Raw genomic sequence first — 144179 nt, forward strand, 5'->3', positions numbered from 1 at the left:
ACACAGCAAATGCTTCGGTATTTTAAGCACGATGAAAAACAAAAAGTACCGCAAGTGCCGACTGATGTGATCAAGCCATCTACTTTGAAAGCTGAAAACTCCACAAGTCAGAGTGCACAGAGCAGATTAACGGTTGACTCCGGTCTTGAGGAGAAAGCTGCTCCAGTGGCTCGAGAGCAAAAACCTCAAACATACAAGTATGGGTTGAAGGGTATAGTTGAAAGCAACCATCTTCCGGTGAAGGTAGCATCAGAGCATCAGTCAAGTGACTGTAGTGGAGTTAGTAGTGTCATTGACTGTGAGACTGTTGATACAAGTTCCAAAACTGCTCGTGGGGATGATGCTCTTGGAAAAATTGATTTGGACCGCCTCAAAGGGGCATTTGAACGAACCCGGCGTGTGAAGTGTGCTAAAAATAAGGCTGTGGCAGTAACAGAAAGCGACCTGGACGGCGATCTCTTAATTGAGAGTGAACTGGAGAAAGGAGTAGAACTTGAGTATGTGGCCGCTTCCAAGAGACAGAAGGTGCTTCATGAGTGAAGTAGAAGTTGATTTTTGTCTGAGGGGGGATTCGAACTGTCCAGCTCTCAGCCTCTCATATTACAGGTATCAATTCATTAAATTTTTAAGGCTTCATTTGGGTGGTTTTAGTACCCTTATCCAGAAATAGCAAATTGGCCAAGCTTTGTAAACTCGTTCATCTCAGTTACGAGTATTGCATGAATTCTGGGTAACCTTGCTTGTAGAACTGATGTATACTAACAATTATGGATGTAAATATTTATCCATGGGTATGCACTTATGCCTGCTTTCAAGGCTGGCATTAAATTTTGATCATTTGTAATCATAAATAGTGCAAAACTTTCTATATATATGAGGTAGAGCATTTTCCATCATACAACTGTCTTGATTTTTGGCTTCTGTTCTCCACCAATATTTCTCTGGTTCCGACTTTGCGGAACATGAAGATCTGTTTAAGACCGTGCAATGTTTTTTTGGGTCCAAGGGATCCCAAGTTCCCCACGTACAAGCACCATTATCATTTGGTAAGATTCGACCTCGTATCTGTAGAATTTATGACAAAGAGTTTTACCAAGTGAGTTAAGTCCTTGATAAATTGACTAATACTGATATGCATTATCTATATTTTCCTGAAGGCTGGGCAAATACCATTCCAGCAGTAACTCGAGTACGAAATATACTTCGTAAGTTCTTATATTTTAACGGCAAATGTTACAGTAGAACCCAATCAAATTATTAAAATAATAAAAAAGTAACAAAAAACATGAAAATGCGCCTAAAACACTTCTGTCGGAAGCAGACTTCATGGAATGAATCTTGAGAGACTCAATTGATTACCTAATGTACGTACTTGTAACAGAATATTTCTCTATGTCTTTATTTTTAAAAATACTTATATGCTCGCATTTAAAGAGAGACACACATGTAAATACTCGTAATATAGATAAAATTTGATCGTAAGTGTTTAATACAATACCATCTTTTAAGATTTTAATCAAATACGATAGTTGTCATTCTCATACATGTCAGTTAGTCTCATTTTTAACTTACCTCTTTTTTTTTTTTTTTTTTTTTTTTAGGGGTGCACATATAAATTACTAGACTGAAATGTAAATGTGAAAAATACAGCACAGTTGCAACTGGATGGATGGGTGGACAATGGGGCTAACCATGAAGGGTAAAAGCAAAAAGGTTAGCATTTTAAAGCCAAAGTTGCCCATACCCCCCTTGTCATGTTCCTCTTTCCCATTTTCTACTCTGATGTCAACTTTTGTCCCCTGATTTTATTTCTGTCTTATCTCACTAAGTTCACTACTTAACTGGTTAATCAACTCATTAATTAACTGTACTTTTTCCTCCTATTCAAAAGAATTAGATTAAAATTTAACCTGCATGTGAATTTAGAATTTTAACCTGCAAAACTGTATTATGATGATAAAATGATAACTGAAATTGGTCTAGTGAAAAGATTGTAATTTCCAACCTTGATTTTGGTCACGGGAAGTTTCAATCCTCACTAGGAATATTTTTTAGGGTGGTAAATGGTACGAGTAATTAATTTCTTACCCTACTACCCCGTCCCCTCTTAATGTGTCTAGTCTACTAATCTAAGTCGGATTAACATGTGCAATAAGGTTTCAGATCAATTTGATAACCTTTAGAAAAATGAGAAAAATTGTCAATACTCAATACCCTACTAACATACAAGAACATAATGCATCAAAATGATGGTCATCCATGTTGTAACTACACACCTAGCTTTAAAATAGTCTTAAATAACGTAACAATAATCTTGCTAACAAATCAAGTCTTAGACAAGCCATAATTACCCTAAGCTTATATAATCATGATGGATTTAATAGTTAACTCCATTGAGCTACTAGCTATATTCATTAATCCTATAATTTTTTTCATAACCGACCAAGCATAAGATATGGTTATTATTATATATTATTATTATCTAATCCATCAAAAAGCACATTTTATAAATAATTTATGTAGCTAGATATAATACATAATTAAGAGGTAATCAGAGCTTATAAACATGCTGGGTTAAGAGTGAAAGAGTAGGGATATTAAATAGGGCAAGGCTGCCAATAGCCATCATTAGCTCAGCATTAAAGCCTTGGGATTGAAGGGAAGGACAATTATGATGATGATAACCTAGCTAATTTGTAATCATCTTCCTGTTATTGCAGTCTGCCAAAAAGAATAACCCTTCTTAGTTCTTACACATTATTGATCCATGGATCTCCTAAACAAAGAATAATACTAAAGAAACAAAGTTTGAGATTGATAGAAAGAAACAAGTAGCTATGGGTCGGCAAAACTTGATACTCTCTCTGGCCGAAAATAATGGATACATTTATTATTTTTACTTTGCATTTTAGACAATGTACCCTAAATAAATTTTTTGAAAAACATAAAACAAAAGAGACGAATTGTATTTTAATGATAAAAAGTAACTGTTATATTTTTAAAAAATATTATTTCTTGATGTGTGGAATTACTCAAGGACATTCTACTTTAATTTAAAAACTTTTTCTTTGTTACTTTGGATACCTAAGATTGATCAAGTGCATGCTTTCATTATGTTAGTTTTTTAAATTTAAAGATGAGCCAAGCTTGAACAATTCTTGAAACTCGTTCAATTCCTAAACAAGGCTGAGCATGAACATTAATATACTCATTTTTATAAGCTCATAAACAACTAGTTTATTCATGCTCATGAACAAGCTTCCTTGTTTAATAAAGTTATTGACTATTCACCGTTGTTAAGTTAATTTAACTATTCATCAAGTAAAACCTTAGACTCTTATATAACTAGCATGTACAACTCGTTACAAGAAAATCTCATTCGTTCATAACTCGACTCATTTAATTAATAATGAGCTATTTACAAATTCTTCATGAAAACTACAACCTCATAAACAAGTTGAACCTTGCTCAAATGGAATTTTGAGCTTGCATGATCCCAAATAAATTTTCGATCACCACCTATCAAATGTCCGATAAAATTTTCATATGTACTTTTTTTTTTTTTTTTTTTTTTTTTTTTGAGGCAATATTTTTCATATGTACTTAGCAAAGACATATATATACATTTACATATTAGTCTTGAACATAGATTTCTTAACAACCTTAATCTAAAGACTTTCCCAACATAGTAAGGTAACATCCACATCAATGTTAATCTACATATCCTTTACACTAATCAAATATTGTCAAAATTCCTAAATGGCCCCTCTGGGAGAGAGTTATTCCTCCTAAGCTTTCTTTCTTTTCAAGGGTACTTTAAGAGGTGTTGAAAACACAAAAGAGGATATTATAGAAATGAGAAAAAAGTTTTTGAAAAAGCAATATAATGCATAAAAACTTGGGTTTTTTGTGGCTGTCACCTGAAACTATTCTTGTTGTTTGGAGGGAGCTCAGAATTATGGGGAGGAGATTAAATTAATACACTCTTAATCTTGGGATTTTAAAGCCCAATTTTTTTATACATATAATTATATTTATCTTTACTTAATTATATTATGCACATATTATTACTTAAATGTGTGATATAAGCATGGAATCTTCAAATTTTCATCAGCAACATAATCATCATCTTCAAGATCATCAACTTATTGCAGATTCTTCTTCTAATAATCCAGCTTCTTTGCCTTCTCCATGTTTTAGTGTTGCAGAAAATGACCATGCTTGGAGAACTCCCACTTTCTTCTTGTAAGTTGATTTTTTTTTTTTTAATATTATAATTATTTTGGCATAAATTTATGTATATCATTTTTTTCTAAAGAAAATGATATTTTTTTGTTGATTTTTTTTTTTTCTATGAAATAATATACAGAAGTAGGTGGGATGTGAACTTTTAATCTTTTGATTTGAAATTTGTACATACATATGAGATAAGCTGAGTCGTCTGAAGTGAAAGAGAATTCTCTCTTTGCGCAGTGGGTTCCTCTCTTGCTAGTTTGTGCTTAGATCTTACATGCATTTTCCTAGAACTAGGGTTTTATAATTGTCTTTCATCATTTTTTGGCACTCGATCTTTCCTCCTTATTGGATCTTTTTTGATCTCCTATCTTTTTATGCATGGATCTAATTTAAAGACTTAGAATAGTTACTATTCTGTAATTTTCACACAATAATTCATAGAAAATTTACCAAAAACATAAGTTTATTTCAAGAATAGTTACTATTTTGTAATTTTCACATAACTATACATAGACAATTTACCAAAAACACAAGTTTATTTCAAGGATAAATTGTAATTTAATTATACAGAAATTCATTTTCATTAATTATGTGATTATATCTAGAGGTTTTGCTTAAACTTTTGTTAATTTAATTGGCAGGAACAATAATGGCAATATCCATGCAACTTGTGGTGAAGATGCTCCTACTTCTCTTAACAGTTCCCTAATACAAGAAGTAGGTTTTCATTGGCCTAATGATCATATTACAATTAATCAATCTACTCCTCACCAAGAACATCATCATCAACTTATCGCCGACAAAATTAAGGAAGAACAATCACCATCAACCTCCTCAGATCGCCATGATAATCCTACTTTCGCGAAATTTAGTGACATGTTAAGCTCCTCAACTTCATCACCAAGTGAAATGCTTCTTCTCAAGAACACATTATCTCCTACTTTCAAAAACCATATGCTTTCTAATAATAGAAATCTTCATAATCAGCCTTCAACATTTCAACCAAATATACAACAACTTCAAAATACTAATAAAGGGATTAGCACCACTTTCAGCCAGATTTTTCCTAGTGTAAATATTTCGAACATGAGTAACAATAACAACAACAATATGTCTTCACCAATATCTTCAAGTTCGAGCACAATTGATTCTCAGATGGTTAATAATGCTCAAAATGGTTTCGATCTATTCGCTACTGCTCGATTTTTAAGTGGAGAGACTCTTAACAAGCATTCCTCTTCAAGTAATAATCTCCTAGAGCTGTTTGAAGGTAGTCCTCGGTTCAACGTTGATCATGATATGCAACAGTCCAATGATCTCAAACTTTGCAACTTTCCTAATAATAATGTGAGTATCTTTTTCCTATGTATAACTAATTGATTTATATGCATATACTTCTTCTGTCTTTATTTGTTTCTTCGGTCTTTCTATTTTTAGTAACAATTTTCTCCTCAATACCGCGAAAAACAAAAAAAAAAAAATGACAAAGGGAATTTATATAATTCTACAACTTATTTGTTATTTTTGTTTTATTTTTAGCTAATATATGTATATATATATATATATATATATATATATATATATATATATATATATATATGTATATATATATATATATATATATATATATATATATATATATATATATATATATATATATGTATGTATATATATATATATATATATATATATATATATATATATATATATATATATATATATATATATATATATGATACTATAAGTTATGATATTTGCATTGTCAAAATGTCAAACAAAACGCATGTATGTTTAACTTTAAAAATTAATGATTCTTCACCTTTTTTTTTTTGAAACCAATGATTCTTCACCTTTGACAAGCGTGGATTAGTGTTCTAAGTATACTTTAATAATGATGACACACTAATTATACATTTAGGACAATATGTAAAAAGAATATAATTAAAGAGATAGATCAATCAATAATTATTTACTCTGATAATTTGTATGAGTAATAAAATAGAAAAAGCTACAGTTCTTTATATATATTAAAGTTGAATAATTTAGATTATTGAAAGTGAAAAAGAATGGTCCTGCTGATTTATCTTTTTTTTTTTTTTTTTTTTTTTTTTTTTTTGTATGAATGATACCTTCAGCTTTATACATTGAAATGATATAAAAAAAAATTATCTTTTCAGAACCTTATGACTTTTTCTTTTCTTTTTTTTTCCTTTCTTGCAAAGTTTATGTGGTTTTCTTATTTCTTTTTGTGGGTAGTCTATTGATATTGATTAAGTTCTTTTGGTTAAAGCTTTCATCTTTTAACAATAATAATGGAGTCATCCCAGCTGATTCAAAGAACTACATTATGGAGCAACAATCAACTCATCAATTGCCATCTAAAAAACCACGGTTCGAACCACGCGCTTCTTGCCCTCCTTTTAAGGTAGGTTATAGCAAGGTTAGCTTAAGCATGTTGATTATATTCTCAATTAGCACTTTGGATTTTCTTGGTTACTAAATAATATGTCACTTTCTAAATTTAATTTAGTCATCAGTTAAACATTCGTGAACTTTGTTATGTTATTCTTAATGCATGATACGAGCCTTCAAATGTTCGATCTCTTAACTACACAAATTCCAAAAATAACTATGTATGTTAGTATTTTGACTGAATTTAAAACACGGAATTATTTACACTAGGTCATTTTCTTAGAAAGGTGTATTTTATGTACGGTGTTAAACTACGTATTTGTGTAACATACATGCTTGTGTATTAATCAGGTAAGGAAAGAGAAGTTAGGAGATAGAATCGCGGCTCTTCAACAACTAGTGGCACCCTTTGGCAAGGTATATACTCCGTACTTAACATTATGAATCGATTATATTGTTGCATTATTGCAATTAAAATAAATCAATCAAAATCATTTATATCCAATCAAAAATGTATTTCTACATATTTGAATAAAGTAGATGAGGAGGTAACATTTGGCAAGACATTTTATCTTATTTGAAAGATTGATAGTCAAAATGAGAATTTAATTAACTTAATTATTGATTTGATAATGTGTTTGACAAAGTAACTTTTCAAAATTATTAAAGCTAGTTAAAAAGAAAATTAAAGTTACTCAACAACCTTATCAAAATTAAAGCTACCTAGCTTATCAAAAATCTGTATCATCTTTATGTATATGTACATCCATTGAAAGTTACATGTAATTTACAAAAAAACTTAGCTTTTTCAATACATTTAACTAGCTTTATTTATATCTTTCAATTTTAACTAGTACGGAGTAGCTTTATAATAATAATTTTCGTCAATAAACTTCTTTAAAATTTAGCAATATTTTCTGCTAAAATTTTGTTGATATTTAGCAATAAACTTCTTTATAATATAATACTACGTAATACAATGTTCAAAGAAGCTTTGAAATGTAAAATTTTATTGACAAAATTGTGTTGACGAAAACTTGTACGTGGGTGTTGTTGGCAGACAGATACAGCTTCCGTATTGATGGAGGCGATTGGATACATCAAATTCCTCCAAAACCAAGTTGAGGTATGAACAACAAACATACTACGTATAATTTAATTGTTAAGGTGAAAAAAACAAGGTCTAAATACGTAAAATATTGTTATTAATGCAGACACTAAGTGTTCCATACATGAAGTCATCATCTAACAACAAAAGCTCCAATATTACTCAAAGGGTAAGATCTATGTATGTTTTATTTATTGCATGACTATGTAACTACGTATATAATTCATAGGACATACAAAATATACGTATAAATTGAGATTTCACGATGAATTAATGTTATTCTTGCAGGTTAAAGACGATGAATATTGTGAGAGTGATGAATGTCATGAATCAATATTAACAGACGACTTAAGAAGCCGAGGATTATGTCTTGTGCCTCAATCATGCATGTCCTATATTAATTTAGCAAGTGATGCTACCATTAATGGTGGTATATGGCCATCTCCTAATTTTAATTCCCCTGGCTTCTAATTACAAGTAAAAAAAAAATGCATAAATTGAAAATATATACGAGTATGTAGTAATTATTTATATGTTATTTGAATGATTAATGGAGCAAACTTGGTCATCTTGAAAGAATTCATAATATCGAGATAGACCACGTTTGATCCATTTTTCTAAGGCATAATATATAATTAATGTGTTACTATGTCAAATCTTTCACTCAATGTAAAGTACATATTTTTATTATTATTATTATTATTGTTCAATTATTCAAGGGAGGCTAGATACTCATTGAATACTCGTATAATTTTATGAATGGGGGTTACTAAATGTCACAATAGAATTACTTATGTTGCGGTATTAAATGACCTTTTTACCCTTATAAATTTAATATTTGGCCACATCCAATTTTCTCACCACCCATGCCCCCTCCACCACCATAAACCCTAAACACCATAGGCACACAACCTCCGACCTGCACCACCAATTTCGTCGGAAAACACCTAATCCAAAATTAGCCACCCAAGCAAAGCCGCCGGAATCAGCCAACTATCGCACAAATTCTACCGGAAAAAACAGTAGATGGACGACAATGGAATCACGGTGTGGGGAGTAGGTTCATTTGTCGAAAAACGCATGGAAATCGCCGGCTAATTCGGCGGATCACCTGTAATACGCGATTATACCATGGTATAGTCGCATGTAATACGCAACTGTACCATGGCATAGTCGCATGTAATACGCGACTACACCATGGTCGCATATTACATGCGACCGAGTACATCGGAAAATTAAAAAAAAAGGTTCGACACATACCTGACTTGACGACGTTGAAGATTCGTTGTCCCCACCAAATGCCTCGGATATAAACGCGGATCGAGTTGACTCATTTTAGTGGTCGGAAAGTACAATGTCGGTGGTCAATCATCGTGAATCTACAATCTTGGTGGTTAAGCTAGTTGTCAAAGTGGGCCCGTCGTGGTGGATGGTTAGGGTTAGTGGCGGTACATGTGGTGGAGTTGATGGTGAAGGTGGAGCCATGGCGGCTTGGAGGGTCAAGTTTAGTGTAGTGGGTCAAAGTTAGTGATGGTTGGATGAGTATGTAATTTTCAAAATTAAAAGGGGCATGGAGGTCATTTAATACCATAGCTTGACTAATCCTATTGTGGCAAATAGCAATTCACTTACGAATTCATTAACCGTCGCAAGATTAGGTCTATTGTCAAGGCTCATATCCTGCCCCGTCGATCAATCTCTACTATCTAGTAAGTAATTTCACAGTGTTTTCCATTAGGACGCCGGCCTCATGTTGCCAGTCCCTCATGTACAACGAACATTTCCGTGGAGAGGCTTATTTGTTCAATTGTGCGGAAAGCGGATACTTCTCTCATTCTTTATAATGCAACACATTAACTTTAACATTTACGTACTCCTTTTGATGAATATCGATATATTGTGATTTATTTGTGAGTTAAAACATGGTTGATAGATTTGCCTTGATATTTAAATTATTTTTACCAATACGGTTGTATGTTACAACTTACAAGTATTAAAAAAAAATTGCACATGTTATACTACGTAATAATGGAATTGTACAACTATTATATTTATTAAAATAAGGAGTAGGATATTGGCCTGGGCCAAATTACATAATGCTAAAAAGTATGGGTCACCCCAATGGGCTTAGAAAATTACTTTTTTTTTTTTTTAAAATACTTTTTTTTTGGTGAACGAGAGGGGTCAGACCCCAAAACAAAGAAAAGCTAAAAGAAAACTAGAAACAAAAACACAAAGCACACAGAACAAAAACAGAAGCACAAAACAAAAAATTAAACTAAAGCTAAAGCTCCCAAGACCCTTCGACGCCAGTGACATCAACTCAGCCCATTAGATGGCACCTTCTTCGCCTAAGCCACACCGCTCAAGTGCTCTAATAAAACGGCACGAAGGTCCTTCGGGACCGCCTCTAGGAGGACCATGTTCTGGTCCAAAGTCACTCCATAGTTTTCAAGCCAATCTGCAGCACGATTCGCCTCTCTATAGCAATGACTTATAGCAACCTCTCAATCTCTTCCATGAATGAGAGCTTTGCATTTTCTTATAAGATGAATATGTGGAGAGCTCGAAGGAGTATCACCTTCAAGCAAACGAATCACAGCCTCCGAATCAACCGTTAGCATGATCTTACGGTGTCCACCATTCCAAGCTATGGATAACCTTCTCATAATCGCAAGAAGCTCAGCCTTAGTACAAGAACAAACTCCACACTTTGCAGCAAACATCTCGAACAACTCACCATTGCACCCTCTAATCAGTCCTCCAACTCCTGCTTGTCCAGGATAACCTTTTGCTGCACCATCGGTGTTTAACCTTACCCACCCAACATTAGGTAAAATCCATCTCACCAACACTTCTTTCCTCTCTTTACTGCCTCTACCATGATTTACGTTTTCTCTATCCATAGCCTGCTTCACCACACCAATTTGATTGAAAATGAATGTCGCTTGATCAATCGGAATACTTGGTTCACGGTTGAAGCTTCTTTCATTCCTCCATCTCCATAGCCACCAACACGTAATAGCAAAGGCTCTTGGTCACTCACTGCCTAAATCATTATCTTCTTCGTCAACATTTGCCAATAGCCAATCTTTAAATGGTGTATAATTGATAATTTTGCTCATATCCACTCCCAAATTTTGCCACACTATCCTTGTTGCTAGGCATAGCCGTAAGATGTGCTCTTTATGCTCTTCCACTTCTCCACACACAAGACACCTAGGATCATCTGTCAAGGTTCTAACAAAATGGTTACCATTCGTCATCAATAGATCTTGGATAGCTAGCCAAAGGAAAAATTGAATTCTTTAAGGAACTCGAACTTTCCATAATAGTTTCCAGCCACAAACATTATCAAGTGCAGCAGCATCTTCATTCTTCATGATCTCTATGGCTGATCGAATTGAGAACCCACCATGAGGAGCACCATTCCAATAAACCTCATCAACTGCATCATCATCATCAATTAACTCATGTGAAGCTATTACACTCAAAACCGAGGCTAGGAGAAAGTCAGCGAACTCTTCGAATTTCCAGCCTAAATTCGCATCCCATAACTCCTTCACCGTCATATCTTGCATCTCTAAAGGAGGCTCCTCACTCACATAATGCAACAAAGGCTCTTTAGTATCCCAACGGTGATGCCAAAAGAAAGTCTTAGTCCCATTTCCCACCGCCATATTAACTCATTTTCTCACAATATCAACACTAGACATGATGCCTTTCCAAGCATTCGACGCACATGGTTTTTCCTTGAACATATCAAAATCGCAACGATTATCACAATACTTGGTTCTTAAGACCCGAAACCACAAAGCTGATGGTTCTGCCAGCATCCTCCACCCCAACTTTGCCAAAAAGGCACGATTAGCATCACGCATAGAACAAATACCTAAGCCCCCTCTATCTTTCGGTTTATTGATGCGCTCCCAAGCAATAAGATGAACTTTCCTTCTTCCATCTTATTTACTCAATAAAAAACTCCTAGACTTCCTATCCAACTCATCACAAGTAGTCCTAGGCAACTTCGTGGACTGCATAGTGTACAAGGGGATTGAAGACAAGGTCGACTGAACCAAAGTAGCTCGGCCTGCCAATGATAAAGTTTTGCTTTTCCATCCAGCTAGCTTTCCATTAATCTTCTCAACAAGAAATTGATACTCTCTCTTGGGAGTTCTTCCATTAATTGTAGGAACCCCCAAATATTTCCCAAAATCTTCCGTTGCTTCCATACCAAGACATTCACAAATCTCGTCCCTTACATCAAAATTTGTATTGTTCGAGAAGTAAACCTTGATTTCTCAATGCTGACTTTACTCCCCGATACATCACAAAATAAATTCAAACACTTTTGCATAACCTTGCTTGATCAATTGAAGCCTCACAAAATAAAATAAAATCATCCGCGAAAGCCAAGTTCGATATTGAAGGGCCATTCCAGCTTGCTTTCACGGGTTTCCAACTACCCAAACACACCTCCCTATCAATAAGGTGCGTAAGCCACTCCATGCAAATAACATAAATATACGGAGAAAGGGGATCTCCTTGTCTAATCCCTTTTGTCGGACTAAAAGCTTGGAGAGGTTCCCCATTCCATAGGATTTGCAACTTAGCTGAGTTAATGCATTGCATGACAATCTCTACCATATTTTGGGGAAGATGGAGCTCCACCTAAGGCGGTCATAAGCCTTTTTGAAGTCAATTTTGACCGCCATATAACCAACTCTTCCCTGCTTATGTCTCATCGTGTGGAGCATTTCTTAAACAATTATCACATTGTCCGTAATTTTTCTCTTAGGCACAAATGAACATTGTGTCGGTGAGATTAAAGTCGGAAGGATAGGCTTCAATCGGTTCACAACAACCTTCATAACCAACTTGTACAAGATATTACACAAGCCAATTGGAAGAAATTGATTGGCTTTCTCAGGAACATCAGTCTTTGGTATAAGAACAAGGAACGCATCATTCAAACCTTGGGGGAAATCCCTGCCTTCTAACACATCACGCACCAACTTCACCACACTCGGATTAACTACATCCCAAAATCGTTTATAGAACAAAGGTTGAAATCCATTCGGGCCCGAGGCCTCGATGAAAGGCTTCATGGACTTCAAGGCTGCATATATATAAACTTCACCCTCACCAAATGGCCTCGAAATTTTTTCCAGTTCGTCAGCATTAATTTTTGGAAAATAATTCCAAAGCAACTGACCCCTTTGCGCATCTTCTTTGTGTTCTTCTTAGAATAAATTCCATCAATAATTTTGCACAAGCTCTTACACGGCTTCACTCTCTGTCACCCAATTACCATTCACATCCTTCAACATATCGATCCGATTTCTCTTCCTTCGAATGACTATTGATAGATGAAATATCTCGTGTTTCTGTCACCATCACAAATTGCTTCCATTCTAGTCTTTTGGAACCAAAGCATCTCTTCGTCATTTAAGACCTCTTCCATTTCTCTTCTCAAACGAGCTTCAAGCTTCACAAGGTGACGCTGCCTGCCTTTCGATAACTCCGATTGAATTTCCTCAAGTCGCGCCCATAATTCTGATTTTCTTCTGAAAATATTATAAAATTTCTCCTTATTCCACCAATTCAATTTTTCAGCAAACTCCTTTAAAAAAGAACCAGTGGTCGAGAGCAAGACCAATTAATTAGTTCGAACAAACTCATGGAACAACTGGTGATTAAGCCGGGCTGCCTGGAATCTGAAAGGGAACAAAATCGAAGGAATCGGTGCAAAACCCGCTGTGCTAATGAGTATCGGACAATGATTAGAGATAGCTTTTGGAAGATTACGCACACCCACTTCATCAAAACGCAAGCGCCAAACATCATTTGCCCTCTATCCAATCTTGCAGATTTAAAGGTATCTGGGGTGAGTCCTCTAAACCATGTATGAGCTGGGCCTGAACAACCAAGATCAATCAAAGCGTTATTTTCAACCCAATTGATAAACTCCCTACATCTTCTCTGCATCTCCGATCCACCAGTACCATTTCTTTCCTCCATCATCATCGTTTCATTAAAATCACCTGCCAACATCCATAGACCAGAAAAAGAATTTTTAATTCTCTCCAGTTCAGTCCACAAATCTCTTCTAATAGTACTATCAGGGCTTGCGTAAATAGCATAAAAAAGCCACGGGTCTTCTCCAACTTTCTTTACCTCTAATGTGAGATGTTGAGAGTGTTCACCAAACACCTTAACCTCAATTTTTTCTTTCCGCCAAAACATCCATATCCCTCCACTAAAGCCCTGAGCTTCTACCCTCCACTGACTAGAGAAACCAATTTTATCACAAATTGCTTGCGCTTGAATACCACTTGTCTGAGTTTCAACCAACACTAGAATTGAGGGGTCATTAATTCGGATTAACTCCCTAATTACTGACATCTTATTTCCAACTCCTTGCACGTTCCATACCAAAATTTTCAGAGACCATATTAAACATCGGAAAAATTGGATAGGTATCATACACGTTCAAAGGAACGCTAGGCATCATATCGAGAAACACTCTCTGGAGCGCTTTCATGAGTGTTGCTGTCTCGTAAGGGAGCATGAATGTCACCATTGTTATACTACTAAGCAATAAAACAGAAATTACTTATCTCTTGATGCGTGAACCAATGTGGGATTTTCCCCTTTCATTTGTTTTTTCCCTCTCTCTTGTTTTTCCCCAACTCTCTTATTTTATATCAAGAACTTCCAACAATCCCCCATAGGTTCGAAGATATGAAAAAGAAAGGAAGGAAAAGATGAATTCTGGGCAAAACAAAACAATTGCATAAGTGTCAATGTCTTGCGACTTGAATTAACACATAGTGGACATCAAGCTATGATCCCTCATCTACCAAGTGACTTTCGTCTTGAACTCAATAGGGAGTTAGGGACCCGTCACTTTGAGTCACACAATTGAACATGTATAATATTATGAAATTCCGCGAATAAAGATGACGCATTATACTGGCCATACGTCTAGCCTGGATGCTCATAGGTGCTCTAGAGTATAAGCCCACGAAATACTCATAGGAAGCGGCCACACTTCCACACCTAAGTAGGTGAACTCCATCAAGTGTGAGCTACAACACACCTCCAAAAATATGGATATGGGTTCATTAAGAGTCATATGCTCAACCTCCTTCTCATTTGTATCTAAGCACAACAAACATCTAGAGATGGACAAATAAAATAAAAAATGTGCTTCCGAATTATTATATAATGTTCCCCTTTGAACTCATGGTGAGTAGGAGTTCACTATTTCACAATTCATGCAACGGGCTTTAGCCCCATCTCTTCCGATGTTTCCAAAACTAGTTTTTTACATAGGCCTTTAGTTAACGGATCCGCAATGTTCTTTTCAGACTTAACATAGTCCAGTGATATCACCCCTTCAGACAACAAATTTCTGACGGCTTTATGCCTCAGACGGATGTGTCTCTTCTTCCCATTATAGGCATGGTTGTGTGCAACGGCAATTGCAGCTTGCGAATCACAATAAAGTGCAACTGAAGGAGCTGGCTTCCCCCACAGTGGAATATCTGCAATCATGTTCCTCAACCATTCTACCTCATGACCTGCCAATTCAAGAACAATAAACTCAGATTCCATAGTAGACATAGCAGTACAAGATTGCTTACAAGATTTCCAGGATACGGCTCCACCCCCAAGGGTGAAGACATAGCCACTAGTGGAGTTAACTTCATCATTATCAGATACCCAGTTGGCATCACAAAAACCTTCCAAAACTCTAGGAAAGTTGGAGTAGTGCAAACCCCAATCCACAGTACCCTTAAGGTACCTAAGCAACCTCCTAAGAGCAATCCAATGACCACTGCTTGGGTTATGAGTGTACCTGCTCAACCTACTAACAGAATAAGCAATGTCAGGTCTAGTGTAGTTCATTAGAAACATAACACTACCAATAGTTCTAGCATACTCAGACTGATTAACTGGATCACCATTATTTTTCTTTAGGTGGAAACTTGGGTCACATGGAGTCTTAACTGGATCGACATTAAATGAGTCAAACTTTTTAAGAAGTTTTTCAACATAGTGTGACTGATTAAGACAGATGCCTTTTGGAGTCCTTTTGATTTTTACTCCCAAAATCACATCTGCCTCACCCATGTCTTTCATTTCAAAATTTGAACTCAAAAACTGTTTTGTCTCATTTACTCGATCCCAGTCAGTCCCAAAAATTAACATATCATCCACATAAAGACAAATAATTACACAGCCATGACTATCATGCTTAAAATAAACACAAGAGTCACCTTCATTAACATGAAAACCATTACCAGTCATAGTCTTATCAAATTTGTCATGCCATTGCTTTGGAGCTTGCTTAAGCCCATACAATGACTTGACTAACTTACAAACCTTGTTCTCTTGGCCTGGAACAACAAACCCTTCAGGTTGGACCATATAAATCTCCTCATCCAAGTCACCATTCAAAAATGCAGTTTTGACATCCATTTGATGAACAACAAGATCAAAAATGCAAGCAAGAGCAATTAAAGTCCTAATAGTTGCAATTTTAGTAACAGGGGAGTAAGTATCAAAATAATCAATGCCAAACTTTTGTGTAAAACCCCTTACCACTATTCTTGCCTTATACTTGTCTATGGATCCATCGGCCTTCAATTTTTTCCGAAAGATCCATTTACAAGTAATGGGCTTACAACCTCTAGGAAGTTCAACCAATTCCCAAGTGTTATTATTGAGAATTGATTGTAATTCACTGTCAATTGCTTCTTTCCAAAAAACAGCATCAACTGATCTCATTGCCTCATCATAGGTCCTTGGATCATCTTCCAAAATAAATAAATGCACAAAATCATCATCAATTAAGGAAGATTCAGATAAATAAGATGAAATAAAATCAGGACCAAAACTGTTTTCCTTTCTTTCCCTTTTGCTTCTCCTTGGCTCCAAAACAGAATCATTGTTAGTAATAGGAGAATTAGCAATAGGTAAACTAACAGAACTACTAGCAATTAATTCACTATCATTAGAGGGAGATATTTTCTAAGGAAAAATGTTCTCAAAGAACTCAGCATCTCTAGCCTCAATGATATGGCCATCTGCATAAGTGTTGTTTGTACCTTTGACAAAGAAACGATAAGCTGCACTTTGATAAGCATAGCCAATAAAAATAGCATCAACAGTTATAGGACCAATTTTATCCCTCTTGAAACTAGGTATGCCTACCTTTGCTAGGCACCCCCACACTTTCAAGTATTTCAGGTTTGGCGCTCGACCCTTCCATATTTCGTATGGAGTCTTGTCAAGCTTCTTGTGAGGAACCCTGTTCAAAACATAACAAGCAGAAAGAATAGCCTCCCCCCACATGTTATTAGGAAGCCCAGAACTAAAAAGCATAGAATTCATCATATTCTTTAAAGTTCTATTTTTTCTTTCAGCTATACCATTTTGTTCGGGTGAATAGGGAGCCGTTGTCTCATGAACAATGCCAAGTTGCTCACAAAATGCCTTAAGAGTGTCAGGGCTGTACTCACCACCCCTGTCACTCCTAACCCTTTTAATCTTTTTGTCCAATTGGTTTTCTACCTCAGCTTTATATTTGAGGAACATTTCCTCAGCTTCGTCCTTAGACCTGAGAAGATAAACCATACAAAAACGTGAGCAATCATTAACAAAGGTAATGTAATACTTTTTACCCCCTCTACTTTCGTGATTGTTAAAATCACCCAAGTCACTATGAACAAGCTCTAGTACTTCAGTCTGTCTATCTACTGATTTAAATGGCTTCTTTGTAAATTTGGCTTCAACACAAATTTGACATTTCGAAAAATGAGTGTTAGAAAACTTGGAATCAAATCTAAGTTTTTAAGCCTTTTAATAGAATCAATATTAACGTGGCTTAATCTAGCATGCCATAAATCAATAGACTCGGCAATATAAGCAGAAGAAGTACTAGCATTCTTATTCATAGTGTCAATTTTAACATCAAGAGTAAAAAGCCCCCCATTACAAAAGCCCTTTCCCACAAATTCCCCATTGCGAGTAAGAACTAATCTATCAGAATCAAAAGAGAGATTCAGTCCAGATTTCATGAGCAAACTGCCAGAAATTAAATTCCTGCGCATTTCTGGAACATGCAAAACATTAGTCAGAGTAAGCAATTTTCCAGAATTGAGAGTGAGAACGATCTTCCCTTTGCCTTGGATAGAAGCAGAAGCTGAGTTGCCCATGAAAACATTTTCGCCTTCAACCTTGTCATAGGTAGTGAACATGTCCTTGTTGGCGCAGATGTGTCTGGTAGCTCCAGTGTCAACAATCCACTCAGCAGCATTACCTGTAAAGTTAGCTTCTAAAACAACAGCAACAATAACGTCAGAATCCTCAATAAGATTTGCTTGAATTTGCCCATTCTTCTTCTTCTTGACCCTGCAATCCTTAGCCTTGTGACCAATCAAACCACACTCAAAACAAGTACCCTTAAACTTGTACTTCTGAACCTTCCCTTTAGGCTTAAGAGAACTGCTATTGGCTTTGGACTGGTTGTTGTGTTTGGGTTCAACAAGATTGGCTTTGGCAAAGGAAGAGGAAGGAAAAACAGAGGGCCTTTGTCTTTGATACGGTTTTCCTCCTCAATTTTGAGGTGTCCTACAAGCTCCTCTAAGGTTAGGTCTTTCTTTTTGTGCATCAGTTGGTTACGAAAATACTTCCAAGAGGGAGGGAGTTTCTCAATCAAAACAATAGCAAGGGTAATATCACAAATAGACAGACCTTCAGCAGCCATACTAATACACACATTCTCATAAGCATGAATCTGATCAATAATAGGCTTATCATCAACAACTTGAAAACTCAACCACTTACTAACACAATAACGTTTAGTACTAGCATCATCAGTCCCATATTTTTTCTCTAAAGCATCCCAAATATCCTTATCATGATAAAAACCCATATAAATATCCAACAGATTATTTGACATATAATGCAACAACATGCCCTTACAGGTTCTATCATCCTTAGCAAACTTAACATCAGTTTCAGACAAATTATCCTTATCATCAGGTTCAACAATATCATCAAGAACATATGCAACATCAATTTGCTCCAAATAAAAACGCATCCTAACAACCCAACGTTTATAATTCTTTCCATCAAGAGGTTCTAACTTAGACATATCAGGAATCAGAAACTTGGAAGCCATAATCGTCTTTTAGATTGTTATACTACTAAGCAATAAAACAGAAATTACTTATCTCTTGATGCGTGAACCAATGTGGGATTTTCCCCTTTCATTTGTTTTTCCCTCTCTCTTGTTTTTCCCCCTCTCTTGTTTTTCCCCAACTCCCTTATTTTATATCAAGAACTTCCAACAATATTTCCTTGATGAGTGGGTCCTTGTTATCTTTTTGGAGAAATTTTATTTTCTTTTCTTTGTTAAACAGAATATTCCTTTTTGTCTGTTGGGATTATTCTTTTCTGACTGTTGGGGTTACGGAATTAAATCAGTCATTAATTCCTTGATTGTAGCTGACTAATTCAATTCCTTGTCTATTGCTTCTGTTGTTGACTGGCTTAATAAATCTGGTCGTTTTCTTAGCTAGATTCTTTCCTTGTTTTATGCTTCTTGTCTCCCTTCTACTGCCTATATATACTTGTTGCTTTTCCCAGTCAAAAATACAACAACACAATCAGTCTTCTCTCTTCTCTAAAGTTATCTAAACACGAGTTCTTTCTGTTCTGTTTTCTGGGCAAGTATTCTGAGTTCCAGTCGGGTTTGTGAGTGCACATAAACTCCGGCGCCGTGCTTATCCTGGAGGGCGGCCGCTTCTAGTCTACTGCACCGGGAGGTAGCGCGGAATCGTCTTTTAGGTCAGTGGTTCTCCACGACGCGGCTATTGTAACTTTGGTTCACGCATCAAGAGATAAGTAATTTCTGTTTTATTGCTTAGTAGTATAACAGCCATCATTGCTGGCGGATTGTGCACCGGAGGCAGATAAGTGTCCAGGTGAATCAACACCTTGTTCACCAAAGGGTGAGCTGTGATCATCGACGGCCCCTCCATTGGATAGTCTGCGAAACTCGGGGGGATCTTCCTCTCCAGAGTAATAGGGATTTGCATTGGGTTCATGATTGCTCCTTGCAAACGTACTACTCAGCTCTCTAGACACTTGACAAAGAGCATAAGGAGTATGTGTAGCAACTTCAAAGAAATTTTCAACGAAATTTTCATTATCGCTGCTACTACCACTTTTATTAAGATTCCAACTCGGTTTAGGGTCAATCTTTTTGGAGTACGGTTTAAGAACATAATTTCCCTTATTCCTCACACCCAAAGGAGTCCTAGAAGATTTATTCTGACTCTTTTCTGTTATTTTAGGATAACCACTCTTCGAGGCTAGATTTTTATCTTTTTCCACTAAAGAATTTATTCCAGTAAAATCCTTCTTTCCATCCAAGTCGACTTGACAAATATTCTCCAAATCATTAATTCCCTTAATTGAAACCCCCAATTCCAGGTCCCAAATTTGGCATAGTTAGAAAATTACTATACGTGGGAAACAGAGGTATTATTAAAAAATCCAAGCCTTAGAACTTTAGATAAGCCTTAGAACTTTAAATAAGCCTTGGAATTTTGGCATAGTAAAAGGTTCTTGTGTATGCATTAGTGCTTGTAATATGGAGTAAAAGTAAGATATTTTGGCATAGTTTCTTTAAGAAAAAAATAAGTGGTTTAGTTGTAGCCATACGTTAAAGAGGTTAAAGGCATTATAATTACGAAGTGGTCAAGCAATGTGTCTATAATATTGTGAGAGAATTTCAAGCTTTTGGCAAGCTCTTAAGATATTTATTTGCTTGAAGTACATTCAATTTTCCCCTTTTTGCTAATTTTTGTTTGCAACAAATGATTCCACATTTTACTCATACATACATTGAATAACAAGATATGAAAAGAAGAATAGAGTAATATTGGTAATATATTGTAGTAAACAAAATTAAAATAAATAATTTTTTTTTCAAAGTTCTCTAATCTAATAATAGCAAATTTTGGCTAATGAAATATACACTAAAATAACTCTGAAAGATATATAGTAAATTAATGATTAATGAATAAGCTAAAGTTGTATTTTTCTTTATTGTCTCACTAACATATGTTTATAATGGAATAACTTTTGTTTATATTCAATAAGATTTATTGATCCCGTATTATGTGTAAGATATTGCATGCCGGGAAACAATTTGAATGCATTGAGTTTTAGTCGAAAAACCACAACTATTGATATACTATATAGTTATCAATATATATGAGCAAGCTACAACAGTGCTGGTCAATTTCATGGTCTATTCGATAATGGTGAATAACTGTGAAATATTGCCGACATATACGTTATAATATTCATACACCAAATCAGTATGAATGGTAGACAACGTTAGGCATTGTTTTGGGTTACGACATTTCGTTAGCAGTTAATTAAATATCTGATGGTAGATTATTATTGTGAATTTAATGGTCACATGTTTACGTATCACAACATCCTCATCAAATTTGCAAAATGTCGATACTCTCTCAATGTTATAGTGAGAACGAAGGACGTGGTTACACAAATCTACCATAAACCCCCACCCTTGAAATCACCCTAAAACTAAACCCCCACCAATAAAACCATCCTCATCGGTGTGCACCCTACTCAACAGAAATTCACCCTCTGACCCAGCCAATCGAAACCATTTCCACCAACCTAAAAGATCGAGCACCCCACCCACCCACCCGAAACCCATCCAAAACCCTACCCCACCACCTCGAAAGATCACTTCAATTATCCCGAACCACCCTATTCATCCCCTTAAACAACCCTTACCACACAAAAATCAACTCCAACAATAAAAAACCACCAATTAGGGGTGTAAATGAGTCGAGCCAAGCGAAGTACTACCTTATTCATATTAGCTTCTCTAATAAATGAGATTTTGTATTTTTGACATTTGAAAATCAATTAGCATAATAATTTAATTTTAATTATAAACTTAAAAATTAGATTAACAATTGTGAATAAATTAATAAATTCATGAAAATAAATAAACGAGCAGTTCGTATACATAAATAAATGAGTTGTTTATGAACTTAGCTGAACGATCATGTGGCATATTTATGTTCATGTTCAAGCTCAATTATTAAACGAGCTTCAAATTTTGTTCAAGCTTAATTCATTTATTAATAAACAAATATAAACAAGCTTCAACCAAGCTTGAACCCGAATAGTTTATTGATCAGCTCGGTTCATTTACGCCTTTAACACCAAGCAACCAGGTCTAAAAGAATTTTGTTAGAGAGAGGGGTAACGTGGAGGCGGCCGATGGTGAACCGGGCTGGTTTAGGTGGGGAATCAGGGTGTAGCCCATGCAAGGGGAATGGGAAGAGAGGGGGTTGGTCCTTTTGTTTTTTAAAAAAATGTGACCAATTAGAAGGTGATATGTGGTAATTCACTTTTTAAAACGGTTACTATCTTTAAAATATATATATATATATATTAAAGGACTGTTTTGAGAAAATAAGGATTATTCTTTTAATTTTCCAATTATTAATTCTTCTTCTGAAAACGGATGGAGTTTACACTGTTTAAAAATAGATGGAGATAAAATTATTAAATTAGTACAACCGAAAAGGAACCCAAATCCTCCAAAGTAGGGAGTCCAAGTAGCCTGAAAGAACAGTAGACGTGGCAAGACGTAATCTGTTGTATGCTGATTATCCTCTCTTCCTCTTACTTGGGCCCATTTTTGTCTTCCTCTGCTTACGTTTATCCAAACTCATTAATTATTATACCAGATCAATTACAACAATAACTGGTGACTTAGGTTAAATTGCAACCCGAAATGGCTGATAACCAGCATCCTCCGACTCCCCCTGACATGGTGGATCAAATGACCAGGTCTAATAAGAAACCTAAAAGAAAAATTACCCATTGGATCTTTGATCGAGTGGAAAATTCTGAGGGTCATCAAGATCCAAATGCAATGATGGAGGAGAATGCAGGGCCAGAGCAGGGCAGGAAAGGGAACAACTATGTCCCTTTTGGTGGGGGTCAGAAACACTATCCACCAATTACTGGCGTTTCTACTAAGTCATTTAGAGACCTTTTGAGGGACACTCAACTTGCATATCAGGCTGAGATGGGAATTCAAATTGATTTGGATGATGATGATGTTTCTGATGATGATGAAGCTCCGGAGGGATTAGAGGATAGTGATAGGTGTCCTATTATCTTGTTAACCAAGGAGGAGAAGAGGGCTATGCGTAAACCTTGGAAGCATACTCTGATAATTAGGATGTTTGATGGTAGTCTAGGTTACATGGGTCTAATGAAGCGATTGAAGCGTAAGTGGCAATTAAAGGGTGAACTCATCCTTACTGACATTGGATGCAAATACTTTATTGCTCGTTTCAACAATGTGGATGATTATAATTATGTCTTGACGCAAGGTCCATGGTTTATTGATGATAAGTATCTCACAATAAGGAAATGGACTCCAAATTTCATTCCGGAGGAGGCCTCCATTAACGTTTTAACTGTGTGGGTGAGAATTCCAAATCTATCGGTTGAGTACTTTGATAAGGAATTCTTGAAAAAGGTTGGTGCTAAAATTGGCAAAGTTATTAGGGTGGATAAATCCACGGCCTATGCAGAAAGAGGGCAATATACAAGACTGAGTGTTGAAATTGATCTCTCGAAACCACTCTTGGCTAAGTTCTGGTTGAAGGGGAAAATTTGGAGGGTTCAGTACGAAGGGATTAAGATGCTTTGTTATAAATGTGGGAAACTTGGTCATGTCGAGGACCAATGTGCATCAAGGCTTGCAAATGATAACATGGTTATTGACAATATCAACAGTCAACTGGAACTTGTTGAAAGACAGAACAGGGAGGCTCCGGCGAAACCAGAAAATACTGGTGATTTTGGTGACTGGATGCTAGTGAAGAAACCGGGTCGTAAAAGAAATCCGAAACTTGACAAGAATGGGTCGGGTCAAGGAAAGGTGGGTCAAAACAATAATCAAGATCCTAGTCAACTCTTGCCAAGAAATGCTACTAAAGATACGGGAGGTATTAAAGCAAATAAATCAAGTTTTGATATCTTAGCTACACAAGGGGAAATTGGTGATAATATGGCTGATTCTTTGGGTGTTGATAATATTAGCCAGGCTGTAAATTTGGGATCAGGGGAAACTTTGAAAGATTTGAATATATCTCCTTCGAATTTAGATGGAAATATTCCCTCAGTAAATCTTTCTGATAATTCTCAAATTCAAGTTGCTAATTTACCAAGGGTGAACTCTTTTAATTTTGGAAAGTCCGACCAAAATAATAGGAGTGGGGGCAAAGTAAATAATAAGAAAAAAGATTTTCCTAAGTTTACTAAAAGTGTTACACAAAAAAGTGGGCCCCTTGAACCAATCACTAATGTGATTAACGTAAAAGATTCTCTAAATAATTTTGTTACCAAGGATAATTTTGGGAAGGAAAATTCGAGTGTTGATCTTTCAAAGGTAGATACACAGAGGATACCAGAAGAAACTCAACAAGCTAGAAACGTTGCACCACAAGATGAACTCTCGAAGGACCTCACACATGTTTCCCCCACCATCGGATGTTATCCAGCTAACGATCCCGACGGAAAAGATCCTTTGTGTGGGTCAACCTATAGAGAAACTGTATTTGGGCATAGCCGACCCCCTGACGAATGTAATGGAGGTGAGGATCGAATCATGGATGGAACCGATCCCGGAACCGATGGAGTTGGTGTTCACTTTGCGAATACCGAATGATGTAAGTCGTTTGATGAGATTTATTTCAAGTGCATATGTTAGTTCACTTCCTTCTGTACCTCTTTTAATGGAAGACACTATACCAAATTTAGCTCCAAATTCTTTGCCTATTTCATGCATGGTGTGGAATGTGCAAGGGGCGGGTAGTCGTACTTTTATTAGTGCACTACGTGAGATAGTAAGGAATCATAAGCCTAATGTTATTGCTCTTGTTGAAACTCATATGGGGGGTCAACAAGCTGAAAGAATTTCTGCCATCTTAGGTTATACCGGTCATACTAGGGTGGATGCTCAAGGGTTTAGTGGGGGTATTTGGATTTACTGGAAACCCGATCTTGTTACAGTGGAGCCAATTTACCAACGTAATCAGTATATTACTATGGACATTCGAAGGGTTGGTGGTGATCCTTGGTATTTCACAGCGGTTTATGCAAGCCCGGACCCAACTAAAAGGGGTGATTTATGGAGTGAACTTAAGGATTTTGCAGTAACTCATAATAAGCCGTGGTTACTAGCTGGGGATTTTAATGACACTCGGTTTAGCCATGAACGGAGTACTTCTTGTCCTGAGACCTCTAGACGTGCGGCTAGGTTCAATGAGTGGGTAGAAGATATGAATTTATTGGAAGTGGAATTTAGTGGTCCGAACCATACTTGGGCACGTGGAAATTCCATAGCAACTAGAACTAGTGCTCGGCTTGATAGGGCTCTATGTAATGGAGAATGGAGTCTTCGTTTTGCTAATGCGGAGGCTAAAAATCTTCCTGCGGTTCAGTCGGATCACTGCCCTATTTTAATTGCTCCTAATGGTTTTGTTCCCATTGCTTCAGTCAACAAACCTTTTAAATTTCAGGCTACATGGTTGACACACGAGCATTTTCGTGGCTTCTTGGAGGAAAAATGGGAAAAAAACAGCCCTCTAGTCCCTCTCCTTAAGAAAGTCAGTGATGATCTGCAAGATTGGAATAAAAATGTATTCCATAATATTTTTAAAAAAAAGAGGAATTTATTAGCTAGAATTACGGGTGTACAGAAATCTCTACCTGAACAAAAATCAAGGGATCTTATTAAGCTTGAATCTAAACTCCGTAAAGAGCTTGATGAAGTTCTAGAGCAGGAAGAACTTTTATGGTATCAAAAATCGAGAGTTGAATGGATTAGAGAAGGTGATCGTAATACTTCTTTTTTTCATTTGAGTACAATTGCTCGTCGTTGGAGGAATAATATCACTGCCATAAAGGAGTGTGCTAATGGGCAGGAGTGTGCTAATGGGCAGTGGCTTTATGATAAGGAACACATTCAAGAGAATATTGTTTCTTACTTCACGAATTTATTTACGGAGGAGGAACAGCCCCAGCATGGTCCAATGCCGACTAACATTTTCCCCGAGTTCACTAATAGGGATTGGGATATGTTATCTAGACCCTTTGCAAAATGTGAAATAGAGAAAGCAGTGTTTGATATGGGTGCTATGAAGGCTCCGGGCCCGGATGGTTTCCAACCTTTGTTCTTCCAAAAGCACTGGGATTTGGTTGCATAAAATGTGTACAAAGTGGCTCTTGATGCTTTGAATGGAAAAGGTCTGCCGGAAAATTTAAATGATACCTTCATTGTTCTTATTCCCAAAGTTGATACTCCGGAACTAGCAACTCAATTTCGGCCGATTAGCCTTTGTAATGTGGCATATAAAATTATTACGAAGGCTATTGTTGATCTTATCAAACCAATGATGCCACACTTAACTTCTTGTACTCAAACAAGTTTTGTTCCCGGGAGACAAATCACGGATAATATAGTGATTGTACAAGAGGTTATTCACACAATGAGAAACAAGAAAGGGGGTAAGGGTCTTATGGCAATTAAAATCGACTTTGAAAAAGCCTATGACCGGCTAAAGTGGGAGTTCATTCGTGATACTTTATATGAAATCAGATTTCCTATTCTTATAAATGAGCTTATTATGGAGTGTGTCTCTACTTCTACGATGTGTGTGTTATGGAACGGGGAACCAACTCAATCCTTTAAACCGGAACGTGGCATTAGGCAAGGTGACCCATTATCACCATATATTTTTGTTTTGTGTATGGAGAGGTTGAATCAATTAATTGAGGAATCCATCATTGAGAATTGGTGGAAACCGATCTATGCAAGTAGAAATGGTCCCAAATTGTCAAACTTGTGCTTTGCGGATGATATAATTTTATTTGCCGAAGCTACGGTTGAACAAGCAGTGGTAATTCAAGAGTGTTTGGCTAGATTTTGTAGTGCCTCAGGACAAAAGGTTAGCTATCCCAAGTCCCAGGTTTATTTTTCTCATAATGTGGGTTCGAATGAGAAAGTTGGTATTTGTCATGCTTTGGGGATTGATGAAACGGATGATCTTGGCACCTACCTTGGAATGCCTACTCTTACAAGTAGAGTTACTAGAGACACCTTTGCTTATTTATGTGAGAAAGTGGATAGAAGACTAGCTGGGTGGAAATCTAAGTACATCTCTTTAGCTGGCCGAATCACTCTTGCAAAAACGACCTTGACTACCATGAGTTCTTATGCTATGCAGACTGCCAAGATTCCTAGGACTATTTGTGATGAAATTGATAAGAAAACTAGAAGGTTTATTTGGGGAGGTGATGAGGAGAATAGACGCATTCATTTGCTCTCATGGGATTGTCTTCAAAAACCAAAGGAGCAAGGTGGTTTAGGAATTAGATCCTCAAGGCAAGCGAATGCAGCTTTTTTAACAAAATTGGGTTGGCGTGTGTTAACGGAACCGAATGCTCTGTGGTCTCGTGTACTTAGAGCTAAATATTGTAAAGGGAGATGTGACATTGACATGTTTGAGGCCAAGGAAAATATGTCTAATGTTTGGAGAGGCATTTCTGAAAATGCCAAGCTAATCTGTACGGGTTCACGTGTAGCAGTCGGGAATGGGTCTTCTACGCTATTTTGGGATCATAACTGGGCTCTGCCTGGCCCCCTACGAGATTCTGCTACTGCTGCTATCCCTGATAACTTGGATGGTGCGACAGTAGAGGAGTTATGGGATGATGAGAGTGGATGGAAATGGGACTTGTTCGCGGATTTGCTTCCTGCTAGTGTGCTGAAAATAATTGAAGCTCATGCTCTGCGTGCTGATCCAAATATAGGGGACTTATTATATTGGGAGGGTCCTCTAGTGGCAAGTTTACAATTAAATCTGCAATGAAGATAATAAGAAGGGAGGATGCGATTGAAAATGATGGTGTTTGGAGCTTAATTTGGTCACTTAAAGTACAGCAACGAGCGAAGGTCTTTTTGTGGCTAGCTATGCATGATCGTATAATGACAAATGCTAATCGTTTAAAGCGTAATCTTACAGATAATCCTTGGTGTAAGAATTGCAGCAATCATGAGGAGACTACCCTCCATGCCCTTAGGGACTGTCGTGCTGCAAGAGAGGTGTGGCGACAGGTGGGAGGTCCTGCTTCGCACCAATCGTTCTTTAATGGTGATTTACAACATTTGATTTCTCGTAATATCAAGGTGCAAAACCGCAGCAATCACTCCCCTGAGGTATGGCCTACGTATTTTTCTATTACCTTGTGGTGGATATGGAAATGGAGGAACAATTTTGTATTTGATAGAGCAAATGAAAATCCAATTGACATAAACCAGTTCCTACTTGCACGATTTGAGGAAGTTTGGCGTGTGTTAGGGAATGATGTGAGTACCACTCAACATCCTGCTAGAGCGAGAGAAGAAGCCTACATTAGATGGTTACCACCACCTGTTGGGTGGCTAGCTTCACACAGATGGGGCTGCTAGGGGGAGCCCAGGGCCAGCAGGTGGGGGAGGTGTTATCCGGGACTGTACTGGAAGATTTCTATATGGTTTTTCCCTCAAGTTGGGAACTTGCAATGCTTACATGGCAGAGCTGAGGGCCGTGGAGTATGGCTTGGAGCTTGCAAAGAGAATGGATGCAGCCAAAGTCCAAGTGCAAATTGATAGCCAAACTGTTGTGGCAGCTTTGAAAAATGAAGAAGTTCAACGAGGCCAAGGATATCATGTTATTAGAAGATGTAAGCAGCTTATTGAAGGAAATAATTAGCAAGTGCAAGTTCAACATGTTTATCGAGAGGCAAATAGGGCCGCGGACTGGCTAGCAAACCAAGGTGTCGTCCAGAACAACAATATCGAGTTGATTCAATTCCCTCCTATTGAGTTAGGACGTATCTTGCATGATGATATTGTAGGAGTGGCCTTGCCACGTTTAATTTCTGCTTAGTTTCTTTTGTTTTTCTTTCCCGGGGCTTTGCCCCTCGTTTGCAGCAAAAAAAAAAAAAAAAAATTATTATACCAACTTGCATTTCATAAATGACCTATTTACCCTTGCAAATTATCACTTTGACAAATTTCATAACAATTTATAATTTTTCTTAAGATTGCGTAAACTATCATACTAATGACTATGAATCCAATGTTCTCAACTCATTAAAGAAACGAAGCTTTGGTCTAAAGTTTTGTTTATCGGTTTAAACATTTTGTATTTAATATGTAGAAAACATTATTTGTAGTTTATGCGCTATCTCATTCCAAAATTGAGTTGGTCAGATATCTAAAAGGTATTATGTAACTTGCTATTGTCTCACTTTGTTAATAAATAAACAAAAAACTATATTAGTCAGGGGTAGAACCATAATTTTTTTATTAGAGGGGCCAAACTTAATATATATCCTTGTATCTTGTACGCAATTATAATGTTGAAATGTGAAAAAACAATATGATCGAGTATTATTTAAAAAAATGGAAAGATCCCTTCGAAAAAAAAAAAAAAAAAAAGATATGAAAAGGCTAATTTAATGTCAAGAGATGTGCACTTGTGCTATGACCTTATTATACTTAAAAAGTAAACTTAGGGTCTGTTTACTTTAGCTTAATTTCAGTTTAGTTCAGTTCAGCTGTAATTAGTTCAGTTCAGTTCGGCTCCTAATTTCCTTCTCTCGTAAAATATTCATTTCAGCTCTATTATGTCTAGTTCAATTCAATTTAGTTCAGCTCTTAATTTCCTTCCCTCATAAACTATTCATTCCAACTCTATTCAGTCTAGTTCAGTTCAGTTCACTTCAACTCCAATCAGTTCAGTTCAGTAAATGTGAACAACCCCTTTGTATACTTAAGTTTTGCAAAATAAATTTTTAAAAAAATACAAGGGACAAGCTTTGAACTTAAGACCTCTAAAACAAATTATATACTCTAATACCAACTCAGCCATTGTGCATTTAACACAAGCTTGTGCAACATATAATACATAAACAAAACCAAGGGGGAGGCCATGGCGGCCCACGCCAGCCCCCCTTGGTTCCGTAACTGATATTGGTTATTTGCCAATTGTCATTAAATGTTTAGTGCTTGTTTGGTCAGCATAAAAAAAAAAAAAAAAAAGTATAATAAGTTATGACATGTTTTTATAAAATTATTTAATTAAAAATTAAATTAAAGATATATTATTTCTTGTAAAATCCTACAAATTACAATTGAAGGATTCTCCTCTATTTAATTGAAATTTTCTAATAGTATTAAAAAGCTTACATAGGGCCTTTTTCTGATTTACTGAAGTGGACTAAACTGATTGGAGCTAAACTGAACTGAAATGAATTGTTTATGAGATAAGGAAATTAGGATTTGAACTAAACTGAAATGATTATAGTTGAACTGAATTAAAATTAAGTTGAAGAAAACAGATCCTTACTATTATTGTCAACCAAGAAGTATGTTTCATTTCTTAGAACATGAAACTTTTGATAAAATAATTACTCTCAACTAGACATCAACCTTTACGATTTTTTTTCAAATTATTTACAAGTCAACACAATTACAATTCCAATGTCAACAATTATTGAGGATGCAAATGTCATTGAGCAAATTACACTTAAAAAAACAGATAATTCTTCATTTATATCCTCTATATAAGGAAATATAAAAATATCTTCCCAAGAAAAGAAAATTTAAAAAAAAGGGGGCCGAGGAATCTCTTATCCAATTTTATCTAGTTTGCTTGATTAATTTTCGTCGGTCCATTCTTTAAAAACCCCACCTTTCTCCACTTTGATTCCATTTATTTTTTCGATTTTAATTTCTCTCTTCAAATAATAGCCTCAATTTTGTTCTCATGGTCCCATCAAAATTTCCCAATTTCACTTACTATACTATGATCTAACACCCATTTCATTTTTTAGAATTTTTCGAAATTGGGTTATTGTTTTTTTTTTACAGGAAATTGATCTTTGAGGTCTTTAATAGAAGAATCTCACGCTCTTTGATCGTCATAAAATTCCCAGATTCCTTCAAAGCTTCTCTTTTTTAACAGGTTTGATGCTGGAATCTGAACAATTTATCCATATTTTGTAATTTGATTTAATTGACTGATTTGCAACAAGTTGAAACTAAGTAAATATTACAGAGTAGAAAATATTTAGGAAATAAATAGAAAGTTGAAGTTTTTTATAGCCAAATTTGCACTATTATCAATTATGCTTGATGGGATATAGATGATTAAGCTTCTCTTGTTACCATGTTTCTACTTTGGACCTTTGGATTGTAGGGAGCCATAAAAGTCAGTGATGTAGACGAGATTTGATACGAGGTCTTGGGGTATCATCCCCGAGACTTCTAATTTACACGGAAGTTTTAATTGATTGAATAATATTGCTTATTGCATGAAGTATGTTGTTGCCTTTGTGGGTTATAAGTGATGAGAATTCTCTGTTTTGTTGGCTGTTTTTCCTGTTACAGATTGTGTATTAGACTTGTGGTCCAGAAGGGTATCACTATAAAAAGTGTGAAAACTCAGTTGTAGTAGTATAGTAAAAAGAAGGAACATTTTTTTTTCTGGAAAGCTTTGATATAGTACTAAGTTGGAAATCTATTTTGTGTTCAATGAAGTAGTTATCAAGATTTAGCTATGTCTTATCTTGCTAGTTGCTAGCTTAAGTTGAGTAGGAAATGGTTAAGTGTTGGTGAAATTTCTGATTATAGTTAACTGGTTTAGTCATGAATACTTTTTGGTTACTTGTAAGTTATCATAACCTTGTTCATGTGGTAAAATTGTTGTGACGGTTGTTGATCTTAGGACTTGGAAGTAGGAGATGGGGTCATTACACGGACCAATCGTTTGCCCTACAATTCGTGCTAAGCAGGTCGGTGTTTACCAAGCACCAATTAGTGTCTCTTTGATGAAGGATGCCATGTTCAGAAGTGCATTTTGGGGCTATAAAAGTGTACGCCAACAATCTACTAATGCAAGCATACTTACTCGCCCAATTAATATCCGGAGGTTTGGTACAGTTCATTGTACTTTTAGTTCGTCTTCCAATGGAAGTGGTAACAGAGCAGAAAAGGAAAATGATGAGGATTATGTCAACTCCAGTGTAATTGAAGCTGGTAGGATGTACTCTCATTACCATTTCACGAGATTGAATATTGGCATTGCAATGGTCTTATATAAACTTCATTAGTTCATCTTTTAATTTGGTGTTCTTGCTTGCTAATTTGTGTCTGGTTTTCCTAGGTTTATAGATACTACAATGTATCTTGCTTTTTAACTTTGAAAAGTGCCAAAGGATAGTATGAGACTATCATTGTGCTGAATGTCTTTTAATGTGCAGCCAATAGCTCTATGCATGAGCTTGTTTTCTTACAACTGAGTATTAATCAGTAGTCTCTCACTTTCTGTCTCTTTTGTAACCATTATTAATTCATTGGACTGTTGGAATATTGTGGGAGAAGGGTTATAAATATATTTTAGGATATTAGTGAACTATGTAAATGGAGAGCTAACTTGCATTCTCTTGTCATATCTAATATTTCACCTTTGTTGTATTCCAGATGCACTTGAAGCTGTAAATACAGTAGATTAAAAAGTCAATTCTACATGCCTTATTGATGCTTTGGTGAATAATGTGTTGCCTGTTTCTAGATTGAGATTTCTTCACGTATTATTTTGAGCATACTATTAATCAGTATTTTTTGTATTGCTTTATTGTAGTTGAGGTGAAAAGTGGTTCAGATGGTTTCACCATTAAGATGAGAGATGGCAGGTTCTTAAAATGTGTCCATAACAGCCCTCAAGGTGGCCACCTTCCAGATTATGCACCTCATCCGGCCATTGTGCTTAAAATGGAAGATGGAACGGGTCTTCTTCTACCAATAATTGTTTGTATGTACATAGACCTCTTTGCTAACAGATCTATACATTCTTTAAATTCTGTTAAATCAATTTGATAACTGTCCAAATTATGTGTTCTTGCAGTGGAGATGCCTAGTGTGTTGCTCATGGCTGCTATCCGTAACGTACATATTGTATGTGTCTATTCTTCAATGCAACTCAGTTTTGTTGTGAAGTTAATCAGCTACAATAGGTTATTTAGGTTTAATCACAAATGCTCTGATGAAATGTGCAGGCTAGGCCAACAATGTATCAGATTATGAAGGAAATGATTGAGAAGATGGGATATGTAGTAAGTGGGTTAAATAAATATATCCTCCCTGTTTAGAGTTATTTGATGGAAATTGAAATTCTATCTTTAAAACCCCACAAAGCATATTGCTTAGATGCATTTTTGCAGGTCAAACTTGTCCGTGTAACTAAGAGAGTCCATGAAGCATATTTTGCTCAGTTATATCTCACAAAGGCATGTATATGATTATGGTTACATTTATAGTTTGTTTACTTTTTCTTGTGAAGAACAATGAATTAATTTTGGAAAGTCATTGCTATAGGTTGATAATGAAGATGAATGTATCAGTTTTGACCTTCGACCTTCAGATGCAATTAATATTGCTGTTAGATGCAAGGTATACATTTTCTTCCAATTTAGTCACTCTTCTGGGGCCTTTGGGATTCTATCTTTTTGTTTAGCCATGGAAAAAAAAGTAACATTACCCTTTTGTACTGACTACTGAGCACTATTTGGAAGATTCTGATTTTAGAATCTTGCCAACTTCTGGATTCTTTTGTTACCTTTTGCTTAGGTTCAGTGCTAGTTGCCTGATATCCTTGGTATATCAGTTCAGAACTTCAGATTTCGGATCTATATGATTTTAGCTTACTGATGTCAGTGTTATGCCTATCATATATGCTATGATATATTGTATTGGTATCTCAACTTGTCTTCACATTATTGGACGTTCTGTAAAATAGTTTCAGTTAAGCAACACACACACAGTATTATTTGCACCTATGATCTGATACCCTGGTTTTTAATTTGGTTTCCTCGTATGCTAAATGCTTTTATGGATTTACTCAAAGTTGATGTTCATGTTGATGAATATGCTTCCCCAACGGCCCAACTGTTGGTTTGACCATTTTATAAAAAGAGCCAAGTAAAATGGAGTATATTATTCTTTAGTATTGAGCTCTTACTATATATCAACACTAGAAAGTTGACCTGCTGCTCCTTGCACATCATCTACTACAACATGCTTTCTGTTGAGAAGGAAGAAATTTATATTAAAAGAAGTCAGTCAACTAATGTAAAGTTATTGACTTTTCACTACAATGATCTCTTCGAACAAGAATATGTAGTGTTATGTACAAGCAAATCCGATTAACTGATACATATCACATAGTGTGTCAAGCCTTTATAAGCTAAATAGCTTTTAAGCTTTACTCTGAAGCTTATCTGTATCTACACAGGTGCCTATACAAGTAAACAGGAACCTGGCTCAAACTGATGGTATGAAGATAGTTGAATCTCCAAAGACGATAAATGTGGGCCTTGCATCAGATGTCATGTCATTCACGGAATTGGATCGGTAGGTTATTTTCCGTATTATTTTGGCTCAGGTTCCAGGCCCTTCTCTTTGGCTATGACTAGAGTTCATTGAGCTTAGGAACTGGATATATTATGGAAATAAACACTGTATTGTCCTGTAATGAACTAGATAATCTGCTAACTTGACTCATGCAAATAACAGGAAAATAGAAAGGAGAAGATTGATTCTTTGAGTGAACTATACAATCTGATTTTTTGTAAATTGATTAAATTTGAAGAATTAAAAAAGATGGAAGCTTTAATATTGATTGATAATGGTCAAATGGTTACAAAATGATAGGGTTAATAGCTGTAAGCTATCGCTCTCAAAATAGCTTGAGGCTATCACTCTCTAACAATGGCTTTAGGCCATAACTCTCTCTAGGGTTCACACCAAATTTCTGCCTACCTTCTCCTTTATCCCCTCTCTCTATTTATTTACAATTTCTAAGATGATTCTAGATGGTTTGTCTTCTTTTATGCCCATGTGGCATATCTCGATTCCTTGCATAATTTCCCTTATGTACTACATTTGATGACTACTAACATACTAAATCACCCATAATACCCTCCCCTAAGTCAGTTCATTACATGTCCCAGTTTCATTGCTTGCACAAATTTTACTTTTGTCCATCTACTCTTGAAGCTGTTGCAATGAGCTTAACAGCTTAGACACAATCCATCAAAGTAATAACACCTGACTGGCTCTTAGACCCTACTTCTCTTTCACCTTATTTTACCGAGCTTAAATTATTTCTAATGAATTTTGCTGTTTAAATATGTTTATTTATTTATTTATTTTTAAAATCGTTTTCTTTGTATGAAATTAATGATTCTTGCTGAAATGTACCCATTGGAACTGATTTAACTGAAAAAACTTATATTGATCAAAACTGATACACTACCATACAACTTATGTCTACTGATTTTTTTATTTTTTATTTTTTTAAAAAAAATTTATTTATTTATTTATTTTTGGGTGAAAAGAACAAAGCCTTATTTGGGGGGAACCATGTTCCTTAAACTAATAAAAAAGAGCCAAATTCCCTTTAAATTAGTCATATTGTTATGTTTTTGAGGTGGATTGGAGGATGTTATATCATCGTACCTCATACCTACTTAAGATGAGATGAAAGAGTAGACTTGTGTTTATGAAATGTACTTCTACTGTGTAGTGTTTATTTTTTAATTTATTTTGGGCAAGTTATCAAAAAAAATTGCCAATAAATGAAATTGGAAGAATAGAGAATATCAGGTTCTACAAGCAAGTTTATAAGATTGCAATTTTTATTTTTTTTATTTATTTTTTTTTTATTTTTTATTTTTTATCAAAAATCTATTTTATGCTTTGAGGTTCACTTAAGCAAGCACATGTTTGTTCTGCAAAATCTGCTCTACCACGAGGTTTGTGGCATTAGAGTAGAAGAGCACTACTAATTTCTTGGTTTTCTTGATGCATACTTCGTAATTCGTATTGATGTAATGATGTGTTAATCAGTGTGGGATATGGTTTTTTATACTTCTATTTATTCTGTGGAGCACAAACTGTGTATTAATTTTTCTGGGCCCTGATCCAGGCCTAATGGTCAGCCATGTATAGAGACAACAGAATTTAACCTGCTGCGCAACATGCTTAATGCTGCTTGTGAGGAGCGTTATCAAGAAGCAGGTATGATGATTGCCTTTTTTCCCATCTATTTGTTTATCAGAGTTCCTCTGCTAGTACATCTGTTTGTAATTATCTCCACATTTTCAACTGCACGTAAATTTAGGTGGAAGCTGACCCTGTGTTGTGTAACATAAGAATGTACAGGCAGCTTTTTAACAAAATTTACAACCTTATAACACGCTAAATGTGTTTACATGTCATATGTGTTGATTGTTGATACCTTGGTGAGTTTGTGCTACAAGATCTCAGAACTCTAATTTTTACATGCCTAAGTCCTTAAATTGACTTTGCTTTCACCAGCTTTCATGAGCAAAAACTTAAGTTGACTCCTAAGTACTTGTAAAGTGATTTATTATGTTGTTTTGGGTTGACATACAGCATGTCTCAGTCTCATCTGAGAGACTGAGACTATCTGTTATACTTGTGGAAATTTAGCATAGGCTTCTGTTTGTTATTAATAAGCTTACCCTGCTTGATACAATTCATCTTCTGAAATGAAGACCTGAAATTATTATTTTGTGGTTCTCTCATGGTTATTGTGCTGTTCTGGCAGCTCAATGGAGGGACAAACTCACCCAACTTCGGGCTAAGAGAAACTGGGCATGACAGGTAAATGAGTACCTCTTTTTACAACAGTTTATCGGTACTGTTTTTTTTAAGTCAATTCCTTTGGTAGAAATGTAAAACTGCAACTTCTTTTGCGTCAATAACTTGTTTGGTGCTAGTTCATGCAGAGTTGCAGAAAGCAAACATTGTACATTGTATATAATTTTATGAAGCTGAAGATTATGCTGGTTCCTCAAGCAGGTCGAAATGCCCTTTTTAGTGTTCTCTGTGTTAATAAATGCTGTAATCATATTTGTGAATAGTAGCCATAGATGAACAACCTTTACTCCCATGATAATGGAACTTACTGTTACTCTTAGTATGCTTCAGGCTACAAGATTGTATTGGTAACGTCCTTCACCTTTAGGCTGTAATTCAAACACGAACAACATGAAGCGATGTATGTGCAATGTTGAATGTTGCATCGGCTATGGAAATGAGTCCATATGACACTCAGGTGGTAAACTGGAAATATATGCTTTCAGGCTGTCTAGAACTTAAAATGATGTAAAATTGGATCTCATATATATTTCTATTTGTTTAAATTGCTGTCACTCATAGTATTACTTGGGAGTTGGTACTACTTGGAAGCTTCTAATAATAGTAAGCCCATAATCTTAAGAAAGGAACTTTGTAAAAACTTCTTGCTGATCTTTTAGGTGGGAAGATTTTGTCCAAGATAAGAGAGTTATTTTCCGTATCCTTCTCTTCTTCTAGAATCACTTGTACAAGCATCCATAATGTTGTATGTTTTAGGTAAGGCGTATTACCGGATTGGAACCTCATGCAAGTCAACTAAACTGATTTGATGTCCAAGGCCTCTTAGAGGGTCGGGGGTAAGAGAATCCCTACTTCAAATGTGTCTCTAGTGAAGATAAATTTTGAGGTTATAAGATACAATCCTTATTACTAGATCAAGTATTATTTAGTAGGGTCTACAATAATGGAGTTTTATGAATGCTTACACTGTCGGCGGAGTTCGTTGATTGACCAAGTTCTTGCCAATGCATGACAGGAGGAAGTTGAGTAGGACATCATAAAAAGAACAAGATAAATCCGTACATTTAGATAGCTAAATCTTGAATCTTTCTAAAGTATCCACACATTGTTCTTTCTTATATTTTGATGGACCCTTTCTTCAATAATAGAAGAAAAGTCATTGTTCCTTTAGTTTTTTTGACAAATAATTTGAGTATAAATGATAATTAAATGAATAAATAACAAGAAATGATATTAATTAGTTTCTTTTTAAAAGTTAATGGTGCCAAATCAATCCAATAATCTCCTTTGAAGTCATGTTAATGAAAATATCAAAAATAGTACTCCCTCCGTCCCTGAAAGTTCGACCCTTTTGGTCTAATTTTAGTCCCAAAATGATCGATTCATTTGTATTAAAATACCCATCAATTTATAACAACATTTGTGCAAAATTAGCTTCCCCATATAAAATTTTGTTTTTTCATGCACTTTTAATACTTCCTCTTTCTACTTTTTTTACAAACCCCATGTAAAGTTATCTTTCTAACATACTTTTACTTTTTTTTTATTTAACTTTCTTAAGACCCGCGAAATCAACCTAAAGGGTCGTTGTTTCGGGGACGGAGGGAGTAGGTGTTGGATTTAGTGGCAAAATGGATTAATGGTCATTTTGTAACCAATTGTCATTAAATACGTATTGTACTTTAAGTCACTAATATGGGCCCCATGTGTTCCTTTAATTCTGTATAAGAAATATAGAAAATACTCCTTACATTTTTGCTATATTTTGTTGCTTCTAGTTTTCTAACAAAGTTTGTCAATGAGGAACAGAAAATTATGCGAAATTGTTGAAAGATTACACGACACTTTGACGATTAGATGACATTAGAGATTTTAAGAGGATTAATGTACACAAAAAGGATACTCCGTAATTTTTTTGTGCAAAAATTCATAAAAAGAGAGTTGATATATTTAGTGAATTGCGGCTATTTCTCTCAAATTATGATTTCTAATGGCATACTCTGTATTATGATATAAAATATATATTCACATAAAGGTTAATAAATTATACAAATTATGTTGTCTAATAACAAATTTTATTTAGAAATTGCATTGTTTAAAGGTATGGAGTACAACAATACAATGAATGAATAAATAAAAAATTATAATTTAATTGTATGATAGATTAGTGCTATTGTAAATTAGTTTCATCATGCTGAAATAGAAAGGGTAATAAGTTGGAAGAAGCGGTAAAAAAGGAGAAAAGTAGTTGAATTAGATATGATAATGCTAATTGCAAGGAAGGGTTTTCTCAATAACCTTAATCATCTGATCTCAGAGCATATGCCTGACCTCTTGTTCCTATCTGAAATAAAGACCAGCAGAGCTCATACCGAGCAAATAATCAAGGGGCTGCCTTTTGATAGTTTTGAGCTAGCTGAACCTCGTGGCCTCACTGGGGGTGTTTTGCTGCTGTGGAAATCGCATGTTCTTGACTTTAAATCCTGCAGCAAGGACTTGCATGCTATACATGGAGTTTTGAAGGTATATAAATCTTCCCAGCTCTTCTTTATTTCTGCTGTTTATGCGAGTCCTAAATTTAAGCGTAGACTTGAAACTTGGCTAGACTTGGAGAATTTAGCAAAAGATATGTCTTTGCCTTGGGTGGTTATGGGTGATTTTAATGATGTTCTCTGTAATAGTGAAAAATTGGGGGGCACTGCTTTAAATTTGAGAAGAGTCAGTAAGTTCCATCATTGCATTACCACCTGTGGTCTAACTGACTTAGGCTTTAAGGGAAATAAATTCACTTGGTCTAACAAACAAAAGAGAAGACCTATTTTACAGAGATTGGATAGGGCTTTTGTTAACCAAGTTTTCCTCCAACTTTTTCCGGAATCCCATCTAATTCACCTGCCTAGAACCACTTCTGACCATGCTCCTATCAAACTCTCTACCAAACCTTACCTATCCCCCCCCCCCCCCAAATCAGGAAGCCTTTCAAGTTGGAACCCATGTGGTATTTGGACCCCTCCTTCAAGAAGCTGGTTACTCTGTCTTGGCCCCATAACCATGAAACTCTTCACTCAAAACTAGCCTCATTATCATCTTCTATCCAATCTTGGGAAAGATCAAACTTTCCTAACCCTCTCAAAAAAATTCAGTGGCTAACCAGGAGAATAAATGGGGTTCAAGCTGCCCTTGATGCTGAACCAAACAATGGTTTTCTATTGAATCTGGAAGAATCTTTGTCAAAGGAAATTTCTGAGCTTTATGCCCAGGAGGAGGCCTTTTGGTCTGTCAGATCAAGAGTCAACTGGATTGCTTGTGGTGATAAAAACTCAAGTTTCTTCCATACTTCTGTTATTATCAGAAGAAGAAGAAACAAAATTGAAAATCTGAAATCTGAAGTGGGTGAGCCAATTCTGCCTGATCAGCTTCATGCTTATATAGCTTCTTACTTCCAATCCTTATTTACTTCTGAGTCCCAAGACTCTCTCCCTCTCCCTCAGCAATATGTTGATTCTATTAATATCTCTTATATCCCTGAGCTGCATGAGACCCATGCTGCTGTGTTTAGCTTGGGAAAATTGAAAGCCCCTGGCTTAGATGGTTATCACCCAATGTTTTTTCAGGAGCACTGGGGTGAAATCTGGGAGGATATTCATCACTTTGCCACCTCTTGCTTCTCTTCTCTATCCATACCCCATGAAATCAATTCCACATCCATTACCCTGATCCCCAAGGTGGAGCACCCTGAGACCATCAAACAATATCGACCCATAAGCCTTTGCAACACCTCCTATAAAATCATTTCAAAAATTCTTGTTGCCAGAATTAGACCACATCTCCAATCTATGATCTCTCCTAACCAGAGCAGTTTCCTCCCTGGCAGGGGATGTGAAAACAATTATATTGCTGCAAGTGAAATTCTTCATTCCATGAAGAAAAAGTCACGTAAGAAAGCTTGGTTTGCACTCAAACTTGACTTAGAGAAGGCATATGATAGGCTTGAGTGGCCTTTTATAAGGACTTGTTTGGCAAGACAAGGTTTTGACAGCAATTCTGTAGATCTGCTTATGAGTGCAATCTCCTCTTCCTCTTTCCAAGTTATGGTTAATGGTAAACCTACTGAAAAATTCCATGCTTCCAGGGGTATCAGGCAGGGAGACCCAATTTCACCTTATATCTTCATTATTTGCATGGAATTCCTCTCTTCCTTAATTAATGAAGCTTGCACTTCTGGCTCTTGGGTTCCCTTCAGTTTCAGGAAAAATGCTCTCTCAGTCTCTCATCTCATGTTTGCAGATGATGTTATCCTTTTTGGTGAAGCCTCTCATGCAACTTTCCTCTCTCTCTCTAACACCCTTGACTACTTTTTCTCTGTGTCTGGCCAGAAAATGAACACTTCAAAGAGCCAATTGTACTTCTCCAGAAATGCTGATGCCCATATCATTGATTTTTTCACCTCTTCCTTTAATATCAAGGAAACCAAGGACCTAGGTGTCTATTTGGGGTTTCCTCTCTCTGACAAGAGGCCTACTCCTTCCCAAGTAAACTCTGTTATCTCAAGAATGAAAGCAAAACTCTCTTCCTGGAAAGCCAAAAGTCTCACAAAGGCTGGAAGAGCTGTGCTGATTCAAAGCTCTCTTCTCTCTATACCCCAATACCTTATGAGTGCTATCTCTCTCCCCAAGAAGACATGCCAAGAGATTGATCAGATTTGCTGTAGATTTTTCTGGGGCTCTGACCATGAGAAGAAAAAGTTGCCTTTAATTGCCTGGAATTCTATCTGTACTCCTAAGTCTGCTGGTGGTTTAGGTTTAAGAGTTTCTCACCTCCAAAACACCCTTTTGCTTGCAAAACTTTGCTGGAAACTCCATAACTCGGATAATCTGGCTGCTCAGATTATAAAGGAAAAATACTGCAGAAGGGAAGTTCCTTCCAGTTTTAAGTATGGCTCTCATATTTGGCAATCAATTGGGAAGGGTTGGGATCTTTTTGAAAAATTTAACCAATGGGTGGTGGGGAGAGGAAATCATTGTTCCTTGTGGTTTGACAATTGGTTAGGAAAAGGTGCCTTGAGAGACCTTATTATTGGCCCCATACCTGAGCATGAACTTCACCTGAAACTTGAGTCAATTATTGATGGGAATGGGTGGAATATGGATAACCTTTCTGTGCAACTCCCCCCTGATCTCTCCTTATGGATTCATGCCATTCCTATCTTTCCTCTGTTAAGTGACTTCCCTTTTTGCTCCCTTGGAAAGGGCAAGTTTTTTGATTCTAACAAAGCCTATGCCTACCTAAAGTCTCTCAATGCTCCCCTCTCAGATGTTTCTGACATCTGGAACCTTATCTGGGATCTCCAAATCCTCCCTGCAAACAAGATCTTTCTATGGCAAGTAGCTTGGGATAGAATTCCTTCTGCCTCCCTCCTGAGTTCTAGGCATGTTCCAATACCCCCCTTCTGCTGTTTCTGTCCAAATCTAGTTGAATCCACTCTTCATGCACTCAGGGACTGCCCCAGAGCTGTGGAAATCTGGAATTCCTTACCTACCCCCCCCTAATTTCTTCAATGTTGATTCCCTACTCTCTTGGCTTAAGCTAAACTTATCCATCTCTGATGTTCTCCACCCTTTCTCCTGTAGCTGGAATATTGCTTTCTCCATTATCTGCTGGAAAATTTGGTTTAGAAGGAACAAATGGATTTTTGACAAGAAATCTACCCCAGCTGAGGGCTGGATAAAGCAGTGCATTTGGCTTGCCCATGAAACCACCTATCTATCTCAATCTTTCAAAAGTAACCAGATTACTAGTGTCCTTGCTCCTGTTTGTCATCCTCCTGCTCATGTTGTCTGTGTTGATGTTTCCTATGAGTTTAACTCCTTGTCTGCTGGGATTGCCTGTAGTGTTACTGCCCCGGATGGTACTTGGGTGGACGGTTTTGCTATCCACTCCCAGGCTACTAGCCCCCTTATTGCTGAGTCCTTAGCCATTCTAGCTGGTATCTATCTAACCAAGGTTAAAGGGTGGATAAATGTTACTATTTGGTCTGACTGTCAAAGAGCTGTATCAGGGATAAATGATCATGCTACCCCTTCTGATGAATCTAGTCACATATATGCTACTTGCAGGGAGCTGATTCAGGAGCTTCAAGGATGCAAATTGATGAAAGTGCCAAGAGAGAAGCTGAAACTTGTGGACTCTCAAGCCAGGGCAGCAAGAAGGATTCTTCCTAGATCAAGCTGTATTAAACACCCTAATGTGCAGTGGTTAGCATTTGGAGTTAAGCTAGAGTTTTCTCCCAACCTTTTGTTTAATGGTGTTTCGGAGGGTACTAATGTACATTTTGGCCCTGCGTGGCAAAACTAGATGACTATGTTTTGGCATGTCCTATAACTCATATCTACTCTGTACTGAGACTTATTTAGTATGTTAATCTAATTGCTCCTTTTAACCAAAAAAAAAAAAAAAGATATGATAATGCTGAACTAATCTACAATTATCTACTGCTCACTGGTATCTCATACCTAAATCACACTCAAATTGGTTCATTCCAACCTGAAATTATCTACGAAGTATATGACTGAAATCACTCGGGTTAATCTGATCCTAATAAGACCTAATCTGACTATTAGCCATTTTAAATTTCCTAGTCTTAACCAAGATACATATAACATAGTCTAAACATTTGATTTATACTTTTGTGAACTATTTTAAACTTAGTGTGTTCTATTCAACTAATCACAATTGACCTATAAGTCTATAACTAATTAGACTTTATAAGCTCGCTTTACATGTTTAGCCTTGAAATTTTATTTAAGTTAAACATAATAAATTAATCAATCCTATTAGATTTTATTTAAAACTTCTTGTAGTTATAAATTGAAAATAACCTTTATTCCTTATTAAACTTCTTTTTTTCAAACTTATCTATAATCTCTGTTTCATATTATTTGCAACAATAAGACATTTTTCCTCTTTAATTTATATCAAATTGTTATAAACAATATAAAGCGGAAGTAGTCCATCCAATAAACGGAAAAAGTTAACCAACACCCAAAAATGTACCCAATAATAAATAGACATCCACCTCACCTCTATTATTATTACATACACTCCAAAGTTCCATAGAGAAAAGAGGCGGGAATAAAAACGGCAAAGCAATCGGAAAAGCAAACGTGTCATTGAAAGCAATCACAAAAGGGGACCCACTTTGAGTGCGTGTCACCCTCAATATATCAAATACCACCATTACCATTACCAAACTAATAAACCGCGAAACTCTCTGCCACAAATTCATACCTCTTTTAAACTCTAACTTTTTTCTTTCCTATCATTTCAATTTTTCCTAACTAATTTTATTTTATTAGTATTTTGATTTTTTCAAAATTTTGAAATTTTCGGCCGAAAAGAAAAATTAAAATTGGGGGTTCTTTGAATTTTCTACAATCTACTTTAACTCCACTTTCTTTTTGCATTTCTTTCTCTCTCTCCTCTAATTCCAGGTATTTTTTTTTATTTTATTTTGAAATTATAATCATTATTTCATTTCCATATTTTCTGAAATTGAATGCTATTGTTTATTTAATTTTTATTTTAATTTTCGTTTTTTATTTTGGTTGGAAGATTGTCAATGGAGAAATCGAAAATTTGTTGAAGTTTAAAGAATGGAGTTAGGGAGGAATTCCAGCTTGTCTGGCCCACTTGACTTTGCTCGTCCTTGTAAGTTTCAATTGTTCCTTTTTTATTTCTCAATCCCCAATTTTGGATTTTTGCACTTTTGAGTAATTATTATCATGCATAATTCAAATTCTAAATGATGTGTTTTTTGATTAATTGCTGCTTTTTTTTTCTTTTCTTTTTTTTTTTTTTTTTTTTTTTAATTTTAATTTTGCAATGATTATGTAATGTGTAATTCAATGTTGTGTATGTATGACTGTATGAGAGGATGTATGATTAGCTAATTAAGTGGGTACAAGTCTTTAAGTGGAGGTAGAATACAAGACTTGAGATCAAATTCCGTCTACATCATTTTTCTCGGGTGGTCTGAAATTATGGGATGTTAGGAAAAGGTTGCCATCTATACTTCACAAGTTTACAGTATTGAGATACATTTTCATGTGTCTTGTTAAAAATTTACAGTATGTACCGACCGGAGTAGCATTGTAGGTAGATTATGTGTTCTGTTAAGAATCACTGTCACTGTGTTAGTGAATTTGTGTAGTATGAAAGACTGTTAATTTCTCTGTTGATGGTATTTCCATTAATGATCATAGATCACTTGTATCAAGCTCGGGTTTGGGGGTGTAATCATGTTTTATACGAGGATTAGGATAGTTCGTATACTGTAGGGGAGCACGAGCGAATAAAGATACTTGAAAGATATACATTTGCAAAGATGTAGAATCGAGAGCTTACATTGATGCTTAAGTAATAAGTATAGCCTTGTATCTATGAACTTTTGTTTTCTACAAGTATTAGCATAAGTAGTACTTCGTATGCAGTAGAGGGGAAATAGTTACTAAGGTTACTTGAATGGTTTACACATGGCTGTGATACATATAATTAAAAGCTTACATTGACACTCAATGATAGGCTAAATAGCCTTGTACCTATTAGCTTGTTCTCGATCATGTTTTCGTAACTCAATATTTTTGCCGTTCTCTAATTTATATCCAACCTGTCCTTAGAGAAGACTGACAAACCAAAGTGATATTATAGCTTGTATTTTTTTTTTTTTTAATTTAAAGATATGGAATAATGTAATAGAGGTTTACTAAGTGTTATATAATGTTTGCAGGTTTTGAAGGCTCAACAAGTCGTGAAAGAAAAGAGCGGAAATCAGATGTTGAGATATCAGAAGATGAGAAGAAGAAGAAGATGGGAGGTTTTAAAAAGAGAGCAATTAACGCATCCAGTAAAATAAGGCGTTCACTCAGCAAGAAAAAAGGCAAGAGGAAGGTTGAAGGCCTTCCTTCTGTTTCTATAAAGGATGTACGAGATGTTAAGGAAGTGCAGGCTGTGCAAGCATTTCGACAAGCACTGGCTTTGGATGAGGTACTACCTGCAAGACATGATAATTATTACACCTTGCTGAGGTAATCTGTTCTTTTAGTTGGTGATGATATCGATAGGCTATACCACTGTCTTCTATTATGGCTTTTCTGTTCCATGTAAAAGTTCTGTGCTGTGTTCTAATGACTGCAGTTAAGTTTCTTCTGTATTATTGTATTGTGAATGAGTTGCTTAGACAAATTGCTTTTTGTTTGCTAACTGTTGACAATTGCCTGAAACCTTTGGATATTTTGTTTAGCAGCTATTGTTTGGTATCTATTTAATTAAATGGAATATTTATATATCTTCTGAATGATCAAGACGTGACTCACAGGATTAAGTCAGGGTGGCTTAAATGGAGAGCGGCCACGGGAGTGTTATGCGACCGCAGCATTCCCTTAAAGTTGAAGGGAAAATTCTACAGGACTGCCATACGACCAGTGTTGCTCTATGGTACAGAATGTTGGGCTTATAAGAAAGAGCATATTAATAAGATGGAGGTTACGGAAATGCGCATGTTAAGGTGGATGTGTGGAAACACTTTAAGAGATAGAATCAGAAATGAGGTTATTCGCAAGAAAGTAGGTGTGGCGGGCATTGTAGATAAACTAAGGGAAAATCGTCTGCGTTGGTTTGGACATGTAAGACGGAGACCCGAGGGTGCACCGGTGCGAAGAGTGGAAGAGTGGGACCATGGAGGGATTAAACGAGGAAGAGGGAGACCAAAGATGACTTGGTTGGAAGGAGTGAGGAAGGATATGAAGTGCATGGATTTACGTGAGGATGAAGTTTTGGATCGTAAGGGATGGAGGAGAAAGATTTATGTTGATGACTACACGGAATAATCAAATTTGGTTCATGTTAGCCGACCCCACTTTTGGGATTAAGGCTTTGATTGATTGATTGATTGATTGATTTATATATCTTCTGAATGATATATTTGTTTCTTGAAAATTCATCCTTGCAGGTTTTTGAAGGCAAGAAAGTTTGACATTGAGAAGGCAAAGCAGATGTGGGTTGATATGCTCAAGTGGAGAAAAGAATTTGGTGCCGACACTATCCTTGAGGTCAGAGTTTAAATTATTGACATTGATCTGAGTAGTTGCACAGCAACCCAGCCTTCTGCAGTTCTGCTGCCTCAATAGTTTGGCGGAATGGATTACTCTTCTGTTATTTGTTCAATCCTTTTAAAAAAATGACTTCTTGTTTGCTTTCTGTCAGGATTTTGTGTACCATGAGTTGGATGAGGTCTTAAAGTATTATCCCCAGGGATTTCATGGTGTTGACAAAGATGGGCGGCCTGTCTATCTTTACCTACTGGGAAAAGTTGATACAGAGAAGCTTATGCAAGTAACTACAATGGAACGATACCTCAAATATCATGCTCAAGATTTTGAAAGGTGCTTTGCACTGAAATATCCAGCTTGCTCCATTGCTGCTAAAAGGCATATAGATTCAAATACAACTATTCTCGATGTTCAAGGCGTGGTATGTTGCCTATTTCACTTGTTATCTGTTCAATTATCAGTGGGCATAATGCACAGGTCTTTTGTCTTGAGAGGTGCATAAAATGAGTTCCAATTATTTTTTTAACTTATCATCAGGGCTATAAAAACCTAACAAAACCTGCTCGTGAACTGATAATGCGGCTACAAAAAATTGATAACGACAACTATCCTGAGGTATGTTGAGTAGCTACGAACTGTTTTGTTGAATTCAATGATAATGTTTTTAATGTATCTGATTACCACCTACCTGTGTTGTTTCTTATGTTTGCTGCGGATATTTCTGCAGACTCTTTACCGAATGTATATCATTAATGCTGGCAATGGCTTTAAATTGGTCTGGAATGTAATCAAGCCTTTTCTTGATCCTCATACGACATCCAAAATTCATGTAAAATATTAGAGTACTTAAATATGTTTATCGACCAAGATCCATTAGTAAATCACCTTTAAGTTATATGAAAATTTTGATTTTCATATCCTTGTCAGGTCCTTGGCCCCAAATATCAGAGCAAACTGTTTGAGATCATTGACAAAAGGTAATCTCACTGGATACCCATGTTGGTTGTCATTTTGTATGATCAACCTTCTACTGAATATTACCTATTTAGCTTTACTTATTGTTTAAATTGATTGCCTCATACAGCCAATTGCCTGAATTTCTTGGCGGTACATGCAATTGTGCAGATCAAGGAGGTTGTGTAAGGTCTGACAAGGGACCATGGAAAGATCCTGAAATCTTAAAGGTTGTTAAAAATGAGCATTCACGTGCAAATTCTATGACTGTATGTTCAAATTGCCAAATTTTTAAGTTTTTGATTTGTTGAATTCTGATTGATTACCTGCAGTTGATTCAATCTGGCGAAGCCGAAGTAGCTATATCAAACAGTGAAGGCAGGGTTATTGCTTATAACAAGATGGTATGTTAAATTTCTCGAATAAAATTCTCTGTGGGTACATAAAAATTTGTTACAGTTTTGTTTGCATATTATTTGTTTGTCCTGATGTTACTTATGTATTTATGTATTTTTGCTTGACCACCAGATTAAAAATCATGACACATCAACAGCAGAGTCTGGATCCGAAGTTGAAGAAATTTCTTCTTCTAGAGCACCTAGGGCTTCTTTGGAGTTTAAATTGATGCCAGTGGATGAAGAAGTGAGCCCTCATGTACCCAACATCTGATAGACTTGACTTCCATTAAATTAAGTTAATATTTTGCACTAGTGTTTTTATTGGAATTTTATATACTTAGGCTCTTTCAACCTGGGTTTCTTAAAACTCGACCTTATCTCCTCCCATTACTATTTCGGTATTTCCTCGTCAGTTTTGGCTAGGTAGAGGCTGTAGGCTGATTCTTAATACTGCACAAGATATATCTCTAAACATTAAGAGCTGCCTATTCATAAAGAATGATATTTAAATTCTAAAGCTGCATAGCTAGTCATAAGAAAATTCTGATTGTCTTGGACATGGAATTGGTAGTATACTTTCAAAATTTTGGCCTAAACAGAATAATTTAGCCCTTGTTATTCCCTTTTTTTTTTTTTTTTTTTTTTTCTGAAGAGGTGGGGGGTTTGGGGGGGGGGGGGGGGAGGGGTTGACATTTTTCACTAGATAAAGTTTCATGTAATTTGAAGAAAAGAGGGCAAAGGAGGAGACAGGAAATGATATTTTGCAGGCTCGGATAGCCAGAAATAGTGGGGAGGTTTTGGAGGGGGGGAAGGGGGGGATTTTCACTTAATAAAGTTTTATTTATTTTGAAGATAGAGGGCAAAGGAGGAGATCCTGACAGGAAATGATATTTTGCAGGCTCGGATAGCCAGAAATAGTGGCTCTACTGGTGGCATTCCTGATAATGATGAACATGTTCCTGTAATTGTGAAGCACTTGGATTCAGAATCTGTAGGAGTTGTCTCCATTGATCAGTCTAATCCATCCACAGGTTAGCATACCAATCCTAAAGTGTAAGAGTGTACTATTTCATCCAAAATGATATATTTATGGTCGCATGTTTGTTATTGCGTACTAATAGCTGGGCTGCATTCTTTTCTCTAATTCTTTTTTTGTTGTGCTTCCTTTTTTGCTTCTGGAAGAACTAGTTGAACTTGGACTAGATTTTATTGTTTGCTTGTGAAATAATTGTCTAATTTGATTTTTCAGCATGTCTAGTGTAATTTATTGCAGAGACAATATCTCAACAATCTGCAGACGTAGAGCAAAGTCATTTCCGAATTTTCGCTGCAGTCGTGGCCTTCTTTGTGACCTTATTTGCTTTGTTCCGATCAGCAACGATGAAAATTTCTCGAGAAGTTCCCATGTTTATTTTGAATTTTGCCCGCAACCTTCATGATATCCTTGGACCAGATTTTAAAGAAAATTTGCAACAACCGTCAGTGAGTCCAGACATGACAGAGACAGAATTTCGCTTAGTTACACTCAGAAGGCTCAGTGATCTTGAAGAGAATGTAAAAACATTACAGACAAAGCCAACACAAATGCCTTCTGAGAAAGAGGAGTTGCTAAATGCTGCAATATATCGTGTGGATGCTCTGGAAGCAGAGTTGATTGCGACCAAAAAGGTAGCTCTCTTAATTGTAAATTTGTTACAATTATTAATTTGTAATGAAATGTTTTCTGATGTAAAATGAATAGAAAAAACTCGAAGGGAAGCTCTTCTTGTGTCCAGCTACTGGAAAATTAAATAAGTCTGTGAAGTGTTTGTGGGTCATTTATATCGTTGTTTGATGAACAGGCATTACATGAAGCTTTGATGAGGCAGGAAGATTTGCTCACATTCTTTGATGCACAAGAATCTGCTAGATTCCGGGTATATAGTCATGAAAAACCTTGTTCTTTAAGTTATTGGTGTGAATGCAGACTTTCCCTAGATGTTTGTTGCTTAAGTTTATCATTGCTTACATGTATTATTCAATCTACAGAGGAGAAGGTTCTGCTGGTGAAGAATGTGTTGCTGCTTACAAGGATAAGCTTTCCACATTCTTTGGGTCTCTTTCTCGGCATTGTGTATTGGGGTAGAGTTTTTAATTAACAGAGGATCCTCCTGTATTTTCTGTACAGTATAGGGTTTCATATTTTTCTCCTGAGGTTAATATTTATTAAAAGAAATGAGAGAAAAGTTAGTACTTGTATGCGTTTTCTTTGTCTAGTGTTGACATTTCTTGCGATTGCCTTTCTGAATCAAGTGAAATTCATAGGTGCAAACGATATCCATTGATGTTTCTTACAGCATCTCTAACGATATGATCATATGATGGGATCATCCCTACCCAAAGATATTTCCAATTTCAATAAACAAAACTGAGCGAGGCCACTTGTCGTTGTCCCTTAAAAGTTGGATTATTCACCATCACCACAATAAAATGCTAACCAAGACCTTGGATTTAAAACCATGACCAAGTTGATTCCTGAATGATGGGGGAAGAAAAAAATTGATATTAGGTCGAAATTTTATATAACCTGTTTATGTTAATGTTCCTTGTGCTGCGCAGAAGCTTAGCCTTATCGTTGATGCAGATATAGTAGCAAGTAAAGAAAATATGGCCTATAAAAGCGCAACACCAATGTAGACAGATTATGAAGCTCTTGCTTTACAACACAAGACAAAAAATTGACATTTTTTCTTTGATAACAGCATAAAGAACCAAGTAAATAATATATATGCACATTCTTTGTTGGTAACATTTGATGATTATAATCAGATTTTTCCTGTTACAGGGTAAAAAATTAACACTGAGTAGCAACTAAAACTATGTGGCAATAGAAAACAAATCGCTCATAGTCTCATACACATCATTTTAGCTTCATCTCTTTCCTTGTCATCTTTTTAGTGTTCCTTGAAAGCGCGAAGGTGCTCTGGAATTTCCTCAGCTTATACAATATATACAGGATCAGCTTCTCCGGTGAATGTTACTGCATTTTTTGATGGGATCAGAACTATAGAAGTTATCCACTTTGAGAAGTGAAGATCCACTGATACTATAGTTTATGCATCAAACCAAAACAAGTCAGATTAGCTAATACTATACCAAACTAGTGCACAACAGCATAATTTTGCCTAAAAAAAAATACAAGTATTATGTAAAATCTTATATATAATTTATGAGTCGTTTTAACGAGAAGTCTTCAAAATCCCAATGCTAAACTCTCATGCATTTGGTTTTTATATTTTTTTTATTTTTTATGTAATAATTAAAAAATACAATAAATACCTATCCCACTATTTTTTTTTTAACATAAAAAAAAAAAAAAAAAAAAAAAAAAAAAAAAAAAAATTCTTTTTTTTTTTTTTTTTAATTTTAATTTTGAGAAACTACTACTCCGTAACATTTTTTTTTTTACTTAGTATAATATATGTCATACGGGTATATAATTCCTTTATCAATAATTCACCATAGCACTCAAAATCCCCAACCTTTCAATTATATGCATTTTTTTGGGACTACCCTCCAAACAATTTCCACTTCTCTAATCAGTAAAACAAAAAAAATGTAAGCACGCTTTTTGCGCAACTAGCCTCACCGAATAACTGCTTATAAAAGAACAAAGTAACTCTTAAAACACTTATGGAATAACCCCTATGACACTAACTGAATAACCCCTATAACACTGAATGAGTAACCCCTATACCTTTAACAAAGTAAACCCCATAACAGCTGGACACATTGTGTGCCCACCGATATATAAAAGTAAGACCTTGTTTTTTGAGCTTGTGAGCTTAGCAGAGAACATCATATCAGATTTAGTAGAGCGGAGCAGAGCAAGTGTGACTAGGGCAGAACAAGTGTCAACAGTACAGAACAAGTGTCAACAGATTATTAATACTTAGTAGAGCAGAGTTAAGCAGGGTTTAGTAGAGAGCAGACCAGACTACAAGTCCATAACAGACGACAGTAGCTCAAAAGAAAAGAGTCTAAGTTACAAAATCAAAATCAACTTCCCATATTTTAAATATATTTTTTTCTTATATTATATATTTAATATCTTTCTAATATAATATATATCCTGTGCAAAATGCATGGGTACACTCTAGTTATTTTTAATCTGTTAACATCAGCGTAAAAACAACAGCATCAATCTGCAGAAAAAACTGTAAAATAAATTTAGCTTCTTTAGAAATGAAGAAAATAGGTCGTAGGGAGGGAACGCAAGTGGTACTAAGATTGTGAATACAAAGACAGAATTAACTTACAGATTCTGCTGCACACTATATCAGGTTAAATTGAAGCATATAATGCAAAAATATAAAATGAAAAAGATCAAACCTTGGACATAATTCTGTAAGAATTAGATACACAAATGGAGAATAAACTTCCTTGTCAATGAAGTTTGCAAGGAACAAAATTTAGAGAACCCATTTATATATTCATGTTCACTAATCTTTTCTGATTTTTTCAAACTCAGACGCAAGCAAGAATAAGTTTGTGGAATTCTATCTACAGAATATATCTTGACAGTTAAGGGAACAATAATCCTGTATAAATTATGGTCATGAAGATTCTAGATGCTATATGTCACTAATATGCTTTTAAACACCAAATATGGAACCTGATGAGGCTATCCGTGGCATAGTGTTCCATCTCAGTGATGCCCGAGAATTCGTCATGAGCCGAGCAAAGCTACAATCGGTTATGAAATTTAACATCCAAACTGCAAATATGAAATTAGACATTACTCCAACAGAAGAATTACCATAGCAGCTAGTAGCACACACCCACTCACTCACATATATGAGCTGATTTTAGTTCTCTAATCAAACTATGACCAATAATTCATCGAAAACTAAGTTCCTCCGACCCTCATGGCAACAGATCATCCAATTTACAAGGGGAAATTCTCTTTATTCCATTTTACCCTACAGTTCAAGCACTGTAAATGAATTGGGAGGCACTGCCCTAGCACTACATATCAAGTATAACCTCAGTGCAGGCGCATAGCAATATCAAGATAACGCATACAATAAGGTTAACAGAGAAAGCATAAGAAACAAAAACAATGAAATAATCATAAACTTATAACTCCTGTTGCATGAATCATAAAACACTTGACAGCTACATTCCTTGATCTGGATCGCTTAATTAACATCGACCAATGATCATTAAATTCGCATACTAAGGAAAGGCAGAAATTCATAGTTGAGGTAATAAAAAATGTTCATCTACCACAATAAGACATTAAGAATTACATATTGACATATTGTACATACATACCAAAATGTTACATATTACAGATGAAAATTATACACGAGGACTCTAAGAGTATCAAATATTGGAATCTAAACTATGGACAGTTGGACACGAGCAGTCGAGCATGCCTAAGATAACAATATATTCTTAAAGAGTTAACTAGGTTACAGAAGCTTTAGGGACAATTTGTCAGGTTATGTGGATTTTAATGGAACTGTGCAATCCTCAACAATCTATACCAAGCAAAACCTTTTAAGAAGTTTTTTCAATCTCAATATCCAGTTTCATACCCCTCAATGGTTCCCCCATTTGCAGCACCACGCTCTATTTTGACCATCTTCTTGTAACTGTTGACTATCTTCTGATCCAGCTCATAGTAGTATTCCATATTATTCAAGGGTTTCATATCAAGGTCGATAAAAAATGCCTGCAAGAGTGCACGGAACATAGACCATCAGAGAGTAAAAGAATGAAAAGAAGTATCATGAGAAAACAGCATAAATAAGCATATGTAAGCCCAACACATTCTTGATACCATTAAATTACCAAGAGGCATTTGGGGGGGGGGGGGGGGGGGGTGTATAAAGTAAACTAATTTATCAATATTATCATATACAGGTATACAGTCATATGGTCTTTCTCTGTGATAATAATATAATACAACTGAAGCGAACTTTAAAATAGACCAGGATAGATCTTTACCTTGACATCAAACCTTTGCTTTGTTGCATCCAGGTATATTGTTCTATAGTGTGATTCTTGATCATCATCTTCCCTTGGACGGAAACTAATCATTAAACTACAGTCCTTGGCTGTTGCAGCTATCAAGTAGTCCCTTACAATCTTCAGACTTTCATCTACAGGGATTGAATGCAGAGAGCTATACTTTCCCAATTGCCTGTCTTCACCGGAATCTTTACATATCTTGCAAGGCTGGGAAACAATATCATAATAAGCATGAATTGCCCCTTCCACATCAAATTTGTCAAGCTTTTGGACTTCAAGTAGCCTGTCTAGTACACCGGATTTAAGTATTGCCTCTCCTACAAGATGCACAAAATTCCTTTTATGCAAACCATTTTCTCCATGCAAGAAAGATTTAAGATTATCTTCAAATGCTTCAACCTTAACAGAATCTGTCCCTTGGTCACCACCCCCCATGCCCCCATATATTAGGGAGCTATTTAGAAAAATCCGCAGATTATTCTGTGGATTTGCAAAGAGAGCCTTAAATGCTTTATGAATTCGCTCCCTTGATCCAGAGAATAAATCCAATGGGTCATATTCGCTCAATTGCTGTATCTGAAAAATAAACAGAGCCATGTCTCACTATCAGGAAGACCAATGATCAGCATCAAAGTCATCTCAGGTAAAAAGTAATGGCATTTATCTATTGGCACATTGCATATGCAAAAATATCACTATTTGATTACATCTCTTTGAATAGAGATCATGCAAAGAGAATTAATGAGGGTCACCTTTTGTTGTTGCAATTTAAGGACTTGGTGCATTTTAAAACGAGATACATTCTTCTTGATGGCATTTTCATCAGCTATAAAGCTCGAAGATGGAAGAAATCCCCACTTGGGCTGCTCATGGGAGACAATAGAGTTCTTATTAGATAATAAGATCAGATTTTTACTGATTTGGGTCAGTTAATTGAGAATGAAATCTAATTTATTAGTCATTAAAATGAAAACTGTCATATGAAATTTAAACCACCTTAATTTCCACGGACAGGCATGGTTTTCCTTTAGATGTGCCTACAAGAAAACCAAACAGAATGATCAATAAGGTAATTCAAAGCAAGCAATGAGTGGTCACTTTTTTTTATTATAAATAAATAAATAAAAAGCTAAGGAAGGAAAAAAAAAAAAAAAAAAAACAAAACAAAACAAAAACACAAAAAAACAAAAACACAAAAAAAAAAAAACAAAAACACAAACAAAATAAGCACAATGTCTGCCCCATGACAAGAACGAACAAACTTACAAAGACAAAAGTCAGTGAAATAAAATCAAAGTTTTCAAACTATTCTGAATTGGAAGAAGCAATCAGAAGGATTTATAACATCTAAAACCCTAGCAAGCTATAACCTACTGGATTCATAATCAAATACCATATCTAAATCTCAAATTTATTTGACAAATTACTTGTATAAAAACGTATAAACTCATGTTTTCTGAAAGTCATAACATAAATCGTCATATCCCTTCCTCTGTCAAACAAGTAGCAACATGATATAGACTAAGGCTACATATAATCATTGCATTCATCAATATAACACCAGACAGGAATACGATTGTATCTAAATTGAAACTCGGGTAAGGGCTACTTTTCTGACCTTGCTACATAAGGGAAACTCGGGTCGGTGTAAATTTCAAAAAGAAATGGAGAAGCTAAATTGTTTTCTAGTGCTATTCACCTTGGGGGAATACTGAATGATCTGACATTAGCAGCACAGAATCAGCACCGCAATCCACATGGGCAGCACTAACTCTCCAACCAGGGCGCTGGGAGAGAACATTTCTTTCAACCAATTCCAGAAATTCCCTTGATACAAGAATCTTTACCTGCAAGTTTGCAAAAACCAAGATTTTATCAGCGCTTCTACAATTTACTGAGTCTTAAAATGAGCGGATCACAATACTGTCCCAAGAGAAGTTGTACACATTTGATGCACATTTGTGTAAGGTTACAAAACCTTAACATCAAGATATTTTTCATAGCTGATTTAAGTGTTGTAGTGAAGGATGATGGTAGATCAAAAGCATGATAATGACATAGAGAAAATTATATAATCACATCCTCTACAGTCTACAGTCGATTTGAATATGTAATTATAAAAAAATGAGGATAGAAAAAATGGCCTCAACTCCTCAAGTTTAAGCAGTCTTTGCAAAACCGTATACCTTAGCGAAATTGAGTTATTACCTGATTATGCAACAAACTTAAGCCAGATTTTAATAAAAATAATAATAAATAAAAAAAAATAACTACCATTTGGAACTTCTTTATCCCTTACAGCCTTACAGGTGATTGTCATTAGACTCATCACTCATTTTCCTTCTTCGTTTTATTCTTCAATATGCTTTAAAACAGACGCTAGTGTAACTCTACTCTAAGATAAGCACAGTCTCATGTAGACTTTAGAGTCTAAACACACCACCACAGAATTTCCATACATAACAAATCGACATAATACTCTTCCTGACAACATTAGTGACGGCCTTTAATATAGCAATATCACCAACTTGAGTTGTAAGAAGGTTTTTGACCTGACAAACAGGACATACACAAACTCAATTACACATGTGCCAAATACACTAACAATAGACAATAGTCACAAGTCAACATACCCCAGGATCAACAAACTCTGATCCTAACAGTGGGATCATCACACATTGCACATACATCTGCTCAGCAACCTCCTTGTTTGGGGATGTAACAATATCTGCTACATCTTTCCATAAGCTGCATTCATGCTCGGACAAAACCGAGCGTTCGGTCTCTTTTATTGACCCATTCCTCGGGACCTTTGGCACCCGTATTATTTTCCCACTCTGCACAAGGGGGGAAACTGATCAGCAACAGGAAGTAATTCACATACAGTCCAACAAGAATGCACATTAGCAATAATGCTCAACAACAGCCAACGGCCATCCAATTATCTGTTTTGTTCACATTATTTCCACTTTTGGAAAAAGTAAATTCTTACAAGGGTTAAACAAATTAGTAAGTTTAGATAAGACAACTAGTTATTGGCCCGGGCGATGCCCCGGTTCATTATAATTTTATAAGTTTAATAAAAACTAAATTTATAAGTTAATATTCAACAATCTTTATAATTAAGGGCCTGTTCACTTCAGCTTATTTTCAGTTCAGTTCAGCTCATAATTTCCTTCACTCATAAAATATTCAGTTTAGTTTAGTTTAGTTCAGTTCAATTCAGTTCGATCAGTTCAATTCAGTAAATGTGAACAGACCTCTAAGTGAATTAATATAAAATAATAACTATTTAATTGCATTGATATACATAGAATATATCAAATTTTTATGTTGTATACAAATAAAAAATCAAAATACTCACCTACAAAACTTGTTCCAAGAGGCCAGGGTAAGTGAATCGTATCCAACGATTATAATTTGTGGCTAATTACTCATTAATTACTCACCCATTCATTATTCAGTTGTAGAATTCCAATTGATTCACAATTGATCATCGAGTACAATCTTTACAAATTGCTCCAATTCAAGCAATTCAATAATGATATAATATAATTATTCATTAAGACAAATAATTAAGACCATTATAAATAATGTCGGTTACAAACTTTGAATTGGAAGAAAAAACTTTTTTTTTACTAATAATTGAAACATCATTAACATGAATTGCTTATGTGGCAAGTTTATATGTTACAAAAAATGATGTGGCGAAATAAAACAAAACAATTGACATATGGCGGAATGACACTCCTTACCTTGGAGTTTTAATAATAATATAGATATCAGGAAATATAAGTTCAAATTAGTTCAATTCAGTTAAGTTTGGGAAAATAAGGACTATCATAGTTCATTTACAACCAATAAAAGTTTTAATAAGTTCAGTCATGTTCGGATAAATTCAAATATATTAAAACCCAAGTGAATTGAACACACACTCAGCCTTATGGACACAACATTAAGATTTTTGTTCTTGTCATATCTATAAAGCATCAAATTATCAGCTACAAATCAGATATAGCCTATTGAAGTTAGGCAAGATGGATTAATTTAAAACTACTGTAATACAATTCCAATTTGAGCAGTATATCAATTTTGAAGAGAATAAAGAACAGAATTTAACAAGACATAGAAGAAAACAGTAAAAAGTGAAATTCAGTTCAGATGAAGCTTAAAATTGGAAAGTGAATCAGATATAAAGATAATAAGCCATTAAAATAACATGCAATACATTAAAAGTGCAGGAATCAAAAAAGTTTATAAAAAAACATACAAAGGTAGGGGATGATCCAGAGTATGCAAGAACTAAATTAATTGCTCCTTCCCCTCTGTAACACCAATCACCTGCATCTTTTTTCTCCAAAACTACCTTCATTCTGCAATTTAAACAATTAAAAAAAAAAAAAAAATCAAAACTGAATCTTTACCAATTCACAAAGACTAAAATTCAAGGCTTTATACCAAATTATATAAAATTTCAGAAATGGAAATCAACAATTGGTCCAAAATATCACCAAAGTAGAGTACCCTTTTAGAAATTTTATTGAATTAAACTAAAATACAATAGAGAGAAAAAAGATTATCTAAAAAATAAATATTCTTTTAGTATTCATAAATACGCAAATGAAGAAAAAAGTCCGTGTGAACTGGAAATTAAGATTCTGTGTTAGCAAATAATAATACAGTAGAACATGAGGTGTGATTCTCAAGAAATTCAGCATCTTTTGTAGAATATAATTGTTGGAATTAGGAATTAAGATGAAAGTACATAAAAAACAAATAAATAATTATCATCTGAATCTACATTTCAATTAAATAGTCAAAGTTGAAAGGGACTAAAAAGTTAAATGAGTGACTACATTATTGACTGTTTAAAGTGGTTGGAGATCTGAATATTGCAAATGGGTGTCTGTAATTTGAAGAAATTCGCCGGAAAAAAATGGCGGAATTCGACCGGAGAAATGGGTTATTCCGGTTGATTGGATTTGGCTCGTGAGATTTTTACTTTGATTACTTTTCTGATGGAATTGTTTTTGTTTGATGTTGGTTTTTTGTGGGGTACTTGTCAAAAAAAAAAAACAGATCTGCTATTCTGCCTCACCCACCCCTTGGCCTCGTGGAGGGCTCCAAGGGACAATTGGTGCAATAACTGTGTGGGCTGGCCGACATCAGGAGAACTAAAAAATGGCTGGACTCGGCCTGAGTCCGATCGCGGAGCCCGGGCTTTGTCCAAAAAATTCGGCCCGTTTAGCAGTCGTGTCCAAACCCTTTATTTCAGGGTAAAGATAACAGGATTTTCAAGCCGAATCAAAATTTAACTAAATTAAGGCGGTTAACACGCGTGATCTTATGTGCGTGTCATAGTTAGCCATATCCGATTAACTATTTCAGTTTGATGTTATGTCAAAAACTTCGTTGTTAGCAACATTAATGAGAAAGTATTTTTTAAGGTATAAATGTCCACACACTATGTTCGCGAGTTTAAAAAAGAGACAATTAACATTAATGAGAGCAAATAAGTAAACAAACATTTTAGAGGATATAATTGTTCAAACACTATTCATAAGAATTATCTCATAAGTAATTTTAATGAGGTAGGAAAATGGATTTTTCAAGTTATCCAAACCTGTTTTTGTTTTTTTTGTTTTTTGGAAGCTTGAAATTTAGTTCTAAAAACTTTGTCCAAACATGGGTCTTCTTCGAGCCATACTTGATTTGATCAGGTTTATCAGTCTATGCCATCTATCTCATCGAGTCATAGGTATGGTAACAATAAACATGTCATATTATCATTTACTCCGTAATGAGAGTGAGGGATAATTTAACTGGTTAGATCTTCCCTCCCGATTTCAGGAGATCCTGGGATTGATTCTCACCTCCGCCCTTGTGGCTCTCTAAACACCAAAAAAAAATCATTTACTCCGTAATTCATAAGTAAAGTACTTTTTCCCTAAACTTTCTCTACTCCACAAATATTGCAACAAGGATGAAATTACGCAACTCAAAGCACATTTTATATGCTAAATATCTATAATTATATAACGGTAAAAATTATAAAATGTTGCTATTGTGAAAGTATTTTATGAGACAAATCCAACAAGATTCAACGTGACCATATTTTATGAGGCAGTCCCCATTGATATCGTATATCAACGAAAGTTGTTGATATAATGGCATTTTCGAAATTATAAGAGCTGTTTTTTGGAATATATTAATTGTTTAATAATTCTACTGAGTTGGACCCCGTTATTGACTGTTGTCCCCACCTCTCTCCTTTTGACAAACAATGGAGGAAAGAAACCAGAAGACCCACAATCCCACCTTTCTTCCTTTGACGATGGAGGAACAGAGCCAAAAGAAAAGACCAAATTCATTTGACAATGGAGGAACGAAGCCGAAATTGAAGACCCACCTCTCTCCTTCACAAGCATTCTCTCTCCTCTGCCTCATTAATTTCCACTGACCACCGTCACACCCAATTGCTCATCAACCTGACGCGCCTCCATACTCAAAGTACAAGATGGTATTCTCAGCTCAAACACTGCTATTTCCGCCGGCTTTGCCGCCGAATTTAACTAAAACCCTAAGAAAAATGGAGAAACTAAGGGTATAATTAACCCCAAATTGTAGGTGTTTCACTCCTCCATTGTATTCTGTCTTGCTCTGCACAATTTCTCCCTCCATCCCCTATCTTCTTCACCCTCTTTCACCTTTTCGGCGACAAATTTCCGGCGGCTTGGTCGTGGAATTAAACGAATAACCCTAGAAAAATTAGAGAAATTGGGGCATGGTTAACCCTTAAGGGCAAGGTTTGCTTCCTTCTCCATTGAAGTTGTTCATGCTTTTCGATTTCGCCATTTTCATGTACTATGTGAGCTTGCTTTTTTGTTTCTCTCTCATGACAAAGATGAAGACAATTAATGGTTTGGAAGAAGGTAAAGACCCCACATCTGAAAACGTTAAACATAAAACGGGGTTCAAGGGGTTTTCTACTTTCTTCCACATTTGACCTTCATTTAATGAGTGAAATGACAACGCCGCCCCTATATCAACGAATTTTGTTGATATAGGATATCAATTTGGATTTCCTCATATTTTATATAAATCATAATATGTTGTCAAACAAGCGTGATGAATAGTGTAAAAGTCCGATCCAGTTGTTGACTTGTTGTAATATCATTGGAAAATTTGTCCAAAATCACCCGTTAAAAACAATTTTTTGTCAAAAAGCACCCACTTAAAAATATATTATCCAACACCACCCAAATTTAAATTTTTCTTGTCAATGACCACCTGATTCAACATTCCGACATTGACCATAAAATCTGGCATTGACTTGGGGCACGTGACTTGCACGTGATTTCTAATGACCCTCCTCCCCCTTCTTTCTTTTTGTTTCTTTCGATATTTTTGGGTTCCCTCTCTTCTTCCCTGTTCTCTCTTCAATCTCCATTTTTACTTCTTAAGTTCTAAAATTCTTATCACTGACAGGCTAAAGTCGTATCACCTAATCAAAAGTAATTACCTAAGTCCTCTAACTAAAGTAGATAGGGAAGTAGGGTCGAATCCACAGGGAAACTAGTCTTTCTATTCCTAATTAATTAATAGCAATCTAAATTATTAGTAACAATTTGTTGTGATTTAAAGATTATACTACGAAGAATATAAGTAGGGAGAATAAAATAAGAGGAATCAATGAATTAAAGACCTAGGGCATAGGTTCACCAATAAATAATATTCCAGGGTAAAACATAATAACCAATCATTAATGCATCAATTAACCAGATAATAAAGGGCTTTCGCTACGTATTACAATCACAGAATTAATCTACCGGTATTAAATCTCATCTCTCGAATCTCGACTTAACCATTTATAGATTAACCTGCCTATTGAAACTAGACCTAAACATCAATTCTCATCTCTCGAATCTCGAATCAATATTGTCAAACTCATGCATAAAAGATCAGGCCTAATCTAGTCACAGAGCATTAAATCAATCAATAGGAAATTAATATAGCATTGATAATTAACAACAATAACTTACCCCTTCATATTATTTATGGATCCCCATAAACCCTAGAAAGAGAACTACTCACACATAATTAAATCTAAACTAATCAAAGCAATAAAATAAAACATGATAGAAGGAATAAAATAAATAACTGAAATTAAACCAAGAGTTGTAGAGAGAGAAACAAGAGAGAAAATAATACTAAGAGTTTAATTAAGGGAGAGAGAGAGAAAAGAAAAGAAAACTAAACTAAAACTAATTAAAAAAAGCAAAACTAAACTAAAGCTACCAACCTCCCCCAAACCTACGTACTACTACCCCTTTTATAAGAAAAATAAGAAGAAAAGGAAGTTTAATTAAAAACAACTAGGAAAAATAATCCTAACTTAATTAAAACTAGGATAAATATAAAGCTGCCAACTAATATCTAGTAATCTTCAAAGGCCAAAGCCACATCATCATCCCACCAAAGCAGCAGCTACACACGCATTCTCGCGGCCCAATTTGATGCTCACTTAATTGGGCCCGGCAAACATCACGCTTAAAATAATAACTTGGACCCAAAATAATAACATCACGCATTCTCGCGGTTCAGGACTCGTGGCTTGGACTGCTCTTTTGGGATTGGAAGCTTGGACCCAAATCCCTTCCTTGGTTGGTCTTCAATAATAACTTGTAATATCTTGGACCTCTTCATATATCGAGCCCTTAATCACCGAATCAAATTTCTTTAGCTCGGTCTTGGGCTTAAAATAATTGGTCATAAAATACGATCAAACTCCAATATCTTTGTAGTGGTTCAATAAGCTCGGGAATCGTCATAAATTTGTAAATTCCTACAAAATAATACCAACTCTACAAAAACACTAGAAAACGTATATTAGTAATAAAAATAGCTCCGCAGAGCTCAAATAAGCACAAATATGACCGTGGGACGGGGGATAAATATATATATAAAATAGATTTATCAATCACCCATTGTTGGATAGGAACAACACCCTTTGAATTATCCCTAATTTGTATCCCACCTCGATAAAACATGTCACCTAAACAAAATCAACCCCACCTACCCATTACCCATGCCACGACCTTACTCGAAAATTAGCCCCACCCTGAAATAGAGGTGGCTTCGATGGAGAACTTAGAGCTCGAGGTACGCTCTAATGGAAAATCAATTACCCAAATGATTGTACCCCTTGTTTTTTTTCTCCCGAAATTGAACCACGACGCAAACCCTAGATCTACAAACGATCAGCAACGATTTCCATGGCAGCCATGACCAACCAAGTAGCTCCTGCCGTTGATGTTGCTGTATGGTCGCCTATGGTGGTGATGATGGCAGAATACGAATTCATTTGTTGCTTATTTAATTTAAAGAATTGGGTTCCTTTGATTTGGGGAAAAAAGGAAACAAAGAACATGAAATTGATTAACAAATTAAAGACAAACAAGGGTGAGAGGAGTAGAAGATGAAGAAAGGTTAGGAGTCAGGCCATGGAATGATGAAGTTATTAAGAGGATATGGGTTTTAGAATAAGGAGAGAGAAGAGAGGGAAAAAGATAAGGAAAAAAAAAAGAAGTCATGTGCAAGGCACATAATAGGGTCAACGCCGGAAAGTTTAGTCAAGGTCCAATTTCCGGTAATAGGTGACATTTGACAACAAAATTTTTAATTTGGGTGGTGTTAGGCAACAATTTTCTTTGTGGGTGGTTTTAGACAAAAAGTGTTATTTAATAGGTGGTTTTAGACAAAGTATCCATCATTTAATTCAACTCCCCTTGTTCCTAGCTACTTTCTATTTGATGATGTTACTCCAGGAACGTACTTAGATTAATCCCATTGATAGGAAAAAGCTTGTATCATCCAACATATAGAATTCTATTAGATTCGTTGTGATGCTTGTGTAATTGTGTGGTTCCAACAAACTATATTTTGTTTTTTTAAAAAAATATATATCCAGGGGCGGAGCTACAGGGGGGGCTGGCAGAGGCCCGACCTCTGTAGCCCAAATACGTGGCCCTTATTTTTGTTAATTGGCTCCTGTAGGCTTTTAGTATATATACTAATGATTTCACATAAATATTGATAAAATGTTGGTGGCTTAGTGGTAAGTGGGCTTACAATAACTCTCTTTGGTCTATGGTGCGATCCTAGTAAAGTGCCATTAGCAGATCATTCATTTTATTTTTTCCATTCTTTTTTTTGCCCACAATCTTACTAAGTGTTAGTAGATCTTTCATTTCATTTTTTTTTCCTTTTTTCCCCCAAATTCTATACTAAACTTTTTCAAATCTTCTATAAGTGATTTATCTTTTCATTTCTTCAATCTTCTTTTTTTTTTTTTTTTCGAGGAATCATTTCTTCAATTTTCTACTTGTATTCAATCGGGTATTTTTTTTAATTTAATAAATTACCACATTTATTGTATAAAAATTCAAATTACCTCCTTTATTGTATAAAAATTTAAATTTTTCCTTTTGTCTAATTATTTAGTAATAATTTGTCTATAAATCACCTTTTTTTTTAATGACATGATTGGTATAAACATGATAAAGAAACTTTTAATTTTTAAAGTGATTGATTGATAGTCAACAAATGAATTTACACCAATTTTATACATAGGAAAATAGATTGCCAATAATTTTAACATGTAATTTATTATTGACATTTTGTTTAATATGAATAATCATAAATTGCGATTTATAAAAAAATACATTATTATAATAATAAGTTATATATTTATATATTGATGATTTGATTCAACCATCGGCCCCCCTAACTTAAAAATCCTAGCTCCGCCCCTGTATATATCCAAAAGGTATTGATGCTATGTTACGCATAACTATGTAAAAATAAAAATAGATAAAACCAACGAAAAAGAACAAAAAGAGTACTAGCAAACAACTATACATTTTGCTGGTCTCAAAAAAAAAAAAATTGCTGCTCTGTTGTATATTGTATGTGTTAAACATATGCATTTCTTCATCATCAATAAGTACATCACCGACCACTACAAGAAATAAGCTATTTTGCGACAGCCAAAATTTATCGCAATAATAGCAAAAACCGTCGCAAAAAATAGTTGCGACAATCAACCGTCGTTAACCGTTTGTCGCAATCACAATTGTCGTTAAATTTTATTTTTGCGACAGCTTGACTGTCTTAAACCTTTTTTTACGACGGTTTTACTAATTTCAGCGACAATTTCATTTTTTGTCGTTATAATTAATCTGCGACAGCTAAAAACCGTCGCAAACTACGACGGCTAAGAAAACTGTTGCAAAAACCAACTTTAATGACAGCTAAAAGCCGTCGCAAAAAAAAGAAAAAAAAAACAACGAAACCCCTCAACCCAGCCACATCCCTTATTTAACCCTTTCATCCACAATAGCCGAACCGCGTAACCCGTAACCGCCACCAACCGCCATCACAAACCACCTAGCGCCGCCACACACTTTCCACCGCCACCCAAACCACCAAATTAAACCCAGAAAACACATAAACCCATAAACAACCCTAGATTTGAAATTAAACCAAAAAAATCTAAAATCTAACAATTTCCCCTTACCAATTAGCACCACCACCGACAACACCCTAACCTTGCACCCAAAAAAAACATTAAGATCTAAAAATTAAACCCCAACAAACAAAAAAATCAAAGAAAAAACCCAACATAATAACCAAAGATAAATTAAAATATAAAACAAAAATACATAAAAATAACAAACATCAAATAAGAAATACAAATATACATCAATAATCAATAACCAAGAATAAATCAAACAAAAAAGTTAATGAAATAACAGAAATTATCAAAAATAGTACAAAATTCAAACAAAAATGCCACAAAAAATCAAACGAAAATAAATGACAAAATAACAAGATCAAACAAATTAAACAAAAATCAAATAAAGATGAACGAAAATAATTAACATACCTTTGAAAGTTTCCTCTTCTTTGGGTTTTAAGGGTCAAATTTGACCATAGAAACTCCAGATCTGGAATTTTTATGGTCGAATTTGGCTAAAAAAACCTCACCATCACGATTTGAACCTTAAAAACATGAATTTGACTAAAAAAAACCTCAGCATTAAGAAGAAAGAAAGAGGAGTACGAGAAAGAAAAGAATGGAGGACGAGAAAGAGAGAGGAGAAAGAAAAAGAGAGGAGGAGAAGAGGGGAGATGATATGAGAAAGAGAGAAGAGAAAGGAAATGAAAGAGGAGGGAGAAACTGATAGGGAGAGGAGAAATAAAACGGCGGACAATACATTATTAGGTTTTGGTGTGGGATTTTGGGGTATTTAAATACCCGTATACCGTCGTAATTTACGACAGTTTTATTGGTCAAAAACCGTCGTAAATCCGCGACAGATTAGAAAACCGTCGTAATATTGCGACAACAACAAAAACCGTCGTAAAATTTAAAAATCACGACAGTTTTGCTAGCTGTCGTAGAAAAATTGTCACTATTTTCCCGGATTCTAGTAGTGGACATCCTCAATCTTCTTCAAAGGTTTTAGCAATGGAATATTAACCATGTTTACAAAGAAACAAACTGAGCAGCAGATTGGATCGCGAATGTAGGTCATCTTGTTAGTGATAACATGGACATTATTACTCTTTGTACTTCCTCAGCAGCAGATTGGATCGCGAATGTAGGTCATCTTGTTAGTGATAACATGGACATTATTACTCTTTGTACTTCCTCATATTTGTACCCTATTATTTCCTTTATTTGTTGTATTAGGAATTCCCCTTGCGAGGAGGGGTTTCTAATGTTTTCTTTTTTCTTACCCTTAAAAAAAAAAAAAGTACAGGCGACACACTAAGCAAATTAAAGCTCGGTGGAGTTGGTGCTGAGAAACCCACTTCGTGACTTTGAGGTTAGAGGTCACGAGTTCAAACCATACCAACTACATTTTCTTGGGAGTGAGTGAAGGATAGCTCAAGTAATTAGAGCTTCCCTCCCGGTTTCAGGGAGTCCTGGGATTGATTTTCACCCTCGCCCTTGTGGATTTCCAAAGACAAAAAAAAAAAAAAAAAAAGTAGGAGGATTATCCCCTTACCTCCCTCTTCTACTCTCAAGTGTTGACCTACGGAACTGAGCTAGTTTAACCTATGAGAGTTGTCAGTTCAGTAAAGTCTTTCATCTTGTCTTTGGAAAAAAAAAAAAAAATACATGTGACACCTGCTTTCTCCTTCCGCAATTGGAGTATCCAGCATATCTATCGAGAGATAAATCACACTCCAAATTGGATAGCTCATGTAGGTAATTTAGTACTAGTCGTATGAATATTGATGTTTGTAAAATCTCTACTTCATTTACCTTTCTTCTAATACTTTAGGAATTTCCCTCGTGAGAAGGGTTTCCTAACTTAATGTTTATTTTCTCACCTTTTTAAAAAATAAATACATCTTCCACTTGTTCAGGTATTAATTCGGCCGAAATTCGAATTACAAAGAAATAAACTTATTCCCTAAACCTCCAACGCTATTGTAGATGCCTTAATTAATATTACATGTCTATGTCTATTTGCTCAATTAATTGACAACACTTACCATATCGTCTTATCTAATCTGAGAATTTATACGTGTGTAATCAATCTCAACGAACAAACTTAATTTTCCTCCATGTGATAATTTTCTTGTTTCATATATAAATTCTAAATGTTGTTAAACGTCGCTCTCATTTTACATACTAACGCTCGCATTTTTTAAGAGATTTCTATTTTTACTCCTAGCTTATAAATACTCATGACTAGGATACTCGTAAAAATAGGATACTATCAACACTAATCCAACACAAAACACTAATCCTAAACACAAAATTATTCACGAAAAAAAAAATCGGAAATCCAGGACTTCCGCCTAGATTTTTCGAAAACACCATGGAGGATCCGGAATTTTCAGGCGGATCCTCCGTGGTGTTTCCGAAAAATCCAGGCGGATGTTCTTGATTTCCGATTTTTTTTTTTTTTTTTTGTGAATAATTTTGTTTAAAAAACCGATTATTGTTATTTTAATTTGATTATTGTTGTTGTTGTTATTATTATTATTATTAGTAGTAGTAGTAGTAGCAGCAGCAGCAGCAGCAGTAGTATGTTATTGTTAATATGATTATTGTTGTTGTTATTGTGATTATTGTTAGTGTTGTTCGGCATGTAATGTAAAGAACTGGACACTTTTATATTTTGTTTTATTGTATGTAATGTAAGAACTTAAATTCTTAATTAGTTTTATAACTATACATTACTAATTTTAATTAATAAACAAAGTAATTTAACCACGATACTAATTGTAATTAATTTTTTGAAAAAAAAAAAACTGGATTTGGGACATCCGCCCAAAAAATCCGGATGTCCCAAGGTGGATCCGGAAATTTTAGGCGGATCCACCTTGGGACATTCGGATTTTTTGGGTGGATGTCCCATTTCCAGAAAATAAAAAAAAAAAAACAAAAATTTGAGGGCTCGGGATTGACTTGGTATAAATTTGAGGGGATCGTTTGATATAATAATGTTCATGACCAACAAAATCCTTTTGTCTACTACAACTTACAAAAAGGGTAAACTAGCCCATTCATGTAAAAAAGGGAGCGTTAGTATGTAAAATGAGAGCGACGTTTAGCAGTTCACCTAAAGAAAACATATATTGTCTGCCCGTGTTTTTAAAGTGTTGTACACTTGTACCATGTTCGATCAAGCTACTAGCATTAACGACGCCTTTTACAGTTTTGCAACGTTATACAAGTAATTTAATATTACAATTACAATAATTGTTTACAACGTTTTTTTTTTGAAAACGTTGGATCTTATATCATATGTGTCATGTATGCATGTCATCAACATTTGAAAAGTAAAACTACAAAATCAAATTGAAAAATGCTTCCATTATTAGATTGTACTACGTATTTCGTTTTGTCAAAAAGCTTGTATTTCGTACTATGTTGTCTCTATCTTTTGCTTATTATTTTCCATACAAATACATATTTTTAGAAGTCCGATTAATGGGCAGCACGCGTATGAAATTAAAGTAGATTTTACAAAATTAATAGCTCAATCAAAAAGACAAAAATTTAAAATTTAAAGTGCGCAATTTTTCACAATTATTAGCTTTGTATTAGTAATTTAATCAAGGAATAAATCTGTGTAATTTGTCAAGTACTTAAGATTTTATTTACATTATTATATGTATCGACAATAAAATAGATATGGTAACAAATATTTTGCCACTTTCTTCATATGTCCCTAATACGAAGTACTATTGAACAAACAATGATAAAAACTACTCCGTTGAGCTTTACATCCTAGTGTGTCCGTCTGTCCGATTGACCCCCTTATTGCAAAACTACATGCAAATTAAAATCTTATATTCCATTATTTAGCAACTCACTCATATAACAGAGTGTCTCCTAATGACAGTTAATTTCATAAATATAAGATCATTTTGAGACAAATTAAATGAACAAATTTTGTAATAGCTCAATTGAAATAGATATAAAACTAAGTTAGGTCCCGTGCCATGCACGTTTATTTTCACTATTTATCATTAGTTTTTAACGCTACATTTAATTATAAAAAAAATATATATATCTAATTGCAAAATAAATGAAAATTTATTAATTACAATATAAAAAGAAAATTATAACATAAGAAAAAAGAGGGATGAGTATTACATTTTCAACTAATAATATGGAGTAATAATTATAAATTGCATCACAAAGTTATAGATAAAAATATTATTGCATAGTATTAAATAAAAGAATACTCAGTAATATTTTGTTGAATGTGTATTAGTGAAATATAATTATGGAAAATAATATTGCATTATAGTAATAAATATTCTCTAAGAAGTTTTGGAAAAAATGATTCTTTTGACGGGGAAATTGTTAACTTGGAGATGACATTCTAGGTTTCGCCTTTAGTATATAATTATCATTAATCATTGAATCCATTGTTTTAAGTTGTCAAAGTTACCATTAAAAGAGTATTTGTAATTTTTACATAAAAATTGTTGAACATACACATATACTATTTTGTTTGATAAAAATATTACAGTAAAATTAAAATTGAATGGAACACATTTCATAATTGTTTGAGAGACCTTTTATTTGGGTAAATATTCGCATTTAATTCTTGTCAATTAAGAATTTTTTAAAATTAAGAAATATATTATTTGAGAGATGATCATGAGTATTTTAGGCTAAATCCAGTATAGAAAGTAGAGAAGATATGTTGAAAAAAACACTCTTGCTATAATTGATTTGCTACATAAATTCTTGTTGTAATTATTTTGCTACTATTAAGGCTATTTACATTTTAATTGATTCTTTTTAACCTTATTAGAAATCAACTTAAAATAGTTTTTTTTTCCTAAAAAAAAAAAACTAAAACTAAGAACATATCAGGAGATGACACGTGTCATTGTTGGTGTGTCTTTTAGTATATAAGTTATTGATGATATAATAATTGTGCTCATTTATTTATATGAGCAAAACGTACTTCTAAAAGACAAACAAATTTGTTTTACTTTTGGTCAATTAAGGGAATTGAGCAAAAAATTTATAATCAAACATCAAAACAACAACCAAATGGTGTCTCATTTCCTTAGGAAATACTATCTCACGACACAAAGCATTGTATTATTTGTATATATATTGACGTAAAAGGTTTTTCAATCCAATCAAACTTGAGACAAATAATACATAATTCTCTTGAAAATAAGTAAATGCAACAGTTAGGTTTAACGAAAAACAAAATAGATAATCATCAAATCCTATAAGTATTAACTCTACATGAAGGTATATAAGAGCAAATCCTATATGTGTTTAATTTTAGCGTGTCAATAATCCTAAAGCAAAGTTAATTTATTTTAGACTAATACAATTTTTTTTTTTCTTTCTTTGACCGGGTGATTTGTTTCTATTTTTTTTTTTAGAGAAAGAGTTATTTGTTTCCTTTGATTAACTGATTCTCCATAATTTCGTTATGACATAATTATATAAATCAGAGAAATCAGATCGAAACGCACAGCAACAATTCTATTTAAAAAAAAAAAAACATTAAATCGAAAAATTTGAAGTTAAAACAAATATTGGTATAACTCCATGCAAGAATTTTGAAAAATCAATTTCACCCCCAATGCCAAAATTTTACATCTAGGATGTGAGGTTTAGAATTGTTATTAAAGCTATCATCATTTTATTTGAAGTACTTACCTCCGTTTTTTATTAGTTGACACGTATTCTTTTTCAGGAATTTTTTTTTTAGTTGACACGTTTTCTTTTTGGGTAAATTTTATACCTTGCTTTTTAAATGTACCCCACTTGCTTTATCATTCTCTCTCACTCTCTCTCCTCTTCTTAATATGTGTGCCTAAATTGAACGTGTCAACTAAATAGAAACAGAGGAAGTATATAATAATAAATTATATAATTGCAATATAGTTTGTTTTGTTTTATACTTCCTCCGTTCTTTTTTTATTGCACCATAAGGGACTTCACGCTTGCCAATGCATTACTTTAGCTATCAATATCTTCAATTATACGTTTGTAAAAATTATACAAATTTGATATTTGAAAAGTAAAGTTCAATACGAATCTAACTAGATCCCACATGACTATATTTTTCCTAATGTATAAATCACAAATGATGGTCAAAGAAGATTAAGTGAATAGTGTAAAAGTCCTAATAGTGCAATAAAATAAAAACGGAGGAAGTAGTTAAATTTTGGGCAGCAATTGAGCAACTGACTTGTCTGACTATGAACTTATGATTATTGATTAGTTTCGGGGTTTATCGATGGGTGAGGCAGAAATGACAGTAATGATAATAACTTAATCCTCGTAATTTTTTTAAGAAAATGACCAAAAACGAAGTTGTGGTTATCAATCATGCTCTAATCGTACCCTCTAATTTATAGTGGCGTGGTCCATTAACGTTGGACTAGGAAACCCAAGAGAGGATGAATACGATTGTGCCATCTACCCTCCCTATCAGGGAATAAACAACATACACAAATATTACCTTTATATGTACACGCGAGAGCATGATGATTTATATATAAGTGCAATGCAGGAGTTAAGCATAAAAAAAGGACCTCACTTTTTATATTTTTCACTGTTAAGGACCTTTCACTTTTTTTTTCACCTCTAAGACCTAACATTTACTTTTCGATAACAATTAACAACAATTAACCCAAGTTGAGTTAAGCCTTGGTTAATTGAACACATATATACCCCACGTTTTTCTTCCTCACTATTTCTCTCTCCTCTTCCTAAACCCCTTCTCCTCTGTTTTTTTTTTTTTAATTATTATTTATTTATTTATTTTTAATTCACAACTTTGTTTTTCATTTTAACTTTCAATCTTTCATTGCTTTATTTATGGGTAGCAGAATTTATTACCCGTTTTTGATTCTTCAATCTTCATTAATAACTTTGCAATTCTTTCGGCCGTTTGTAAACTAATTGAAAAAAAATAATTATAAGTAGTGCCATAGTGGTATGATTCAAGTTCGTTGATGATTTTTTAAAGGTTGTATGATATATTAATTAAATCCCTTTTCCTCTGTTTATTTTTTTGTTCCTTGAATTTTTTATTTTTATTTATAATTTTCGATTTATAAATACTTTCAAAGGCGTAGTCGTCGAGGTCCTTGTTCTTCTTCTTCAATCAGTAACTAGTAGAATTTAGTTCAAGCTTTATTTATCCGATCTTAATTTAGGTCGAAATTTTTGTATTCTGCTTTTCCATAATTTGGTTTCTTCAATCGATTTTGAGGTTTATTTTTGTTTTTGTTATTCAATTTTGATTTTGTTTTCAATAGGATCTAAAACTCAAATTTGTATTTTTTTTTTTTTTTTAGTTTATGTTTTTGTTATTTGATTTGATTCAATTAGTAAGGGGTTAACATTCTGTTTCTTTCTTTGATTTTGAAAATTAGATTTTATTTTTTTAAATTCGTGTTATTACTTTGAGGTTAATTTTGGATTGAATTGAGTGTTGTTTTGATGGATCTATGTGTATATTTGAGAGTGTTGCTTAGTACTAAATTTTTTATTTATTTTTTATTTTTTTTATTTTTTTTTTGGTAATTGATTTTTCCATCTCAAAAAAATAATGCAAATTAATCAGCTGAAAATATGATTAATTTCGATTAATATCGATCACGCATGGATTATTAACTTGAAAGTTACAATATATTGAAACCAAAGTATTAAGTTTTTGATGAATTTAAATGCTCCAAGGATTTAACATTTGTATTTGAAGGACTTAAGTTTTCAATTTGAATGACTTCACTTTTTGGTTGGAGCTCAGGTGGGTTAACTAACCGAAAACTAACCACAGGTCCTTAAAGGTGAAAAAATAAGTAGAAGGTCCTTAAAAGTGAAAAATGTAAAAAGTGAGATCCTTGCTTTATGCTTAACTCGTGCAATGCAGTCTCTATTATGTTTCTAGTTAATGTTGTTTTTATTATACTTACATATTTCATAATCACATTCCTACTTATTCTTTTATTGACCATATCTTTTTTATTTTATTATTTTTAGTATCTTTATTAATGATCTAGCCTATGTTTAGTGGTTAACCTTACTTTCATTTATCTAATTATAATTTGAAATGATTTTTACTGATTTCATTTTTTTTTAATTTGATCTAATTGTCCGATTTGGGTAAATTTTGACTTTACATGTACGATAATCATTAAGGGGAAGAAAAAAAATCAATTGAGGTCTTATTATTACACATCAATGTGTATTTTTCCAATATATATATAATTTACATAATTTTTTTTATTGCAAAGTCATCTAACGATATAGAATGAGAGTGAGGGATAGCTCAAGTGGTTAGAGCTTCCCTCCCTGTTTCAGGAGATCCTGTGATCGATTCTCACCTCCACCCTTGTGGCTCTCTAAACACCAAAAAAAAAAAAATCTAACGATACAAAATAATCACAAATAATATAATAAAGTATGATTTGAACTTTTCTAGAGCTGTCAAAAGCTGACCCGACCCGAAATACCGACCCGAACTCGATTATTAACCGACCCATCTGAAACCGAAAAAATGGTGACCCAAACCCGACCTGAAACCAACCCTAGACCCGAGTATGTAAGACCCCGACCCAACACGAACCGACCTGGAGATGACCCGACCCGAATGTGACCCGTAAATTATTGACCTGAACCAAACCCAACTTGAACCGAAATTGACCTAAATCCGTTTTAACCCAAATTTAACCCGACTTGTTACTAACCCGACTTGAATTCAACCCGACCCGTTCCTAACCCAACCTGTTACTATTCCGACTCGAAATTCAACCCGACCTGTTACAAACCCTACCCAGATTCAACCCGACTTGTTATTGTTCCGACCTGAATTTTACCCGACATATTACTAACCCAACCCAAAAATTCAACCCGATCTATTACTAACCCGACCCGAAATCAACATGACTTGTTATTGACCTGACCTAAATTCAACCCAAATTGTTCTTGACCCGATTTCAAATCACTTTAAATTCAATTTAGACCACCTTATTATTGTTGATCAAAGCATTTTGTCTAGGGAGATCAAGTCGGTCCAGACCAGCAAAAGAAAGGAGCATCATCCTCAAATTTAAGAGTTAAATAAATATAGTACTCCGTATATATTTGTTGTATGGTTAAAGGAGATAATTATCTTCCTAAATTATAAGCTATAGTTCCCTAGTATGTTGCCATATATATTTTAGTCAAAGGAAATAATTAGCTTGATAAAAATGATAATTATCTATTTATAGTTGGTTGAACCCGAATATGACCCGACTTGGAAATGACCCGATCTGATTGTAACCCGCAAATTATTGACTTGAACATAATCAGACTTGAACCCGAAAATGATCCGACTTGGAAATGACCCAATCTGATTATAACCCGCAAATTATTGACTTAAATCGAACCCGACTTGAACTCGAGAATGACCAGACTTGGAAATGACCCGACCTGATTATAACCCGCAAATTATTGACTTGAATTGAACCCGACTCAAACCCAAGAATGACCCGACCTGATTCTAACCCGCAAATTATAGACTTGAACCGAACCCGACTCGAACCTTGAGAATTACCCTAACCCTTTTAACCCGTGAAAACCCGAATTAAACCCGACCTATTGTTCACCCGACCCGAATGTAACCCGACTTGTTATTAACCTGACCTAAACTCGACCCAAATCCGATAAGATGTATCACCCGATGTGATCCGACTCAAGCATGACCGAACCCGAACTCGACCCACATAGGTTACGGCATTAACCCGAATTGACCCAACCTGAGTTGACCTGACCCAAACCCGACCCGTTTATCCGAATTGACAGCTCTAATTTATTCTTATACGAAGGCAAATAAGTACAGATGCTTAAATAGTGTAAACTAAATATTGCTATAATAAGTTTTTTTTTTCTTTTTTTGTGGAAGGGGCTTTAATTCGAGTAAGTCTTTATTTTCTTTTGGAGGCATATCGTGCGTGGTTACTATAGTTGACTAGGTGTAAACATTGCCTATAAAATGTCTCTCCCCTTTTCAACCTCAGTCGATTCAATAAGGAAGAAGTATTTCAGCATCTTACTTCGTTCCACTCTAGGTTTTTTTTTTTTTTTTTTTTTTGAAGGATCATTCTACTCCACATAATTTTATTAGGGAGAATAACTAACATTAATTATCTTGATTTAATTTCTTCTTCTAGTTTTAACACATTATACAATTTTAATTTATTTTTATGGAGTTGACAACAATGGACATGCTTCAAATTTTCCACATGAACAAAGGCCAAGGAGAAGAAAGTTATGCAAAGAATTGTACTGTTCAGGTAATTATATACACGCACCATTTTAACTTTTTTACCATTCATGTATGAGTAATATTGTACTAATTATACACTATGTCAAATAAAAGTCATTTTCTTTCCTCAAAAAAAAAAAAAAAAAAAGTCATTTCTTAATTGCAATTTGTTTTATCTCTATGAATATATTTGCAATATATATATATATATATATATATATATATATATATATATATATATATATATATATATATATATATATATATATATTGTTAATATTTAAAATTTGTTTTCTTGATAAATATAGGTGTCAATAAAATGAATAATATTGTAATTGTTAAAAATATAATGATGTAAATAACTAGTAAAAAGGAGCCAATAAGGTCACCTCTTGACCTAGTGGTTAGGAATGAAAATATGTGTACGATAGATCAGCTTCATGTCTCCCATTCGTTGAAAAGATTTTTTTTTATTGGGTATGTAGAAAAGTCTTTAATTAACTAATTTTTTATTTTTACTTTCAGAACAAGATATTATCCCTAACAAAATCATTTGTTGAAGAAGCCATACAAGGCTACTTAAGCAATAAATTACCAGAGACCATGGTCATCGCCGACCTCGGTTGTTCATCAGGCCCAACGGCCCTAGGGGCGGTGTCGGAGATAATCAAGATGGTTAATGCAAGATGCCAAAAGATGGAGGGACATCCATCATCACCCAAGTTTATGGTGTTTTTGAATGACTTACCAGGGAATGACTTCAATGGGGTGTTTGCATCACTCAATAATTTTCAAAACAAGTTGAAAGAGGAAAAAGGCGGTGAATTCGAGCCATGTTCATGTTTTATTGCTGGTCTTCCTGGAAGTTTTTATGGGAGGTTGCTTCCAGACAAGACTTTGCACTTTGTCCACTCTTCTTCTAGCTTGCATTGGCTCTCTGAGGTTAGATTATTTCTTTACTATTAATTGCTTTTTTTTTTTTTTGGTGTTTAAAGAGCTGCAAGGGCGGGGATGAGAATTGATCCCAAAATCTCCTAAAATTGATAGAAAAGTTCTAACCCTTTGAGTTATCTCTCACTCTCATATTAGCGGTTTTTTCTAGGCACGGTAAAATTTCTATGCTTAGTATTTTCCACTCTAGTTTATTCCAAGGCTCTCTCAGGTTAGATTATTTCTATAATTGCTCCATGTCATATCCAATAATATTTGACACACTATCATTTATAAATTACTTTGTTTCGAAGTGGAACGAATAGTTACTTAAGGAGTATTGTGCATGTGAAAAGTATAATAATGCGCCTTCTTTTTTTTTTATTTTATTTTATTATTGAATTAAAGTTTTAGCTTAGATGAACATAGTAAGAATTAGTGATAATATTATTTTGAGGAAAGAATAAGAGATAATAAGAAAATAATGAGTTAATAATATTGTATCGGAATGAAAATTTGTTAAAGTAAAAAAAAAGAAAAAAAAAACCTATATACATTATATCATATAACTAATATATAAGCTAAACTTTTAGGTCACGAGGCAGCAACACTTGGTGTTCCAACTTTTCGCCGAGGGTCGCGTCACGTTGTATAGATTTAAATAGATTTCATAACATAAAAAAAAAAGTTAGTTTAGAATTCTATTTGGATAGAATTTTAGGATAAAATATATTTCAGATGTACAAATTGAATTATAATTTTATTCAAAAAAATTACTCTCCATTTCATAATGTTAGTCCCATATGGAATCAATCACATAAAATAAGAAAAGAAGAATATTTGGAATCTAACATTAAAGTACAAAATAATTCATAATTAGTTTACCTTATTTGGTTTTTTTATTTTTTATTTTTTATTTTTTTGGGAAAGCATAAGTCATAATTGCATAATTCAACGTAGAAATTTCCTTACTTAAAGTCATGTCATCAATCCACAACCAATTAATTCCAAAAAAATTAAATTAAAAATGAAATATATTCAATATGGATAGATTTTTTTGAAACGCCCAAAATTGTATATGGGACTAACATTTTGAAACGGATGGAGTATTAGATTATAATTCTCAAAAATATCATATAAATTTATTTTTTATATCATAATATTTTTTGAGCGAAGGAAGTAGTTTAAAGCGTAAAACATCTATTTATAATATATATTAATCGGTTAAAATAATATACTTCCCAATCTAATAGAATTTTATTACTATAAAGACATGTCAATTAGGGTCGGGTCATGAGTCATCTCAGATTAGATCACTTCAGGTTACGAGTCAAGAAATGTACAACCCTTGTCCAAAGTTTTGGGTTTGGGTCAACCCAACGGGCTTTGAACATTTATTTATTTAATTTATTTTTTCAATTTTTTTATTTTTTTAATGTATTAAATCGAACATTTCCACCAACATTATTATTAGTCATTGTATGTCTACTAGATAGCAAATCGTTACAAAAGCACATCAATTCTTAACTAATTTTGTATTAATGATATATTTCAATAAATAAACGGGCATCGCACGGGATACAAAGCTAGTACCATGATAAACTTAAATTACTCCGTAGTATTGATTAATTTAAAGATATTCAGATGAAATTAAATAATCATGAGTACCTGTCAACATCATCATAAACTCATAAGTCATTGTGGTACCAAATTGTTCATAATATACACCATATATACCACGTATATATTTTTGTTCTATTAAAAGTTTAAAACACTGATTATTAAAAAAAACAAGGAATATAACGTGGCATAACCAATTATCCACACTAACAACATTATCCTTACAAATCTTACCAAGTTAGGAACGTGGATTTTGAATCATATGTATCTTTACATTTGGAAGTGTCCCTATTTATGTATCGTACTAGTAATTAATACTAATACCCGTCTATCAACTGTTCATATACATATGTTTTGTAATTTGTATTCACAATCGTTGTTGGACCACCCACGACAAACACACAACATTCACAATATTGAATGTTGATGTACTTATTCATCAATAGTCATTCAAAACCTATCTTAAAAGGTAGAGCAAATACATATTGATATCCTATATCAACCAACCGCGTTGATATAAGGGCCTTATCGTCAAATCAGTCATTAAAGTAAGGGCACAATTGGAATAGTGATATCAACCCGTTATATTTCCTCCGTTTTGGGGTGCGAGGCACGTTAACAGCAGTTAACTTCTTTCACTTTTCGTTAACGTCTTTTTCTCTCTCCTCGATATTAAAGTTTGGGGGTCTTCTCTCAGTGCAGCAACCATGGTGGACTGATGTTTTTTCAGGAGTGCAACGCCGGTGTGATAGTCGGCTCCGATCGTCTAATTTTAAAAGCTTCAAATTATTCCAAAGAAGGGTCCCCTGCATTAACCAATAGTCTAATTTTAAGTGTTCATTAACAAAGATCCAATAAACGATCAATCAAATTATTCCAAAAATCAGAAAACGTTCCCACTATAAAATACAAGCAGAATTCAAATATATGTACTCAAAATCAGTTTCAAAACTACACACTAGAAAGGTAGTTATCTGTTACTGAAATTTGGAAGCATAATTAACCTAAAAGAATAATCAAGATTCACCCAAAATCCCAAAAATTCAAAATGTCCAATTAAACTACAATTATGTCTGAATTACGTCCAATATAACCAAGAAGTGACCATAAGTTAACTTAATTAGCTAATTACGGAAAGAAAAGATAAGCTATAATTACTTACCTTGAGATTTCGAGTCTAAGTGGCGAAATCTAGCATAATCTCTCTCCTGCACTCCATGTATCAAGCGAAATATTGTTGCTATTTTAGTGTTTGAGCGACGTTGGTACAGTATTATCCACCGCCGACAACCATATTTCTCCCGTATGACGAGCAGCAAGCTCTGTTATTCTCTCTCCTCATCCATCTGGGAAGTTAATTGTTCAATTAGAAGGGATGGCGTTAACTATTCGTCAAATTGCAGTACCGTTATAAGTTTATATTAAACAATTACAAAAACGGAGTCCACGTCATACTTCCACTACTGAAATTGTGGAATTCAGAAAAAGTTCGCAAATATTACAAGTTTGCCATTATATCAACAACATTTGGTTGATATAGGATATCAATGGGGTGTGGCTCTAAAAGGTATCTCCTATCAAAAATAGTATCCATTCAAAGTCGTCACTTTATTAACTTAGAAACCTATGTTTTTAGTTTTTTACACCCCACAAAATAAAATTTAAAAAAAAAAAAAAAGAATCCAAGAAACCTATGTATTAAAACTTGGTACACTGTTTATAACACCTAATATTTTCTTTAATTTGTTAACTAATAAGCACCATTTCTTTTGAAGATTAATTTTTATTGATGAATATAAGTAATTTACGTAGTAAAACAAGTTGGGGCACTAGGGTATATATAAGACAATGACGCGACGCTAAGTTTAATTGATATTTTATATCATGTTATATGCATGCATCCCTTTATTTATGATTATGCTCGATCTAATTGGGAACCTATAATAATAATTATTATTATTATTAATTAAAAAAAAAAACTCTATATATTCGCATGTGTGACAGATTGATCGACCGTGTATAATTATTAATGTAGAAAATTATATTTGTATAATTATATACTCATATTAAATACTTATATGCAGCTCATACCATAATCGTGTAAAATCTTATGAAAATTAATTTAATTTAATTTGCAGGTTCCAGCAGGTTTGGATGACAAAGATAACGCAAAGATGCTAAACAAAGGGAAGATATACATGTCAATGAGTAGCCCAAATGAAGTGATTAATGCATATAAATTACAATTTAGAAAGGATTTCCTTTCATTTTTGAAATGTCGTGCAGAAGAAATGATTTCAGGGGGGCGTATGGTGTTAACATTTATGGGTAGGAGGTCCAATGATCCTACTTCTGAACATAATTTCTATCCTTGGGAGTTGATTGCCAGGAGCTTTAACAGCATGGTTTCTGAGGTTAGTTTTTATAGGTTTTGCTAACCACTTACGTACGATATTTAAGTACAAATTTATAAAACATAGAACATAAATAGTAGTATTGAGAATGGATGACAAAATCGTACACATGATATAAAGACTTTATTTTATTTTATTTTTTTTGTTGTTAGGAGAGCCACAAGAGCGTGTGATGAGAATCGATCTCAAGATCATTACTTGAAACTGAAAGGGGAACTTTAACCACTTGAGCTATCCCTCGCTCTCATAAAGACTTAATTATAGTTCAGTGATATATTATTTAATATTTAATTAATATTAATTTACTCCGTAACAATTCTATAAATGTTAGCAAATTTTTCTATATTGCCAAAAAAAAAAAAAAAAAGGTAGTTGAAACCAAAAAATAAAATGATTAAGGGTCTGTTCACATTTACTGAATTGAGCTGAACTGAATTGAACTGAACTGATTAGAGCTGAACTGAATATTTTATGAGAGAGGGAAATTAGGAGCTGAACTAAACTGAATTGATTGGAGTTGAGCTGAACTACACTGAACTGATTGGAGCTGAACTGAAATTAAGTAAATGTGAACAGGCCCTAACTCACTATAATGAATAAAAATGGTTATTGAAGATTTAAAAACTTCACACGCATTAATAAACATGGGGATGCAAGTTAATTTAGACCCTATTATGCTCAACTTATTTTGAATTAATTTCAACAAAATTATTTACAAGTATATGGTTAAACATAACATATTACAGCAATTTTAGATAATTTCATATAAGAGTTCACACAATTTCTTCTAGAGAAAAAATAGAATAAATAAACTTAGGACACAATGAGAACTACCAATTTTTGTTATTTTGTACTTATGAATTGTTTTACATATTATTGTAAATAAATACTAACAAGTACAACATGCACGTATGATGAACTAATGTAGGGGTTGATTGAAGAGGATAAAGTGGATAATTTCAATGTGCCATATTATGCACCATGCCTAGAAGAAGTTAAACAATTAGTAGAAGAAGAATCATCATTTTCCGGGCATCGTTTCGAAGCTGTTGAAGTGGAATGGGACGGAGACGTAAAATTGATCAGCAACAACCAGTCTGATGAACATAGTTTATGCAAGGCGGCGCTCGCCAAGGGAGAAAGAGTAGCCAAGATACATAGAGCTGTGGTTGAGTCTATGTTGGAGCATTACTTTGGGAAAAATATTATGGATGATCTTTTTCAAAGGTATATCAAGATTTTGGAAGATCACTTTACTAATATCCCTAATTCCACAATAATTAATTTAGTTGTTTCCTTAATTAGAAATTAACTAGCTCTACCTTACATGCTTAGAAGGTTACGTTACTTACGTAGCTAGTATTTTAGTTCTTTCCTTGGATTGCAACCAAAAGGTTAACTTAAACTTCATTCGTGCGGCTTAAGTTTTGCTTTATTTTTGTTCATGTAATTGTAGTTTTAAATTGAATGTGTTGCTTTGAAATGTTTAATAAAATTAGTCATTTGATGATATTCCATCTCTAATTTGGTTGAAGATTTTGAAATATGGAGTATATTGTTAAATTAACATGACATATACACCAGTTTGTACGGTGAACATCTTAAAAAGATGATAAGTCTAATTTTTCAAAAAAAGTTGGTTAAGACATGGCCCAGATCATGTGAACTCGTACCTTATATTAGGTAAAACAGGACTAATTTGAAATGATGATGCTTACATTCTTGAATTCCTAACAAATAGCACTCTTACTTATTCTGTATTGCGTTTCTTCACATTTGAATTGAAATTAATCAGTGACTAGTAATTAATTGAACAAAAGCAAAGAATTGATAAAAAGAAGCAAATCAATTATTCAATTTTAGTAGCCCACTAACTATAGTGGAGAACATTAAACAGCAATATGCAGGCCAAGATCACAACACCCATCATCTCCCTTAATTAACGTGGCCTTTCTTCCATCGCTAAATTGCACCACCTTTTAATTAAAACTATATTATAACTTTAATATAATCAAATTAAATTTAAATGCATATATGTCTATGAGTGATCAAGAATAACAAAGCATAACTTCCAAATAATCAAATAACTATTTCATATTAGAGCAAATTATTAGAAAAATTATGGCTTTGGGATTCTACCTATTTGTTCTCATTTTATTGCTAATTGGCTATTTGATGAAAAAGTTATGGTTAATTAATCATAATGATGGTAAAAATGGAGAATTAAGTATAAATTTTCCACCTGGAAGTAGAGGATTACTACCTTATATTGGAGAAACCTTACAATTCATTGCAGCAATTTATAGCAAACAAGGTTTTTATAGCTTCGTTCAAGCTCGCCATCTAAGGTATAGTTCAAAACTCTACAAGTACTTTTTATTTAATGGAAATAGTCACCTAAAACATGCACACGCGTACCTATCCGGCCTGATTATAAATCGTGAATGTAATTTTTCTTTTATATCCAATTTTATTTTTCCTCGAGTAGGTATGGTAATTGTTTTAAAACGCACATATTTGGAGAGACACATGTGTTTGTGGCAAGCACAGAATCAGCCAAGGAAATATTAAGCAACGATTTGGGAAAATTTACAAAGAAGCATATTAGGTCAATTGGAGAAGTAATTGGGTCAGAAAGCCTACTTTGTGCATCACATCAAACTCACAAGCTAATTCGAAGACATCTTCTTGACTTGTTTAACTCAAATTCCATTGCTGATTTCACCACGCAATTTGATCAATTGGTTGTAGATTCTCTCAACTCTTGGAAAAATACAGGAAATGTGATCATACTTGATCAAGCACTTAAGGTATGGTCAAATCATTAACAATTCTTTTTGTACAACATCTATATATCTTAGAATAATATATAAGAATCACTTTGAACTATTTGAAATCATATTTATGAAGCTATTTTTTTTATTAAGTTCAAGATTTATCTATATTACTTTTTATGGAATAAACTTTGAAAAGTTATGGAATAATATATATATATATATATTTCTTTTGAGTATGCCCTAGACATGACGTAAATGAAATTTTGAATCAAGTCTTTCATATATGCTTTCGAATTTTAGTTAAGATAAATGTACAATGTATACCAATTATAATTGTGATTCGAATATAATTTATGATTGATGAATTCGAATTTGTTTTAGTCATATTGGTTGTATAAATTTGGCCCGTGCACAATTTTATGCATAAAGTTATTCTTGTATATCATACTCAAAAAAGGAATTTTGGCTACACGTGCTTTAAATATGTTTTATTCAACTGATTTCATTTATCTGAACATGTCAGACCTTATTAAAACTTGTTTACTTGTAATTTGAACTATGGATATGTAACTTTTATCATAACTTATTTTCGCCAAACTCATCTTAACAAAACTTATAAAGCCTCAAATAAGTGAAAATAAGGTGAACAAAACAGAAAAAGACTTTGGAACTTATCATTGAAACTCTGACATTAATTGTTTTCAAAAAAAAATAAAAATAAAAATAAAAATAAAAATAAAATCTGACATTAGTCAAAGTATTTTATGCACTAAGCCAATATGATGCAAGACTACTTGCTACTTGGGCTTAAATTTTTCAAATTTAAATCTTTTTTGAACTTGGGCTTATTATAGTGGGCCGGGTCTGCCAAAAGTCAGATGTTAAATAATTGGGCCATTGGTCTAAGTTGAACAAACAATGAAAACTAATGGGCTTAGTATATGAATTTGGCAGATAACCTTCAAGGCAATGTGTAAAATGCTACTAAGTTTAGAAGATGGAAATGAGCTATCTATGCTACAAAAGGATGTTGCTTGTGTTTGTCATGGTATGCTTGCATTTCCTTTGAATTTTCCCTGGACTACTTTCAACAAAGGTCTTAAGGTAAATGTTAAGATATATTAGTTAATAATATATCTTTGACTTTGTATATAATTAGTTTCCTCCTTTGTAGCTTAGAATATTTGATGTATATCTCATAGCATAATTAGTGCCTAGACTTTAGCTTGTAAATGATATATATTCTCGGTAATTGGAATGCAATACTCACGGAATACATTTCCTTCATGGTATCAGTAGACTAGGGTTAATCTTCCGCTGCACCCTAGCGTTTCCGCCCAAACTTACCTCTGTTTTCTTCTTCTTTCCCCTGCTTTCTTCTTCCCTCTGTTTTTCCCGGCAGCCATGGTGGACAACAAAATTCACCAAGCCATGACTGTTAACAACATCAAAACTGCGATCCCTATCACTCTTGAGATGGAAAATTGGCTTTACTCCACATGGGCGGAGCTATTCAAAGTCCACGCTCGTTCTCACCGTGTTCTAAATCACATCATTGCTCCTGAGAAGAAGGTTGCTGCGCCTTCAACTGATGAGGAGAAGGAGCAATGGGCGACCATTGATGCCGCCGTTCTTGGGTGGATTTATTCCACCATTTCCCATGATCTATTGAACACTATTATAGAACTTGACTCCACGGCTATGGAAGCTTGGAATCGACTTCGTGACGTATTTCAGGACAATCAAAATTCTCGAGCCGTGGCCCTTGAACATGAGTTTTCGAGCACTCAAATGGAGGACTTTCCCAATGCTTCGGCATATTGTCAAAGGCTTAAGAGCCTCTCTGATCAACTGGCGAATGTAGGAGCACCGGTGGATAACAACCGGCTTGTTCTTCAGTTAGTTTCCGGCCTCTCGGAACCGTACAAGGGGGTTGCAACCTTGATTCGCCAAAGCAACCCTCTCCCTCAGTTTTACCAAGCCCGTTCGATGCTTACTTTGGAGGAAGCGGGCTTGGCAAAACAGGCGGCCTCTTCTTCATCCTCAGCGGCAGCCATGGTGGCGAGTACTCGGGATGGTGACTCGGGTTTGGATGGCTCGGGTAACTATCGTGGCAAAGGCAAAAATCAGAAAAAAAAAAATCAAAACCGGAAGGGTAACAACGGCGGTGGTCGGAGTTCTGGGTCCGGTGGTGGTCAGGGTTCTGGTGGCGCCGGCGGTGGTGGTCAGGGTTCTGGTGGTGGCCGCGGTTCTTCTTAGCAGCAGCAGTGGGCGTCCATGCCCCCTTGGCAGCAGCAGTACCCACCTTGGGTTTGGCCATGGGCTGCTCCACCTTGCCCATATCCAACCCAAGGTTGGGCCAGACCTCAAGGGCCCAACAGACAGCAACAGCAAGGCCTACTTGGTCCTCGGCCTCAACATCAAGCGTATGCTGCCTCTTCTCAGCCTTATGTTCCAACGGATTTGGAGTCGGCCTTCCACACCATGTCTCTACAGCAGCCCGATCCCTCGTGGTACATGGATACCGGTGCTACTTCTCATATGACATCCACCAACGGTAATCTCTCGTCTTATTTTTATTTGAGCAATCATCATAATGGTATTGTTGTTGGTAGTGGTCATACTATTCCAATTCGTGGTTGTGGAAATACTACTTTACCGTCCCCTAATCCTCCTTTGTCTCTCTCTAATGTCCTACATGCCCCCAAACTCATTAAAAATCTAATTTCTGTTCGTAGATTTACCACTGATAACTGTGTGTCTGTTGAGTTTGACCCTTTTGGTTTTTCTGTGAAGGATTATCGGACGGGGATGCCCATAATGAGATGTGATAGCCAAGGGGACCTTTATCCACTCACTAACACCTTCTCACGTTCTTCTCCATCAACCTTCACGGCCTTAGCTTCCTCTATTTGGCATGATAGATTGGGACATCCGGGAGCTTCTATTTTAAAGACTCTTAGTAATAATAAAAGCATTGAATGTACTCACTCCTCTAGTTCTAGTGTTTGTCATTCATGTGTACTTGGAAAACATGTTAAATTGCCATTTGTTTCTTCTATTTCTCCTACTACTATGCCTTTTGATATTGTTCATAGTGATCTTTGGTCATCACCCGTTTTGAGTTCTTCGGGACATCGTTATTATATGCTTATTTTGGATGATTATTCGAAATTTTTGTGGACTTTTCCCTTAGCTAAGAAATCGGATGTTTTTGATAAAGTCTTAGCATTTCAGGCATTAATTCGAACCCAATTTGAACGACCTATTAAGACTTTTCAATGTGACAATGGGAGAGAGTATGATAATGGACCTTTTTGGGCTATGTGTGAGTCTAATGAGATGTCATTTCGTCTTTCATGTCCACATACATCATCACAAAATGGGAAGGCCGAGAGGAAAATAAGATCATTGAATAATATTATTCGCACCCTTCTAGCACATGCCTCCTTACCACCTTCTTTTTGGCATCATGCGTTACAAATGGCCACTTATCTCCATAACATAATTCCAAGTAAGTTACTAGAGTCTAAATCTCCTTTAGAGGTTCTATATAAGCCGTCTTATTCACATTTACGTGTCTTTGGTTGCTTGTGTTACCCTCTATTTCCGTCTACTACTATTAATAAACTTCAAGCTCGTTCAACACCTTGTGTTTTCTTGGGGTTTCCACCTAATCATAGGGGTTACAAGTGTTATGATTTATCTACTCATAAGATATTCATAAGTAGACATGTTGTGTTTGATGAATCGGTTTTCCCTTTTTCTAAGTTGCATACACCTTCTACCCACACGTATGATTTTTTGGATGAAGGGCTCCATCCATCTATCATTCACCAAATGCAACTTCCTTCCTCTACTCCTTTGGGGCAGCCTGCTTCGTTAGCCCAAACAGAAACAAGCCCAGCTGCACCCACGAGCCCAACTTCTCCTCCCTCTTCTCCATCTGGGCCGCGCCCTCATTCCCCTCCTCTGAGCCCAATCCGCATCCCACCCCACTCTCCTCCTTCCTCTAGCATACCAGCCACTGTTGGGCATAATAGGTTGCTCGTGGACCATGGGCCTGTTCAATCAGCCACGGCCCACTCGCAGCCTACCCACACAGCTGGCCCACGTGCTCCTCCTCCCCTTAGCCCACATATTCAACTTCCAATTTCCAATCCTTCTTCTACCATTATCACGAGAAGCAAAAATGGGATAATTAAACCAAATCCGAAATATAAAAATTTCAACACTATGGTTTCTAATGTTACGAAATCCCCTCTCCCTCGTAACCCCGTTTCTGCTCTTCGTGACCCGAATTGGAAAATGGCTATGGATGATGAATATAATGCTCTTATTAAAAATAAGACGTGGGAGTTGGTGCCCCGTCCACCTGATGTTAATGCTATTCGTTCTATGTGGATTTTTACTCACAAGGTGAAATCTGACGGTTCTTTTGAGAGGCATAAAGCCCGTCTTGTAGGTGATGGCAAAACACAACAGGTTGGCATTGATTGTGGGGAGACTTTTAGTCCGGTTGTGAAACCGGCTACTATCCGTACTGTTCTTAGCCTGGCTTTGTCCAAAGCTTGGTCGATACATCAACTTGATGTTAAGAATGCTTTTCTGCATGGTGAGCTTCAGGAGACAGTTTATATGCATCAACCCCTTGGGTACCGTGATAAAACGCACCCTGATTATGTGTGTTTATTGCGGGGCTCTTTATATGGTCTTAAGCAGGCACCCCGGGCATGGTATAAGAGATTTGCAGATTTTGTTGCTTCTATTGGTTTCACTAATAGTAGGAGTGACAATTCCTTGTTTATTTATCGTCAAGGGAAAAATGTGGCTTATTTATTGTTATATGTTGATGACATTATTCTCACAGCTTCTTCTGATACTTTGCGGCGTTCTATTATGTCCCTTCTTAGCTCAGAGTTTGCTATGAAGGACTTGGGTCACCTTAATTATTTTCTTGGCATAGCTGTGACACGACATAAGGGTGGATTATTTTTGTCACAGCGCAAATATGCGGAGGAGGTTATTGACCGTGCAGGGATGACTTCTTGCAAGTCTTCGGCTACACCCGTTGAGGTAAAACCGAAGGCCAGTTCTACAGGTTCACCTTGTACCGATCCTACATTGTATCGTAGTCTTGCAGGGGCCTTGCAATACCTTACTTTCACTAGACCGGACATCTCTTATGCGGTCCAACAGGTTTGCTTACATATGCATGATCCGAAAGAGAGTCATATGGCTGCTCTCAAACGGGTTATTCGGTACATCCAGGGGACTATTGATCATGGTTTGCATCTGTATCCGTCTTCTATTTCATCTCTTGTTTCTTATACAGATGCTGATTGGGCCGGGTGTCCGGATACTAGACGCTCCACATCTGGATATTGTGTATATTTGGGTGACAATTTGATTTCTTGGTCCTCGAAACGACAACCTACTCTATCTAAGTCTAGTGCTGAGGCAGAGTACAGGGGCGTTGCTAATGTGGTTTCTGAGTCGTGTTGGCTTCGAAATCTACTTTTAGAGCTACATTGTTTGATTAAACAGGCAACATTGGTGTATTGTGACAATGTGAGTGCTATTTATCTTTCTGGCAATCCGGTGCAACATCAACGAACAAAGCACATAGAGATGGACATTTTGTTTGTTCGGGAAAAGGTTGCCCGCGGCGAGGTCCGTGTTCTTCATGTCCCTTCTAGGCACCAAATCACAGATATTTTTACAAAGGGGCTTCCTCGTGTGCTCTTTGAAGATTTCAAGGATAGTGTAAGTGTTCGTCCTCCTCCCGCTTAGACTATGGGGGTGTGTTAAGATATATTAGTTAATAATATATCTTTGACTTTGTATATAATTAGTTTCCTCCTTTGTAGCTTAGAATATTTGATGTATATCTCATAGCATAATTAGTGCCTAGACTTTAGCTTGTAAATGATATATATTCTCGGTAATTGGAATGCAATACTCACGGAATACATTTCCTTCAGTAAACTTTCTTAACCTTTGTAGCAGCTTATTATTAACCCCGGTCCTCGGCCCTTAACCCCTCTGCTAGGCCCTTACTCCCCTCGGTAGCTAGGCTCTATTTGAGGGCAAGCCCCTAGTCCGCGGTATGAAATTGAGATAAATTGCAAATGTAGGCAAGGAAAAGAATTATAAACTTGCTAGAGAAGATGATTCAAGAGAGAAGAGCAAGACATTCGACACAAATTCCATATGGTCATGATAATAAAGATTTTCTACAATACTTACTCCTAGGAAAAAATCGCGAACCATGCTCTTCTGACTCAGAGCCAAGCTTAACTGATGCACAAATCAAAGATAACATCTTAACCATGATAATTGCAGGTAATTCTTCAATGAATGAAATCATCATATTTTATATATTTGTCTTTAATATATTAAGCAAATCATGGATTAGTAAGAAATTATATATCTAATGATGAGTAAATAATTAAAAAAAAAAAAAAAAAAAAAAAGGTCAGGACACCACAGCAAGCGCGATGACATGGATGGTGAAATACTTGGATGAAAATCAAGGAGTACTTCAAGATGTACAGGTATATACAAGCTTACTATGTATGATGGATTATGCTCGAGTTAAATAACTTAAATAGTTATGAAATTGACCTTGTAATATTGTAAATGTACAACAAACCATACTTTTATTTATGTTATAAAATATCTTTATTCTAACAGGACGAAGTACTCAGCTTACAGAAGAGAGTTGCAAACAAATCCTCCCTTACATTAGAAGATCTAAATGAGATGACATATGCTGCCAAAGTACTATTCTGCCCCCTTTTGTTAGCTGTTTTAGTCCGATATTTCTTTTTGAGATGTCCCTTAAAAATTGTCTCGTTTTTAAAAAAATCTTGTCATAAGGACTACGGAGTATTATTAATTAATGAATGGTATAATAATTCACGTAGTAAAAGAAAGCTTGAGGATGGCATCAATAGTACCATGGTTCCCAAGAGTTGCACTCCGCGACTGCAACATCTTAGGTTAGTCTGCCTTAAATTAAGCACATACATAATATATACATGGTATAATTTACTACCCTGAACATTAGTTTACTTGATATAGGATATACAATCAAGAAAGGATGGAATGTTAACGTCGATGCTAGAGCTATACACTTTGATCCTACGTTACATAAAGATCCTTGTAAATTCATTCCCTATAGGTTTGATGTAAGATTTTCTTTCACAATCACTTGTGTACTCTCTTATACTCAGATTTCAATTAGTTTCTACAAATTAAAGACCGAAAAAGAGTTGTCTAGGCATACACTTTCTTATACTTATACGTACAAGTGTACAACAACTAAATCATTTGTGATGCTTAAGCAGAATGAACCAAAACCATACACTTTCTTAGCTTTTGGCGCGGGAGGAAGAACATGTCTAGGCATGAATTTAGCTAGAACAATGATGCTTGTGTTCATTTACCGGTTAATCGCCACTTACAAGTAAGTCCTCCTAGCAAGAATTGGAAATTTTATTTGTGTAACGTTAATTTTTTTACTAACAAATTGATTAGTGGATCGACTTAATGTATCATTTTAAACATTTCTTAGGTGGGAGGTGACTGATCCAGACTCGAGTGTGGAAAATTGGGCACTATTTTCGAGGTTAAAAAGCGGTTGTCCAATCCAAATTACACGAGTTTACAATCAAAGTAAAATTAAAAGATCACATTAACACCCTGTTTGTATGCAAATTGTCCAGTATGAAAATGTACAATCTCAATTGTATACATTTGAAAATAGCAATAATGAAACAGCATTTTGATTGGGCTTTACCACATTAAGATCCACATGGGCCTGCTTTGAAGAACTCGCTGTAATCTCTCTGGGCTAAACAGTTTGTAAAGTTGGGCCTTTGTTTTGTGCAATCCTCAAAGTCCAAATCAATCGTTGTAAGTTTTTTATTAAAAAGAAAAATATATTGGCATGAATTCTTTTTTCTCTTCTTTTTTTTTTTTTTTTTTTTTTTTTTTTTTTTTTTTTTTTTTTTGAAAAATATTGGCATGAATTCATTCAAACTATGATGCATATGTAAATATGTTCCTTGATTTACTACTCCGTAGCTTGATAGTTATTAATTAATCACCAATTACAACTTACAAGTGAATTCTACTGACATAGAGAATTATGTTGTACTAACATGTGAATGAGTCTGATGCATTCAAAAGCAATCGTGTACTTCTAGTCTTAGGCGACAATATCGAACTCAATACATAAATCAACATTATGCAAACACGAATCAACTCGATCCCAAATCAATTTAGTCTATATATCTTATTATCTAAAACTACAAATTGGAATTTAACACGAACAAGACATGATTCATATAAATACAAACGTTGAATAAAATTGCCATTTTATATCACTAATTAATTATATCAAGCCTATGCATTCCAAGGGCATAATTTATCTTTACAAGTTACACGTGTAAACGAATAATCAAAATTATGAAGCATGATTAATTAAAAAAAAAAAATTGCAAGTGTAGATTTAAGATTGTGTTTGGTGTCCATTATCCAGCAACTACACAGCTAGCTAAATTTCCTCGTATACAAGTAATGTAGTAGCTAAATATGTACAGAAAAGGTAGGTCGATGTACTAATTAACTAATGCATTACATATTAATTGTGTATATTAGGGTCATCTGATCTAAATGTTGGATAATTAGTAGACTTTAGGCTTAAACTGAATTTAATATCATAAAATAACATCAATTAGCAACATCTTTTCTTCACTTGCTAGGAATCAGGAAGCAGATTTGTTGGTAACAATTAAAATAAAGTTTAAATTTTGTCTAATTTGAATGTTATGCATGACAGCTAACTAATGTGTTCGGATAAAAGGGTCTTAAAAGTGTTAGTTTCTTGCTTTTTCTTCATTGTATATTAAGGAAAAGTTGTAATTATGCAAAAAATCAACATATCTATAAGCTATTTAAGACTTGTATATTTGACCTTTTTCACCAAACTCAATTGTAAAATATGCCGAAATTAATTTATTAGTAGTATCAAGATTGTAATTTAGCTAGTTTACCTAACTTAGTAGTGACATTATTAGTAGATTTTTCATGAAGTATAATATAAAGGCTACCATGCTTAAAGCCTATAGCGAGGTGAAAATTCGTCCATTGGCAACATAAATTAGCAATTCTACCTTTGAATAATAAATCTCGTCTCTCACACTTATTACGAAGTAATTTATAAAGAATTGAGTATTTTTTTTTAAAAAAAAAAATGATCGCAATATGATTTATTATCTAGAGAAGAAGTATAACTAATTATTAAAGGTATTGAGCATTACAGAATAGTGTAAATTGAAAATTTATGGTACAGCCGTACAGGTAGATTCTTTGCCCCTTCCAATGATTGAAGCTGGAAATGAGTTGTATCATACATGATGGTGCATGGCCTGTCCATTTGAACATATCCAATTTGATACAGACAATTGTTTGATGTTATTTCATAACATAATTGATCTAGGTAAAAATAAATAAATAAATAATAATAATAATAATAATAATAATAATACTAATAATAATAATAATGATGATGATGATGATGATGATGATTAACACGTGAGATCTTGTTAGATTTAGCACGTAACTACGTAAGTACAATATATCCGACACCACAATTAAAATACATGGTTTGTACTGTTAAAATTATTTAAATAAACTGAGTAGAACAAAGTTTAACACTCTAATCTCATTCTAGAGGAAACATAAACAATCATTAGAGAATTCACTGAAAGAAAAGTAAAAGTACCATAGGAAAATCTAATAAGTAAAAAACAAAGACAAGAACATAAAATTCAAACAACTAAATTAAAATACTAGATTTCTTGACACTTGTAATGTAAATTGGATAGTTCCTTTCCTATAATGTAAGGGCCAAATACCTAAAAAATAAGGGCACGATCTATTATTAATTAGTTTATTTAAATACTTTAAATATCCTTTTATAGACTCTAGGGAAAGTTCACTCTGCCTTTTCCCCTGTTTTTATCGTTTAAAACAATTTTTAAAACAAACCAAAATGCCAACTCTTTCTCTTTGTGATTATTTATCAAAATTATGCATCATATGATTGTTCTAAAGGGTAGTGTAACAACCACCACACCCACAAATATTGGTAGCAAATTAGAACTTTGGATAAGCATTACACCCTACATGCAAATTTTTACAAATATACTTGTAATTATTAAACTATATAATATAAAGTTCATTATGATTCCATATAATTGGACGGTCCACATTTTTTGTTTACTAAATATCTTTGGTTAAATGCACGAGTTCATGGTTTGATTGTCTGACATGTGTACTTTGAATAAACAGTTTACCCAACTGGTTTGTTTGTGTTTGGTGTCTTAGAAATGGTCCTCTCTTATTGCTACTTGTACCATCAGGGTATAGTTCAGTTCTTGTAGTAAGTTTGATTTAATTTCATGCTAAAGAATATTTTGCACTGTTGGCCTATTGTTTTACAAAAAGTCATTTTTTTTAAGAGGGTGATTGATCATGGACGACCATATAACTTGGATAAAAAAAAAAAAAAAAAAAAAAAAAAAAAAAAAAAAAAAAAAAAAAAACTATAGTACTCCGTATCAAATATCAAAACTAATACGTTAATAGTTGGTTGTAACAAAATACAAGTAGTAATTAATATGAAACGCAAATAATTATTATTTGAAAGTAGCGCCTATTTGGACCGTTTGTTGTTAGTTCTTAGCTTCTCAATATATTTATTTTGAGGCAGAATCTTGGATGTGGCAATCAAAGGTCATTACATAGGGATATATAAGGTGTTGAATCATTTTATGCCTTAGTTTTGGATTCTTAAGATCATACACGAGTATACTATCAATTAGTTTGATGGATAAATAATTTAACATTACTTATTTGTAATGGGCCGGGGTTGAGTCATGCAATAAAAGTTAGGATTGTGTAATATATAGAGTTTTAATGCTAGCTACCTATTGACTATTGTTACTAAATTCATTCTTGTAAATTTCTTGCATTAAACTTGCATGAATTGAATCTTGATAAACTAAATCTTATCCAAACTTATTTTTTCAGCTTTAGCTAGTCTTTCAAATATCCAACAATATTGAATCTTAAATAAATTTAAAAATTATTTCATACTACAGTTTGTCACTCTTTACTCTACTCTACTGAGTACTTGTTTGGTTGACAAATTTCCATGTCAACTAAACGAGGTCTAAGATTAGTAGGATTTTATGGTGAAAGGAAAGAAGTATTAGAACTCAACTCACAATTTTGCCAAATATCTTTTGACAATAATTTTCAAAAATAAAATAAAATCAGAAGTTAACACCACCAGGCACCAGTCCACCAGATCATAAACTATAGGGTTGATTTTCTTAATTCTTTTCAAAAGAATAAATTAAAGCTACAGCACTAATAAATTAGGTTTAGTATTCTTATTAAAATTAATTTAATATCAAGCATTTAGGGGGAAAAACAAGAGGAAGAATCTATGTAAGTCTAGTCAGAAAAGAAAAAGAAAAAAAAAATCAAAAAAGTTGTTTCCCTTCTTTAAATTTTACTATGTTTAATCATCCACTAATTTTAAAGAATTACTTCTATTTCAATAAAATTATATTTTAAAAAAGGAAAATGATAAACATATATATAAGAAGCTAAAAAAGGAAATGTTAAGGATAAATTAACATTTATTACACCGATCTGCGCGTGATTTGATCATGAATTTCCAACTTAATTTCATTTCAGAAAATATATTTAATATTTATACATAGCCTTAAGGGTTACATATATCATTACCCTTTAAAAAAATATATATTGAAAAAAGGTCTATTTATTGGTGTGCATTAAATGAAAATAAAAAACGAAATTAAAAGAATAATCTGAAAGACAAAGTGGGGTCAAACTTATCTTTCTGATTAAGATAAATTTAGCAGTTTTTAGACTGCAAAAAGGACTCTAATTACGCTAATTAAGTACGTAGTTGACTGAAAAAATATAAATAAAAAATGAACAAAAGACTACTCCAGAATATAAATTAGGTTATATAATATGGTTCTTTTGTGCATGAATATTACATTATTACGTGTATGTTTGTTGCAATCTTTGCTTAGATGATATATACGCACTTTAGTTAATGCCCAAATGCTGCCAAGAAAACTAAGTTTAGTGCCTAAACAGAATATAAGCATGTTTTATGAAAGTGACAATCATACAAAACATGGAACAAAGTTGATAAGAGGCTAGGGAGCCATTGATTTTGAGAAGGTAGTATAATTATCAAATACGAAATACAATAGCTAATTAGCTATTATTCCTTCCGTTTCTAGCTAAATAAACAATGGGGATGCCCCACTTTCTCATAGTGAGAAACAAAATTTGTTTCTCACATAACATTTTCGTAAATAAACCAACAACTTTATTCAATTGTGAAGCCCACAATCATGAAAAAGTTATTGATTTATTCACAAAAGTGTCCGAATGAGAAACAAATTTCGTTTCTCAACATGAGAAAAAGGAAACTTTCCATAAACAACCACACAAAACCCTGTCCTAAATAAACAAAGTTGATAAGGAACCATGATTTCATCAATATCTAATTTGTGTATGCTTCATTTTGGTTCATTTTAATATTCATGTTGTCAATGTGCAAGTTTGATTTATAATAATAACTGTGATCTTTAAAATAAATTATGAAAAAAAAAAATTCTTTGTAAAATGTATATTTTTAATATAAATCTAACAATTTACTTGATACTACAGTAAAGAAAGTGAAATTCTGAAAGTCAAAGTGAAATTACTAAAATTATATAATACTCCGTAAGCTATGTCTTTCACTAGCTAGCTTGTAACGGATATTGAATTATTATTAATGTGTGTTTTTTTTTTTCTTGTATATTTATTTCTCTTTTTTTTTTTTTGGAAATTTTGCATACCCTTCTAGAAATATCAATGTAAGTACTAAATTCCTACGAGTAATTCTCAATTCTATAAGAATCCAACTACCAATCTATCAAAATCAATGCACATATGCACTTGTTATGTTTTGTTGTAAGATGCCTCACCCTTTGGTAGCTTAGTATAATATGCCCAAGAATTCGAGGGAAATCTATCCATCAAAGTTGTTCCAAATGAAATAGTAGGCTTGGACATCAAACAACATTTAGATTATTTTTTTTTGTATCTGTTTTAGAGTTTTCTTCTCTCTTCTTTTATACCCTAACAAAACATTAATATCTAATCTTATTCAATGACAGTGTAAACTATAAAGTCGTTTGGATAGCGTTCTATTAACTTTATTTTCACTTATTGAATAAGGAATTATCTAATGGACTTTATATGGTATAAGTAGTTAAAATCTGGTTGACATATTGAGGAACTTTAACAATCAAGAATGATACGAAATAAAAGTAACCTAATAGGCTATATGGAGAACTTTCTACCTACCGATGGGAAGTTTATTACCACCCCTAACAAGTATAACTTTATATGGGACTTGATAGAAACATGTCTAAGTAGAGATTCATAAGAACAACAAATAACCCGTCTTATATTGGTCAAACTCCACTACAATTAGAACAATTATCTTTCACCTGTTATGTAAAATTTATTATGTTCAACACTTCAACTATCCTTTTCCAAATTAAAAAAACTTAATTATGTTTCGTACTTGAACAAAAATAAAAGAAAGATGCTAAATCATGAACATAAAGTAAAGATAATAAATGGATAAAAACACAAGAAGAAAGGTTCTTCAAAAAAACTAACATGAACATAAAGTAAAGATAATAAATGGATAAAAACACAAGAAGAAAGGTTCTTCAAAAAAACTAACAACCTCTAACAAGAAGCACTAGTAGTATAAATAATAAAGTACACAAATAAAAAAGATAGAAGAGAATCCATCCCTTCACATTCGTTTCAACCAACCCCACATCAAAGGAACTGTCTGTTGGCCGTTGAACTCTGCTACCTAAAATATCACTTCCTCTATTTTTATTTTTATTATTTTTTTATGCCTTCTGAAATGGAGTACAAAAACAAAGACCTAAAAAAAAGACAAAACAAATTAGTGAAATTATAATACAACTAAAAAAAAAAGTACTCCAAATGTGAACAATGTTGTCCCTACTAAGGAACAATTTTCAAACTTTAAGGTCAAATTTTTAAGCATTTGGATTTTTATTCACTGTTTATAGGAATAATCAACGATACTTAGCCCCTCGTTCGGGACATGTAGTAGACTAGTAGTACTATATCTTTAATTAATTTTGAAGGGGGTTAGATAATTGTCAATGTATTCAGCTATATAGCACCAATGTATACTTGATTACCACTAATTACCGTTGGGAATTGATCTTAAGGTAAACTTAAGAGTGTTAGACATTTTGTCAATTAGTTAGTTTTAGATTGTAGTACTATGGATTATGCTTTAAAAAAAAAACAAAAAACAAAAAACAAAAAACAAAAAAAAAAAAACCTAATTTTCTATTTCCATTGATTGCTCGACTTCTCTTTTCTCATAGAAGTTCAATTTTGAATTAGGTACGAATGATAATATAATTGTTTAAAATTTTACAAAAAAAACAAGAATTGAATCATTTACTTGGGCTACTAAAAAATAATACTTTGTAGAATTTTATTTGGTCCCCAAAATAATATTTGATTTCAATTCATACATGCATGTTAGTAATTTTATCTCTTGTTCATATATTACGAGTATAGTAAAACTTTACAAGTGCATACGTAAAGAATAGAAAGCTTCATTCTATAGGAAAAGATGAACAAGAAATTGCATCATCAAATATATGCCTTTGGGCTTTGTGGATTAGGTATCCAAAGAATTATGCCTTCTATCCAAAAGCCCAACAATTTATTGGTTTACTTGGCAAGCATAACAAGTTAACAACTACGGAGCAGTAAATTAGAATAAGAATAAAAATAAAATAAAATAATATCTCAAATGTTGGACGAATTAATAAGTTTCCTTAAAACATCAGAAGAATCTATAGGAAACATAATTTGTGGAGGTAATAATTCCGTAATTTCTAGATTAACTTATGATCTATGCTTTTAAGTACAAGAATATGTTCCAAAGTTTATCCATAAACTCAAGTGGCAACGCATCTTATTGATGTCTATTTTGTCCATTCTAATGCTGGATTCCTTCATTTTTAAAATTGTTTTACAAGTGTATTTTATTTTTATCCTAGCTAATTGAGTTGAACCAACACTTGGTGCCTCTAGCTAATTCATTCAAGCTTGAGTCAGGCAACTAAAGTGTGGTGGAAGTGGAACCTATGTATAAAACTACTACATATGTGAGTTGTCAATAATAATAATAACTAATGTGTTTGTTCGACATATAAATAACCTGTTCACTTCACCTTAATTTTAGTTCAGCCCAATTCAGTTCAACTCCTAATTTTCTTCTCTCATATAATATTTATTTCAGCTCTATTCAATTCACTTTAATTCAGTTCAGCTCAATTCACTTCAATTCAGTTCAGTAAATATAAACAGGCCCTAAGAGTGGAACCTCAAATAAGCAAAGTGATGGATATGTTCCAACATTTTATTCATTAACCTAGGCTCATACTCATTTATGATATAATCTATAAAAAGGCTTTTAACCTTTTTGAATAGTCTGGATTGTGCTCAAAAACATTATTTATTTTTTTTCAATCATTGTTGCGCTGCCAATTTGCCATTACAGTTTTATTTTGCACAAACAAATGCAAAACTTTGCCATTACCAGATCACATTACACATACAGGATATCTTAAAGGTGTGAAAAAAGGCTTTATTAGTTTATTTGTGCTCAAACTTAAGATCTAAATTGTAAGATTAATATATTTACTAAATGAACTTAACAAAATCTCCCTGGAATAATCTTTTTGTTCTGAATATGTTTGACAGTAAATTTACTTGAGCTATGAGGTATGGTAAAAATGTAAGATTCACGTTTGGCTTTCATTTTTTTTTTTTTTTTCAGATAATACGAAGTATATATTATATATGGTATAAATAACCTTTTCAAGTTCACATAATCATAGTTTAAAATGGTAAATTATTAACAATTTGCCCGTCAAATATCATTTTGTTATATAGTTATTTTGATTTAAATTATGGAGCCGGAACATTGAAAAAAAAACATAATCCGACAGAAAAAGTTGGATAATTAGAAATTTGTACTGTAAAACACCATAAGTTCATAACAACATAACTTCAACAACAAGTTTGCTAATAACAGTAATTATTATTAATATTATTATAGTAGTCGTAGTCACATTAACACTAATAGTAGAAGTATATTTCAGATTTGTACTACTACTCTTCAACTAAAACTGTACATTCCAAAGTAAAATAAAAAACACGCACTATAATTTCTGATAGTAAAGTGTCAAAAAAATAACACTTCCTATCATACTCTGTTTTTCCTCTGTTTTCTCTAATCTTTCTCACAGAGTAATTAACATAATCATCAGTTTATCACTATTAATCATTATTTAATTACTCGTAATTACCATAATTATGCTTAATTACTCAAAACAACCGCCAATTTCTCTTCTCGTAAAAACTTCTGCTGTTTCTGAATAAACGCTTCAACTTTCCTGTTGAATTCTTCATTACTCAATTCATCCTCTTCAAACCTCCGATTAATCACCGGCGATTTCTCGATTTTCCGGCGAACTTCCGTTTCTGATCGCCGGAGTTCTTTCTTCTCCTCCTTCACAACAGCCATTTCCGAAGTCGATTTCGTCCTTCGGTACACTTTCTCCTCCAATTCTCTCTCCTCCGCCGCCGGAACCGCCGCCGGAACTTCGCTAACAATTTTCTCTGTCACGCCGGAGATTCCGCCGTCGACATTACCGGATTCATGTTTTTCGCCGGAGATTCCGATTTCGACATTTACGGACTCAATTTTTGCGCCGGATAATTCTTCTACGGATTGATCGGAGGTTATCTTCTCGGAGGAAGATTTAGCGAAGAGAGTGATGATGATGACGTTTCCGATGAGAAATACAAAATGAGGACAAAAGAGGAGAGAGAAAATCCGCCGGAAAAAAGCGCCGCCGAATTCAATAACGGCAGGAAGATAGGAAGAAGTGAAGGAGAGAGAAAATGAGACGAACATAATCGCGACGATAACTTCAACAGTTCGAACAATGTTAGCGATCTTCTTGAAGGTTCTATATCGTCGCAGCGCTTTCTCTTTCTCCATTTTAATGTTGTCGAATTCATGGTAGGAAGATGAAGATGATGATGACTCCATTGAATTTGAAATTGTTTTGAGGAGAGAGAAAATGGATTAGAATAACTGTGAAACGGTTTTGGTCTGAAGAAAAGTGGAATTTGAGGAGAGAGAAAACGGTGAATTGGGGAAGAAGAGGAAAGAGAGAGTGAGAGAGAGAAAGAGTGGTGTTGAAGAATGGAGTTGTGGGGAATGGGGGGAATTTGAGGGTTTTTTATAGGGCTATCCATGGCATTTTAGGGTCCATGATTACAACTTTTTTTTTTAAAAAAAAAAAGTTTCTAACCTATACCCTCTAATTTCTTCGGTTTCTAAGCTTTACCCATGCATTTTCAAAGTAATAAGTTGTGCCCTCCACCTCACGATATTTTATCAACAATACTCTTTGACAACCATATATGTTTAATGAAAGTTAAGTTATTTTATCAACAATGGTGTCGTGACGTTATTAATTCACGTGTCCCGTTCTAATTGGTTTAACACTTTAAAAAAAATTAAAAAATCAGAAAATAAAATAATAAAAAAAAATTATTGTTAACGTCAAAGGTTATTGTTAATAAAAATTAATTAGGTTGAGGGCACAAGTTAGACGTTTGAAAAGGCATGGACACAGCTTAGAAACCGAAGAAATTTAGAGGCATAATGTTACAATGTTAAAAAATGATACGTATTATTACTACTACGACTATTAAAATCTACACAGAAAAGTAATACAATACATACACAATTTTTGAAAGTATAATTGTACTTTTATGATGATAATGAATAAATGTAATTGATGAAATTTTGTGAAGTTGCTAATTAGGGAGTAACAAATTTTATTTTTGTTTGATGGAGCATGTTAATTGGTTTCTTTAAATGTAGGGAATCTTATAATTGGCGACCTTACTAAAACAAACCCACAAAATTTTGATATAAGGCTGCTTTTATTCATGGAAGTACATTATGAATACCAAGATTTTACATAAATGGTCTTTCCATTTCCATTATTACTAACTACGAAATACTTGGTAATCTGTACTATATAGGGTTTTTGGCTGTAATTGGTGATGAATCTGTTTCAATGTAAAATTAGTCATACAAAAGTATATATTGATGTAGAAGAAATTCATATTTAGATGTAAAAGTACTTTTCCACAACTTTAATCAACAATAACTGTCACCCACATCAAAGTAAAATTACTCGTGAGCTTACTGTGTTTCAATGAACAGTTGTTGAACATATTAGAGATATAATAATATTGCGTAATACTCTAAAAAGTCGGTAGTTACATTAGATAGTTTTTTGTAGGGCAAATTAAAACAAAGAAGATAGAAACTCGATCATATTGGGGTTGGGGGACTATTGCGTATCGTCAAAGTTTTAGTCAATAGAAAAAGACGAGGCAGAGAAGAGAATAATTGTTTGTTTGGAATCTCCCTATTTTTATTTACTTCCCATAATTTTAATAAACGACAAAGATTCCTAGCATTACATTCATTAGACATTTCAACAACCTTAGCAAAGGTTTTATAAGGTCGACAAATTACTTGATGTAGCAATATCCTTTCAAGTAAATTTCCTTCTAGATTGATTCTTGAATAAAGCCATATAACTTGTCCCATATAATTTAAGAGGTAGTAATTACTATGAGTACATAATAATTAACTAATTATTGACAATTAGAAAAGTAATAGTTTTTTTTGTATTGACAATTAGAAAAGTATTAGTTTTACTTGATTGAAAAAAAAAAAAAAAAAAAAAAAAAACTTTTCTAATTGTCAATACTAAAATCATTTGTGAATCCAAATGTACAAATTTCATGTCCATTAGTAGCACTATACTCTCCTGCCTCCACCCCTTAAAAATTACTTCTTTTGTGCTAAATTATTATAGTAATATTTTTACCTTTGTACTCGTAATATCATTCAACATTTAAATAAAAAATATCAGCATGAGCTTAACAAGATTTTACATGATTATTTTATTAAATATTTTTTATATGTGAAGGAGAAATAAAGGTCAAAATGTTTAAATTTTGAAAGTTTGATCCAAAAAACAATTAGGCAATCTTTTGACAAGCTAAGCAATCAAGAAAAAACTAATTCGTATAATTTATACATGAAAATAAGGGATTAGAGGTTAAGCTAATGAAGCAAATGAACACCATACCTACAGTAACATATAAGAAATGATATATAAACGAACATTTTTACCCATATTATTTTAACATAATTATTATTTAAAGAAAAGTTAATTATATACTAATTAACGCCGTCTCACTACTCTTCTTTGTACCAACATAAGAGAAATTGCCAAGAAAAGAGGGGAAAAAGGAAGAATAAGAAGAAGAAGACAGGAGCTAGTATTAGTTAGAAATAAGTTAAATTAATACCTAGGCTTACGTTATTAGCCGGCAGGCTAATTAAAGCCTATATGAGGGCATGGTTGCTACCTGCTAGTGCTTCATTTCCTTTTCTTTACAAGTGCGTTGCTATCAATACTTTGATCATATGAGTCCGGAATTATAGGTTTATACCAAATTTATTATTCCGCACTCCATATAATAAAATTATGTTAAACGCAGTTATAAAGATAAAAGATTCAGTTGTCTATAAAATTTATATGGATCAATAGATTTTGTTTTAATAATTAAATATCAGTTAATCTTTCGATTACTAAGAATAATCAGATCAGATATTTTCTGTAAAGCGTGTGTATTACATATATCGTAAACCAAACCGAAAAATGACAATGTCTTACACTTTACAAATGTTACTATTGCCACTCTTATACTCTTTAATCCAACATCTATCTCTTTTTTGAGGAAATCCAACATCTATCTCACATAGGAAAAGATAACACAAAATTTCTTGTAATGACAAAACTGAGCTCGAGTACAACATAATTTGGGCTCTGTTTGGTGGTAGCAATTAGCGTTTTGACAATTCAAAACACTACTAGAAAAAAATTGAGAGTGTTTGGCAAGGTAGTGGTTCGAGTAGCGGTTAGCGATAAAGGTAGCGTTTAGGTAGCTTTTTTCAAACGTTAAAAATAGTAGCGTTTAGAAGTAGCGGGTAGCGTTTGACAAAGTTTTATTACTTTTTAAACAATGTTTATATGAATTTTGATATATTTTAATATTACAACCGATACTTTTGCCAAACACTCATACTATCAACCGTCACTTTGACAGCTATTCTCTGCCCACTACTAATTGACCGCTATTGTAACAGTTACCCGCTACCGCTACTTTTGCCAAACAGGACCTTAATTGTTACTATAAACCTTCCTTAATGATTAAAGACTTAATTAACCAATTCTTATAAATGAGACGATAAGATTTTTGTCCAATGGACAAACTTTTCGTAATGCCCCATTTCTTCTAATTTTGGTATATTTTGCAACTTAGAAATTAGAAATAAGCAACATAGATTATATAATTATGAAATAAAGTCCATAGGTTTAGTTCATGTATGTATAATATAATTCAATGGCCGCTAGGCCCTATATACGCTTATCTTGTTTATATTCAAAATTCAGTGTACGTAGTACTATTATTAATTTGTGATGCATTATTCATGATTTGGTCCATGATACTAAGATTGAATGATGATGTCAATGGAAATTGTAATAGTAATATACAAGAAAATTATATTTTGAAAAAATTTATTTAACTATGTTAAGTGAACATTAGTTCATAGTAGTAGTATAGTAATAGATTTTAATTTCTCCTTCGAAGTAAATATCTAGCTTCAATTTTTTGTTTGTAAGACTTGGCTTCAATTATTGGGGGTTGGTTCGCAAATTTGTCATTCTTGAAAACCTTTAAATGACTCCTTTTCTTGGGAACAAAAGTCTCATCACCGTAGTAGAAGGTGAAATTTATAATTTTTTGTCTAACATGATAAAATGACAATGTAAGATATCTTGGACAATCTACAACATTATTATTGATGTGGAAAATGATTTCTCCTATATTCGACACAATCTCTCTTCACCATTGTTTTCGAGTTCAGAGACAATTTTAAACTACACATTTCACGTTCAATTATTATCAGAATCGCGTCTCATACTATATTTTATAATTGGTTCAATTGTTTTAAAGATTTATTCTCTTCCTTTGTCGGAAAGAACAATGAATTAATTCAACCATTTTCTAAGGCCGCTAACTCATAACTTGAAAATTTCACCATACACCCGAGTGTACTAGGAGCATGGTACACTCGGTCATAATACAAGGTTATTAAAAATTGCGTAAAGAACATTGCAAACAAATTAAAGTACATGAGTCAAAAAAAAAAAAAAAAAAAAAAACGACTCCCTCCTTGATTTAAGGTATTGATTTGTTAGTTATATTCCTTGATTCATGAAATTGATTTATTATTTACATTTTATATATTAATAGAACACTATTGGTGAATAGAAGTTCATTTTTTTTTGTTAAGAGAGAGAAATTGAATTTATATAGAGAGAGAAATCATGGTAAATTTTGTATTTCTAAGTGATTCAATGTTATAATAGAGTTGATTTTATCGTTCCAATATAATCTCTTAATGATGTAATTGATTAATTCATTGTTGAGATAAAAGGTATTTTTAAATTTTTTTTCCCTTGTTTTCATGCTATTTTCCGAGGTTGAAGATAATGTTTTTCATATTATGATAAGGTTCTTTTATCATTTCTTGATACAAATTCTTTTTTTATTGGAATGTAATATGTTCATTAAATCTGATCAATATGTTCCTTGTATAGGAACTATATCTTCTTTACATCATAAACATTGTACTTTAATATATGTACATTAAAAATGTTCTTTGCTGGGTTTCATTAATACAAATAATGTTCTTTTAAGTTAAATAATATGTTCTTCTATATTAAAATGCGTTTGCTTTAAACCTTGTATTATTATTATTATTTTTTTAATCATTGCACTCTCTTGTTTTATCCCTTATATTTTTTCGATAACGGTGAAAATATATGATTAATTTTTGTACATATTTTTTTTTTTAAAAAAAATTGAAATAAAGTATATTGAAAATAAAATTTTAAATTTTGAATTTTTGAAATTTGAAAATGAAATCTTGAATTATTTTTGATAGAAAATAATCTTAGATAAATTTTTTTTGGGAAACCCAATATTTTGAAATGATTTGACTTTAAATGTGTGGTAAAAATCAATTGGTAACTATCTATTATCTTTTTTTAAAAGGCAAAAGCTAATGAGCGCCCCCGGGACGTTAGATAAGAGAATTAAAAGTGGAAATATTAGAGTAAAACTAACATTAATTACACCGAACGACGCGTGATTTTGTCATGCATTCCTAACTTAATACTCTTTCAACCAATAAAATTATTCCTTAACTAACGCCCTGGGGCTCTCGTTAGCAAGATCCTAAAAGGCAAAATTAGTTTCTCATAACTTACCATGTTCTTTATATTTCAATGATGTGTTCTTTTATAATTTAATAATGTTCTTTGTATTTATAAACTATGTTTTTCTGTTTTAATTTGGGTATGGTACACCCGGGTGTATGAACCAACCATTGCTCATAACTTTCAAAGCATGTTTCATATCCCTAAGCACTTTTTATTTCCTTATGGAAATAATTGTCCAAACAGGATATAAATTTGCTTCCTCACCAAGATCTTTTTACTGTTTGCATAGATACATAAATAATTGATCCATAAGAGGCCAATGGTAAGAGATGACCCAAGAACTTTAAAGAAGATTTATTTCCATACTGATGAAAAATACATGAGCTAGAAAGAAGTATCGAAACACCAAAGATTGAAACATATAATGCACAAAAAAGTTAGATAAAAATTGATACATTATTTACACGGTCAAATAATTAGAAACATTCAATTGGATTGGTTGGTTTTGAATAAAAAGGGAATAATTAAATTGAGAATCCAACCAACAAATAATCTTGTTGTTCTACATTTTACCATGACAGATTCAGAATTTGACACGTACAAATAACGCCCGTGCTACTACTCTTTATCTTTTGGTCATCACGTGACACTGTTGCTCTGCCCTAACTAATTCGGACATAACCAATTATCTACTACGGACGGAGTACTAATTGGAAATACTTGCCCCATTATAGAAGTTGTTTCGTGCATTAGGTATTTATATTTTTACATTAAGGTTTGAATTATTTTTTTTTTTGAAACATTGTTCTATATAAGTATCAAATGTAATGAGAAACCATTACTAAATTTAACATTCTAGTTTTGTTCAAATTTAGATGTCAAAATTCTTAGTACAATATTGTCAATTGATTAAATAGTCGTTTACAATATAACTCATTTTATTGTTATAATTAATTCTTAATAAAGGATGTACGTACATGTATAATCAACCTTCGTGTTGAACATAATTAAGTGTATTCTAAGATACCATTCTCCAAAATATATATGTATTTTTTTTTTTGAAACCTCCGACATATATATATATATATATATATATATATATATATATATATATATATATATATATATGTGTGTGTGTGTATGTGTGTGTGTAGAAAGAGGAGATTTCAATTATTTTGTGGGATGATAAATTAGTAAGAGGACTTTTTTTACTATTAATTTTGATGAATAAAAGAAGTTGTGTAATTTCAAACATTAAGTCAAAAGTATTGTCTAATTACGCAAAAAATATATTAAAAAAAATAAAAAGCAGACAACAAACAAAGTTAGTTTATGAAATTCCTAATACAAGTTTAGTTTACCACCTTATGATTTCATCATAATCATAAATCATGACTCTCTTTTCAATAATCAAGTTTAAATAAGGGCTTGAAACTTGATAATTTGATGATGACAAGTTGACAACTACAAACTCATGCATATTAATTTAAACCGTTATTGAGTAGTAAATACACCTACACATTAATATGAGTTTTGTAATATTTGGACTCGATCAAAGTAATCCTACTAATATACAACTAAAATGAAATTTAAAAATAAATATAAATAGATCAAGTCAATTTCAAACTCTAGGTTAAAATGAGTTTATTTGAGTTAGTTGGGGATTTGACTATTTGAGACGATGACAAGTATAAAGCAGTGAATTTCCATTTGACGAGGTAAAAGTAAAACCGAAAAAGAAGGCCACAAAATCCAAACTTTTACTCTGTGGGGTTAACCGAAGAAGGTTGAAGGGGGTAACTGATAAAATTTTACTGCATCACTGGCCCCGTCAAACACGCGATCAGCCGTGTGCTTCGAAATTTTTTTTTTTTTTTTTTCCTTTCTCTTTCTCTTTCTCTTTCTAAAAATATTTAATTTTTGAAATTAATACGTGGAAAAGTAAAAACCAAAGTAAAGGATAAGGGAAAAAGATAGATTTGTTCCTTTTGTCACTTTGTGTGAATCTTTCACGGTTTTCTTCTTCATCTTTTTTGTGCCCCTACCTTTTTATTTTCTTTTACGTAGTTAATCCAAAAATTTGGAACGTAAATGTTGTAAATATATTCTTTATTATCTTGAAAAATATTTAAAATTTGTATTTTACAAATTACAGTCATTTTTAAAAAAAATTACAAATTGTAGCCCAAAAGTTCTTATAAATTGCAAATTACAGTCCGATTTAACTTTTTCATCAATTTACGTGTCAAAAAATATTCGATTAAAATTTTAGGGATCATTTTAGTCTTTAAAGATCCGAATTGAGCTCGGAATTAGCAAAATATAAAAACTTTTGGGCTGCAATTTGCAATTTTTTTTGTAAAAATGGCTGCAATTTGCAAATTACTAACTTTAAATGGTTGCAATTTGTAAATTTTCCTATTATCTTATGTAATTTGCCAGTTTGTTGGAGCATAAATTAGAAATATTAATGAGTTAGATTTCATTGGTTATCAAGGCCTAATCTGATTTACACAGATTTATATGTCAGTCGATAATTCGTAAATAAAAAGCAAGATAAATTGTGAGTTTTATGATTTGAAGCTCGATATTGCTTAGCATGCTTAGGAAACAAAAAGACTTTGCTACCAAGTACCAACATAGAAGTATAACATAATTCAACAAACAAAGCAAATATTATAGTTGAATTTTTCTAGTAGCTATTAAGTAGGAGCATCCTTGATTTAAAGATGTTAAATCATAGTCATAGTTGTATAAACGACCATTCCTTTGGTACAATGGTACATGCAAAGAAATATTAAAAGAAAACTAAAAACATAAAGCTACTACTATTACTAGTAATTGATGTTCGACATCATTCTTAGCCATGTCACCCCATTTAAGTCCTCAAATATAAAAAGTCATAAGATTTACCAACGCCGCACGTGTCCAAGTTTCAATTTGAAGTTGCCCCATGAGGCCATGATATGGATTAGCTTACGGGTGTGTAACTCTTTTAGCTTCTCTCTATAGCAATAAGTCATTGACTCGTCGTCTTGATGTCAATCAGTGTCGATCATGCATTTCTAATTTTTATGAACAATCTGCGGTATGTAGAATTTTGTTATATACACGCGGGTGTACTGTAAATGTAGCTAATTTAAGGTTAGTTTTTGTTCTTTATTTGATGATAAAATGAAAAATAATTATCAAAACAAGAATAAATACTCATATGTGTACAGTACACCCGCGTGTATATAACAACCTCTCGCGATTTTAAGAAGAAAGCGGGAAAATTCATTTGAGTAGTTAGTGACTTGGTTCAAGAGAGTTTCATCACTAATCCCCCAAATCTACTCAAATTAAACTTTTAAAAACTTTTCACCTAGTCTTCCTTCCCCATAGAACCCAAATCTTAAAGTAATAATTATGATTATTAGACTAAAGCAAAATCCTCAAAAAAAAATTCAATACATTTACCAATTAGCACCCATATTCTTGTTAAGTTGCAACGCAGTATAATTTTAATTTAATCCCATTTATTCTTTTGAGATCAACTTTTAATTGTACTCATTGTAGACTTTTAAGCTTTAGGTGAATAACCAAACTAAAGCAAATTTATAGATATATTTGGAGAAAATTAAATATTTGCAAAAGTCTAATTAGCTTAGCTTTAACATAAAAGATATACCCAAAACTTCTTGGGTCCCTACACCTGAAAAGGTAAGAATGTGGTAGTAGGGTTTTTATCTTAAAGGTCCTACATACCCTAGCTTAGCCTACATATATTGGCTAAATTTTGATTAGACAGTGTATGAATATTAATTAATTAGCCTTTTAAACAGCAATCTCGGAGTAATTATTGAGTCAATCATGGTTTAAGCATCATTATGCCTTCCATTTAGCAATATTAGTGGTCGAGTGGGACTAATATTTCTACCGTCGTACCACACCCACGGCCACCCCACCAATTTATATCATATGAATTGTGGAGTTTTGATTTTTGAAGTTGCTCACCAATATGCTTGTTCATGCATGTGTAGGACTATTTTTATGTTAAGAAAAAAAGAAATTTGATTCGAGAGTTTGTGATTAGGGATGGTATATTATAATTCAAATAATCAAATTTATTGACACGGTTGATCTAGTAAATTCTTATGAAGAAGAAATATGTTTATGTCCCAATTAATTATGCGCAACATGTATCTCTAAGGGGCTATATTTTGAAGAAGGACAAGGACATAATCGTACCCCACCCCATTAATGGGGTTATTGACCTTATTGTTGGGGGAGTTTTCTATAGTTTTTAATGGCTATGCGGATAAATTGGATAAGGTAACGTAATTTCTTGAGATCTTTTTACATAATTAGGAGAATTTTTTATTTTTTTTAACAAGAGTTATACATGTCAACATTTTTTTAATTGGTAACAAGACTCTTTCAAGCAAAAAAAAAGTAGAGAGCCCAATATTGAATCTTATACGTATATTAGCACCTGATCGAAAAATCAAATAGAGTAAAGCCCTGTTCAAGCTAAACCAAAAAAACTATTTTAAAATAAATTGAAAATAAATCCAAAAGAACAAGGCATTAGGCGAAGATTTGATTGGCCACTAGTGAACCTTCTAACGTTATACATACTCTTATAGCACAAGAACACGTAGTATCCTCAAACTTAATCAGTAGTCTGTCTCCTTTTGATTTCTCTACTCACGTATTCCTGATATTTTTCACTATAAGATTATCTTTGATATCTGTACATATCTTATAGTTACCTAATATGATTAGGTTTCTCATTGTAACCCTATAAATATTGATCAATGGAAATCACTCTGATTAAGGAGTTTATATTATCTGACATGGTATCACAGCTTAGGTGAGATCTTGGGATCATATATAAAAATTCTCACCCTGCCGGTGGGTTGGAAAATTAAACCTACCGGCGGGATATACACAAATTTTTTATGCTTCCGCAAACACACACATATAGATTTTTTTTCCTTTTCTCAAAGTTTTTTTTAGAATCTTTATGTACCCTTGCGCCTCCCACCGACAGTAGCAACCGCGAAAGCCGCCTCCATCATTGGTGGCAATCGCATACACTACCGCCTCCCACTACTGGCAGTAACCACATCTGCCAACCTTCTCCATGTGCCGCACTCTATTTCCACCTCCTCATGACCAACAATGATTCTTACATTGCTCCATTGGTTTTTCTACACATAATCACATAGATTTTGTTTTGGTGGTCGTATATCAGAATAAGGTCAACTACTTTTGCACATCTCTTTTGCTATCAAATTGGCTCCTCTTATTGTTGCAGCACTTGGAATCTTTGTGGAGTATTGATTCTTGCTACCTGGGTTTCTCTTTTGAGATTAATTTCAAGCGGTGAAATTTAATCTTTTCTTGCGCTATTTTATTTGTTTTTATTCCACTGTGATTTCACGTAGTAGTGTAGTGTCTTCTCCCCGATGATGGTTTGATCCCTTAGCTTCTTCTTCTCTGGATTTGCAACTTAGCCCAAGTCTGTGTGCGGCTCTTCTCCTTCTCCTCCGGCCTAGCAGTGCTTATCTCTACTCTACATAGGTTGTGGTTGTTGCTTCTCGTCGTCATCACCGACACATGTCTACTACCTCTCTTTTGATCATGGGTTATCATACTATCCTTATCGTTCGATGCGTGATTCAAATCCAGTCTGAGCATCCGATTTTCTCCCGCTCTGACTGCGGGGGTGTGATAGAGAATATCCATAGAATATTCTCATCCTAGGTTTAGGATATATTTTGTATAAGATTATCTTTGATATCTGTACATATCTTATAGTTACCTAATATGATTAGGTTTCTCATTGTAACCCTATAAATATTGATCAATGAAAATCACTCTGATTAAGGAGTTTATATTATCTGACATTCACCTATTCCGTTAAAGCAATAAGTACTTGTTTCTAGAAGATCATGAAACATAATAGTAAAAGAGTATGATAGGTTCGTGCAAAAAAAGCAGTAAATAATTAAAGGGGGGGAACATGAATGAAGAGAATGTAACTTAGAATTGCAGAAATTGAACTACTGTTCTGTATGATAGGCTTTATGTTGTTCCATCATGCTGGCCATGCGGAGGACGATTAATACTTCGTATAATTATTACCTTTGTATCATAATAATATCAACATTTTACATTTTGACATTATTTTACATACACTAATAAATAAACTATTATTTGTGATTTAGGGTCTGTTCTCTTCAGCTTAATTTCAGTTCAGTTCAGTTCAGCTCCAATCAGTTCACTTCAATTTAGTTTCTAATTTCCTTCTCTCATAAATAATTCAGTTCAGTTCAGTTCAGCTCCAATCAGTTCACTTCAGTTTAGTTTCCAACTAGCTTAGGCCCCGTGCCATGCACGGTAAATTCAGCTTTTTTTTTTTTTTTTAATATATATATATATATAAAAATTATTAAATTTAACAAATAAAATTTGATAAAACATACCCATCAAATATATAGAAATTATATTATCATAAACTATATTATAATGCAAAACAAAAGATCGATTACTACGAAGTATATAATATCATGTTTTAGATAAAAAAATATATATATTACAGGGGTTGCCCGGTTAGTGTTATAAAGATTACTTTATTCTTTTATAATCGGCGCCATATGGTGTGGCCAGCCACACACAAAACATGCTGAAAAATTTAAGTGACTTCGTTAATATCAATTGTATGAAACAATTTAATTTTATTACTAGTATTATTTTTGATAAAATCTAATAATAATCAACTTAAAGTAATCTCATTAATATATATTATATGAATCAATTTTCAAAAAAAGGATTGGACTAATATTTTAGGTAAATGTTTATGGAAGAATTAAGAACACCAAATAAAAAGGAAAATACTTATTACAAAGATTATATAATAGATTTGAAATAATATTACTATAGTTGTATGATAAAAATTATAGTTGTATGATAAAAATATTCTATCTTTCAAAATAAAAATACATTCTTAAAAAAGATTTCGACTAAAAAGGAAGGAAAATTTTGGAGAGAAAAAACAGCATCAGGGTGTGACACGTGGCACCCCCGATGTCTATTTTAGTATTAAGTTATTGATTTTCTTCTCTCATAAACAATTCAGTTCAGCTCACTTCAGTTCACTTCAATCAGTTTAGTTGAGCTCACTCCAGTAAATCAGAACAGGCCCTTACTCATCTATATATGATTAAAATAGAATCATATGAGATTATTTTAGATTATTCTCAATATGTATTTTAAAAACTTTAACCTTTTAAAGATGATCATACTTAGGGCCGATTTTGTTAAACTTAATTTCAATTCAGTTCATTTCTTAATTTCCTTCTCTCATAAACAATTCATTTCAGCTATATTCAGTTCAGTTCAGCCCCAATCAGATCAATTCAGTTCAATTCGATTGTTTTCAGTAAATCGGAACAGACCAGACCCTTAAAGTTCTCTATTTGCAAGTGTGAAAAAAGGTAAAATGCTAACACTATTGTAAAACAAAGTAAAGTTGTAGTAAAAAAATTAAAAAGGTAATTCTTTTTTAAGGTTATGATAATTGATAAGTTCCCACTACACTACTTGACTAGTAAAAAAAAAGTGAAGGGGACGAAAACAATACTGTATGAAAAAGGGAAAAAGAAGCAAAATGGTCGGCGGTGGAGTGTATTTAATATGATTGATGATGGACTTGTTGTCTATTCTATCTTTCCTAAACATTACTTCATTTCGTTTTAGTCACTTTCTTTTAGACTTGACTCAATTGACTTAATTTAGGGCTTTAATTTGTTAGTTATATAGCTAAGTCTTTAACAGTTAACCTAACCTTTGATGTGTTTATTTATTTAGCTTAATTTTGCTAATTAAATCATGCTTATGTCAATAGTAACATGCATGTTGTCGTGCAAGCTGCAATTACATTACTGATTGATATAAATAAGATGCATTTAAAATTTAAAATTATTTTCCATCACTCGTACTATAATGTTAACAATATTAACAAAAGGCATAGTGATGAGTTAGTGAATATTGACTACCTAGAGCGAGTATCATGAGTTTATAGATATACAATGGATTTTTGGAAGATAATTTGTATATTCTTCTTAAGTGATAGACTACTTCTATACTTAATTACGAACTATTTAATAATACATAAAAATATATGCTTATGTGAGCTAATTTATATTAGTTCGTTTGGCATGTGAAAACTGAAAACTGCTAGTATAAATGTAGAATCATTGATTATAAAGTAGAGATTTATTTGGGGGTGTAGTTTCTGATAAACTTTGATTACCAGCTAGGATTATACTTATTTTCAACAGACTAGTCACTAATAAAGCAACATATTATATTTGTTCTTGCTACGTAGCAATTAGTGTCATTGTTTAATTGAATGAAGCATCATAATAATAAATTTGAAAGTTGGTATGAATTAAATATTAATGGTAACTTCTACCTCAATTCTTAAAGCATTAAGGACATCTTTTCGGCGTGATTTTTTCAATTAAAGTTGACTTATATTGGGGTCAAAATTAGTTTAGTGTTCTAAACTTCCAATCCATTAATTATGTTGTCAATTTATTTTGATCCTTAATTACTCATCTTGAACATATGGCGTAATACTAGTAATTTCAAGGGAAGCTAGATTAATCTAACCATATTGACTTTTACTGTACGCTAGCTTGTTATAAGGACTTATAACAACTCAATTCTTCATCACTTTGTTGCATTAATTAAGGCCTTTGGAAACTAAACAAAGACCCGAAGAATTATATTGTTTGGATTATTGTCTGAAGTCTAGCAAAATCACATATATGTAAATTGACTTAAATACACTTATAATGTGCTTGTTAACACTATTTATTTGAGGTGCATTCTACTCAGCTAAATTTTATTAATGTGAACTAATCTTTCCTATATTATTGAATTCATATATATGAACTTAACCTATTTGTATTGAAGTTATATTACTTGAACATGTGATCGATATCTAACATGAACAAAAATAAGGTGTTTAAAAAGAAGAGTCTTTAATTTGTACTAAGAGTCTGTTCTGATTTACTGAACTGAGATGAATTGAAATGAACTGAATATTTAATGAGAGAAAGAAATTAGGAACTGAACTGAACTGAAAATAGGCTAAAGAGAATACTAAATGTCACTCTAATGATCTCATTTTCTTTAAATTATAGAATATCGAAATTATAATTGTCAACACTCATGCATAAGGTAAAGTAATTAAAAAAAAAAAAAATTGGACAATCTGGAATTTTAAATGATTTCTTACTAGTTACTAATACCTTAATCCTCTATTCTCAAGAGTACCCCTTCTATCCTTTCATACCTTTTTAGTTTCGATGAAGTTTCTATGTTAGAATATGCCTTGAAATGGCCCCCCAATAAATCAAGTATGGCTCCTTCAAACTTATTTTAGATTAGGAATTTTTGTTTGCGCTTATTTTCAAAGCATGGTCTATATCTTCCCGATTAGGGAGCTCCTAGCTAGACCATTAACCTGACCTAAATTTGTCATCTCTTATTTATGTTCGTGGGATAAACTCACACATTGTTAGTGAATCATATACATTTATGTGTTACTTTGTTAACATTGTTTATTAACCTTTTTGGTATTCATGACAACAAACGCTTTCACCATTCTCTTTATTAATTTCGAATTTCAATGTAGAAACGATTGTCCATTTTAATCCTCCCCAAATTTTTGATAGATAACTTAAGCTCCAAAAGCACTAACCGACCCATAATAAGAAAAAAAGGGGAAAAAAAAATAAAATCACGACCAAAAAAAATGAATATGACATGACTTGGTGCAACAAAGGGTCAACCAAATTACCAATCTTATAGTTGGGGTTTTAATAATTACTCATGCAATCAGTTGAATAGTTGCAAAAGAAAGGTTAACGTGTAAACCCTTAAAACCTCTAAAAATTAAAGGGTTTCTAAAAAGTCCTTTTCATTTGTTGCTAAGATTCATGTGAATTTTAATCCGTTTTTGACAGTTATAGAAAAAAGAAGGTGAAATTATTGAATTTCTAAGATGATATGCATTGAATAATATGCTAGACCCAACCCAGATTTGAGGATCTTGTATGGTCTTTTGCAATTTTGCCATCTCATATAATGTGGGCTCATACATACAACTATACAAGTACACATCATATTGTTAATTTGACATTTGATTAATTATGCCCTAATCTCTTCAAATGATTGTTAAAGAGCTTAATTACTTAATGATTGTTACCAATTTAAATTTATGGGTTGTCGGATGAAATTGTCTTTTAATAATAGTTAAACCAATGTTTATCACTATACTATTGTTTTTGAGTGTGTTAAACAATCAAACTGTTAGTTTATTAACTTGTCTATCACTTTATTGTAGGAAAAATACATTCTAACAAGATAAATGCACGAAAAATAAGTTCTATAAAGATTAATCCAAATTCAATCTATAACTAAAATAAATTCGAATAATGTTTAATAAACTAAAATAAATTCGAATAATGTTTAATAAATTTTGATAAATTTAATTAAGTTCATATATGTTATCAGGTGAATGAAATGCATCATCACTCTACTATATTTTGCAATCATGAATGGAATTTGCTAATTAAAATAATTTTTTGTTAATAAAAATTGATTTTAAATTTTAAATAAAATTAAGCTGACAAGACATGACTTTGAAATGTATACTACCTCCATTAAATGTTATGTGCAACTTTGGAATATTTTATGTTTCACAAATAATAGCTCAAAGTTGCACATAATATTTAACGGAGGTAGTACATATTTGAAAAAATATTATTCTTGTATTTAAATATCTTTTAATTTTAAATATAATTAATTTTTTCAAAGGAATTTAAATTATTTTATCCTCCATGTGACTATAATTGTTTGATAAGAGCATCAAACATTATGATATACCGAGTATTCAATTGAGTGAAAATTAGTAGCAATTTTATAATTAAGATAACCAACATATAGTATATGCTATCCTTACATGTTAAGGAAAATTGATAATGGGAAAGCTTAAAAAAATTTAGATCAATTTCTTTTTTCTTCTTTTCACGCTGTGTTTAGTTGCATTTCACCATCAATAATTAGAAAAAAGTGTTCCTTTAAATTATTCCCTCAATAAATTGATAGAAGCACTTGAATGAAAGATACCATCTGTTCGTTTTTCTCCTTCCACTTAGCTGCCTCACTTTCAAGTGTTAGATTCGCTTCCCACATATTATTGCGCGATATTCATAGAAACACCTAAAGTTTATGAGATAATCTTATCCTTGCTAATTTCTCACCTACTAACTTCTAAGTGTATATGTAGAAAGAAGATGGAATTTTGGGCATTATTACTATATTAAGCTAAGAAGCCTAGTTACTAGCTAGTTTTGACTTTTTTCGAAAGTGCCTCTCTTGAATACGAGTAATATGTTGTTGATTCACTTGATAAAGTTCTTACCTTATATCCTAGAGGTTTAGGGTTCGAATCAAACTAATTAAGTGTACTTTTGGGTAGGAATTTCCTTAACCTCATCTCTATTAAAAAGTGTTATAGCTCTCCGAATGCATAAACTTGGTGTGTCGAGTTATATTTGAGCTTTAAAAATCTCAATTAAACATTCCCAATATATACAACCTTACTCTCCTCCCATTTAAGAGGAGACGGACAATATAACATTGAAAACAATACTCTTTTTCGAGGGTCCTTAAATCATTACTCTTATTTTGCAAGGAAGTGATAGCTTTGCTATCGTTTTCAGAGTTTCATCAGTGTAATTTCAGATTGTGACACTCCTCTAAGTAAATATAACAAAGTTAAACTTTGCTGCAAAGTTAGAAAAATTTCACACACCATTAATTAATGATTAGCATCATAATTAATCATATAAAACTCCATGATTGCCCAACAAATTTTGTTCAAGAGGCATATTGTGTCCGCTTAAGGAGACAAAAGTGTGGCAAACAATGTAGCTTTTGAAAGAAATTAGATTTGACAAGATGTCATTAGTCTCAATACCCACATTTTAATTATCTAAGATAATGCCTTCTTTCCGGCTCTATTGACTCTTCTGTGTTAATTAAGGGATTTTGTTTACCTACTTTTTCCACAGCAATTTACATTAATTACAAGAATGCATAAAGTAAATTATCTCCAAAGAAAGATAACAGAAAGTTTAAAAGGTCTGGTCCTCAAAAAAATTGATAACCTTTTGATGGAGTTATTAAAATTCATCTATTTCAAATAAGTTGCAATCAACTTCCATATTCACATAAAATTAACAAAAGTATAAATATACAAATAGTTTTATTTTATTTTTTATAGGGAAAAAAATTAAGAGGGTTTGATGACAATTTATTTAATGAAAAAAAAAACCACATACATCAGCAAAAGGAGTGGATTGATTAAGGTTTATTAAATCATTCTCTCTACATTAAATTGCATGTCAAGAAGCTTGTTTCAAGTATTAAATTAAATAAAACCAGATAACTCGGTCTATAGGGCATGTGTCGTTCACCTGCTTCTTACATGTATGAACTTATCTTAATTGAACTTTATCTAAACACTTAGGTAGTCCTTGTACATCCTTACAAAACGAATGGAGTACTGTAAGTCTGTAATGCATTGGGCTTAATAGTTCAACCCATGATTAAACCCATATTATTGGGCTGACATAGCACAGGCCTACCTTTTGTACTAACCCGTCTTGACAGTCCAGCAGTCAAGGCCACTGTCCCTTACCACAAACAAATTTAGCTTTTTTTTAAAAAAAAAAATAACAAAAAAATACTGTACTTCATATGCTAAAGTGCAGCAATTAACTTAAACCAATTAAACCGAATAATCTCGCAAAAATCAGTACGGAGTACTAAGTTTGCAAAACAAGGCAGCTTGCAACCTAACATAATTACAAAGTCACCACATATAACAAGTTCCCCATGTATACAGAAATCTCTCACTCCCACTGCTACTGCTAGCTCCAGCTTCTATTTACTGATAGACAGCATAATTGGGGTCGAGGGGCAACTTATCGATAATGCCCCAAATTCAAGTCTTACTGCAAATTTCTTATTAAGTGGACATAAAACATTTTGTCCCTGTTAGTTGCCTAACTAGTCGTGAATATAGAGTTATAGAATATACCTTCACTTTTGGTTGATGCACTTGCAACCCCAAGAAAAACCATCTATGTATGGTACCTCAATATTATTTATCATTGCATCTGCTACCAGAATATCAGGCTACCAGCTAGGGCCTATATCATTCAAAATAAGTTTTCTCATCTTCAAGATTCTTCACACCATCTATATCAACCACTGGCAGAGCCTTAATACCGAATTATTCATATTTTCTAGCCTAAAGAGGAGAGTATCAAGAAGATAAAAAAGTTGTTGAAAAGATAAGGGGGAAATGGGTAAAGACGTAATCAGAACAGCAGCAGCAATATGGCAGTAGAAGTATAGATTATAGAATCAAGTGTAATCAACAGCTTTACTGTAAGGCAGACAGGAGGAAAGGAGATCAAATTTCTGAGGCTCATTATAATTGTAATAAGAGAACAGTGAAAGCATCAATATGTGAATATGTGCATGTGTAGTTTCAATGAGTGCAACGGAGGACGTGTATGTGTAGGTGAACATGTGTATGTGTAGCCAGTGTAGGTGAACAACAAAAGCAATTAGAAACAGAACATAGGATAACTTGGTCTCAAAATGATTTCGATGGATTCCCAACTTCCCAATATTAACAAATGCCAACTCTCAATTCTGAAGTGAAGAGTAAAACCAAACATTCACATACCCATCTTTCTGGTGTCCAGCCAATCTATCTAACTCACTGCAGATAATTAGTAATAACCTCAAATCATTAGCCCCCTCTAATTGCTTGGTCTCGAAATCATGTACTAATGGGTTCCCAAAATCAACAAATGCCAACCCTCATAGCAGCAGTGAAGAGTAAAACCAAACACCAGTTCATTCCTACTGTCCAACCAAGCTATCATGGTCTTATTGTGAATGATTAATATTATCCTTGATTCTATAGCCTTATCTAATTGTAGCCAGGTTACACAAAGTACATGAAAACACTCCTCAATGGATCAATCGATCCCAACATTCACCGCTCTATAACCTCATCTAATTGTAGCCAGGTTACACAAAGTACATGAAAACACTCCTCAATAGCTCAATCGATCCCAACATTCACCGATTATATAGCCTCATCTAATTTAGCCAGGTTACACAAAGTACATATGAACACTCCTCAATGGCTCAATCGATTCCAATATTCTCCATAAATTATGCAAGCAACTTGATATTTTTGAATCACACAGTAGGTATTTGACATGGTGAAGTGGTACTAAATCAAAAACTCGTATTTACAAGTCCCCACAACTCACAAGTTAATATACACAAACAAAAACGATTATAGCGCCGGTTATTTCCATGTTTCTAACTCCTCACTGTATATGTGCCTCAAGACTCAAAATTTTCAATATCTTGTTTAGAATTAGTACTTCAGAAGCTAAAATCATCTCGAAAGTTTGATGCTCAATTCAACTGCAGCATTTCCACTAACAGCCCAAAAAAAATTTCCTACTCATTTTGTCAATCAAATAGCAATACAAGTAAAAACAAAGACAACATAGTCCATTGAAATTCAAACCATTTTGGCTTACATTTCTTGTGAAGTTCAAAATAGTAAAACAAACACAATTCAATTAAACACAAGTATTAGCATTACATAGCAATAAGTCCCAACAAAATGAACAATTTTAAAGCATCAATTAGGATTATTAACAAACACATTAAAACCCAAATTAACATCAATTGTACACAAAATTTACCCATTAAAAACATAAGTTTCATTATACTTCATCAAATTAAAACCAAAATACACATAAATCCCATATAATTCACCAACAATAACACCCAAATATACCCATAAAACGAAACAAATTATACATAAAACACAAATTAAACCTAAAACAAAATCAACAAACAATACCCAAAAATCTTATCTCTTACTTCTTCTTGGCCTTACTCTTCTTTTTAGGAGGAAGAATAATCTCACCCTTAAGAACAGGAATGGTCATAATCTGAGTCAATTCACCATACTTCTTCTTAAACTTCTCAACTTGATCAGCATCAATTAGAAGAGCAGAGCGATTTCCGAGGTAAAAAGGGTGGTTTCCCGACCAAACTTCAACAGTGTACTCTTTCTGGGTGCCACCAGTAGTCATAACAAGTTCACCATTGCAGTAGACCTTAGCATCTTCGTGGAATTCTGGGTGAATGTCTGTTTTGCGACAGCTCCATTGAGGACGAAGGGTTGAAGATGAAGTTTTTGAGAATTTAGGGAGAGTTAAGGTTTTTGGGGTTGATGGGATTTTGGCTAGGAATTGGTTGGATAGGGTGAGCACCATTGTTGTGAATTGTGAAGAGCTTGGTTGTGAATAGAAATTGAGAGAGAGAGAAATGTTGGGTTTTGAGTGGATGTGGTAGTGTGAGAGTTTTAGTGTTGTTGATGTTTGGGAGATGTTGTGGGTTAGAGTTGAAGCCCATCTTCTAGGTGTTTATCATGGAAGTAAAGCCCATAACAAGTTTTTGTTGTTGTTTGGCAATACTCTTATTTTTTAAATTTTTATTTTTTTTATTTTTTTGACAAAGGATACAAACAAATTACATATTAATAGTAAAGCTAATAAAGTTAACCGCCGCTTCTCCAGCTATAAGATGAGCTCTTTGAACACGCAAACGATCCACCTTAAGTACTACAGAACTGGAAGGTTGAACCAAGTTGTTGAATCTTTTGAATGAGCCAACGGTAAGCAATGTTACCATGGCCACCCCCCGTAGAAGGGAAACAAGATTATATGAGTCAGTAAACACCGTGAGGGAATGAAACCCACAATCAAAAGTCCATTGTAACCCATACATGCATGACAGAGCCTCCGCATGTAAAGCTTAAGAACATACCCCGAAGTTACTTCCACCAATGATCCGATCATCCAACGGGTCATCATTATCCAAGCACCATCCCATACCGGCATGTTGAGAATATTTTAACCAAGACCTATCTATTTGAATAGAAAGTAAAGCACTCCCATGAAAGTTCAGTCCAAGCTGAGCTATGTAAAACCCGAGCGGAAGAGGGGAACCACCATCACCCCCCGCAACATTTGGGGAGCTTGCAGAGGCATTCGTAGTTGCAAAAATTACATGTGATTCCATTACCTCGGCGAACTGTGAATCAAACGGCCGTGATGTGAACGAATCCTTAAAGATTCTGGAATTCCGACATAGCCACAAACTCCAAAGTGTACCGACAAAGGTACCTAAGCGAGTACTAAAAGACCCATCCTGACTAATAAAAAGTTGGATATAATCTAAGATCTAATCTGAGAGAGAAAGGTCTACATTAAATTCTGAGCGGATACCAAGGCATCCACCCCTCCAAACTGATCGTCCACTAGAGCACATTCTGAAAAGATGTTGCAAGTCTTCTGGTTCGGAACAACAGAGGTCACAGAACACATCTTGAATCGGAACACCTTTGTGATGGAGCTCCACCTCAACTACAAGAGCATGATGTAGCAATTTCCATAAAAACAGCTTCCATTTAGGTTGTAATAGGAGAGCCCACAGAACTATCCAGAATGAATCAGTACTAGAATGTGTGGAAGCAGAAGAAAGTTGCAGTTGAAGCATTGCATAACCTGTTTTCACCGAGTACCTTCCAGATGGGGTACTCGCCTGTAATACCCCGTATTTTTATACGTATTTTATTTAAAGTATGTATTTTATAAAATATTTAAATAGTTATAATTATTTTAATTAAAGCATTTTAATTAATATTATTATAAAAGGAAAGTTTATTTAATTATTTTTATTTAAAAGTTGGGGTTTTATTTTAAGAAAGTTTAATTTTTAACAAGTTTTATTTGGGAAGGGATTAGGAAAACTAAAAGAGGAAAGTTTAGGGTAAAAGTGTTGGTAGAGAAGGGGTATAAATATCCCACTTATGAGGCAAATCAACTTTGCCCAGAGTGGAGAAAACCCAAGGTAAGTTTCTCCCCTTTTCTCCTTACTTTTCTTTTTTTTTTCTTCCTCTTCCCCTTCCCCTATTCACGGCCGGCCACCACCACCACCGCACACGTGGCCGGACCACCACCGCACACGACCGCAAGCCACCAGCACACGGCCAGCAGCTGCGGCGGCAAGCGGCAGGCGGCAGCAGCCCAGCCATGCCGCGGTGGCTGTTGCTGCCGTGGGTAGTTCTCGAAAAAAAAAATTTAATCTTTCTTCCTCTATTTTAATCCATGCTTAGATCTAATTATAAATTATGAGTTTTGGGATTAATTTTGATATTTGAATGTTGTAATTATATTAATAAAATTTCAGATTTAGTTTTTAATTAAAAAGCCCTAATTTTTGAAACCTTAGGTTCTTGATTTATGAAATTATGAAAGTATATGATGTATTAATGTTTAGATCTTCAATGTAAGTGCTTTAAGACCAAATTACAGCAAGTTTTAATTAGAAATAAAGTGCAGGAATTTTATGTAGAACCCTAAATATTATGTTTTTAAAGGAAATTTAAATTACCCATTAAGGGGGACTTAATTATGGTGTTTTAAATGTAATTTCAGCTTATTCTAATTAATTTATGAGGGGTTTTAAAATAGTATATATTGCTGGAAATTTGTTTAGAGTGGACTTTAATACTATATTATAATTTTAATGTGTAGGAGACTTTGAAGTGAGCAATTTTTACTGGTCGTGGCGATTTTAAGATCATATTCAAGGTACGTTCGCGTACTTAGCATATTTTGATGATGTAGAATCATGCTAGGTTTGGTTTCAATCAATTACAAGTAGTATCATGCTAAGGTTTATGTATTAAATTGTGAATTATTGGTGTTGGTGATTGAATTGTGAAGCATGAATTATTTGTGATGATTTATGGATTGGAAATTATATTTTGGCATGAGTATATGGACTACATATTTATTTATGGCATGATAGAGAGCATGTTTAATTAAACTAATTGTTTAATTATGTTTGGAATATTGAAAAGGAATTTTATTATAGCCCATATAATTTTTATTGATGCATTAAGCATGAGGAAGGAGCTATATAAGTGTCTATGTACACAAGGAATAAATAGTATGTTGGTGCATTTGTGCACTTAAGGTATTTTTAACACCGAGGGATAGGATTGTTGGCGCTTTATGCGTTTAAGGTGTCTTTGACACTGAGGTAGAATTAAAAAGGGTTCAACATTAAATTATATGTGGTCACTAATTATTCAAGAATTAAATTGATATGTTTGTTGATTGAATAATTATTGATGATTGAATTGTTATGCTTTGAGAGTCATCACCAAGTCTAATAATATGTAAATAACGTAAAGTGAAAGAGATTACGCACCAAAACTCTTGGAACGTATATACCTTGAGTATGAACATATGGGGGGAGTTATGTGACTTTATAATTGATCATAACTTCTAATGGAGTACAGGACGCTGTATATTCCTTTTTATTATTATTATGCGCTTGAATTCCGCCACCAATGTGTGGCATAGGTGTTGCTGGCACGGTTAGCTCCCGTGTCAGTTAACCTCAATTTATTGAGGGAGGTTTAGGAGGAAACCCGTTCGATGCGTAATCAACGCTAAATGAATTATTTAGTGTCCAATTAAAGTGTCTCGTTGATTGTTGTGTGTGCTTGTAAACAGGTGTAATGAGGTAAGTATGTGTGGTGTTAGGAGTTGCATGTTAGTGTGTTTAATTACGCTTATGTACTCAGCTTTGCTGATTGTGTGTGTTGCTTGTGTCTGGCTATGTCTTTATCTTGGCCCTACGATGATCCATTTTAATGGAGAGTAGTGGGGGCAAGTGGAGATACTCTTTTCAGGTATTGAGACATGTTCATGATGGGGCATGAGTGAAGAGAGAATCATGCTAGTTTCCATTAGGATGTGTAGTAATTATGCTTTGGATGTTTTATTTTATTACTTGTTGGACTAACACAATTATTTGATTGTTCGGTTTTGAATAAGGGCCCTAAGTGGTTCCAAGTTGTAGTAAATTTTATTTAACTTTGGTTTTGTTGATTTTCAACTTTACTTTCGTTAGTTTGGTTTTTAAATTGTGTTATTTAATTAGTTTTGGCTTTCAAGTCTTCCGCTGTGTATCTTTGATTGTTGCCTTAGCCGTTTTCACGGTGGCGGTAATGTCTTAGATATTCCTAAAACGTATTTTTAAAAGGGGAAAATGTATTTTAAAGGAAAGGAATTTCTAGGGTGTTACAAAGCTCGCCTAGTAACGAAAGTCGTCCTGAGTCGTATCCGGTACCTCCATTGCGAGGATTGTAGAAGCAGCATTAAGAACAAACCAGTCAACTACCTTAGTAGTATCCTACAGCCTTATCTGAGGATGGATGAAAAATCTAATCGTTTGCACTTCAGAGCTTGACAAAGGAATTCCGGGTTTGAACTCAGGAATGCAACCATTGACCCACTTGGCCGAACTAGAAAGAGTGGAGAGGCCATTACCAATCTTCCAGTAGCATCCCTTTTTAAAAAGAGTATCTGCCCTAAGTAACCCCAGGAGACCATACGAATGATGACCAAAAAAGGTACGCAGACTGTGAGGGTTGTTGGACAGAAAGGTCGTACGAGCACTAAAAACTTTGGAAACTAGCAACTGTGGGTTGGAAAAAAGTCTCCAAACCTGTTTCATAAGCAACGTCTTGTTTAAGGAAGACAAACAGCGAATGCCCAGGCCACCCAAGCCACGAGGAATATGCATAGTTTCCTTGTTAACCAAGTGCATACCTTTAGTTTCCGAATGTGCCTAGAAGAAGCGCATGAGTAAGGAATCAATTTTCCCAGTAACCGAGACCGGTAACTCATAGCAAGCGAGAATATGGGAGGCCATTGCTACAAGGATAGAGTTAGTAAAAATTAAATTTTGCGATTGTGAAAGCTGGATAGCATTTAAACAATTAACTCTTCCAATTATTTTGTCGATGATGAATTTGAAGTGTTTCTTTCTTTTTTCCCACGAAATCAATTGGAGCCCCCAGATGATGATCAAACACATGAACATGCTTCATTTGGAATATCTATTTGTAACCTGCCTGAGAAGAGGTACAGATATTCGGGCTAAACTTAATCAAGGACTTTGACAAGTTTAGCTCTTCTCCTGAAATCTTAGTAAACCGTTGAATGATCTGCATGATATTAGTATAGGAAGCAGACGTTGCCCGGAAAAAGATGAGCGCGTCCTCCGCAAAGAATAAATGCGAGATAGTAGGGCTCAATCTAGACAGCTTGATTCCTTGAAAAAGCTTCATATCCTGTCCTAGATGCAACGTACGAGAGAAAATATCCAAGCAGAAAAGAAAAAGATATGGAGAGATGGGATCACCCTGACGAAGACCACATTGTGGTTTAAAGGTATCCGAAGTGGAACCATTTATCAAGGATTTGTAAGAAACCGTGGCGAGGCATTGTTAGATCATCTATAACCAACGTGCCGGAAACCCATAGACTTTTAAGACCTGCAAAAGAAAACTATAGTGAACTCTATCATAAGCTTTGCTCATATCATTTTGATTGACGTAAGCCAATTAGTGCTAGATTTTGAACAATTGATTTTCTCCATTAATTCTTGGCTCAACAAAATATTATCCGTCATAACATGTCCTTGAACAAAGGCGTGCTAAGAATCTGAGATGAGAAGAGGAAGATACTGGCATAACCTGACCACCAAGCATTTAGAAGCGCATTTGTACATTGTGTTGCAAAGGCTAATTGGTCGTAAATGTCCCATCTCTGTTGGGGTACCAATCTTAGGAATCATAACAAGGAGAGATTGATTCCACTCTTTCAGGAGATACCCTATCTAAAAAAAACTTTGAATGCCTGAAACAACCGATTCTCCCACAACATCCCAGTGAGTTTTGAAGAACTCAACTGTAATTCTGTCCGGCCCTGGAGACTCACAGTTCCCTAAAGAAAACATTGCAGCTCGAATCTCAGAAGCAGAGAAAGGCCGTTTCAAATTAGCGAGTTGAGAGGAATTAAATCGAGGAAGATCTAATTCGCGCAGGACGATATCAATTTCCGGATCATAAGGAGGCAAGCTATCACTTTTAAAAGTTTTTTTTAGAGACTGCACAACAACATGCTGAACATCTGTCTGTCCATGTTGGAGCACACCCAGGTCATCAAGCAACGAGCTAATCTCATTTTTCTTCTAACGACTTTTGACCTTTGAGAACAATAGTTTAGACGGGCAATCGCCTTTCAGTATCCAGATTTTCTTGCAACGCTGTCTCCAAAATTGTAGCTGCAATAAGATACTATCCTTTGACGTAACTATATTAGTCATATAAAGAGAGGCATCAGTAACCGATTGAAGTAACTCTCCCTCATTGGAAAGATCCTTCGAAATTTTTTTCCAATTAACACCCCAAAATTTCTTATTATTGAGACACCAATTCCTGACAATTGACTTTACATGTTCCAGATTCTTTGAGAGAATGAACATTGGTGAGCCGGAGATATTTCTTTGCCAAGTAGTGAGAACAAAGTCATGTATTTCCTGAAAGTTCAGGCACCAATTGTCCAATTGATATGGACGGTTTGAGTTTCTCTGAAACGGCGAGTCATCAAAACAAATAGCAGCATGATCAGAGATGAGAATAGGTTGATTGAGTAAACGACTATCAGGATAATCATGAAACCAATCAAAGGTCATGTAGGCCCGATCCAGACGTCGTAAAATGAGTTGATCATCATCCCTATTATCCGTCCAAGTATAGGGAGGGCCCTTGGAGGGAGTAGCAAGTAAACTAGACTTAAAACTAAAATCAAAGAAATCCCAACCCTTAATGACTTTTGACCCACCCAACCTATCATAATGATGCTCAATTTGATTAATATCTCCAATAACCAAGCAATTCGGAGCAATAGCAAGTAAATCCAAAATCAAATCTCAAACTTGAGGTCTATCTTCAAGAACAGGAGCACCATAAACAAACATCACACATTTACTATTTCCATTAGTAAGCTTTATATTACAAAGTACAACATTCGAACAACAAAATACGCAAGAGACTTCCTTCGAACCATAACCAAAAACCACTAAACCCCCGCTAGTACCTACCAAATCAACCTCAAAAAACCGAAGAAGGACTAGTAACACTAAGGAAGCTATTCATAACTGAAACGAAAACTTTAATTTCACACAAAAACAAAAAAGTAGGAGCAAAAGAGTGCAACAACCAAAACACATAAGGAAGCGTAGGCGAATTAAGGTCATTTAGTCCCCACCAATTCCATGATGTGATCTTCATAAAACCTTGGGGAGCTGTGAAAGGCCAGCTACCTTACCAAAGTTGTCCAAGAAAGCAAAAGACAAGTGAGTAGAAGAAGCACTTGTACCATACGAAAGGCCTTAGACGTAAACCAATCTACTGAAAATTTTTGTAACTTGCAAGAAGAAGTAGAGGCAGCCTCTTCCACCTGAGAAGCCCATGAAATGGTTAAAAGGGCAGCCCGTAGAAGTGTCACCCACCTGAGCAGAATAAGTAGCAACAAAACCCAAGTGGTCTGCAGTAGAAACATCTGAGAAAGACTTAGCAACAGCCTGTCGCAAGTCATTAGCAGGCAAGGTAAACCCGCCCTTGGCTTGCACATTAAGAGACCTAATTTTTCGCCGTTTTTTAGACCAAGTCGAACCATGATAACCAAAAAAGGTTCTTGATCATGTGATCAACATCGATAAAAAGGGCCACGAGAACTCCTTTTTTGCGGCTTAGACTCGATCTTAGTATGTATGTGACGCATAGGAACATCAGGTGATGCCTTTGCGGGAATCTGAGCATCCGATTTGTCTTCTAAGGACAGCTTTTCGAGCAATTCAGGTGTAACATCAGCTACAACAGAGGTAATTACAAGAGGTAAAGTAAATTCCTCTTAGTCTGAGCTATCTGTAAGGAAGCTTTCCTCAAGGGCTGCTGAAATTCGAAACCCCCCACCAGACATAAATTGAGTACGAACCTTAGTAAACCTGTCACTCCCCTGGTCAGAAGCAGATTTATATTCAGAGTTATGCGAAGTAAAAGAAGCTGCCACATTATTCCCAGTATGAGCAGCTTCATGGACATAACCATTCAGTAATACATGATCCCCTGCACCTGATGAATTAGAGTCTGAAGTATCAGTGAGGTAGCTCTCCTCCCGCGCTGGTGCAATTCGAATCCGACCACCAAAAAAAAGGAGAAGTCCGAGTGGCAATATATGGAGCATAAGGGTCACCAGCCAACATAGCAACCCTATTTTCATCTCTAAACCTTGTAGAGTGTGGGTTGTGATACAACTCAGGTGTTATAGGATCCGTTTCTGAGTCCCTTGATTTGAAGCAGAACTAGTCGATGATGAAGATAGAGCAACCACATTTGAATGAGACATAAAACCATTTTGATACACACCATTAATAGGAATATATTCTGGCTCAAGATTATCATTATTATCATGATTATCCCTGTTAGGAGCAGCACCGTTAACATGACCATTAGGCACATTGTTATCCCCTGGTCCCGAAGAATCCGAGTTTGTATTATCCGGTTCGTCATTAGAATTATCATAATCATCTTGATTATTATCAGGTGGTTCGTCATCCTCATCATTTGCATCATCATTACCATCGTCATTATTATCATTATCCATATCATCATTATCATCAGGCACATCATCATCATTATTATTACCCGAATCTCCCGAACTCTCATCACTAAACTCAAAATCCTGCGCTAAAACAATAAGATTCACTCTAGTGTTATGAGTATTGAAATTCTCTTGAGACCCTTCCACCATATTCGAATAAAAAGCACGATTACTTGGATCATAAAGCATTGTCCTCCCCTGAGACTCAAAGGTCTCCATCCGAGCATGAATACGGCGAGCAGCCACATAATATGAGTACATACAAATTTCCTTGTTATGCCCGACACAGCCACACTTCTTGCAAAATTTAAACACTCCTTCATACCTACAGAAAATCCAAATTAAATCGGACCGAATTCCCCAGGGATGTAACACCCTGGAATTAGAGGTTTAGAGAGGTCTACCATAAGCTGACCTCAAAACTCCGACTCCTCCGGCAATCCATCCCTATCATAATCAAGAGTTTCCACCAACCCTACAAGTTCTAGGGTTTTTACAGCCCACTCCGGATCGAGAAACCCTAGAGGCAGCCCATAAACTCTAATCCACAGCCTAGTCATATCAAAATTAACGGAAGCAGGCATAATGTAACGATTACACCTTCGAACATTGCAAATTCTACCATCTAAGATGAAGGTGTGTTGCTCAAGTAAAGCCTCTACGTCCGCTAAGTTCTCGCATACAAAAATAAAATAACAACCAGTACGATGAACTACAATATTACCTCGAGTGAGCCATTGAGTATCCACCATCTGTTGAACAATCATGCTGCTAGGATAATTGGGCCCAAAGAAACGACCAATTACCGCTTTATTCCAACCGATGTTAGTAATATAATTCTCCAAAGGCTTAGTTAGATACACCCCCATACGATACACAGTCCAATAATTGATGTTTGCCATTATTAACAAGACAACACGAACAACAATAAAGAAGAGAAGGATTAAAGGAGGAATAAGAACAGAGTGAAGAACAGAGTATATTAGAGAAAAGAAGTAATAAAAGTTTACTCCGTTGGATTGGAAACAAACCCAAAGGAATTCATCCTCAAAGGAATGAGACACCAAGCAAGTTTGCATGCCCTCCACGTGTAGTTAAGGGGATCAAAAGAGTTGAACAAGCTAGAATAGTGGGGTTAGTCAAGAACAAAACCTTGAGCACTATGGAAAGCTTCAGTAAACAAATTTGGACTTTGAAAAACCTTGAAAAGGCTTGATTGGTAGAAAAATTCGGCTACTTGGCAGAAATGACTTAAGAATCAAGTAGAAAAGGACACAATTGGTTGAATAACCGAAGACGGAAGTTAAAGAACTTCAAGAACAAGGGAAAACCCTAGGCACCGACTCAAATATTTGAGAGAAAAATTGACCTGCTTGCTTAATTCAATATCGTTTTGGCAATACTCTTATGAGTCTTATCATACTTCATTTAAAATTAGAATGCATTCTATATTCATTTAATTGTTAGGAAAATGTTGCATAGTATTTATAGTCCTTAGGGCTATATATAAGGAGTTTAAAATGAAAAAACAAATGAACATATAATATTAATTAACACTGATCTGCGAGTGATTTTATTATGTATTTCTAAATAAATACCAAATTAGGAAAGATCTTAAATGCTTATTCATAACCCCGAGAGCTGTATATATACCCTAATTTTTATAGGTGTTTCCTCTGGTTCTTTTTAGATGTATTGTTTTTTAAAAAAGAAAGTTAAAATTTAGATGCAACACTTTCCTATTTATTTACAAATATCTCTATCTTATCACATGGGTCCACTATTTTCCTTTTTTCTATCTCTCTCATCTCCTAAAATTGCCTATAGGCTTTGTTCACTTCACCTTAAAAAAATAATATTAAGTAAAAGTAAAATAATTTCAGTTCAATAAAAATAAGTTTAGCTCAGTAAAAATATGTCCAATTCAGTAAAAATAAGTGTAATATCTTTAAAGAAGTAAAATTAGTAAATCAGTTAAAATAATTTCAGTTCAGTAAAATTTATTATTTCAGTTCAGAAAAAATAATTGAAGTTCAGCAACAATAATTTCAGTTCAGTAAAAATAATTTCAGTTTAGCAAAAATAAGGTAAAGTGGACGATACTTGATTCCGCAATTTTTAAAGTGATGCATTCATGCAACGATAAAGAAGTGAGTTTTGGTTAAGTTAGTTGTAAATTGAGCTTGGATTGCCCTTATTAAAACCCTCAATTTCTTTTTAGTTGACACGTTTCTTTAGTCACGTTTGCCAATGTACAAATTCAATCATTAATATCTTTAATTACCGATAAGCGAAAATTATAAAAGGTTGATATTTTGAAAATATAGATTATGACGAATCTAACAAGATCCCACATGACTATATTTTTCTTCACATATAAATCACAAAACATGGTCTAAGGGAAGTGTGTGAATAGTGCTAAAATCAAAACGTGTCAACTAATAAAAAAATCGAGGTAGTATTAGAATTGAGTTTAGTAATTTAGTGTAGTTGTTAATTGAGCTTAGATAGCCCTTATTAACCTCTTATCATATATTATTAGAACTAATTTTTTCTAAAATAAGTGAATAGAAGATAGAACTAGCCTTTAACATTAAAGTATGCTTAAAGTATAAAATTAATCATGTAACAAGAATTGAGAGTTAACTCGTGTATAAAGGTATTTAAAGGCGATGTAGCTTAGGTTGCTACCAAGTTAGATCCTGGATCCATATGGCTCTATAAAAATGATCATAAGAGTCGCAAAATCAACACAACCCTTCAATTTGTTGCCATGGACTCTACTTCATTACTTTCTCTTTGTTATTATATGCATTCATTGTTGTCTTTGTTGCCATTTACACTTTTCATGATTGGAGTATGAATTATCATCCTTCTTTGTGATACAATTTGAAGTAAGTAATTTACTTTGCATATTGTATTTAACCTTTCACGTGAATTATTTAGGCTCCAAAAGTAATTTGTTCAACTAAAAATTGGCCTCAAAAGTAGGAAGTTTATCATACAATAGGTCCAATAGGAGAACAAGGAGGGGAATATCAGTTAGATGACAATATTCCATATGATCAATGCATCACACATTTAAGTAGATGGATATTTGCTTGAAAGATACTAGCCATAATTGATGATTGTAACAACACAGTGAGACATAACATGTGTGTTGCTTGTTACAGAAAAAAGTTCAACCACCTCTTTTGAAAATATTGAACTCGTGATTTTTTTTTTTTTTTTGAAAAATGACGTGATAATCATGTTAAATTCACATCTTTGATGATACACTTTGAAAATTAATACAAAGAAACGTGCATTATACAACTGGAAAAACTAGTTTACATGAACTAAACGTATTCACTTGACATGTAATGTTTGAGTGAATTATCTAATCAAATGGTGAGTCATTTTGCAAATTGGTTTTTTGTTTGAAATAACCTATCTTTTTTTTTCTTCCCTTATCATATCTCATTTAATTAGCAACAATTATGAGACTATTTGTCCTACATTGCATTACAATAATGGAAAGGAAAGAAAAGGAAGGTATCTATAAATGACGAAGATTGTGAGATTATGTTTACAAATTACATATGGGATAGATTAGAATTCACTATCCTATGACCATAATTTTAATTTTCTAGTTTTAGAAAGTAACCTACAATTTTCAGATTTCTAAAAAAAGAAAGTGGCTTAGTTAAGTTTAATGTTTTTTCCTCCTATTTTTTCGTTTCTTGTTCATTTAATCAATTTTTCCCCACATATTTCCTTGTTATTTGTAGTGATTTTTTTTTTCTTTTCAATTTCTTTCAATGATTTAAAAAAATTCAATCAACAAACATTATCAATCAAAGTTTCCAATACTTCAAGAATAATAGTTAAAACAATTATTGTTAAAACATATGTTTTCCTATCTTTTAAATTAGAAAAATGTTGTACATATCCCTTAAGGCTACATGTAAGGAGCTAACTAGCTAAGAATTAAAAAAAAATAAAAATAAAATAAAAAAAATTAATGACACTAAGGGTCTGTTCTGATTTACTGAATTGAGCTGAATTGAATTGAATTGAACTGAACTGAACTGAAATGAAGTGTTTATGAGAGAAGGAAATTAAGAAGTGAACTGAACTAGAATTAAGCCGAAGATAATAGACCCAAATTTGTGTGTGATTTTATCACGTAATTCTAAATTAATACCTAATTATAAAATATATTAAATGCTTATTATTAGCCCTTAGGGCTACATATATAGTATTAGCCTTTAAATTATACTCGTATAATCCATCCAAACTATGATTGGATAATAGTAGTTAAATTTTGAATGTACAATTTTGACAATTAATAAATACAAATAAAATGCTACTTTGATTAATTACTTAAATTGAAGTAAACACTGTTAATTTACTGTATAAAATTGATATATTTATTTTAGGGTCATTTTTTATCTTCCATATTAGGCCCCGTTCACTTTACCTTATTTTTACTGAACTGAAATTATTTTTACTAAAACAAAATTATATTTGTTAAACTTAAATTATTTTTACTGAACTTAAATTAATTTTACTGAACCGAAATTATTTTTGCTGAGCTGAAATTATTTTTACTGATTTTCTATTATAATTCTTCTTTAAGAAAACTGAATTTTACTGAACTGAACTAAAATTATTTTTATTGAATTGAAATTAATTTTACTGAACTAAACTTATTTTTACTTAATATTTTTTTTTTTAAGATGAAGTGAATAAGGCCTTATTTGAACAAGATTAACAAGAGTAGCAACCGTTTTGCATTCATTTGACAACGGAAGGTGAAATTGAAATTTTTTCCCAAAAAACATAAAAAAAAAATGTTTTTTTAAAAAAAAAAAAAAAAAAAAAAAAAAAACATTACATCACATCACAGATTCACAACACATAAAATGTGGAATGTTAAGCGGTACCCAAATTCAGAAAAAACTATCATTGATCACACTCTTCAAGTACCTCTCACTTCCCACTCATTTAGCCAATTTGTCTGTCTTCTCCTTCATTTTCCATTTTTATAAACTCCCAAACTTTATTCTGTTACATTACATCTCCTCTGCCAATTTTCTCTCTCTGTTCTTGGTAGATTCCTATGCTTTGATTCTGATTCCCATTATAATTTGGGATCAATTTTTTCTGGGTATGATTTATTTTTGATTCCATGTTACTTTTCTGATCTGGGTATTTTTTTAATTGCCAAATGATTGATTCATGATTTGGGTATTAATTTTAATGTTTAAAAGTTGGAAGGATCTGTTTATACCTTTTCAGTCTAATTCTTTAATATTTAATTAATATTTGTTAGATTCACTACAAAAAGAGTTCTTCTTGGTATGATTTTGATCCTTTTTAAAAAAAATGATTCAGATTTTAGAGAGAAGCAATGGAGTCAAGTGTAGCAGCAGTCATGAGCCCTAATAGTGCCCATTTATCAGAAGCTGGAATGAAACGGTTTTTCGGACAAAGAATCAGTCAAAATCTAAGGAATGGAGATCTGAAAGCTCTATTTTCCAGGAATTTAAGAACTGATAACAGGGGTAAAAGGGTCATTAAACGTGGGGTTGCTTTCTCTGTTCTTACTTCTGATTTTAATCAAAGTGTCAAAGAATTGGTAAATTTTCTGGGTTGATTCTTAATTTTTAAAATGTTTGTCTTTTTGTTTGAATATACTAGTATATGGTTTTGTTTGATTTCTATAATTGTAAAAATGGGCTATATTTTTTTTGGGACAGAAATTTGAGCCAACTTTTTATGAAAGTCCAAAAGCAGACCCAAAAGATGTAGCTGCAATTATACTAGGTGGAGGTGCTGGGACTCGCCTCTTTCCTCTTACTGGCAGGAGAGCTAAGCCTGCGGTATGATCTTGTAGTTTATAGTGAAGTTTAAAACTATGCTCAATTTTTAGACCTTTTGTTACAATATTCAAATCAAATGTTGAGAGATTGTTATATACACCCGGGTGTAAAAACTAACCCTGGGTGCACCGTGGAGCCGGGTGTATAAATGTTCAAAACACTCATCAAAATAAACATGGTAATGTGTGAATGTACATGAATTGGTGGACTTATGTCGGTGAAATGGTATTACAGGTGCCAATTGGAGGGTGTTACAGGCTCATTGATGTTCCTATGAGCAACTGCATCAATAGTGGCATTCGAAAGATTTTCATCCTTACCCAGTTCAATTCATTCTCCCTTAATCGTCATCTTGCTCGGACGTACAATTTTGGGGATGGTGTGAATTTTGGGGATGGTTTTGTGGAGGTAATATAAATGTATAATGTAATTTTGATATTGAAGGGTGTGACAGACTAACAGTAATGATTTGTGAAATTAATTAGGATTGCTAAATAAATTTTTCAACGAAAATTACTATATTTTTGTTTTTAATATAATGATAATAGGTTTTTGCTGCCACTCAAACACCTGGAGAAGAAGGGAAGAGATGGTTTCAAGGCACGGCTGATGCAGTGAGACAATTAGGATTATTTGAGGTAATTAAATATGTTATTTGAATTTTTTTTGTGAGTATTTTTAATATTGATTATAATACCAGAGTTTTGTGATTGTTTATGTAGGATTCTAAGTCTAAAGATATCAAGCACATAATTATTTTATCTGGTGATCATCTTTACCGAATGGATTACATGAGTTTTGTGCAGGTATCATTTTCATTTTATCTCATATACCATCAGACACCATTTTTTTTATAATATTTTTTTTCGTAATTCATTTTTTTTGTTAATTAACCAGAAACACATCGACACCAATGCTGACATTACAGTTTCATGTTTACCCATGGATGATAGGTACACATTTAGTTTTCATGTTCGGTGAAAAATGATAAATTTGATATTCTTATCTTAATTATGTGTAGTAAGGTATTTCAAATTTTTGGTTTTAATTTGGAAGTTGGTCTATTTTCAGTCGTGCATCAGATTTCGGGTTGATGAAAATTGACCACACTGGACGGATTGTCCAATTTGCAGAAAAACCCAAAGGGCCCGATCTAAAGGCAATGGTATACCCTTTATTTACCTTATTGTTATACTTAGTATAATGTTATTAGTTACTCCTTCTGTTTGGACCAGCTAATGTTAGTATTTAAAAAAAAAAAAAGAAGCCTGTTATATTACCTGTATAATCATTGACCATCAAGTACTATTTGTGGTAAAAATTAGTTGTGATGAATAAAAATTGATAATGACACTTGTGAATTTTGAATTTTCCATAATCTTCTTTATGTAATTAATACTTAGTAAAAGAAACATATAAACAGGAATGAAAACATTGTTACAAGTGGATTCATCCTTTTGGTGTAGTTATGAATTTTAATTAGAGTACATACAGCCATACATGCATACAGCTACACATATATTGTATCAAATTGAGTATAGAGTTTATAGACTATGCTAATCTAACCCTATTTATGCTAAGAAGACAATCATATTTCTGTTAAAAGTGGAAATGTTTTTTCAGAATTCCTAAAGTAATAAATTGTAGGAAGAAATGTTTTCAGAACTTTTCATTAATGATGGTAGTTTTTATTTGTGGTAGCAAGTAGATACCAGTATTCTTGGCCTATCAGACCTTGAAGCCATGTCAAACCCATATATTGCATCAATGGGTGTGTATGTGTTTCGAACGGATGTTCTTATGGAGCTTCTAAATAGGAAATACCCTTCAAGCAATGATTTCGGTTCTGAAATTATTCCCTCTGCAGTAGGCGAGTACAATGTTCAGGTGAATGGGATTTGGTTCCTTAATTTTATTTATTTATTTTTTCTATATGAACTCGGATTATAAGGTTCAAACATATGTTTATTTATTTGATACTAATATTAATTTTAGTATTGTTTCTGTTGTGCAGGCTTATTTATTTAACGATTATTGGGAGGATATCGGAACAATAAAATCTTTCTTTGATGCCAATTTGGCTCTTACTAAGCAGGTTGACATTTCTTTCATTTGAGTAAGAATTTGTTATTTCTGTTTTGCCAAGTAATTTTTATGCAGGCTAAACTAGATATTTTTGTTTTATACTTGTAAATCTAAATATATTTTTTTTTCTTTCTGAGAAACTTTACCAAATTAGTTTCTAAACATGTTAATTTTTCTACTTGTAGCCTCCTAAGTTCCAATTCTACGACCCAAAGACACCTTTCTATACCTCTGCTAGATTTCTGCCTCCTACCAAAGTTGAGAAGTCCAAGGTATAATTTCTATAAACTACAATATCTTCTGATTTATTCTTTGTTTTAATTTCGCAATACTAAATTACTAATTGTCTTTTTTCTATAATAGATTGTTGATTCCATAATCTCCCATGGTTGTTTTCTACGGGAGTGTAGCGTACAAAATTCCATTGTTGGGATTCGATCAAGATTAGAATCTGGCGTTGAGTTTAAGGTGAGTTGATTATATTTTCTTCTATTAAACTTGAATACAGTCGCTTAAGTAGATTACGAGTCACTATGTTTTACATTATCAATCATTTAATAAGTGCCTGTTTTTGGTTTCTAGAAAACCATGATGATGGGTGCAGATTACTACCAAACTGAATCAGAAATTGCTTCTTTACTTGCTGAAGGAAAAGTTCCTATTGGTGTTGGACAGAACACCAAAATTAGGTAACACTCAATTTTATTTTTTCTCCTCTTACCCTTCCTCTTCCAACTTGATCTTGTCTTATTTGTGTCGTGCTTACTGTGTCGAATATAGTTATTTGATGGATGTGGTTATCATATTATCTTTTTGTTGGTATCAACCACTATCGAGGCCTCATTTTGAATAATAATATTTACATCACTTTGTGTAAATGCCTCTAAAATTCAAGTCGTGTATATGTAACTACAAGTCTACAACATAATACTGCTAATCAAGTGGATTCGATTGCACTCACTACCATAAACATGACACCATTCACTACTAACAAAAACTTTAGTAATATACTCACTCTATTGGAAATAGTTTACACTGTCCGGTCTGTCTCAACTTCTTATTGTTAAGGATATACAAAGTATGACTTAATATTGTTAAGAGAGAGTGCATGAAGAAGAGGAAGCTTTAAGGAATTTCGGTGTCAATACTTGTTAAGATGTGTAATTGAAGTTTATCTTTTTCGACTACTAATCTACTCTTGTGTGCTTAGAAACTGCATAATTGACAAGAATGCAAAGATTGGAAAAAATGTGGTTATCGCAAACACAGATGTAAGTCCCATTAGTACCTTCTACCGTTTCACATTAGATTTGAATATGTTGAAGATATTATAATAAACTCATGTTATATATTACTCTTTCGTCAATATCTGGCAGGGTGTTGAAGAAGCAGATAGACCAAACGAAGGCTTCTATATCAGGTCAGGCATCACCATCATTTTGAAGAATGCAACTATAAGGGATGGTTTGGTGATTTAGATTTAGTTTCGTTAACTTTATGGAAAGAAATAAATTTTGCAGGCTTTCCTTTCCATGTAACATAAACCTTGAGTTTACCTCATGTGTATATAAACTTAGATAATCATGGTATAAGAGGCTAATAAAATCCCGAAATTGCAGCAAAGGGTTTTAAAATTGTGTACATCCACTAATTCTAGTATTTGTTCTTCTCGGTATCTCTGAGCTGAGCATACTTCTTCCTTAGCCCAGAAAGTTTCTGTGATTGTTCAGAAATTATACCTGCTATGTATGATTCTTCTTCGAACACAATTTCATACCCATCTCAGAAATTATCCATTCCCTTAGTTAAGAGATGCCAGAATAACCCACCAGCTGCAGGTCCACCTCTGCTGGCCGGTGAATAGATGGAAGCGTAGGTGATATTGTACAGTTGGTTCCTGTCAGATGGGGTGTAGCCTGAGACTTTATATGATTTACCAAACTCTGCAAATATGACCGGCTTCTTAAGGATGTTTAGTGAGTCCATAATATGTTGCTGCACCCACTGCTGGTGGAAGGAGAGTTGTGCTTCATCAGTAGAACCATTGAGCCTGTAGAAAAGTGTAACAAGTTAAGTTACTTTTGGAATCCGAGAAAAGTTGGGGTCGATGGTAAATTGGGGATCCTAGTTGCCTGATATTGACATTGTTGAGTACTTCAGAGTGGCCGAAGAAAAAACCTTAAATGGCAAGTTTCGGGTGATATATTAGACAAGCTCAGACATTTTATAGGATATGTTATAAGGTGACTATTATGGGCGACTTCTTAGTAGATCGGTTATCTTACCATTGATCCGGGTATGAGTGGACAGTAGCAAAATCCACACCAGGAGCCTGATTATTAGCAATGAAGTTTGTTCCTTCTTTGCCGGTGTTTGGATTGTATTGCTTCTTGTCATCTCCATAGAAACCCTCTAGTCCAACTTCAAGAAGATGGTTTGCATCTATTGATTTTAGATAGGAAGCCATATCACTGATCCAATCCTGAAAACAGGAAAAAGGCTACTTCAGAGTACAGTTAAAAAATGACTGAGCTAATATCAGAAATTCAGAATTATCTTCACCAGTATCTATGTTTTTTGTATTTTGTTCTTTGTCCAAGTATGTTGTATGTTTTTGTATGGCTTATAAGGTCGGCATTCAGGTTAGGAAAGAACTTAACTATAGGAGCATCTTTTGATTCTTGTTCATGAATGTATTTGGTTCCTAGTGTAGATGAACCAAACTGAAACTGACTTGGTCTAAAATATTACCATCTCTATATGAGTAGTTATAGCCTTATAGGCACGACCACCCTATATACCACGAGTCCACGACAACACCTTCGATTACCATATCACCAGTGTTTTTTACCACTGCCATCCACATTCATACCAGTAGACTCATTGCATGTTGGACCAATACTCGTACCATTGTCGTTGGTGCTGCCAATTGCCATAATCAATTCCTTTACCACCACCTCCTCCTAAAAGCCACCATCGCCACATTGGTATGTCCAAAAGACTCAATATCACTAGGTCACTATGTGGAGTGAGTGCGAAAGGGAGAATTCAAGGAGGAGAGAAAGACATCCATTAATATGTAAGGTTGACAACTCATAAAAAAGAGAGAGAAAACCCTCATAAATATAATAATGCGACATTTATTTTCTTTATTATGCTTAATTAATAATGAATGTTGTCCGCCCTAAACTTACGGGTTAACAAAACATTTGCGGAAAAATGAGATCGATCATCGATGTCTACTACTGTCTTTCATAAGAAAAGGTGATCGAATTTTGAAGCATTTAATTCCATCTTCCCAACTGAGGAAATATCCATAACTCCATCAACATGAATTTGGCATAATATATGCACCCACTATATGATGTGGCAAAAGGAATGCAATGTAGTCCCTCTTTTACGTTACAACTTAATAAATGTAAGTATGTATGTAACACCACCTTCATTATGTCACCCTTTCTTTGTATGGTTGGAGGATCATAGATTCCGTGCCCAACTTAAAAAGCCTTAATACTATCAACAAAAATGTTGGTTGGTTGCAACTATGCATGTGATTATATGACTATGACATTATACTCTTTGATTTGGCTACTTTTACCACAACATGTGCGGATTGATCTTTCTTCTAGTAATACGGAAACACGTTGATTATGAGGAACCAATAAGTCTAGCCACATTATTAAAGTTGATAAGTTCAGATAAATTCTAACAACGGAAATTCGATGAGATCCTTTTCATCAAACATCAAAATAAATGCTACTAGTACAATGTAAGTTAACAATGAAAAGAGAGTCAAAAATTTTAGAAAGTAGTAATTTAAAGTAGTCATAGTTAAGTAGGGAGAGGTTGAACAAACCTGAAGTACTTTTCCAGAAGGATCAGAAGGACATCTTGGCTCATTCATAAGCTCCCAAGCCATAATTGCTGTATCATCTTTGTAAGCAACTCCAGTAATGCTATTAACTCTTGTTAATACAGTCTGTACAGTAATTTTCAAATCATAATTTACTAATTATAATCACATAATTAGTTTTATGGTCCCAACTCCCTTATTAAGGACTATATGTATAGTCCAACAAATGCTAATTTGCTGACCATAATAACTGCTTTGACATCTATAAAAGAAATTAACCAAATTCGCACACTTTACCCAAATAAGCTAATTGACATTGACCTGGTTCTCAATTTAAAACTACTATTCTCCCAACTACATATAACTCTTGAGTAATGACATTGCAAAATTTATAAACCATTAAGGTGACAACTTTTTCTTGACATTCTATACTACATAAGACTGGTGACATTGAACAATGTATAGATGAAGAAGATGTTCCGGTGTCGAGATGATTACCTTAATATGATTTTTGTAGAATCCCTTAACAACAGGATTAGTGAAGAAGTCATCCTTAGATGACAAAGACTGTCCTTAGCTCTTAGCCCACTCCACATACTGTTTCTTCCCTCCATATTCATCATAATTGTTCACCAAGCTTAACACCACCTTTATCCCATACTTCTTTGCTTCAGCCAACACAAAATCTAAACCCTTCATATATACATTCAAACACTCAATAAAAAATCACAATTTACTTATAATCAGAACAAAAAAACCCAAAAAAAAAAAATAATACCTTAGTTAATTTTTAGCCGCAACAAAAGAATATTTTACGTCTCACAAATAATACTCTTTTTGTTACAACTAAAAGTTAAGGGAGGTAATAACATAAATATATTCTTCTGTAACAAAAATTACAAAATGAAGAAAAGAATTTACCTGGAACATTTGTTCATTGTAAGAACCAGGGGAGTATTGAAGCGGTCGATAACCGGCGTCGCTAAAAGCCCAAGTTCTAACAATAGAGAGGCCATGATTTGAAGCTAAACTTTGTGTCTTTGAGAAGGATCAGAACCCTCATACATTAACCAATATGCATTGAATCCATTTGAGTAAAATGGGATCCCATTTAACCAAAATTGTACCTCTTTTGTTGTGATGAATCCATCCTCTGCTTTTACTGGTTTTTCTTGGATATTTAGCAGAAAAACTAGCAAAATTAATCCCCATGCCTTCATTTTACTTTTTCTTGGTGATATAATTTGTTTTAGATTGTAATCGTGGTAGTATTACGTGCGTTTGCGTGTGTATGAGAAAAAGTTCGGACCATAAATTATCTTAAATTGGTTGAACTTTTTCCTATGTCATTTCTATGCCACAAAAAAAAGTTTGTTATACTTGAGAAAATACAAGGTTAATATACAATTTTATTATATTTTTTTTTTCGAAATTATTTATAAGTGGTACAATTGTAATAATTTAAATTTTTTTAATTAAAAATGGACTCTATAAGTATTGATATAATTAAGAAAAATACAATTCAAATGAGGTAAGTGATGCACCTTAAAATACAATGAAATTTGTTATATACACCCATACACCTGGTGGCTAGTGCATGGTGCATCTCAAGCTCTCAACCCAAGGTTCGATTTTTTTGCTCTTAATTTGATGGTTAAATGAATAATAATAACTCATGGGATATGGGGTGGGAGCGATGCCACTACTCTATCATTTAACCATAGGAATGGAAGATCCATAATGATTAGCGTGATGAGCCAATGCCACAACATAGATGAGTCAAGTTGGTGCCTTTCCGAGGTTAACGTGTGAGTTTGTGACAAGGGGTAAAGCTAGTACACAACTCCGTAATTGTAGCGTTACTTCACTAAAATGCTTCATGCTCATGCACATCATAAATTCATAATGGCATCTTTTGCGAATTTTATTGCCTTTAATAAGCGTTGTTATTAAAAAAAAAAAGGTAAGAAATCTGCCACTACATGCCATCTTAATTTGGAGTTGCAAATATGCAAAATGAGAAAATGAAGATGCTAAATATAGGCATGCACCCATCATTAAGAGAGAGTGTTCACTTCATAAGTTTCATTCTAAAATCATATGGCGATAGGAAAAGTGATTTATTAACCTTATAAAGTGTTTAATTCTTTTGTTCCTCTAAGTGAAATGCAATTATAGTGTTGTTTGAGAAATTTACTCTTCAATTCGAAGATAAAGGATTTGTTTGTTTTTTTTTTTAGCTTTTATATTTTAAAAATTGAAAACAGAAATGTTGAAAAAT

General features: G+C 33.8%; 10 protein-coding genes and 2 pseudogenes across 15 annotated transcripts in view; 7 read left to right on the top strand and 5 right to left on the bottom strand.

Moving 5' to 3' along the window:
- The window catches only part of LOC145586620 (cyclin-T1-3-like), a 6844-nt gene extending 5943 nt beyond the window's left edge, over window positions 1-901 (top strand). Inside the window, exon 7 of the mRNA XM_081643503.1 lies at window positions 1-901. This exon is cut by the window's left edge and continues 5 nt beyond it. Coding sequence (XP_081499629.1) covers window positions 1-540 — 540 coding nt within the window. The 3' untranslated portion in view covers window positions 541-901.
- Window positions 902-3825: 2924 nt separating this feature from the next.
- Window positions 3826-8474, top strand: LOC145585500 (transcription factor bHLH110-like). The gene is made up of 7 exons (XM_081642203.1): window positions 3826-4245; window positions 4878-5583; window positions 6527-6661; window positions 7000-7065; window positions 7709-7774; window positions 7863-7925; window positions 8045-8474. The coding sequence occupies exons 1-7, from the start codon at window positions 4076-4078 to the stop codon at window positions 8225-8227; spliced, it is 1389 nt and encodes a 462-aa protein (XP_081498329.1). The 5' UTR covers window positions 3826-4075; the 3' UTR covers window positions 8228-8474.
- Window positions 8475-13115: 4641 nt separating this feature from the next.
- LOC145584381 (uncharacterized) lies at window positions 13116-14161 on the bottom strand. Its single transcript, XM_081641236.1, has 2 exons — window positions 13571-14161; window positions 13116-13379 (listed from the first exon to the last, which is right to left on the bottom strand). Exons 1-2 carry the CDS (start codon window positions 14159-14161, stop codon window positions 13116-13118), a joined length of 855 nt encoding a protein of 284 aa, XP_081497362.1.
- A 16407-nt stretch (window positions 14162-30568) lies between these two features.
- LOC145586621 (bifunctional nuclease 1-like) lies at window positions 30569-37192 on the top strand. Of its 2 annotated transcripts, none has more exons than XM_081643504.1 (11): window positions 30569-30918; window positions 31681-31991; window positions 32596-32766; window positions 32860-32909; window positions 33011-33067; window positions 33176-33241; window positions 33330-33404; window positions 34246-34364; window positions 35941-36032; window positions 36586-36641; window positions 36758-37192. In XM_081643504.1, exons 2-10 carry the CDS (start codon window positions 31697-31699, stop codon window positions 36636-36638), a joined length of 978 nt encoding a protein of 325 aa, XP_081499630.1. In that variant the 5' UTR covers window positions 30569-30918; window positions 31681-31696; the 3' UTR covers window positions 36639-36641; window positions 36758-37192. The 2 variants fall into 2 exon arrangements, with proteins under 2 accessions (XP_081499630.1, XP_081499631.1); XM_081643505.1 differs by having other exon boundaries at window positions 36767-37192.
- A 6650-nt stretch (window positions 37193-43842) lies between these two features.
- LOC145586623 (phosphatidylinositol/phosphatidylcholine transfer protein SFH8-like) lies at window positions 43843-50334 on the top strand. Of its 3 annotated transcripts, XM_081643506.1 has the most exons (15): window positions 43877-44128; window positions 44250-44345; window positions 45424-45721; window positions 46645-46744; window positions 46899-47165; window positions 47282-47359; window positions 47472-47573; window positions 47672-47721; window positions 47829-47928; window positions 48031-48102; window positions 48227-48340; window positions 48995-49127; window positions 49370-49764; window positions 49938-50012; window positions 50125-50334. In XM_081643506.1, exons 2-15 carry the CDS (start codon window positions 44291-44293, stop codon window positions 50143-50145), a joined length of 1860 nt encoding a protein of 619 aa, XP_081499632.1. In that variant the 5' UTR covers window positions 43877-44128; window positions 44250-44290; the 3' UTR covers window positions 50146-50334. The 3 variants fall into 3 exon arrangements, with proteins under 3 accessions (XP_081499634.1, XP_081499633.1, XP_081499632.1); XM_081643508.1 differs by lacking the exons at window positions 49938-50012; window positions 50125-50334 and having other exon boundaries at window positions 43843-44128; window positions 49355-49487; XM_081643507.1 differs by lacking the exons at window positions 49938-50012; window positions 50125-50334 and having other exon boundaries at window positions 43843-44128; window positions 49346-49479.
- Window positions 50335-53337: 3003 nt separating this feature from the next.
- On the bottom strand, window positions 53338-59157 carry LOC145586624 (inositol-pentakisphosphate 2-kinase-like). 2 transcript variants are annotated; one of them, XM_081643509.1, is made up of 8 exons: window positions 58971-59157; window positions 58385-58487; window positions 56748-56951; window positions 55814-55961; window positions 55111-55151; window positions 54867-54977; window positions 54091-54690; window positions 53338-53815 (listed from the first exon to the last, which is right to left on the bottom strand). In XM_081643509.1, exons 2-8 carry the CDS (start codon window positions 58484-58486, stop codon window positions 53660-53662), a joined length of 1362 nt encoding a protein of 453 aa, XP_081499635.1. In that variant the 5' UTR covers window position 58487; window positions 58971-59157; the 3' UTR covers window positions 53338-53659. The 2 variants fall into 2 exon arrangements, with proteins under 2 accessions (XP_081499635.1, XP_081499636.1); XM_081643510.1 differs by lacking the exon at window positions 58971-59157 and adding an exon at window positions 58573-58869.
- Window positions 59158-75658: 16501 nt separating this feature from the next.
- On the top strand, window positions 75659-82418 carry LOC145586625 (putative jasmonic acid carboxyl methyltransferase 2). Its single transcript, XM_081643511.1, has 4 exons — window positions 75659-75972; window positions 76470-76886; window positions 80633-80908; window positions 81837-82418. Exons 1-4 carry the CDS (start codon window positions 75883-75885, stop codon window positions 82218-82220), a joined length of 1167 nt encoding a protein of 388 aa, XP_081499637.1. The 5' UTR covers window positions 75659-75882; the 3' UTR covers window positions 82221-82418.
- Window positions 82419-82978: 560 nt separating this feature from the next.
- LOC145585501 (abscisic acid 8'-hydroxylase 3-like) lies at window positions 82979-91632 on the top strand. The gene is made up of 10 exons (XM_081642204.1): window positions 82979-83256; window positions 83397-83718; window positions 84640-84789; window positions 89823-90030; window positions 90163-90242; window positions 90382-90468; window positions 90611-90689; window positions 90772-90878; window positions 91038-91156; window positions 91265-91632. The coding sequence occupies exons 1-10, from the start codon at window positions 83030-83032 to the stop codon at window positions 91386-91388; spliced, it is 1503 nt and encodes a 500-aa protein (XP_081498330.1). The 5' UTR covers window positions 82979-83029; the 3' UTR covers window positions 91389-91632.
- Window positions 91633-100252: 8620 nt separating this feature from the next.
- LOC145584382 (uncharacterized) lies at window positions 100253-100990 on the bottom strand. Its single transcript, XM_081641238.1, has one exon. It carries the CDS (start codon window positions 100988-100990, stop codon window positions 100253-100255), a length of 738 nt encoding a protein of 245 aa, XP_081497364.1.
- A 20244-nt stretch (window positions 100991-121234) lies between these two features.
- Window positions 121235-121841, bottom strand: LOC145586629 (large ribosomal subunit protein bL31c pseudogene; annotated as a pseudogene).
- Window positions 121842-135014: 13173 nt separating this feature from the next.
- On the top strand, window positions 135015-139720 carry LOC145586626 (glucose-1-phosphate adenylyltransferase large subunit, chloroplastic/amyloplastic-like). The gene is made up of 15 exons (XM_081643512.1): window positions 135015-135245; window positions 135473-135716; window positions 135838-135960; window positions 136195-136368; window positions 136509-136598; window positions 136683-136766; window positions 136858-136913; window positions 137032-137125; window positions 137662-137847; window positions 137975-138055; window positions 138231-138317; window positions 138409-138513; window positions 138628-138734; window positions 139256-139316; window positions 139422-139720. The coding sequence occupies exons 2-15, from the start codon at window positions 135489-135491 to the stop codon at window positions 139521-139523; spliced, it is 1578 nt and encodes a 525-aa protein (XP_081499638.1). The 5' UTR covers window positions 135015-135245; window positions 135473-135488; the 3' UTR covers window positions 139524-139720.
- Window positions 139717-143157, bottom strand: LOC145586627 (mannan endo-1,4-beta-mannosidase 7-like; annotated as a pseudogene). The gene is made up of 5 exons (XR_014100990.1): window positions 142820-143157; window positions 142397-142591; window positions 141902-142024; window positions 140331-140527; window positions 139717-140095 (listed from the first exon to the last, which is right to left on the bottom strand). The product of XR_014100990.1 is annotated as a mannan endo-1,4-beta-mannosidase 7-like (transcript).
- Window positions 143158-144179: the final 1022 nt, after the last annotated feature.

Source organism: Chenopodium album, chromosome 16 (assembly GCF_948465745.1).
Source record: "Chenopodium album chromosome 16, dcCheAlbu1.1, whole genome shotgun sequence".
Classification (NCBI taxonomy): domain Eukaryota; kingdom Viridiplantae; phylum Streptophyta; class Magnoliopsida; order Caryophyllales; family Amaranthaceae; genus Chenopodium; species Chenopodium album.

Bases quoted from the DNA above. Each gene is read 5' to 3' on its own strand.
- LOC145585500 (XM_081642203.1), top strand. From the start codon at position 4,076: ATGTGTGATATAAGCATGGAATCTTCAAATTTTCATCAGCAACATAAT. The intron at 6,662-6,999 runs GTAGGTTATAGC...TGTATTAATCAG, and splicing joins CTTCTTGCCCTCCTTTTAAG to GTAAGGAAAGAGAAGTTAGG. The intron at 7,775-7,862 runs GTATGAACAACA...TTATTAATGCAG, and splicing joins TCCTCCAAAACCAAGTTGAG to ACACTAAGTGTTCCATACAT.
- LOC145584381 (XM_081641236.1), bottom strand. From the start codon at position 14,161: ATGTCAGTAATTAGGGAGTTAATCCGAATTAATGACCCCTCAATTCTA. The intron at 13,380-13,570 runs GTGTGCGTAATC...TCTTTTTTAAAG, and splicing joins CTTGCGTTTTGATGAAGTGG to GAGTTTGCTGAAAAATTGAA.
- LOC145586621 (XM_081643504.1), top strand. From the start codon at position 31,697: ATGGGGTCATTACACGGACCAATCGTTTGCCCTACAATTCGTGCTAAG. The intron at 31,992-32,595 runs GTAGGATGTACT...GCTTTATTGTAG, and splicing joins CTCCAGTGTAATTGAAGCTG to TTGAGGTGAAAAGTGGTTCA. The intron at 32,767-32,859 runs GTATGTACATAG...GTGTTCTTGCAG, and splicing joins TCTTCTACCAATAATTGTTT to TGGAGATGCCTAGTGTGTTG.
- LOC145586623 (XM_081643506.1), top strand. From the start codon at position 44,291: ATGGAGTTAGGGAGGAATTCCAGCTTGTCTGGCCCACTTGACTTTGCT. The intron at 47,929-48,030 runs GTTGTTAAAAAT...GATTACCTGCAG, and splicing joins AAGATCCTGAAATCTTAAAG to TTGATTCAATCTGGCGAAGC. The intron at 49,765-49,937 runs GTAGCTCTCTTA...TTTGATGAACAG, and splicing joins AGTTGATTGCGACCAAAAAG to GCATTACATGAAGCTTTGAT.
- LOC145586624 (XM_081643509.1), bottom strand. From the start codon at position 58,486: ATGAAGGTAGTTTTGGAGAAAAAAGATGCAGGTGATTGGTGTTACAGA. The intron at 55,962-56,747 runs GTATGTTGACTT...GCAAACTTGCAG, and splicing joins CAGAGTTTGTTGATCCTGGG to GTAAAGATTCTTGTATCAAG. The intron at 55,152-55,813 runs GTGAATAGCACT...GTTTTCTTGTAG, and splicing joins TCATTCAGTATTCCCCCAAG to GCACATCTAAAGGAAAACCA.
- LOC145586625 (XM_081643511.1), top strand. From the start codon at position 75,883: ATGGAGTTGACAACAATGGACATGCTTCAAATTTTCCACATGAACAAA. The intron at 75,973-76,469 runs GTAATTATATAC...TTTTACTTTCAG, and splicing joins CAAAGAATTGTACTGTTCAG to AACAAGATATTATCCCTAAC. The intron at 76,887-80,632 runs GTTAGATTATTT...TTTAATTTGCAG, and splicing joins GCTTGCATTGGCTCTCTGAG to GTTCCAGCAGGTTTGGATGA.
- LOC145585501 (XM_081642204.1), top strand. From the start codon at position 83,030: ATGGCTTTGGGATTCTACCTATTTGTTCTCATTTTATTGCTAATTGGC. The intron at 90,031-90,162 runs GTAATTCTTCAA...AAAAAAAAAAAG, and splicing joins CTTAACCATGATAATTGCAG to GTCAGGACACCACAGCAAGC. The intron at 90,469-90,610 runs GTACTATTCTGC...ATAATAATTCAC, and splicing joins AGATGACATATGCTGCCAAA to GTAGTAAAAGAAAGCTTGAG.
- LOC145584382 (XM_081641238.1), bottom strand. From the start codon at position 100,990: ATGGAGTCATCATCATCTTCATCTTCCTACCATGAATTCGACAACATT.
- LOC145586626 (XM_081643512.1), top strand. From the start codon at position 135,489: ATGGAGTCAAGTGTAGCAGCAGTCATGAGCCCTAATAGTGCCCATTTA. The intron at 135,717-135,837 runs GTAAATTTTCTG...TTTTTGGGACAG, and splicing joins ATCAAAGTGTCAAAGAATTG to AAATTTGAGCCAACTTTTTA. The intron at 138,318-138,408 runs GTATAATTTCTA...TTTCTATAATAG, and splicing joins CCAAAGTTGAGAAGTCCAAG to ATTGTTGATTCCATAATCTC.